We start from the raw sequence: 134952 nt of genomic DNA, 5'->3' as shown, positions 1-134952 counted from the left end.
CAGAGCGGGCTTCCTCCATGATCCCCGGCACGCCAGCCTCTGATGCCCTCATCTCTCCTGCCTTCCTGGCCTCCAGTTTGGTGCTCGAACGTGGTTCCCTGACCCCTGTCTGAAGGGCCCCCTCCCTCCACCCCACCGCGCTGCCTGTGTTCCTCCGTCAGGACCTGACTTGATACCCCTGTTCCTGGCCTGCACCCCACTAGTGTGAGCTCCCTGGAGACAAGGCCCTTGTCTGTCTCCTGCACTGTGCATTCCCGAGCAGGGACCGGACGCTGCTGGTGGTGTAATGCTGGGACTGGCCCAGTGGGCGCTGGGGGTGCTGTGTAACAGGAACACGCACGGTTCCTTCAGGTGCTTCATTTTCACCTTCTTTCGTGACCCCCCTTAAGAGCAAAGCACTCCCACAATTCCCTGGGCAAGCATAACATCCGAGCTCGGGACCCGAATCCTTACGCTATTCTAAGCCGCTGCCTGCCTGGCCAGGCCGCCCTTGTTCCATGTCACCGTCTGTGCATGCCCTGTGGTGCACCCTGTTCCTCTGTAGGGGAGGCTTGGGGCAAGGCTGAGTGATACTGGGGTGCAGAGCCCCCTCCCACCTGCCCCTCCTCCACTCCATTCAGGGTCAGGGCTGGGCCTCTGCCAGGACCAGGCCTCCCCGGGTCCCCCAGCCCCAACTGGTCCCCAGCTCTCCCTCAAGCCGTCCAGCTGTGCTCCCTGCACAGGCTGCAGCTTTGCTCAGTCGGCCAGCAGGGTCTGGCCATTGCTGCCACCAACTGGCTGGAGCTCTTGGGCAGGTCCCTTCCTGCCTCCGAGTCCCAATATCTTCTCTGGAAAGAATTGGGGGGTGGGGGAAAGCTTGATCATGGTGGCCTTTAGGACTCCTTGGTGGGCCTCCTAAGCCAGGGGGACCCTAGGAGTGTCACATCCTCAATGCATCCCTGCAGCTGTCCCCTCCGAGTCTGGCCCCTGGTCCTCTAGAGAGGGGCCCAGCGAGGGACACTTGGAGACAGCCAAAATGAGATCATCCGCTTCTCACATCTCCCAGTGGGAATGGCTGCAACAGACAGGGTTTTATTTTTTCCCCATGACGCGAGTCGGGCTCGGAGAAGCCAGGTCACTCAGCCTGAGTCACACCCCGGGACGCGGCTTCTGGGGGAACTGTCCTTCCCAGCCTCGGGCAGCTGTCCCTGGCGCTGTCCCCACCTGAACCCACCTGCAGTCTGTCTGTTCCCCAGTGTGCATCCCAGGAGGAGCAGGTCTTGAAGCCCAGCTCTGTGCTGCCGCGCTGGCAGGCTTGGACGTGTCACTTGAACTCTTGGGGCCTCAGTTTCCTTACTTGGATGATGAGGGTGACTTAAGGTCCTTCTGTCTTGAGTTACGCAGGACTTTAAGAGTGGATGTAAAGGCTCCTCGCTTGGCCTGCCCTGGAGTCCGTGTGAGGTGCTGTCAAGGTCCCAGCCCTTTCACCAGGGCCACTGCCCTGCCACCGTGGGGTGACCCAGAGGACACAGACGCGAGGCCAAGGAATCTTGGGAGAGTGTCCCTGCCTCCCAGCCTCCTCCAGGATGCGATCTTTCTGGTCGGAACCCGAAACGCTTGTTTTCCCAGCATGCCCCCTGAGGCTCTCTGGCAGGCCGTCTTCCCGAAACCCTGCAGTGTGTGTGTGTGACTTTGGAGTGCATGGGCTCTGTGCTGGGCCCCTCAGTGGCCTCAGGGTGCACAGTAGAACAAGTCCGGCCCAGTGCCTGCTGCGGAGGACACTCACAGCGGGGAGAGCTGGCTGGGCGCGGGCTCAGGACAGGCTCTGGGGTGAGCAAGAGTCAGCCCTGCGGGCCACGGGGCCACGGGGAGGAAGCGGGGGAGGAGAAGACACATGGGGTGCGAGGGGCCGTGGGCACAGGAGTTTCCAGGCCCTGGGGCCGGAGGGAGGAACTGAGAGGTGACCAGGCCCAGGTCCTGGGCGTTACAGATGTCAGCTGCTGCGCAGAGCTGGGGCGCTTGCAGGGCACCTGTGAAGCCCTGGAGTGGACCTCAGCATTGCGACCAAATGAAACGAAACCAAACCCAACCCAAAATGTGGGCTGCCAGCAGCTGGGATGGTGCGTGTGTCTCGGAGAGGGGTCTCTGGTTTCCTTTGACTCAGGGGCTTCCGCAGCCTGCAGCCTGGCTGGGCGGCCTGCTGCGAGGGGTTCGTGGAGGAGAGTTTCCGTTCAGTCTGCTTAACTCCCGCCCCACCTGCGCTGGCTGGGCCTGAGATTGAGGAGGGGAAGCCGGTGTAACCCCAAGGTCAAGGTCAAGGTCAAGGCACAGCGCTCACCTGAGGAGGGAGGGACCCAGAGCTCTTTCTGAGTGGGGACAGGGGGCCCCTCAGAGGAGAGCTGCCCAGCAGGGCTTGAAGCTGAATGGGAGGCAGGAGTGGAAAGGACTGGGAGGCCTGGACAGCAAGGGACTTGGGGCTCTGGGGGAGGAGCACAGTGGGCCTTTGTGCGAGCTCTGGTTGTGGGGTCAGACAGCTCCTTACCTCGCTGATGGTGGTCGCTTGACCCCTCTGGTCCCAGTTTTTCCCTGCCCAGCAGCTCCTTCGCCTGGAGGTGCGTGCAGGGCCAGCTGCATTCCAGGGCCTCCCTTACTCGGCCCTCTGTCCCCTGCCCAGATGTGCTCAGCCTCCTGTGGACTCTGAGGCCCTGGTCAGCTTTCCATGGGCTTGTGACCGTGGCTTTCTGTGTCACGCATGGTGGCCCTCTGCCTGCTGGTGAAGGGGATGGTAGATAACTGTCCCTGCGTCCTGTCCTCTCTGGGGAGGCCCCGCCCAGGATCCCTCTGCCTCCAGGGATGCCTTGCATGCCCGAGTAGCTCACTAGCCCATCCTCTCTTGGCCACCTACTGTCCCTTCTCTGTCTCCTCTTGGCAGTTTCCCTCTCATGGCTTGCTGGCTGCCCTTCAAATACCCTGCTCTGCACCCCCCTCCTTGTCTCGGGATTTGTTCTTGGGGGACTCAGCCTAACATAGGGACAAATATTCATTCAACAAACAGCGAGTAACCAGCTAAGTGACCGGATAGGCGAATAGAGCTCTCCTTGGAGGGAACAGTGCTCAGCCTCGGACACCCGCTTAGGACAGAGGAAAGCAGAAAAACGGCCAAGAGCTAACATCTTCCTTCCACTGAACCGTGTCCGTTGTGCTGTGTGGCTTGGGCCAGTTGCAGCCTCTCTCTGGGCTCAGCCCTGCGTGGAACAGCTCGGGGCTGGGCTAGGAGTCCCCGGTTCTCCGGGCTGTGGGGATGACCACGTCTTCTGTCTCTCGCACCTCTCAGGTTTGACAACTATTCAGCCAATGTGATGGTGGACAGCAAGCCCGTGAACCTGGGGCTGTGGGACACAGCTGGCCAGGAGGACTATGACCGCCTGCGACCGCTCTCCTACCCACAGACGGTGCGCCGCCCCGCCCCTGTTCTCTCTGTGCCCCCCACCCAGAGGCCAGCGTGGCCTGATAACCCTGATCCCCCTGAGACCCAGTGGTCAGAGCAGGCCTTGGGCAGAGCTGGGACCCCAGCAGTGCTGTCAATCCTGACCGTCCCCTGTTGTCACTGGATGCATCTTCCTAGCTCCGCCTCTCCGGTACCCAGGTAGCAGCCAGGCTGTGAGGCTGCAGATGGCTCTGCGGCTGCCAAACCTGGGGTCCTGGCTGTCCCCCTCGGGGGCCGGGAGAGGGCTGGGGCTGTGGGTAGCACAGGGCACCTTCCGAGGTGGGCTTGGCAAGCCCCTAGCCCCTGTGAGCCCGCTGCCCATCCGTCAGCGGGAGGGAAACTGAGCACTTCCAGCAGACATGGGACGGGTTGGGAGCTCTGGAAGCGCCCCTGGGCTCCTGGGTGACGCAGGTGACGGAGCCCCTCAGGAAGCCCACTGCTGGGCTGTCCCACTGGAGCCCTGAGGCAGCCCTGGCCTGCTCTGTCCCCAGGACGTCTTCCTCATCTGCTTCTCCCTCGTCAGTCCGGCCTCCTATGAGAATGTCCATGCCAAGGTGAGCTGGCCGAGAGCTGGGGACTGGGCGGTGCCTGGGGTTGGGGGCAGGGACTGGCAATGTGAGCCCTCCTGGGGCAGCAGAGGCCCGTGCGGTGTGGGGAGGGGGACGGGGTGGGAACCAGGACTCAGAGAGCGCCTCCTGCGACCTTGTCCTCTCTCCTTTCCGTGCAACCTCGTGCCCGTGTCTTATCTCTGTGTCACCTCGTGCCCACATCTTATCTCCGCCTGCTCTTGTGCTGGGACCTCGTGCTGGGCTCCTCTCACCCCCCTCCACTGGTGCCCTCTGTGCCCTGTGCCCACCACTCTCCTCCCGTGCCCAGTGGTACCCCGAGGTGCGGCACCACTGCCCCAGCACGCCCATCATCCTGGTGGGCACCAAGCTGGACCTGCGGGATGACAAGGAGACCATCGAGAAGCTGAAGGAGAAGAAGCTGGCGCCCATCACCTACCCACAGGGCCTGGCACTGGCCAAGGAGATTGGTACGGGGCCAAGTGCAAGCTGGGGACATGGGGCGGGTCCAGCCCCGTGCAGCCTCGCCCCAAGGCCAGGCCCGTGGCTGAAATGCCGGCTGTGTGGCGCACTGGCTGTGTGACCCTGGCCCAATGCACAGGCCACCCTGTGCCTGTGTCTCTTCCTCAGTAAGGCGCAGCTAGAGCGATGGTTCCTGCCTCTGCTGGTGCTGGGGAGAATTAAAAATTAACATGCAGCAGTGTTAGGAGGAGCGGTCTCCCTGGCTGGACCCTGAAAGTCGGGGGTGTGGTTTGTGCAGACGGACTGGGTCCCTGGAGGGAGACCCCGGGTGGCCCAGCACGGGGTTCCTGGAGGGCTTCCCGGAGGAGGTGCTCTTTGGCATTGCATTCCCCAGCTCTGCTCTGCCGGCAGGCTGACCCTGGGCAGGGGAATCATGGTGTCCCAGAGTCACCCAGCTAGGAAGTGGCCCCATCAGGATCTGGAAGGAAGGACAGCAAAGTGCGGGTGGGGGTGAGGCGGGCACTGCCTGTCCCTGTCCTGGTCAGGCTCTGGACCACCAGCCTGGCTGGGCCACCTTGAGCTGCTCTGCCTCCCTGCTGGCCCGCGAGCCCCGTTTCTCCTCCCCCTGCTCTTCCTCCGGAAGCGGGAGGGGCCCCTCTTGCCGGAAGACAAACCGCAGCAGCCTCCTCCTCCTCCTGCCCAGGGGCCTGACTGGGGTGTGAGCCCCAGTGCCCTAGGGGCCTGGCGCCAGGGCGCTGCGCTGTCCTCACAGGCCTCAGGCGTCACTGTGTAGTCCAGGCTCACAGTTGTCCTCCTGTCTCAGCCTCCCTAGGACTGGGTGACACCCTCCCTGAGCCTCACATCCTTGTCCCCGCCCACCATTCTTCCTCGGCCCTCCGTGGGCTCCCCCGGGGCGCCCCTGCAGCCTCTGCCCTCTTCCAGCTGTGAGCTCCTGGCCTCCCTTCCCTGGCAGTTTCCTCCTCTGCCGCGTGGGGAGTCACAGGATTTCTCCACAGCGCCGTCGTCAATGCCCTCACGGCCAGGCGCTGGCGGGTGTCTGTCCCCGGACTGGGCCTTCTGTGGGGTGCAGAGCCCCCTCCTTTGCCTCGCCCCTAGTTCCCACATCGCCCTGGTCTCTGGGCTGCAGGGTCCGCGGTTCCTCCTTCCAGCTGTGTCCAGGTGGCAGCAGGCTCTGACCTGAGACCAAGGGGCGCCATCCCCAAGGGCGGGGTGCAGCCTGCTCTTCTCACTGTTGGGGCCCTATCTGTCCCTACGCCCTTGCCAAGGGGTCCCCAAGTACCCTGGGTGGGGAAATCTGTGGCTGATGACATTGGACAAGTCACAATCCCCAACCGCAAGCCTCAGAGGATGGGGCTAAGGGAGAGACAGTTGGCTGACACCCAGGAGTCCTGGTGACTCTGAGGGGTGTTTGCTCGTGGGGGGCGGGGCTCCTGGGGACAGCCACATGCTGTTTCTGAAAGAAAGGAGAGGCAAAGGGACTTGGTCAGGGGCGCTCTTGTCCTGCCTGCCTCCCACTGACCGGGGGCTCCTGTCCCAATGACATAGGTACCCCCTGGGAGTCCCAGCTGCCTACTCCAGGCAGGGGAAACTGAGGCCCCATGAGGCAGATTCCCTGGTCAGGGGACTCAGCTTCCGGGAGGCCTTCTTGGGACTGACCCTGGTTTGGGGTGTCTGCCCGGAACCCTCCCAGCTCAGGCCTTGCTCTCTTGCCGACCCCCTCACCCCCAGACTCTGTGAAGTACCTGGAGTGCTCAGCCCTCACCCAGAGAGGCCTGAAGACCGTCTTTGACGAGGCCATCCGTGCCGTCCTGTGCCCTCAGCCCACGCGGCCACAGAAGCGCCCCTGCAGCCTCCTCTAGGGTGAGCGCCCCTCCCCAGCTGCTGGGATTCCCCCAATCCAACCTGCTGAATGCATGCGCCCCTGACTCTGGCTGAAGGGGTGTCCAGCCTCGGTTCCCCAGGTGACCTGTCCCCTGCCTGAGCTACTCCTGTCCTATGGAGCCCTTTCCAGAAGGAGCCCCCAGAGGTCAGAGAAGCCTTGGGAACCAGACCAGGTCCCTGGGGCTCTGACCCCCACTCAGCCCCTTCCAGCAGAGGTGGGTGGTGGGGAGGAGGGGGGGGGAGCCCGAGGACGTGGGTGTCATCTACAGGGCTTCCTGGAGGTGGAGCCAGGGGTGGGGGGGCAGGAGGAAGGAACGGGGAGCGCATTCTGCCTGTCCCCCAAAATCTCACCCCATCTGTCTCCCTTCCAGGTTGCACCCACCTCTGCCCTCCTCCCTCCCAGTGGTCTGACTCTCCAGCCGCCCCGTGGCACCTCGGCTGGCCCTGGCGTCCCTCCCTGTGGGTTTCTTAGTGGCTGCAGAGCTTGGCTGGTTGTCCATGCTGGAAGAGCCTGGGGCCTGCAGGGGTGAACTTGCAGGAGCTGCCTCTTCCTGCATATTCCTGCCTTCCCAGGGTCGGAGGGGCCCAGGGCAGCCTGTGCCGGCTTTCTCCTGTACCACCCTCCGCCTGAATCCCCTCTGGGGACTTTGAGCCTCGGGCTGCCGCTGTCACTGCGTTCCTCCAGGGGCCACTGTGCACCTCCAGCACGGGCTCTTCCTCCAGGGCTGATGGTCTTGCTTGTCTGAAAGTCCTCCTTTGAGAAGTCAAAATGCATGCGTCGGATGTGTGCTTCTTGGTCTTTGTTCTGTTATTGCGATAACAGAGACCAGTGTCTAGGCTGCTGTGGGTATCTGCCAAGCTGTTCGAGAGTCCAACCCCTGACCGTTGCTCAGAACTGTCCACCCTCCTGGCAGGATCCTGAGCTGTGCACTCCTGGGAGTCTCAGGGTTTTCATACCCTGCCAGGCAGGACTCTTGCTATTGCAGATAGAAAAGCTACTTCAACCTGCTTAAATGGAAAATAAATTTATTGATTGTAGTTTGGAACTCCTGTGGCTTCAGGTGTGGCTTGATGGGGAAAATTTCCAAGGTTGAGGGCTTTTTGCCCTGTACCTCTGGGCTCTGCCTTCTGGTGGCTGGTTCATTCCCAAGCAGGGGACTCTCAGGACTCCACGTTCAGAGGTTCCAACTCAGTAGAGGGAAGCAAGCACTGCCTCTGTCCCAGCCGGAATCCTAAGGGCTGCCCGATTGGACCAGTGTAAGCTTTCGGCACTTCCTCCAAGCAATTATGTTTGTCAGAGGGATGGTGGGCTCTGGTTGGCTAGGCTTGGCTGACATCCTGTGCTGGTATGAAGCTGGGATGGGAGCTCAGGACAGGGCCCCCCTGGTCAGTACAGGGAAGCAGTGGCCCCAGCAGGTCCCAAGCTCAGGAGGATTCTGAGAAGGATGGCAGAAGTCCCCACTTTAGGGTTTTCTGCCTCAGAGACACAGGCCAGACTTTCCCTCTTGAGGACAGTCACCATTACCCACCCCCAAGCTTTACCTATGCATCCACGCATCCATCCATCCACTCACCCATCCATCTAGCCATCCATCCATCTACCCATCCATCCATCCATCCATCCATCCATCCATCCATCCATCCACCCATCTACCCATCCATCCATCTACCCATCCATCCATCCATCCATCCATCCATCTACCCATCCATCCATCTACCCATCCATCCATCCATCCATCCATCCATCCACCCACTCATCCATCTATCCATCCATCCATCCATCCATCCATCCATCCATCCATCTACCCATCCATCCATCCATCTACCCATCCATCCATCCATCCATCCATCCATCCATCCATCCATCTACCCATCCATCCATCTACCCATCCATCCATCCATCCATCCATCCACCCACTCATCCATCTATCCATCCATCCATCCATCCATCCATCCATCCACCCACTCATCCATCTATCCATCCATCCATCCATCCATCCATCCATCCACCCACTCATCCATCCATCCATCCATCCATCCATCCATCCATCCATCCATCTACCCATCCATCCATCCATCCATCCATCCATCCATCCATCCATCCACCCACTCATCCATCTACCCATCCATCTACCCATCCATCCATCTACCCATCCATCCATCCATCCACCCACTCATCCATCCACCTACCCACACATCCATCTGTCCCTCCAACACCTGTCTCAGCAACTCCCTCTGTGCCTGGTGCTGTTCTAGCTGCCAGGGACCTGGGGCCACCTGAATCACCCCATGCCCAGGGGCTGACACTTTACAGAGGCTAAGAGATAGCAGAGCCCCAACCAAGGTAGCCCAGAAACCCCGACTCCAGCTCCTGGGGGCTCTGCTCTCTGGGAGCTGGGAGCACCCCCACTGTCCCAAGCTCCAAGTCCCAAGGCAGGACTCTTCCACCTCCCTCTCCTTCCAGGATCCCACCTCAAAGGGACCCAGAGAGCAGGGCAGCCCCTCTGCTTCCCCTAGTTTCTGCCCAAAGTCTGTGTGTTTTCAGGGTTACACCTCTTCTGAAATGGAAAGACAACATTAAAACCCTCACAGTGGGCACAGGCCTTTGCAGGCCTGTGTTGGAAGCCACAGGGTGACCCTTCCACACTGCCAGTGTCAGAGGAAGTGACTTTCTGCCTCCTGCTCCTGCTAGGCATGGGTGTAGATTCCAGGAGGCCCCAGGAGGTCCCTCCTCTTCCACACCAGAGCTTTCACCTTCAGGCTAGACCTCAGTCCCGGAAGCCATGTTCCCGCTGCTCTTACCCCCGGGCCTTTGCACATGCTACCCTCGTCCCTGTATGCTGAAAGTGAGCTGGGGGCTCCTCCCATGGGAGCTCTCCCTAGCCTGCCCTGTGAAAGGCAGTCCAGGCTTTTATGGCAAGAATAATGTTGATAAAGAAATCGTTTCACTTGTGTTGTCCCGCCCTGCTTGACAACAGAGTCCTAATTTTGTGCATGGGCACGAGGTACCTAGCACTAGACAAAACACTTCTTTTCCCAGCTGACTTTGTACCTGGTGCTTGAAAGTCACACAGTTCTGGCCAGCCTGATGCAAGTGGAAGCCAGCAGGAGAAGCAGCATCTGGGAAAATATGTTTCCATTAATGACAGATGCGGCTGACCCTGCCCTTTGTCCCCTCCCTTTCCTTGCCTGGAATACTGATGGGATGTCTAGAGCTGCTGCAGCCATTTTATGAGTTTGAGGTCACAAGCATGAAGACACACTGTGAACCAACATACTCAGAATGTCAGAGGAGAAATGGAAATAGAGGCCGGTCGGCAGCAGAGTTAATACCCAATACCCGAGGCTGCCTTGAAGTGGAAACACACGAAAACGAAACCTCTCATCTTCACATGCTACTGCTGGTCAGGCCTCTGTCACTGTTAGTTGACAGCTTTGGTAACTGGGCCTGAGGACACTTGGACCTTTGTACGTGGCAGGACATGGGCTGGCCCACTCACTACTGCTCTGCAAATGGGCTGAGGATCGGAGGGCAGCAAAGAGCGGCGGTGAGGGAGGCCAGCGAGAGCTTGTTTTGCAACAGGAAGAGTCGTTGGGTGGGGCAGGGCCCCAGTGCAGTGAGGCTCAGTCACCAGCAGCCTGGGGCTCAGTGCCTGGCCCGGCGGGGTAAGGGACTCCATGCAGCACACCTGGCCTGCCAGGCAGGAACACCTCTTTAACTGGGCTTGGTGGCACACTCAGGTAATCCCAGCAATGGGGAAGCTGAGGCAGGAGGGTCCTGGCAAAAGTCCAGCTGGGCTCCATAGTGAGACCCTGTCTTAAAAAGAAAACAAAAAAGAAAAAGAAAAAAAAGGGCCACTTCTTCCTGGCCTTGCCGTGCTCTGGCTCCTGGCCTTGCCTCCTGTCCCCCAGCAGCAGCGACGCCTCCTCTCCGGCCTCCCTACCGGCCCCTGCTTTGACCCATCTCCCAGCAGGCAGCGCAGTTCTCCCCTTCAAACGGAGCCGAGCACGCAGTGCCGTGTGTGCCCTGCTGTCCCCAGAACTGCTTGGGGGCCAGGGACCCCTCCATCACTCCGGCATCCAGTGGATCATTGTGGGGAGTACGTGTCAGTCTGCAGGTTCCAGGAGGCACTGAGCTCTCAGCAGCTCACAATTTGGGGTGGCGGTGGGGCTCCCGTATCTCAGAGAGCGGAGAAGCAGCCCTTCTGCCCTGCCCGGCCTCGTCCCTCTGCTGCGGGTCCAGGCCTTGACCAGAACTCTGCAGGGCACAGCTCTCCGTTTCGCTTCCCAGGTGGCCCTGGACAGACGGTGCCCAGCAGCCAGGCTCCTTGTCCTGAGTCCCGTCCCCGCCCTGGATGGCTCCTGTGGCTTCCCATTACAGTCAGCTCAGGTGCTGGGGAGCAAGACCCCTAGTCAGAGCACGGGCAGCAGGCTTTCACCCTCGCTGCCCGTGGTGGGCTGGCTGACCTGCCTCGGGCAGGGCTGGGCTGGGCTGGGCTGGGGACCCATTCCTGCTGCAGGGCGGTGGGCTCTGCTCCCCAGTCCGCTCAGCCTCTGCCTAGCATTGGCTGGGACTGTAGTTCTCCTGCTGGATTCCGGAAGCACTGTGTTCCAGCTCTACCCTGACTGTGTTGGAGGCCTCTGCTCACGCTGCACGTGGCCAAGGTCACCACTGTGGGGAAGGGAGGTGAACCTCTTCAGAGTCGGGGAGAAGGGAGGTTTGCTGAGTGCCTTTCTGACCGCTCGTGTATCCTGCTCGGCCTGATTGCTTCTACTTTGCTCTTGGACTCAGTTTCTTCCCACAGAGCAAACAGAGCTGCCACATCAGAGCCAAACCAGACCCGGTGGCTCCCACATCCGAGCCCTCCTGTGATCCCACAGGGCACTGGGCATGGAAGTCCCAGCCTCGCCCATCAGCCCTGTAGCCCCTGGGGCCGTTTCCTGGAGACCTGCCCCACCCACCCCAAGACCTTGGCTAAAGCTGTGCCTCCTCCCATGACACCTGCTCACCCCGCACCCCCACAGCCGCGCACCCCCACAGCCGTGCACCCCCACAGCCGCGCACCCCCACAGCCGTGCACCCCAGGCCTCTGCCCTGTGGGGTGGGGCGGGGCCTGCCTTCCTTGCTGTTTGCTGGTTTCCCTGCACAGTGAGGCTGCAAATGGATCCAGGGTGCTCGGGGAGCCTGGGGATGCCGACCTGGCCTGTGACCTCATGGCGCCTGGTCTCTATCCCCCCTGCCATGGTGTGGCCACGTGTAAGAGCCATCTGGGATGTGGCAGCAGAGGCCCGGGTCACCACGAGGAAGGGAAGAGCCGTTCACAGGAGCTCACTCTCCTGCAGAGTCACAGAGAGGCCCTGCGCCTGCTGCTGCAGTCTTGGGAACTGCTTCCGGGCCACTGGTGTCCGAGAGTGACCTCTCAGGGAGAGACTCTTGCAGTCCAGTCTTCCGATTGCTGCTCCGCCCTTCACATCCTCCCTCTGGCTCCATCCAGGGCTCAGGAGTAAGGGGACAAAGCAGGGCAAGCCCCGGGAGGAAGGGGCAGGCCTGGGGACCCCAGCAGAGGGCCTGACAGAAGAAGGCACAGTGTTGGGGTCCCCGGCCCCGCTTCCGCCTCATCTAGTTCCCCGTGGGTACTGGGTCCTCTGTCAGGGCGCGCAGAGGCTGCGGACGTAGAGAGGGAGGCACAGGCTGTCCCTCTTTGGGACCCAGAGCCCAGGGGACAGGCACACATACAAATCAACCCCCATCACGAGGCCCGAGCCGCATGTCACACAGCACAGACAGGAAGAGGCTCTGGTCCCAGGGGGCCATGCAAGACAGATCATGAAACAGGAACACAACGCCCATCTTCAGAGAAGGCAAGAGACCCCTGAAACCCCAAATCACAGCGTGAGAGGGCGAGAGCAGAGGGTGAGGTGAATACGTCATTCGCCCAAGGCCAGGAGGAGGATCTCAGTGCCTGCCGGGAAGGTGGGGGAGGGCGGGGAGCCTCCAGAACCCCAGGAGGACTCAGGATGAGGGACTCAGACCCTGCCCCCGGGAGGCAGCGGGTGAAATCATGGGCGGGATAGCTGGGGAGTCTAAGGAGCGCTTAGGTTCCCCTGGGCCCCACCCCTGCACAGGGCAGCCAAGGAGTCCCCTGCCTCTGAGCTGCAGGGGAAATTCAAACAGAGCTGGGGACGAGGCACCAGCTCCAGGGCAAGGTCAGGCAGCGCACCAGACTGACCCTGTGCCTGGCTAGATTCCGTTCCACTCAGCAAATAAACACTGCCTCAGCCCCCACTGCCCCGAGACCCAGCCACGGGACTCGCTGGGCCACAGGGACCTCAGTGCAAGCTTCAGAGGAGACACCCAAGGGTGCCTGTGACCTTGGGCCCGCTTTCTTGTGCAGTAGAAAAAGAACGTGCTGTGGGTGGAGCTGCTGGTGGAAAGGATGAGAGAAACAGCAGTGGGGAAAGGCGTCCAGCTGAGCCCGACTCAGTCTGCTCAGTGAGACCCATCTGGGTCCTCCAGCTGGCTGAACAGCACCGATAGATGTATGCTGCTGTTACCATGGAGATTGTGTGGTGGTTTGTTACGCACAGGATCTGACTGCTACAGAGGGATCAGTGAAAGTCTGAGTTCTGGACAGGCCAGGAGTGTTAGTGGCAGGCATACACTCACTCCAGAAAGGAAACCGGGGCACCTGGTCATTCCAGAGGAAGGCTTCAGACACTGACTTCTAGGTGTCCTTGACAAAAGAGCCAGCTGTCTTACAGAGATGCTCACCACTGTGAGCCTGAGCTCTAGCTGGGGCTCTGATGCCTCGTTCTGATACAGGAAGGCATAGCAAAGAAGGGCCAGCCTGAGACATCGCTCCCATGAAGGGCTCAGATCAAGTCCAGAGAGGAAGAGTGGTCAGCAAGAAATAGAGATAATGCACCAAACAGAAGAGACTTTTGAAGAAATTCTCTTTGCTGTCTTTGGAAAGAAAAGGAGGAGCAGTCTATTTACAAATAAGCCCAAGATGCCAGCAGCCAGGATTTGGAAAGAGTCATGGGAAATTAAAAATATGCTGGTTAAGGGGGTTGGAAGATAAAAGCAGTGAACAAAAAACTAACAGGAGATAGAACAGAATGGTAAAGAGGAACAAGCAAGGTAAAGATGGTCGGGGATTTAGTCCACTGGTGCTCCTGCCTGGCAAGTGTGAGGTCCTGAGTTTGATTCCTGGTTACTCACACTCTCCCTCTCAAAAAGAAAGTGAAAGGGTTAATCTATGAGACTAAATACTCAAATAGTAGATCAGAAGGAAATAATAATAAAAATCAGTCCCTAAAACTGAAGACCATGAATCTTCAGGTTAAAACAGTCCAAAACAATGAAGGGGGGAAAGTTCCAAAGCACCTTGTTATGCAATTTCAGAAATTCATAGTTAAAGAGAAAATTCTAGAAGCTTCTAGAATAAAAAAAAATGTTACCTAAAGTTATTGCTAAAGTTGTTCTGGTAACCAGAGACAGGGACAGATGCCCTCCATCTGCTGAGCCAAAGTGATTCTCAGCCTTGACATTCTTTTCCTTTTTCTCCTCCCCTACCTCCTCCTCCTCTTTTTTTCTCCTTCTCCTCCCACCCCACGGATCAACCCAGGGCCTTTGCACGGAATTATATCCTTAACTCTTTTTTTATTTTGAGACAGGTTGTCACTAAGTTGCTAAGTTTCTCAGGCTGGCCTCGAACTTGCAGTCCTCCTGCCTCAGCCTCCCAGAGTGCTGGGATTAAGTCTTTCGCTACCATGTCTGGCTCAGCCTCAAATTGTACACCTGGCCAGACTATCCGTGAGTGTAAGGGGACAGCTAACTATTTTCAAATGTACTTTTGAACCGTTTTCATGGGAAGTTGTTGCAGGCTATGTTTCGTAAGAATGAGCCTATAAAATCCTTTCCATCAAAAATGAAAGTGTAGACTCCGACAACCTGCTGGAAAAAACTGGAGGGAATCCTGGTATGTAACAGGAAATCCCAAGCCATCGGCTATGTGTTATCGTTCGGTTGCTTTGACAAAATAACTGAGCAAGTCACCTTCCTGGATGAAAGCTTTGTTCTGGGTCATGGTTTCAGTCACGGTCTGCTGGCTGCGCTGGTTTCAAGGCTACCCAAGGAGAGGGTCATAGCAGGGAGCGTGTAGTCTCCCCTAGGTGGCCAGGGAGCCAAGAGAAACAGAAGAGTCCAGGGACAAAACGTGTCCTTCAAAGCCCGCCCTCCTGACCCTCTCCTTCCAAGGAGGCGCCGCCTCCTAAGGCTTCCCAGCAGGGCTTGGATCCCAGCCAGATGCAGCTAAGACATTCCATCTTTGTCCCAAAGGCTGGTCATGTTCCCCTCACACTGCAAAATGAATTCAGTCCATCTCCAAGAGTCCTCAACATCTTATAAGTTCTAGCCCCGCTCGGAAGTCCAGTCTCTTCCTGATGTGCACAGTAAACTTAGCTAAGAGCCCCTGTCTTTAAAAAAAAGTCCAAAATATGGTGGCAATGAGTAAAGGGTCCTATTCCAGAAGGGAAGAGTAGGAAACACCAGACGGATCGGACCAAAGCAAGACTGAGACCCAGCGGGCACACAGTAATCCCTGTGCTCTGTGTCTGGTATCCAGAGCACACGGAGGTGGAGCTTCTGGGGGCTTCTGGGGGTACTGGGCATCCCTGCCCCTGTGTCCTGCTGCTGTGTCCTTTCTCGGGCTGGCTGTTCTTGTTGCTGGGGATTTTCCTCAGCACCAAGGACCTGACCGAGATCCCCAACTGCCTGTACGAGGGGAACAGGGAAAGATGGAATAAGAGACAGAGGCAAATGCAGTAATTGGTAAAAGGGGCTAAGAGTTCAGTGCCTCCGGAGGGGCAGAGACCAGACTGTGCAGCTCTCCACCCTCACGGAGCGCGGTGGCTAATTCCAGGGACCGTGAGGTTGCCTAGCAGAAGAGCAAAGGATTCTCGCCATGGAACAGGGCCAAGAGGGAAGCTGGGTTTCCCGGCAAAACTTTTACTGCTGCTGCTGCATAGTTTAAAGTGCTTGCCGTCCTCAGAGCTGCCCCGTGAGTCCCGCAGCGGCACTGGCCGTAGGGGTCATCCTTAGCTGGCAGGATGCGGAGAGTTTTTGCATTCTAGGCTGGCCTACGAGGCAGAACCAGGGCAGCACTAGCTGTCCTCTAGACTCAATTTATAATTTATGGTCCCCAACCCCTCAGCACGTGATCCATGGTCCCGGCATCCACAGCTTCCTGGGGTCCCCACTCACGGTTTCATGCACCGCCCTCCCGGAGCCCCCTCCAGGGACTCTGATCCTGCCACACACTCCCTGGCCTTCCGTGACTTCCCTTGAGATCTAGGTGGAAGCCTCTGTGAGGCTATTGCATTCTGTGTGGCTGAAAAACCAGCATCATGCGGAAGATGCCAGAATCTACTGCCAACTCAAACAGCAGCCAGGGCCCCTTAGACCAAGGCTACTGTGGCCTCTGCACAGCATGTACACGGAGGACCTGGGCAGACTTCCTGTGCAGCCCAGTGGGAGCAGGCAGCCAGGGGCTCTTTTCTCAAATGAAAGGTTTATACTTTTACAGCCTTTGAGGCTGTGAAGAATGGGGTCTTGCTGATTCCTGAAATGCCTTCAAGGCATTGTCTAGGTACAATGTATATGGGTTTCTTTTAATGAAAGCAAGCTTTTTAACAACCAAACCTTCCTTGGCTACAACTTTAAACATGCTCTTTCTCTGGCCAAACTGCAAGTCTTTTAATCTCCTGGTTTGTTTTGTTCGTGATTCTCACTACAAATCTTGCTAAAATTAGTCAGCAATACCCATGCCACAAACTAAATGCTGGGCTGCCTTGAAATTTCCTGTTACCTGATTAGTCTGTCACCTTTAGCCTCAACTTCACATAAAGTCTCAGGGCACAGACACATGGCAAACAAATTCTTTTTCAGAATATAGTATGTATCACCACTAATCCGAGACCAACAGAGCCCGCCTTCCTCCTGGAAATCTGAGCCTGGACTTTGCTATCCACATTCCTATCAGCATTCTGAGCTCCCACCAGAACCACCCATTAAGCTCTACTTACAAAATCATCAGCTATTTACTAGCCAGCCTCTCCCAGCTTTTCCAAATCCCTCCCACCAACCAGATTCAAAGACTTTTGAACCACTCGGTCAGGGACAGCCACAGCAACAACTTCACTCCTTAGTGCCAATTTTCTGTTACTTAACTTTCTGTTTCTCTGACAAAAGTGTGAGAAAATCCATTTAAAGGAAGAAAGATTTATCTCAGCTCACAGTTGCAAGGGTTCAATCCATGTTGGCTTCATTGTGTCTGGACCTGTGCTGAGACAGAGCATCATGGTGTGGCTGTGTGACAAAGAAAAACCTGCTCAACTCATAGCACCTGGGAAGGACACAGACAGAGACAGACAGATGGGGGAGAGGCCCAAACGCACCCGCTAAAGGCACAGCCCTTCTCCTCACTTTACCCACTTCCTCCATCCCCTGGCTTCCCCATAGCACCGTCATCTGGGTACCAAGCCTTGGAGGATACGTCAGATCCTAACTGCGGCACATTCATGATGGCTCATGGATTTCAAAGTCTCAGTCCACGACTGACCGCGCTGTTGGTTTGAGTCTGTGGTCAGGCAGAACATCATGGCAGGAGCGCGTGGTGGAGCAAACCTGCTCTCTTCATGGCCGCCAAGAGGCACAGAAGCAGACAGGAAAGGCTGAGGTCCGCTAACCCCTCAGGGGTGCGCCTCCCCGATCTCACTTCCTGTGACCACCCCGCACCTCCCAGGGGTGCCGCGGTTGGCAGCTCAGCCTTCAACGCTTGGTCTTTGGGGGCGCTCCAGGCCCGAGCTATAGCGAGGTGTCAGGGGCAGCACGGGTCAGGGGAGAGGCGCTTGGTAGTCGCCAGGAAAAATATTCATGGTTGGAATCTGGAAACTGCACTCTCAGGCTTTTATGGAGCTGTTGGACACGGATGGAAATACTGGTCCAAGCAAACCATGACGTCTTAGAAAAAACTGAGCAAATGACAAAGGAGACAATCGGGAACTGTTGGTTGAGCAGAAAGTAGTGTTTACGTTGCATTACTGACATTTTGTGACATAGATCATGCTGAGGAGGGAGGAAGGGCGTGGAGAAGGGGAGGTGAGGGCACAAGGGATCTCAGCCCCCGGCGGGTGTGGTGGTGCAGCGCATCACCCCAGCACTTGGGAGGCTGACGCAGGAGAGTTGCTGGCCGGCCTGGACTACAGAGTGAGTTCAAGGCCAGGCTGAACTACACAGTAAGATCCCGCCTCAAAAAGGAATCTAAACGGCTCATCTACCATAGCAGATGACTCCATAGATAGGAGTAAAATTAGGAATCGGGGTGAGAAAAAGAAACGTGACATTCAGCAAGTTGGAGAAATAGTTACGAGGATGGGGTTACCTCTGGGAAAAGGGCGGGGGATATGGCCATAGGAGAATAGCTAATTATTTTTTGGCTTTTATAAACCTTTTAGCACAATTTTAAAATTTTATTTGCAAACAGTGTCTTGGTAAAATACAAAAATAAAAACTGCATTACAGAGGAAGAATGGGCAGAGTGTCCGAGAGCGGAGGCTTCACAGACGACTGCCCTGAGCACGTCATGTCCCTCAGCCACTGGAGGTGAGGAGAGGGACAGAGAGCAGCCTGTGCAAAGGGTCTGGGGCTCGCGGGAGGTTCTGATTAAAGGGTGCACACACAGGCCTAGGGGGCGGTGGGTTTCATTCAATGAGCAGCAAGTGACCGTAGGAGAGTCTGGCGCAGTCTGGCATCGTGTCTAAAAGCCCCACTTCCTGCCAAGGGCAGAGGCAGGGCCCAAGGTAGGTAGATGGCGGAGGGCAGAGCAGAGGCATGGCTATTGCTCTCTACCCTCTGAGTCTCTGGCTGGGCCCAGGAACTAAACCGCAGTGGGACGGATGCACAGGGGGAGAACGGGAGTCTCACCCCCTGGGCTGTATGCGGGAGCCCACCCCCAGGAGCCCCCAGGAGTGAGGCAGTGTCCACACGCCTGTATGAAAGGGGGTGCGGCCAGTGTCCCCCAGGAGGAGAAGAGGCCCTTGAGCAGGCTGCGGTCAGCTGCCCCCGCCTCCACCCCTTTCCACAGGCCTCAGCGCCTGCCATCGGGAGCCGGGCAAGGTCACTGTGTCCTTCTTGCTTTTCAAGTGACTTTAGTTTAAAAGGCAGCAGTACACTGAAGTGCCCGGTCCTGAGCTCCTCTAGTGCCAGGCCCCGCGGGCAGCACAGGCTCGAGAGTGCGGTCAGCTTAGAGACTCACAGTATGGTGCCAAGGCTACTGGGTCCGCTGGAGAAGAAAAGCCAGGTCCCAAGAGGTTTCCGTGGGCAGGCACTGGACTCACAGCCCTGCGCCCAGCGTCCCAGCCCTGTCCTCCCTCCGTAGGGAACTGAGATGTGGCCAGGTCCTGCAGTGTCTCTGTGTCCCTGGGAACTGCAGTAAACAGGTTGATTCATTCCATCGTCATGGCAACCCTACACAGCAGGTGTGGAAGAGGAAGGACTGAGGCTCAGAGAGGTTAAGTCACAAATCTGAGATCACACAGCCAGGAAAGCTGAGCCTCAGACCCACGGGAACCCACAGCTGGGGGATGACTCAGATGACACCCTGTGGGGGACTGCGGTGAGATGGCCCAGGGGGTGGGCCGAGGAGGTTGTTTGTCATCGCTCATTTGAGATGACACATGTCCATCTCGGCAGCCGAGCCCCGTCCTCTGAGGTGTGGCAGGTGGAGAGTGGGTGGGAGAACTGCGTCCTGGCTCGCAGGGAGGAGATGAGTCTGGGGCTCCCAGAAAACCGCCTGTCTGATGGCGGAGGCACCATCTAAGCGTGTGGTCAGGGGCCTGGTTTGTGAAGAGCCGGAGTCTGACAGGAGGCAGCATTGTCCTGTCTGGGGTGGTAGGCTGGGCGGCCCCCAGGACCCCAGAAGCTCTGACAGGTCCCCTGAAGTCAGGGCTTCTCAGGCCCCTGTCTCAGGCCTCCAGGACTTCAGTGCCAGCGGGGCAGGGCCACCGAGCTCCCAGACACCCCACGAGCCTGGTTCCCCAGCTCTCCTGGGCCCCCAGGGAGGCCGTCGTCTGATGTGGGTCATGCTTGCCGCTGGCAGGCTCAGAAGCCCCTTTCCAGCCCCCCAGCTGCCAGTCCCCCCCCTCTTTATTCATTCAGGACAGGCAAACACCAGCATGTGCCAGCCTGTGCCAGGCCGAGGGACACAGCCCAGTGTGGGGACAGGCCTAGGCCCCCTCAGCTGGCTGCTCACAGGTGGGCTCGGGGCCGGGTGGGTGACTTAGGGGAGGCTGGGGAGGACCTCCAAAGATGATAGGGGGCAGCGACTTGTCTTGTGTACGGGGAGGGCCGACAGCCTGTGCAAAGGCACAAGAGACCAGCACTCTTCACTGGCTCCCCGACTGGTGTCCCCGACTCTGCCCTTGGCCAGATGTGGCCTTCCGGGCAGCCAGCACAAACCTTGCAGAAAGATAAATCAGGTCCAGAAGGCCTCTGCTCCCACCCCGAGAAGCGCCCCCTCCTCCGGGCTGAAGTGGCAAGACCTCCCGGCAGGTGCTTGGTGTTCTCTCAGGTCCTCTTCCATGGCGCCGAGTGGCTCCCTCCTTCTCTCCTTCCTCCCCTCTTCCCAGGTCTCTCCTGGCCCTATTTGTGTGTTTGTTGATTGCCTGTCCTCCCCAGAGTGAGCCAGGAGCCAGGGGCTGGTCTCGCCCACCATCTTGTCCCTCGGGCTTAGGACCAGCCTGGCACCAATGGGCATGTGGAAGATGAATGAAGGGTGAAGGGGCGAGTGAGGCTGGGTGTGCCGGGCTTGGGTGGGCAAGGGCAGCAGGGCCTGCTGGGCATGAAGCTGGGTGGGCCGTAGCGGGCACTGAGAAGCTGCAGGAGGGCTGCTGGGGGAGGGGATGGTGCCAGGGACTCCCCACTTGCAGCCTAAGAGCGCGGTCCCTGGAGCCCCTACAGGCAGAGCCCCCCTACAGGATGAACTCAGACCTGTGGTCACCGGAGGCCTGGTGACCTGGTGCCCTGGGACCTGGTGACAAAGGCAGGTCCAGCCTTGCTCCTGTGGGGTGACCCGGTGTGGAGAGGTCCTCAGGGGAGACTCAATCCCTTCCCCTCTGCTCGCGGACTCTTCCTCCCGTCCCCAGGAGGCAGGGGCCGCATGATGTGCAGAGGTGGTCAGGACGGGCCTCTCAGTGGCCTCGGGCCGCCACCGCTGTCTGCAGGGCCCCCGAGCTGGGGAAGGTTTGCACAGATCTCCCCAGGCAGCCCCCCTCTGACGACAGGAAATGTCAGTTTTATCCTCCGGTTAAGCCAAACGTTATCCTCCTCCAAAGGACTCTCTGCTTCTCATTAGCAGACTTCTATTGTAAAAAATTGTCCTCATTATAGAGATTACATTTTTAATTTTGTCAATTAAATATAGTGGAGATTTGTTTTCTTGCTGCACATAGCTATGAGGTTGCTTCTCTGCTCTCAGAGTCTAAAAATACTCACTTCCCGCCCTGGCCTGCAGCGCGTTGCTCTGCCGGGGGCTCTCCTGGCTCCCACTGCAGGACGGCGACCCCACCCTGAGTTCAGCCCACAGCCCTGCAGCCCCTGCAGACTCCCTCCCTGGGGCTCACCCTCTGCCTGGCAGCGCCCAGCCTCACACCTGGGCCACAGCTGCTACCCGGGGGACACGGGGCACCGCGGCCTGGGGTGTCCTGCCGCTGGCCTGGCCCAGTGCCCGCTCCTTTCTGCTCCCTGGAGAGCCAAGGCCAGCGTGGGTGGCTGAAGTCTCCCCGGTAACGGGGTCGGCCCCGCCCTCTGCGGGCTCCTCCCCTCACCTGCAGCCCCCCCCCCCCCCCCGCACCTGCTCTCCGCCTGGCTCCTCCCTCCCCGCCCCCACCGGCTCCCTCCTCTGCTGGCTCTCCATGTCACCATCTGTGGCACAATCCTTCTCTGTCACTCTGCCTGCCACCCCCTCGTCCTCCTTCTCGCGCGGCCCCTGGCTCTCTCCGCAGCTCTCTCCTGTCCCTTCTCCCCTGCCTGCCTTTCCTCCTCCTCTCCTGCCTGCCACGCGCGTCCCTCTCCACTCCCCCCCATTCTGGGTCTGCACCACTCTCTCCCCTCTTTCTCTCCGCACCTTGGGGGCCCCCCTTTCCTTTATCTCCCCGGCTTCTTGCAGTCCCCGTCTGTGTGCTCTTTCTCACCTCCTCCTCTACCCCCCACACCAGCCTGCAGACCCCCACGTGTCCCTGTGCCCCCAGGATGTGTCCCATGGACGGGCATGACGCACCGGGAGAGAGCAGATGGGAGCAGCTCTGTGGGCAGATGTGGGTGCCCAGAGCCTAGGAGGGGGTTAGTGCCCACAGGCGGTCTAAAGTGGGCACCACGTGGGGATGCCAGTTAGAGGTGCTCTGGGGGCACCTGGGGACTGGATGGAGGGAAGGTGCAGCAGGATGGTGACCAGCCTGGCAGCGAGGAGCCCTCGCCTCATGGCCAGGTAAGGAGGCTGGGCTGGGGTCCTGGAGTAGGGGGTGCCAGGGTTCCCCCTCTGCCCAGGATGGACATGGGAGGCTGGGCTGGGGCTGGCAGAGTCCTGGCGTGCAAAGTTGGAGGTCTTCCGGGGCCTCCGTGTGGGCTTCAGGGTGGGGGCACTCCTCTTGGAGTTTGGGATAGGACTCTAGAATCCTGGGGTCTCGGAGCAGTGAGGATTGGAGCTGGAGGAAACTGATTCAAGGTGTGGTGGCCTTGGGGTTCACGGGTGGCTGTGCTCCTGGGCTCCCTGTGCTCCTGGCTGTCCATGCAGCACACGGTTTCTGGCCCGATCCCATCCAGTCTTTCCAGCCACCCGGGGATGCATTACAGCACCCACGTATGCATTTAAGTAGAGGGAAACCAGGTGCAGAGAAGAGAAGGGGTTTGTCCAAGGCCACGCTGCAACCTGGCACTGTCACTCTGTGGCAGAGTTCGGACCACAAGCCAGAGCCTGCGGGGTAGAAATCAGAGCTCAGGCCCCAGGCCTAGGGTGGGAGCTGGGCCGGCAGTACTGACCAGCACAATGGGACCTCTTCAGAGAAAGGTCTGGGGATGCCGAGGACAATCAAGGGCCATGCACTTGCCCTGGCCAAGGCTGTCCCAGGCCCTGACTCCTCCAAGCCTGAAGCTGCGTGGCGGGGAGATATTGATACTCTAAGAGCAGACAGAACCCAGTTTAAATTCTCCCCTCCCACTCGCCAGATGGGTGACCTTACGCAAGTTTCCTGAGCTCTCTGATCTGGGATTCTGAGCCCTCCTCCCAGGGAGGGCGACCCTCGGCACTCTCCAGAATGCAGCGTGTGGCCTGCCAATCATTACCAAGTTGTGGGAGTTACGCTAGGTGCTGAGAGCTCCAGGGGTAGCGGCTGGCCCAGCCGACCTGACTGGCTAGAGGCAGGCCAAGGAGCACAGCTGGGAGTCTGGTGTCCCCGGGGGCAGACCTTAATTGCTGTGGGGCTCAGGGCAGCCACTCACCCTCTCTGTGCTTCTTCCCCCTCCTGAACAGAATGGTCCTCGGAGGAATCCGCCCCCAGCTTTCAGGCAAGCTGTGCCAAAGATAAACCAGACAGAGAGGAAAAGTCCCTCCTTCCCAAAGATGAACCAGATCACGTACAGGATTCCAGCTGCTTCCAGAAAAGCCGGCTCCTCAATTGCAGGTCTGCCTTACCCTTGTGGAAAGCTGTAATTTCCCTGTTCCTCCCGCTCGCCAGCCCCAGGGCTGTTAAACTTTGACAGAGAGGATGGGCAGGGACGGGTTGTGGCTAGAGTCCAGGCTAGATGCCCTATGTTCCACAAGGGACTAGTTGATCCGCGGGTATGGGGGGGGTCTGGCTGGGCACGAGGTGCTCCTGCCCAGGCGTGTGTGTGTCGGCACGTGAGGCTGCACACACCTTTGCCTGGCAGCAGGAGGAGGGGGCTTCCCTGAGGGCTTCTGTCCTCCAGCCTGGAAATTAGGTTTGCCGGGCTCTCTGCTCCTCTCCAGCCTGGTGCTGCCCTCCCTCTGCAGCCCTGGGCTGTGATTGGCTGCCCAGCAGGGTTGCTGAAGAGGTTTTGTGCAGAACAGAGTGCAAGGTGGACGGGTGATGTTCACCCCACCCCCACCCCCTCCAGCTAAGCCCAGGAAGCTGGGCATTAAAGGCCCTGGACTCTACGGTTCTGGGCCAAGCAGGCACTGATTCCTGTACTGGAATTTTAACATCCTGCGTCAAGGACAGGGAGCCTAAGAATCTATGACTGAGATTCTATGACTGTTCTAAGAATTTAAAAGGCTATTTATAGGTCCCCTGCAGTCTACGGCTCTGGGCCCATGGTCTTGAGGGTGAGTAGCAGCCAGGACAGTACTGAGCTGGTTGGCTGTGGCCCTGTCTACCAGTCCTCCCCGCTCCTGGCCTGCCTCAGTCTACCAGCGTGTGAAATGGAGGTGGAAGTGGTGTGGAAGCACTTTCCAGCTGTGGCCATCTGTGCATGACTGGCTTTATCTCTGTCCTCCTCTGTCACTGAGGACAATAGAGGTGTCTCTCTCAGGGGCACCAGTTTCCCCAGTAACCTGGCACAGTCAGGCTCAGTGGTATGCAGCTGGCAGCACTGACCCTAGAGCCCACCCTCCCATCTCCCAGTGCCAGGACTGGAGAGTGAGGGTGAGGGGCGGGGACAGGCTGGGCCTAAGCGTCCCCAGGCTCAGAATTCCGCCGGTCTCCCACCCTGGAAGGGAGGCTGCTCCAAACTCAGCTGTGAAAGCCGGGGTCCTCTGCCATCCTCAGCACCGCCCAGTTGGCTCCCAGTGCCTGCTGGGAGCTTTGCCTGGCAGAGGTTCTCCTGCCTGGGGCAGCGCCTACTACAGGTCTTGGGAGGAATTGCAGGCCATGAAGTTCTCCATCTTCCCTTTCCCTGAGTCTGCTGAGGATCCCTGCGCTTCCAAACTCAGGCCAAGGTGAATGTGTGTTCCCATCACAGTTTCTGCAGGGAACACCGGAGGCAGCCAGGGGTCAAGGGGCAGGAGGACAGGTCCTTAGGAGGTAGGTGCTCCCAGCCTGGCCTCCAGGAGCTGGAAGTCCCACTAAGAAGTCCGGCGAGTCCCGCCTGGCCTCCATTCCATTCCCCCCCAGCTCTGTGCTGAGGACCGTCCACTCCCACTCCTTCGGCCCCAGGTCTTGTGCTCGCATGCGGACGGAGCCATGCTTGGCTAAGGGGGTGGAAGGAAGGGAAGAGGGACCGGGATTGGATGCATCTCCACACTTAAGGGGCACAGAGTCCAGCAGGGAACCCAGGAAGGCCACCCGGCTTTGACACCCAGGAGCTGTGATGGAGAGGGCTGGTGAGGGCACGAGGAACTGCTGGTGGGCCTGTGGTGCCGGTGGGCATGATGCTGCTGCCCCAGTAGGCCCCGCTGGGACATCGGCTCCTCGTGTGTGCAGCAGGGTGGGGGGGGGGGACCTGGCCATCCTGCGGCAGCACCCAGCATGTGTTCACAGACGTCCCCTCCCCAGCTGGGCTGTGAGGGCGTGGGGGACCTCCGCACCCTCCCACAGGGCACAGCTGCCTCTGGGCAGGCCTAGGTGGGGCCAGTGGGACAGCGGGGCAGAGGGAATTACTGAGGGCACTTCTCCCGTGGCCCTGTGGGTGCTTTGCTCATTTGGAATCAGGCATCTGGTGGAAGCTCTGGACTCTGCCACAAAAGACCCAGGCAGCTTTGTTTTGTTTTGTTTTGTTTTGGGATTGAACCCAGGGCCTTTGCTCCCAGCTACACTTTCACTCCTTTTTTTAAATTTTAAAACAGAATCTCACTAAGCCCAGGCTGGGCTCCAGGTTGCAATCCTCCCGTCTCAGCCTCCCAGAGTGCTGGGAGTTCAGGCATGCACCCTCACACCTGGCTCACAGACATGTTTTCATCTGAAATTTGGGAGCTCATGGGTCCTCCGAGGTTCCTGTTGTGTGACCCCAATTCAGCTTGAGGATAGGCTTCCCAGGGCTGAGGGTACTGGAGTGGGCAGTGCAGTCCACTTCCTGTGGCCCTGCCAGCTAGGCGCCATTGCTGGAAAGGGCATGAATTACTTTATGAAGCCGCAGAACTTCCTGTCCTGTGTCACACCCCAGTAATGTGACCTTGGTGGGGGGCACCTCACTTCCTTGAGACTTCTCACCCGATAAGCAGCACAGCCCCCCTAATCTTGCTGGGCTGTGTGGCACCGTAAACTGGCAGGTGGTCAGTCTCCAACCTCAGTGCAGCAGGCGAGGGGCTGAGACCACCGTCCTCTGCTGTGACTCAGCTGTGTCCTCCTCCCCCCAGGCCGTAGTTGACTGCTGACCTGCTGCCCTGGGCCATGGACACTCCTGGCTATGCTTCACCGGTGCCCACGACCGTGGACCCTGGGAATGCCTCCTCGGCCTGGCCGCTGGACACCACCCTTGGAAACAGCTCTGTGGCCCCGGGCCCGGCAGGGCTGGCCATCAGCGGTATCCTGATCCCTCTTGTCTACCTGGTGGTGTGCGTGGTGGGGCTTCTGGGGAACTCACTGGTCATCTACGTGGTCCTGCGGCACACAGCCAGCCCGTCGGTCACCAGCGTGTACATCCTCAACCTTGCTCTGGCGGATGAGCTCTTCATGCTGGGGCTGCCCTTCCTGGCCGCCCAGAATGCTCTGTCCTACTGGCCCTTCGGCTCCCTCATGTGTCGCCTGGTGATGGCTGTGGACGGCATCAACCAGTTCACCAGCATCTTCTGCCTCACGGTCATGAGCGTGGACCGCTACCTGGCCGTGGTGCACCCCACGCGCTCGGCCCGCTGGCGCACAGCCCCGGTGGCCCGCATGGTCAGCGCGGCTGTCTGGGTGGCCTCGGCCGTGGTGGTGCTGCCTGTGGTGGTCTTCTCGGGTGTGCCCCGGGGCATGAGCACTTGCCACATGCAGTGGCCTGAGCCGGCAGCCGCCTGGCGAGCCGCTTTCATCATCTACACGGCTGCGCTGGGCTTCTTTGGGCCGCTGCTGGTCATCTGCCTCTGCTACCTGCTCATCGTGGTGAAGGTGCGCTCGGCAGGGCGTCGGGTGTGGGCGCCCTCGTGCCAGTGGGTGCAGGCGCCCTCGGGCCAGCGGCGCCGGCGCTCCGAGCGCAGGGTCACACGCATGGTGGTGGCGGTGGTGGCACTGTTTGTCCTCTGCTGGATGCCCTTCTACGTGCTCAACATTGTCAATGTGGTGTGCCCGCTGCCTGAGGAGCCCGCCTTCTTTGGCCTCTACTTCCTGGTGGTGGCACTGCCCTATGCCAACAGCTGTGCCAACCCTATACTCTATGGCTTCCTCTCCTACCGCTTCAAGCAGGGATTCCGCAGGGTCCTGCTGCGGCCGTCCCGCCGGGTGCGCAGCCAGGAGCCCCCCACCGGCCCGCTGGAGAAGACAGAGGAGGAGGATGAGGACGAGGAGGGAGAGGAGGGTGGGGAGGAGCAGGAGAGGAAAGAGAGGAAATGGAAGGAGCTCAATGGCGGCGTGGTCAGCAAGATCGCGCAGCCGGGCACCAGTGGGCAGGAGCGCTCGCCCAGTGCCACGGCAGGCAAAGGTGGGCAGCCCCTCCCCCAGGAGTCCTCTGCCGGGCCGAAGTCCGGCCCTCTCCACGTGCAGGGCCGATAGGCAGCAGGGAAAGAGCTGGTGCCCCCAGAGGGCAGAGGCTATAGACCTGGCCACACAGGATGCTCAGAGCCTGGACTCTGATCTTGTGATGACCAGGACTGCTGTGGAACCTTGGCAGGTTACTCACTGTCTCTGGGCCTTGTTTTCTTCTCTGTGACTCAGGGATGGGGGAAATCAGCCTGTATGGGGCTCTGTGAGAGGAGAGCCCTGCAGTGCTGGGCTGTCAGGCTGAACTTCTGGAGCAGTGCCCAGGTCAGGAGCCTGGCGCTCCTCGGGACACGGGGGAGATTCAGGCCCAGCTCAGCCCTCTGGGGCCGCCTCAGGTCCGGGCTGGCTCAACTCCTGCACACCTCCTCCTCTGCTGCCCTGCCCACTCTGGTGCCCGCCGGGCGTCGGGGGCTCCTCCAGCCATGCTGGAAATCCTACAAGGGGAAAAGCGGCTGATTTTCCAGGCAGCGAATTGTCTTGCTTCAGTGTCTCTTCTGCTCGGGTCCTTTGGAGGCCTTGTGCTCATTTTGTTTGTTGAGACAGGCTCTCGCCCTGTAATTCAGGCTGGCCTTAACCTCACTATGCAGCTCAGGCTGGCCTTGAACTCATGCCAATCCTCCTGCCTCAGCCTCCCTCCCTAGTGCTGAGATTACAGGTGTGCACCACCATGCCTGGCGTTCCACACTCATTTTGTACTCATGATTTTGTACTCTTTTTCTTAGAGAGGGCCCCAAATTGCATAAACCTAGTTGGGCCTCCATTGAGCTCAGCCACCTGATCCCCAAGGCAACTAGACTCCCCAGGACTCTCTGTCCCAGGGGGCTTCTTAGGAGGGACCAGCCCTGTCCCTCTCCTGCAACCTGCTTCGTCCTCACTCTGAGACCAAGGCTGAGATTGGCAGTGTCTGAAGAGCAGAATGAGGGGACAAAGGAAGAGGAAGGGGAAGAGGCAGGAGGAAGAGGAAGCAGAAGGAAGGGGCAGAGAAGAGGACAGGTGATTCTGATGACCTTGGAGTTGACCTTGGTCCTACTGGGCTGAGCTCAATAGCTGTATCCATGGACCCGGGTTGACTGATCTCCTGTCCAACTTTTCTCTAGGAAAGGATGTGACAGGTCAGCAAATGTCCCCAAATGTACACGGCCAGCCCCTTTTGTGCTGTTAAGGCCAGTGTGGCCTTGACAGAGGTCCAGGGAGTGGACATTGGGAAGATGAGCCCCTCACGTGTTGTGAGGGTAGGTCCCTCCATCACCCCAGTGTCTATACTCTCATAAGCACTGTCCAAGGGGGCCTGGCCTGCCTGCCGAGATGACCCCTTAGAGCCACAAGGAGATGGCCCTGGGGCAGTTGGTACTTCTGGCCAAGCCCCCTACTCCCACCTCCCCGAGGGCAGGGGGCCCTCAGGGAAAGCACCTGAACCAGAATTTTGGAGACCTGAGTCTTCAAGTCACCTCAGGACCTTGACCAGCTCTGACCTCTCTGGACCTCCATTTCTCCATCATAGAATGGAGGTGGATGCTTCAGCCTGCCTGCCTCCTGGAATTTGGGGACAGGAGCTGTTGTTCTAGGGAAACAGCCAGTCACTGAAAGGGGTGGGCTGGGCTAGGGCAGATGACAGGGTGGAGGTGCGCTCCCCATGCCCAGCCTTGGCCCACACCCCTCTCCTATGTCAGGTGGTCTTTCTGGGTCCAGCTTTCAAAAGTGCGCCCACTACAGGCCTTGAGAGATGGCAGTAGAGGAGGCCTAGGGCCAGGAGGCACGGCTCGGGGCTAGAGCAGACCTCCTGAAAGGGAAGGAAAGACTCAAACCCACACTGATGTGGAGGCTGCAGGCCTGAGGCCCAGCCCTGGGCAGAGTGTAGAGCTCCCCTGGAAAGGACCAGAGCGTCGGAGGGAGAAGTTGCCCCTGGCACTCCAGCCACCCCTGCCTTCTTGACTCCTGGGCAGAGAGCAGTGTCTTGCAAGGGAAGCAGGAGGCTGGTCAGGAAATCCTTTGCTGCTTCTGCCCCTAACTCTTGTCAATAAAGATGGTGACATGTGACAACAGCTGTGGCCTGGGCCACTTCCTTGACTGGATGCCGAGTCCAGATAATTGTGCATGTGTGAAGTGTTTGGGCTCTGTGGATCCTGACCTCTTCTTACGTGGCTTCCCAAAGTAGGTCCTTCAGAGGATACCCTGACAGGCCAGGGCCACATCCTTACAATCTCATCCAGAAGCAGTAGATAACTTTTCTTCCTATTATTCAACTATAAAAATCTCATAGAAGAAAGCTGATTGGCTCTAACTGAGTCACGTGAAAGTCCCTTGGGCCAATCATAAAAGAGGTGATTATAGGGAGCTGTGATTGGTAGGTGTAGATCACTATGTCTATTTTTCCAGCCAGAGAGAAAGTGAAGATCTATGACGGACAATCTGACCGGGCCAGTGGGGTGGGGTTAAGTCAAAGTGTGTATGGGCTCACTGCACAGCTGCTTCTGCTGGTGAGAGGTGCGTGCATGTGTGTGGTTTGCACGAGCACAGTGCTGGGAGCATACTGCATACTCAGGACATCTCGGCTGTGAACATGGGCTGGGACACGCGTGTTGAGGGAGGGCAGAGGGACTCCTGGGCTTGGAAGTTACACGGGAGTGGCTGTCTGGGTCCCCAAAGCCCTGCATGCACATACTCACGTGCATCCCTGTCCCACACACGTGCATATTGGCCCTGAATAAACAAGTGTGGGGGCTAGAGGAGTGGCCTAGGAGGACCTGGCTCTGGCACAGGGGCTGGAATATGGGGGTGCAGGCATCTTAGGGCTGCACCGTGAGGGAAGGCTCTGGGGTGAGCTGAGCAGGGAGAGCGGCAGTGCCTGAGTCCTCTCCAGTCATTGAAATGATTCCAACTCAAAGTAAGAGGCCTCACCTTGAACTTGTTGCTCAGACATGGTTGCCAGGCAACAGCCCATGACCACCAGGCCTTGGACCAGGACGCTGTGCGTCAGCATCAGCGACATGGAGAGGAGCTGGGAGTCACGGGCCCTGTGGCTGGGGACACCAAAGCCCCCAGATCTTCGAGAGCTCTTCACCTAGAAGGCACGACAGTGGTCTCTGTCCCACAGGAAGATGATGGCCTGGCCACCACGAGACTCCAGACACAGAAGTAAACTCCCGAGGCAGTGAGAACCCCACACTGTCGTACGAGCAGCCTCTTGGAGTCACTGTCCTGCCAAGACCTTGGGCCACTGCTTGACACTGCCAGCTCCCGTGAGAATCTCAGGGCGTCCACTGCAAGGTTGAAAGCAAGTACCTTAAAAAGCCAGGGACACAAAGTCAGGGGTGCCAGGACCCTGGGCCCGTGCAGCCCTAAACCTCATGTGTGGCCTCTGGCCGTTTATTTCATGTATTTGGCTGTAGCTCAGGTTAATGAAGGTCTTGGAAACAGCCACTGCCTGCCAGGCCCCCGCCCTAGGCCGGGTGGTTCCCTCTGCACCCTCACGAGCGCTGCAGGTGACACTACTTTGGAATCTGTGGGGAGGAATGCAGTGTGCTCTGCAGAGCAAAGTAAAAGGTGCAGGGGACAGAGGTCTGAGCCTGAGTGTGCCCAGCAGAAGGACCTGCATGTGCTAAGGCCCTGAGGTTGAGGTACACAGTGTACGCAGGGGAGACAGGGAGAAGAGAGGCCCATTTGAGGCAGAAGCTGTGTCAGATAGAGCCAGCTAGGCACTTCGGTCCTGTTAGGGACTAGATAGTGTACCTCCAAGTTTGAATGTTGAAATCCTAAGCCCCAAAACCTCAGGATGTGAACTTATTTGGAAGTAGAATATAAGAATCAGGTGTAGATGAGGCCACCCTGTACCCTTAATCCAATATGACTTAGTGTCCTTAGGGAAATGGGAGGGTACAGCTACTCAGGAGCTCAGACAGGAAGATTGCAGGTTCAAGGGCAGCCTTAGCAACTTGGCAAGGTTCTGTCTCAAAATATAATTTTTGGTTGTTGTTTTTGAGACAGGGTCTCATTGTGTAGTGCAGGCTGGCTTTAAACTTGTTCATGTAGCCCTGGCTGGCCTGGAACTCACGGTGATCTTCCTGCCTCAGCCGCCTGAATGTGCACCACCACACCCAACTCAAAAGGGCTGGGGACATAGCTCAGGGACTGGGCGATAGTCTAGCATGTGGGAGGCCCTAGGTCTGATCATTACCAAAAAAATAAGTAGAAGAGAAGACTTTGGATAGTTTGGGTACAGTTACACAAGAAGCCCATGTAGGCATAGAGGTAACGGGGTGACGTTTTCCAGGTCAGGGAATGTCAGAGATTGTCCACAAACTGCTAGAACCAGGACTGACAGGGAACTGATTCCTTAGAAGCTTCTAAGGGAAGCGAGCCAGTGACACTTTGACCTTGGACCTCCAGCTTCCAGGACCAGGACTGTGAGACATCTTTTTGTGTAAGGTGTCCAGCTCGTGTCACTTTATTCAGGCACAGGAAAACCGTTCGCCACCCGCCACCTGGATCCCCAGAAGTCCTGCCGAATCCACTCTTCCCTCCATTGCAGTATTTAAGTGGGTGCAGACATTTGAGTCCTGGCTCATCCGTTTTCTGTTTGAGTTTGAGCATTTAATTAACCTCTCTGCGTCTCTGCTTCCCCTGAGATGAGGGTGAAAGCCAGCGTTCCTGGTCTCAGGAGACCGGCATGAGTTAATATTTGCAAACAGAGCAGCCCAGCGCTGCCCACTGGCCTGTGGAAGCCACCAGACAAGCGCCGGGACCCTTCTGTGGTGCAGAAGGGGATCCCAGGGCACAGCCTGAGTCTGTCCACAGGAAGCTGTGTGCGACCTTCCGGTTCTGACAGCAGCGACTGAAAGGTCCTGTGACTTAGCCAGGGTCACAGCACCGGGACCGGGACCAAGAAGGCTCTTCCCGGCCCCACTTCAGGGTCCATGGTTTAAAAAAAAAAAACCAACTATGAAAATGGGGACCGGATGGACAGAGAGATGCTGGTGTGGGGAGAGCTCTGAGACCACTGCTTATTTTTCTGCTGTGCGTCCTGCAGGGGGCGCTGCGGGACGTTAGCGCCTGTCCCCCAGCTCCGCTCGGCCGGGCTCGACTAGACTTGACTCTCTTCGGCCAATCTCGGATTCTCTCGGCCAGACTCGCCTCTTTTCGGCTATACTCGCCTCTGCTCTCGATTTACATGAGTTCTGGACCCTCAAAGACCTCCCTCGCGTACGAGCAGCTCCAGGCCGTTCCCTAGTAGCTTTGGGTTTCAGGGGTTTAGGGTTGCGGAGCTGCCCACACCCTTGGGGTCAGGAAGAGGGGATCCTCCTGGGGCGGCAGGGAGCTCCGGAGTCTGGCCTGGGGCCCCGCGACTAGAGGATAGGGCTCCTCGCTTTGCGGAGAGCGCTGGGGTGTGGAAGAGGCGGCAAGTGCACAGGGGTGGGGGGAGTCCGTCCCCCTCCCTCCCCCTAATGGGGCGGGGGCTGAGGGTGCAGTGAAGTTAAGGTTAGAGATGGGGTTACCCCTGGCACAGGCTGAGAGTGTGGGGCTCTCCCGGCAGGTGGCGCTCGCGTTTCCCTTTGTTTAGTTTTAAAATTGGTGCTTGACCTTAAAAGATTGGATCTGTGACTGCCCGTCCCACTTTCCATAGCTGACTCCTGGGTCCTCGCGTCACCGTCTTCAGGAGGAGGGATGGTGTGTGTGGCTGGGATCCTGGCCTTGGTAATGTGACTCGGGCTGCCGAGCTGGGTGTTGGCTGTGCTGATGGAGGTCGTGGCAGAAGGGTAGAGGGCATCTTGGAACCCAAGGCTGAGGGGGAGCCGCGCTGAGCGGGTCAATACGGAGCACCCCATTGGCTGTCCACCAGCACACAGTCCTGGCATCCTCCTGTTCATCTGGCCCAGGGGCACCAGAGCTCAGAGGGGTAAGGAATCCTGCTCAAAGTCACACAACTACATGGAGATGGCACTGAGCCATGACCCAGGTTTTCCTGCCCCAGGGCTGGAGCTGTCTCTAACCCACCAGGCTGGTGGAGGAGAGCCTGGAGGGAGGGTGGGAGGGTGGGGGCTTGCTGCTAGCTTTCTGAGGACATCAACAGAGGCTCACAGCTGCAGAGGGGTTGGTCCATGGTTGCTTGGCCCTGTGGCTGAAGGCCTGAGGTGAGGCTGAACAAGGCAGAAAGCATGTGGGGGAACCAGACTGCTCCCCTCGCAGCAGCTGGAAGCCAAGAAAGAGAAGAGAACCAGAGAGGATAGGGCTGGGAGCAAAATGTAGTCCCCAAGAGCATGCACCTAGGTCTCGCCTAAATTCCCATCATCTTCCAGACAGCTGTGGATGAGGTCAGAGCCCTCCTGATGCAGCCTCCTTCCCCAGGGCACCCCCTCTGAACACGGCTGCCGTGGGTGTGAAGCCCTCAGCACTTGAGCTTTAGGAGAACATTTCAGATCCAGGCTGGACAGACCGCGATGGATCCCACATGGAGCAGTTTCCAGGGATGGTGGCAGGGTGGGCGGGAAGTAAGTGTAATAATCCCGTGCCCTGCTTTTGTACCTGCTGTGCCTCCGCCAGCTGCCTGGATGTGGGGAGCGGGTGCGGTTGGGACAGAGGGCCCTTTTCTGGGCCATCGACTGGCTGGGGGCCCAAAGAGCTCCCTTCAAACCTGCAAGTCACGTCCTTCTGGATGGCAGCTTCATCTTCTGTGTACGTAGCATGCTGAGTGTGCACGTGGGGTGCGCACTGCCGGCCACGCAGCTGACCCCGGACACGCCTGCCAGGTTCCCTGGCTGGTTCTCTGGCCCCATCCATCCGTCTTCCCCACTCTCTTTCCTCAGCCTCTCAGCCTCTCAGCGGGCTCAGAAACAGCCAGCGCGGTCCCCGCCCCTGGTGGTGCTGACTCTGCCCTTTTCCCATGGTGGCCTCGGGCATGTAGGAGGGTGGCTCCCCTGCCCTGGCACTGCGCCCTGGGAATGCTGCCCTGGATAGGGCCATGTAGAGGACGTGGACAGTGGTTCCCAGGGCCCAGCCCCTTACTGGCCTATACTTTCTCCTCTGGGTTTCCCCCTGTACGACTGAGCAGACTTGACGGCTCCAACTGTGTACGGGATTGGGGGAGTAGGGCAGGGCCAGAAATCAGCAGAGTCTGGGCTCAGCTTGGGCTCCAGCCTGCTATGTGGGGACCTCGAGCCAAAGTCTTGACCTCGCTGGGCCCCGGTGTCCTGTCTCTATGGGTCAGATGGAGGAATCAGATTAAATCATCTCTTAGGAGCCTTCCAGGCCCGATGCACAGCTGTCTGTTTGTTCCCCAAACAAATAGAAAATTTGGGGGCCAGGGACAGGGATGGTCAAGGACACACAGCCAGGGGCTGTTCCTTCTCTACTGTGCAGTTGTGAGTGGGAACTGGGGTTCAGCCTGCAGAACCCCAGACGTGACATCTGTCCCCCTCTGTTCTCTGTTCTCCTGGACCTCCCTGGCCCAAGCTGTGGCTCCGTGGGTTGGAGGGCACTTCTGTTTGCACCCAGTTCTTTTCTACACCAGTGTGAGCTTGGACAAGTTACTCCGCTGTCCCCTGAGCCTGGCTCCCTCTCCTGAGGCTGAGATAGTGGGTACAAACAACTTTTGGGGACCAGAGGCTCCTGAGAGATGAGACTTGGCCTAGGAAGGGGGTATGCAGTGACTTCTGCGCAGGCGGGTGGCAGAGGGCAGGGGACATTGGAGGACAGGGTCCTGGCTCCAGAAAGCCAGACTGGAGAGTCAGGACTGCAGCCTGTGCTCAGCTTCTCCCCGCCTCCCCAGAAGGAAACTGAGGCGGGGCCCTGCCCAGACCTAGGGGCCCACAGGCTGCTCTCTGGGTGTGTTGGGGGTCAGTTCCCTGGGGGCCTGGATGTAGAGGATCAGGAGGCTGAATAAAAGTGATGACAGAGTTCCGGGCTGAGGAGGAGGACTGGTGTTCACTTGCTGTCCCTCCCTGGCACTGGAGGGGGCTCCTGCCTGTCCCACAGGCATGGCACGTGGATGGTGACAGTGAACTAGGGCCTCGGGGTCTGAAAGGCAGAGATTGGCCGGGCCCCTGGCTAGGGGTGGCAGGGCCAGGATTTGAACCTGGAGCAGGAGGGTGGACGCTGGTGTCCTTGCCCACATCCACACCACGTCTGCCACTCGGCAGAGAGTGCCACTCTGGGTCCCCGGACTGGGAAGTCTCCAGCGCCATCTGCTTTTCCTCAGCAGCTTAGGGGACTCTAGCCCTCTTCCCTGGCTGCCTCAGTTTCCCAGTCCAGACACAGGGCCCCCGGCCGCCTCTCTGCTCTGCCTTCCCAGGCTTTGAATCAAACCCCATGCATCAGACGTTCAAAGAGTTAAGCAGCGGAAATCCCGGGCCCTTAATCTCCAGAGCGGCCTGGCGCAGGGAGGGAGGAAGGGGGGGTGAGGAGGAGGGAATGGGCAGCCAGCTCAGCGCTCCCGCCCCCTCCTCCTCCTCCTCCTCCTCCTCCTCCTCCTCCTGCTCGCTGGGCTGAGGATCAGCCAGGCAGCAACAAGTCACCCTCACGGGCATGGACCCTGGAACCAGCGGCTGCCCAGAGGCCCCGGGTCCGTGAGCCGCTGTGCAGGGAGGCCGCAGGACACAGGGTGAGTGGCAGGAGGCCCCTTGCAGGGCTCGGCCGGCCGAGGGCCTGGGGTCCGAGCCCGGGATCCCTCCCCTCCCTCTTCCTGGGCAGCCTGGCTGCTCTCTGTGGACAGCGCCAGCCCCGCTTCCCTGACTGAACGCTGTCTTACACAGCCCCAGCTGTGGCCACCCCTGCAGGGGCACCAGCCTCTGGATCACAAGGGTCACCCTGCTCCCCACGGAGGACACAGCTCCCCAACAGAGGCAGCAGTGACCCCCGGATAGGCTGGTCCCCACACCCGGTCCCTGCCTGGCACCTCCCCGGGCCAGCCAGCTATGACTGCCCGTGGTGAGGCGGCCTGGCTTCCTGCTTCCTGCCCCTGCTTCTGTGCTGTCCCTCACAGCTTGTGGCTCCCATCAGACGGGACCTGTAGGAAATGGAAATGTCCCCAGACGGTGCCAGCCTGGTGGGGGAGCTCCTGTGCCTTCCCCGGCCCACAGGCATGGAGCAGGGGAGGGAACGGACTCTGTAGTGTTTTTGACAACGTAGGTACTTTCCCTGCGTGTAACCTTCCCAGCTCTCTGGGCACAGAGGTGGTGCGGGGCATCTCGTGAGTACCAAGGCGTTAAGCCACTAGCCTCAGATCACAGCGTGTGTACTTTGGTGTCTGGGTTCTGACTCAGACGTCCATCCCCACTCCTGTCCCCCACCGAGATCACGTCCCCCAGCCGTGGGGAAAGGAGGGGGGACCAGTGCTTTACAAAGCAGAGCTGGCCATAATCCCAGGGGGTGCCAGTCTTTGAGGGTGACCAGCGGACCGGAAGTGGCCCCGAGGCGGGCAGGAGGAACTTGGGAAGGGTCACCGGGAAGGCCAGCTCTGGGGACAGCCTGCCCATCCCCCGGGCCCTCTGGCACCCAGCGCCCGGGCTGAGGGAGACGCCCCCCTCCCGGTACTCAGCCGGCTGGGGGAACATTTCAAAGGGTAATCATCTCACCCCCTCTACCTGTATTAACCACAAAAAAATATTTTTGAATTGTACTAAATGTTAAAGGAGAACAAAAAGGAAATAAACAAAGAAACTCTAGAAGTGTAAAAACCAGTCTGGTTTCAGAAGCGAGTTTCTGATCTGTGATCACTGGGTGACAACAGCCCCGGGGCTGCCACCATCTCAGAGGCTCCCTGCGGGGCTTCCTGCCCACCTCACCCACCCCGGTCTGCCCCTTCGCTGGAGTCCAGGCCACCGAACTTAGATCCCTCGGGGCCAACAGTCAGAGGCAGATCCTCACCGGCCCTTGGGCTTCCCTGATCCTTTTGAATTTTCCACACCTCCTTGTCTTGCCCTTAATTCCAAATGACCTCTCGGTGGCCGATTGGGAGGTCTGTGGTGGTTGACACAGTCCCCCTCCAGTGACTTCACTCAGACTTCGGTGCCAGGTTTGTTGGTAACATTGGGTTGTGCAGGTTGTTGACTACACAAAGGTGCTAAAGGCTGACACCAGCCTTTGCCAAGCCGCACACCCTCCAGAGGGGACTTGTTTCTTGCCTGCCCAGCGAGGCAACGCCTTCTCTTCCCGCAGAGGTGCTGCCGGGGCTAGAGTGGACTGCGGTTCGTGACCAGTACGTTTCCCCAGTATCTCAAGGCTGTGTTGACCCTGTTGTCACCCACGCGCCCCACAGGGTCCCCTCTTGTGGCACGTGTCCCAGATGCTAGATCTGACCAGCCCTCCTGTCTCCTCTGTCAGAACGCGGGTGCTCCTGGCCCGAGCAGGGAGGCTCTGCATGTCCCCTCTCCCGAGAACGAGACTGCAGACCCTGGACTGATGTCCAGGTGGCCCAGCTCCCCCTGCCAGCCCGGGGCCCATGTTCTCATCTGTGCAGCCACCTTAGTTGTCCTCATGGCCCTGGCACCTCCCTACCCACCCCAGCCCAACCTCCCGAGCCCCTTGTCTTCTTTGTGGCCCTGGGCACCCTCAGGGCCCTTGCCAGCCAAGCAGGGGTCCTAAGCGCGGATTTCCTGGAGACCAGGAGTGAAGTGCACTTGCTGGGTCCCTTCCGTGTTCCAGGCCACCATGGAGATGACCAGCCCGCGTCTCCTCTGGGCAGCGCTGCTGCTACCTCTCGTGGTGTCTGGGGTCCCCGCAGAGGAGCCCACCTCTGGGGAAGTCGTGGACCCCAGCCTTCCCGGCGGCTGCCGACGGTGCTGTGACTCGGAGGACGGTGACTCGGAGGACGCACTGGCCCCGGCTGATGCTTCGGTGGTGGCCCCTCCATCCGCCCTGCCCTACATCGTGCCCGAGGTCAGGCCCTACATTAACATCACCATCCTGAAGGGTGAGTCCCATGAGGCAGGCTGGGGCCGGAGGAGCCCTGGGACAGGCAGGCCGCCTAGCCTGATGACGCCAGTGTTGGTGTCCTCTGGGGATGGGAAGGTGGGTGCGTGAGGGGGTGGAGGCCTACGGTGGGGAGAGGGGGACTTCCAGGCTGGGGTATGGCAGGTGCCAAAACCCTGGGGCAGGCGGGGGTGCTAAAGAAGCAGGGGGAGAAGGGACGGGGCCCATGCTCTCGCCACAGCTGCCATCGGATCAGGGCTCGGGCTTCTGCGGGTGGGACCAGGGAGAGTTGGAGCTGAGACGGGCCTGACCTACGTAGGGTTCAGAGGGACCTTTCCAGTGCCACATGCAGAATGGAGAGCAGGGCCAGAGGCAGGGATGGGCAGCAGCGGAGAGCCCACTGGGGTCCCCTGCCCTGTGATATCAGCTGTTTGAAGGGGGCTGGGACGGTGACAGCTGTGGCCAAGTGCCTGAGGTCTTCGGCATCTGTCTTTGCTCACACTGACCCCATAAGGTCGCCACTCCTCCCACTTTGCAGATGGGAAAACTGAGTCTCCCACTGGGGAGGAACTCTCCTTGAATCATACATCAGGGACAGAGCAGGACTTGTTCCTGAGGTTCCACAAGGCCACTGTGGCTGGGGTCTGAGATTCCCCGCCCCATTCTCGTTTCCTGGGGGACAGCTCCCTTCCGGCCATCCCTCTTCATGCGCCCACACTTTGTCGGTCAGCGCTGCGCTGAGGTTGGAGGCGCCTGTGTGCTAATACTGCTTCCCTAGCTGTCTGCCCCCAAGCCCCACGCCACTGCATGCTGGACGTGGCCAGTTTGTGGTGACAGGAGGCCCCGGGTGGGCCCCAGCCCCGGCTCCTCACCCATGGGTCAGGCTGGTCCCCTCTTCCCGGGTCTTCTGCCCTGCTCTGTACCCTCCTCCCTCCTCTGAGCAGGGGCAGAGTGGGTGTCCTGCGAACTGTGAAGTGCGGTGCACACGTCAGGCCGTTCTCCCACGCACAGGCTGGGGGGCACTGACCTCGATGGAGCCTGGGACCCCTCTGGCCCCCTTCTCCTCCAAGGGCCTGCATCCCCTCGCTGTTCCTCTCCCCACCCTGTCACAACGTGCCACAGGTGTGACTCCAGGCTCCGCGTCAGGCTCACAGAAGTGTGTTCAGGGTCAGCCTCGAGCGAGACCCAGCAGGAACACCTGCCTAGAGACTTGGGGACCCGGTTAGGGGCTGCCAGCGCCCTGGATGGATGGGGACGGCCTGGCAGTGCTGCCAGGAAGGCACGTGGGTGCTCGGGGTGAGGTAGGCGCTGTGGTCTGGGGCTGGGAGGTTTACATGGTCGTGGAGACGACCTGCAGTGTGCAGCCCTAGGCTCCTAGGTCGCCTGTTAGCGACTGCGTTAGAATGGAAAGCTTTGCCCGAGTTTGAAGGTTAGAAACAGGAGGCCCGGTTGATAATGTTCTTTCCTTGAGGTTAGAAGGCCGAGCTGACAGTATGGGAAGAAAAGCATGGACCCATTTTACAGCTTTCCCGTCCTTAAGGCTCTTAGAAGCTTAGGGGTGAGAAACCCGAGGGGAGAGAACACGTCTAAGGTGAAGCAAGCATCGGACCCTTTGAGTCTAGAATCTGCAGTTGTCTTAGTAGTACAATCTAAAAATTGCGACTTTGTCTCCTTTGGACCTGTCTTTATTGCTTCTACTCAGAGGGATGTTTGGGGAAGTGATGGCTGGCGCACAGTAGGTGCCCAGGTGGGGACAGAGCCCCCCAAAACCGAGTGCCTGGCACTGGCTCAGCTGTCTGCCCTGACTTCTCCCTTCTGTCCCCACAGGTGACAAAGGAGACCGAGGCCTGCCTGGCACCCCAGGGAAGCTGGGCAAAGAGGGCTCCCGAGGGGACCGGGGCCCGCAGGGCATCAAGGGTGCCAAGGGCCAGGCGGGCAGCCCGGGCAGCCCGTGTCGCACGCGCTCCTCGGCCTTCTCGGTGGGCCGCAAGGCGGCCCTGCACAGCAGCGAGGACTTCCAGCCGCTGCTCTTCGACACCGTCTTCGTGAACCCCGACGGGCACTTCGACATGGCCGCCGGCCAGTTCGTGGCACCCCTGCGCGGCCTCTACTTCTTCAGCCTCAACGTGCACAGCTGGAACTTCAAGGAGACCTACGTGCACGTGGTGCACAACGGGGCGGCCGCCGTCATCCTGTACGCGCAGCCCAGCGACCGCAGCATCATGCAGAGCCAGAGCGTGATGCTGGCCCTGGCGCCCGGTGACCGCGTCTGGGTGCGGCTCTTCAAGCGGGAGCGTGAGAATGCCGTGTACAGCGACGATGTGGACACCTACATCACCTTCAGCGGCCACCTCATCAAGCCCGAGGATGACTGAGCGCTGCTGGGCACCCGGGGGACTCAGGAGCCTCGCAGGCTGGCCTGGCCCCCTGGCAGGTGGGGACCGCCCAGCGCCAAGTCCCCGGTCGGCTTCTGCCCTTCTCGCCTCTCTGGCATTTATTCCCAGGAACTTTCTAACCTCTGCACTCTAGAACTTTCCTAGACTCACAGCCCAGCCCTCACACTTGATGTGTGCCTCTGTCTCCTGAGGATCTTGGAAAATTGCAGATCTTGATCCAGCTGGTCTGGAGTGGGCCCCAGAATTCTGCATTTCTGAGAAGTTCCTAAGTGGTGCTGAGATTACGGGTCTGTGGACCATACTCCAGTACTTCATTCTGGTACTTGCTGAATATTCTAGATTTTTCAGAATATTCTAGTATATTCTAGACCCATCAGAACATTCTAGACCATTCTAGAATGGTCTAGAACATTCAATGATCTTTTGAACATTCTAGTATGTCCTGGATATTCTAGAATGCTATTATCCAAATATTCTGGAATCATCTAGTCACTGTAAGATTCTCCTGCCATCCTCAAATTCTCTCATCACTGCAGGACTCTCCTCCCTATTCTCTTTGCCTTTTCCTTCCTCTCTTACTTCTCTTTTTACCTCCATCCCTGCAGCGACTATTCATTTTATTCATTCATCAAACACTGAGCCCATGCTTAGTCCCAGGAAAGCAGAGGCAAATCAGACACAGTGCACCTTGTACTGCCCGTGGTGAGCACCCAGCCCAGCCTGGGTGGGGATGGGGCAGACACTAATGAATACTCAAATTTGAATCCAGACCCAGAGAACATGCAGGGCTCTCCTCAGACAGGCCCGTGCTCTGGGCGCTCAGGTGCTTCATTTTCCCATGCCCCTGGTGCACAGGGTCCCCAAGTGGGGTGCTTCTCCCTCCACATGCCACCTTCCTGCTCAGCACCCATCATGAAAGCCACCCCAGAGGAGCCTGGGACAGGCCCAGGGTCCTGTGGGAGACAACTCAGGAGTTTGGGAGCACGTGGGGACAAAAGCAGCCCCGGGATGGAGCCCAGACTCCTAGTGGCCCGCAGGGCTGACTGTGGCCCGCTGGGACTCTGGGCTTCCCCGCCACACCTCTCCCATCCATCCACCCCTGGGCTTGCCAGGGCCTTGCTCAGCCTCTCACTAAAGGCGTCTGTCAGGCATGGGTTCTCGGTGCTGTCAGACAGGACGCCTGTCCCCGGTGCTCTCTGGCCTCCCAGGCCCCTCTCACCAGCCCAGTGCCCCGACTTGCCAGCCTGTCTCAGGGTGCTAAGGCTGGGCAGGCGGCTTCTGCCACGGTGGCCTTTGTGGTGGTGCTGCCCTGACAGATGCGGTGGGCAGTGGTCCAGGACAGGAGGTGTAGCCTGGGAATCCTCTGCAGGTCTGTGGGGTGACATGGGCCGTGCTCAGGTCACTGGGAGGCCTCCCCTATGCTGCGTTGGTAAGCAAGGTCCTGGGAGAGGTCTCTGCCCTCCTTTCCTGGGCTGTGTGGCCTGGTGGCCACCAGTCTTTCTCTGTCTCCCCGGGGGCCTGGTCCTCAGTCCAGAGAGGGCCACAGCCTCTGGCCATTGGTGCTTTTGCAGACTCTGGGGCAGAGGTGGCCTTGGGCCACTCTCTGGTGCTCACAGCCAGGGCCACGTGGCAGGGTGATGGAAACAGCCTGCCACGTGCCACGAAGGCTGGTGCTACGGGCCCCGCTCTGCTGACCACACTCTGTCCTGCTCGTCCCTGTGATTAAAGGATGCTGTGTCCCCTCATGATTCAGGTGGCTGCTGTCTGCTTTGTGTCCCAGACTCACCCTGGGAGTATGCTGGGGCTGGGGACAGACCTGGGGTTCACTCTGTGTGTTTCCCCCCTGCAAAGAGGACCCCTTCCCCTCCCAGTCCCTCACATGGCCACTGGGCCCTGGGGTTAGTGGAACCAGCTCGGAGACTGCTGTGACCCAGGCACAGCTGGCATCTCTGAGCCTCCATTTTCTGGTCTGTGAAAGGGGGCTGTAGACAACAGGGTAAGGCGGGATTGCCAGGGAACCCGCACTGCAGTTCACATGGGTCTCTTGGCAGGGTGGCTCTCTGGACTCACATGGGGCCACACACACACATGCATTTGAACTCATGCACCTCGATGCCCCCCAGGGACAGCATGTGGCCTCTGGCTCTGCTCTTCATGGCCGTTTCTGTTTGGTGGCTTTCTGACAATTATGCAGAAGAATTGTGCCATAGAGAACCTTCTATCTGCAATGGCCTCAGTCAAGCCCAGCGGTCATAGACCTGGGCTCCAGTTGCTGGAGTCCAGTTGGCCGGGGAGGAAGGTTCCCGGTACACCTGGACGTTTCTCAGTGGTCTCTGCAGAGACCCTACTGTTGGAGCCACTGGGGAGCCATCTCACAGGTGCTGTGGCTGGGCTGTGTTTGCCCTCAGCTCAGACCCTGGTCCTGGTGGAGATGATGGCCCTGGCCAGCCAGGAGCCTCTTGTCCTGTGAATTCCCCGGGACTGGTGCTTGACTGATTGTGGAGGCAGCAAAGCTTTGAAGCTTCCGGCTGGTCACCTGCAGGAGGACCCCGGTTCCTCCCTTGCAAACCAAAGCTGAGGCTGGCAGGCATTTCCAGGTCGTGTTAGTCGGGGGAGGGGGAGCACACTGGCACCACATGCCCCACCCTGTCTTCCCATTTGGCATCTGCACGCCAGACCTGGCTGCCTATGAATGCTGCTGGTGAGCCTTCGTGAGGCAGGTCACCTAGGGCCAGGGCAGGACTCATGGCAGGAGGGGCCAGGCTGTTGTCCAGAAGGACGCAGGATGTCTGGAAAGAAAAACTGGGCGGACAGTGGAGGTCTGGGCGTGTGGAGGGGCCGTGTTCTCACTGGCCTTGGAAGCCAGGGAGAGATTTGACAGCGGAGGGGAAGGAGGGGGCAGCGAGCTGGGGTGCAGCACGGGCGGAGGGTCTGTCTGTCGGCTCTGTTACCCCTATAAGACTTCACTGTGACCTGGGAAGGGCAGAGGCTTGGGGATCCGGAGGTGGCCTCTGTCCTGGCTCTGCCTGGGGTCCTCGTTTGGTTGGTGCATGCTAGTTAACTTATTAAGGTTCGCCCACCCCCACTTTGCTCTCTACCTATAGCATCAGACTGAAGATCTTTCCCCCTTACCCTAAGATGACGCTGACTCCACTGAGGGAGCAGGGGAAAGTGGGAGAATTGGAGGAAAAATTAGCCCTGATTGTGCCAGAAACTATACAGCGCCTGTGACGGGAGCTTGGGGAGTTAGCAGTGACCAGTGCTCATGTTCCGGGGCGGGCTCTGGAGCCAGTTCCAGGGCTCTGACCTGGACCCCCTTCCCTTCCCTCTGCTCCCAGCTCAAGCTCCACCTTGTGACCACACGGAGGGTAATCTGGGCTTGTCACTGTCTACGCGGGAGTTGATTTTGCTCTGGTCAAGGATGGGCTGTGACAGCCATCCTGTGCATGAGCGGCACAGACCCTTGGTGGGCACTCCTCAGTCAGCTGGATGAATGACTCTGGGGACCTGGAGCCGGGGAAGCTGGAAGCAGGATCCTTGGCCAGGGGCAGAAGGGCTATGACTTGCCCCTCCCGCGCAGCCCTGCCTGGCAGCCCCTCATGGTAGCCACAGGCTGCCACGTGTGCATCTGGAGGATGGGGAGAAAGAGGCAGAGATTCCACAGGAGCAGGCCCAGATGCAGAGCACATTGTGGGTGGGGCCCAGCAGGGCGAGCTGGAGCCAGCCGAGGCCTTGGGAGCCAGAGAGGAAGGAGGGATTTCCAGGACACGAGTCAAGAGTTCAGAGGGCTGTGCAGACCTGGCTGTGGGGCAGCTGGCCTCTAAGCTGGCAGGGAGGCTGGGCACCCAGCCCTGGGCAGCAGGCGTGGAGGAGGAGCCTTTGGCGGTCCAGGCACATGGGGGTGACCCTCTCAGGCCAGCAGCAGGGGGAGATGGGCAGATCAGCCCTCGTGTCCTGGTGGGTGGCTGGCTGTCACCGGCTGACTGCCAGTGATGGGCTGATGCCACATGCCGGGGTGTGTGAGACACAGAGCCTGCTTGCTTCTTTGGCTGATCCATTTCCATGAGGTGCTTTCGTCTGCTGAAGTGGAAGAGATGTGCTTTGGTCCAGCTGGGGCTCCTCCCTGCACACTCCTGCCCTGGCTCTCATGCCCCTCCCTGGAGGCAGGCAGAGCCCCACTGCACCCCGCGGCCGTGCATCCTCTGCCTGGCTCTGCAGTGTCTGGTCTACTGGGGCTCCGGGTCACTCTGTACCTGCTTCATCCTGTTTACCCACAGAGCCCCCAGCTCCTTTGCCTCTTGGAACTCCCAAGTCCCTTTGGCACATGTTATGTCCTCTGGAGAGCCACCTGAGCCTTCCCCATTGCTTGAATACACTATGGGGACATTCCTTCCCCAGGGTCCTGCCCAGGAAAGGGAGAGTGGCCCCTCTGCACCTCACATGCTCCAAACCCTCAGGGGTCTTCTCTGTGGCTCTCCACTGGGCTCAACTTGGGATAGAGCGAACAGGATCACTTTAGCCAGGAGCCCCCTCGCACTTTCCTTTCATCCCCTCTGTTTCTCCCTGAGTGGGGAACATTGTGTGTGGGGGCCTCCCTCATGCTCTGTGCTGGGCTCCTGTTGATTGGAAATGTAAGAGCCTATGGTGCCCCTTCCTCCCATTTTCTGCCACACAGCCCTTCTGTACTTGTTCACATGCTTTTGGGTGCACAAACACATGACAGCAAAAGAGGAAAATGATCTTGCTATAATCGCAGCACTTGGGAGGCTGAGGCAGGAGGATCTCAGTGAATTCAAGGCCAGCTTAGGCTACATAATGAGTTCCCCTGAGCTGCACAGTGAAAACCTGTTTCAAAAATAAAAAACCAAAAACAAACAAAAAACTCCAAACAGGACAGCCACAAGGTGGTGGGCAGAGATTGCTGTTTGGGTTTCAGGTGTCACCTCCAGGCATGATAAGCACCAGAGAAAGCATGGGAAATGACTTGTCTGGCAGCTGCTACTCACTTCTCATTGGCCAGAACTGGTCACATGACAGTGCTTACCCTAACTTCTGGCAAGGAGCAAAGGATGATGGGAAGGGAGATTATCCAAAGGGCTGGCCTCCATCCCTTCAGTCAAATTGAAGTCTCCCCAGGAGGAGGGGACTGGGAAGAAACTGAAAAGTGCACCCCAGTGTGGCAGCAGCACTAATGTCACCACCTCTGAGACCCTTCAGCATCACCCCCCTGAGCCAGCACCCGTGGTTAGGGGTTGGTTTTTAGCAGAGGCGGCTGGAGGTGCTGCCTGAGTTGGCTTCTGGCTGAGCACCAGGGGGATGGATAGGTCTCTTGGGTCTCTTGACTTTGCCCAGTCTCCTCATTGCAGAGTAGTGTTGCTGGGAGGATTTTGTTTTTATCTTTTTTTTTTTGAGAAGGGGTCTCCCTACATAGTTTGGGCTGGCCTTTAACTCAACATGTAGCCCAAACAGGCCTCAAATTTGAGGCAGTCCTCCTGCTTCAGCTTCCCGAGTGCCAGGGCCACAGGCGTGCACCACCACACCGGCTGGAGATGGGCCTGTGGTAGGTGCTGATACCTGCACAGCGGAGCTGGGTTAAGTGTTGAGTGACAGTGTAAGGCGGGTCCTTCACTTAGTCCTTTTGCAGGAGGAGGCGCTGTGAAGGACAGAGACCCGCCAGCTCCCCTTCCTCAGGTGTCAGCTGTCCCTCTGGACACCTGTCAGGGACTCAGCACTGGGCCAGGCACAGGGGACAAAGCAGTGAGCAAAACCCACACAGTCCCCAGTGGCTTGTGGTCTGGTGGGGGGAGGGACAGTGCACGGACAGGGTCACCGTGGCCTTCGCCGTGGAGTCAGAGCTGCCTCGAGCAATGGGGGTGTGAACGTGGGAGAGACAGGTGGGGACAGGGTTCCACTGAGCCCGAGCCACAGGAAGCAGCACACAGGCAGAGGGCTGCCGAGCCATGGGCAGGGCTCCATCCCGGAGTCTCCTGGGCCTTGGGCCTGGAAGCCCGCAGCCCACCGTGCACTGGGGCCGGCCTGCTGCAGCTGATGAGGGCCGGGAGGCCCCTGGGTTCCCGGGGACTCCTCTTCCTGGGACCCCACACCTCAAGCCTACCTCTTCCTTGCCTGCCCCTGGAGGCCAAGTGGTTGATGGGGGACCCCAAGGCCAGCAGGGTGTACCGTTTCTGTCCCCAGGACTCGGGAGGCAGAGCACAGCTGGACCCACAGGGCTGTGCACAGTAGAGTCCACGGTCAGCCTTGACCTTGGTGAGTGCCACTCCCAGCAGGGCTTTCTCAGAGCCTGCCTGCTGTGTTCCTGAAAGATTGCAGTTATTCTATCCACCTGTCCACCTGTCCATCGCCCCCATGATCTATCCCATCTATCCCTCACAGTTCACCCTTCCATCTGCCCACCCCTCCTTCCTCTAGTCTTCTCTCTGGTCTTCTGTCCATCAGTCCATCCCTCCACCGCGTCATGACGACTGAGCACCCACATGCTCCAGACACACGGTAGGCAGTACCCAGGCACCCAGGGTGAGTGGGAACGGTTCCTGCCCGCTCAAAGCACCCACTTCAGCTGGAGAGAAGCAGAGGGGTCCAGCAGGTACCGAGCCCTTAGGAAAGCAAGCTGAGGTCCAGGAGGGCAGTGGTGTGACACCCAGGCCTGAAGCCTGTGGGATATGAAGACCAAAGGATGAGCCCCAGCTGGGGGGAGGCGGGGCTGGCAGGACCCCACGGGAAAGTGAGGACTTGCGGAGCTCTGTGGGGCTGGGGATTGGATGGCAGGGGGCTTCCAGGTCAGGTGCAGCTGTTGCAGCTCTGTGTTTCCAGGACAGAGATGGTTCCTACCAAGCGTGGAAATCGAGGCTCAGAGAAGTGAAGAAATTTGTGGAAAGTCACACAGCGAGGAGGAAGTGGAAACCTGGGCCTGGGACTCAGCTCCACTGCCTTTGCACACTGCTGTGTTGCCTGTGGCACCAGGTCCCCTCCTCAGGAAGCCTCACTGCTTAGCTTCTGCACAGCCAGGTCCTGGGGGGACTCTGATGGCCTTTGCGTGTGTTTTGAACTGAGTGCACGCTGTCTTACAGTCATCGTGACCACATATATGGAGAGACAATTACATGAATGGCCTAAAAATCATTTTTTTCCATCTGAGTAATTTGAGTAAAGTCTTCAACAGTCTAGACCACAGGACGCACTCACATCACCTGATACTGGTGCTGTCCTGAGAACTCAGGCCACAGTAGCCGCACAGCCGTGCTCGCTCCGGGGCGGTCTGCACACGTCACTGTCCACACTAAGAGGCCGCCTTGGTCACGCAGAATTCAGATCCCGCCCACCCTTCCAGCTGCACGAGGCTCCACGTGGCACTGCCAGCCCAGACCCAGCAAACCCTTTCTGAGGCCATGAAAGCAGACACTTCCTTGGCTCAGCACCAAGGTCATCTGTTTGTCCATCCATCCATCCATCCATCCGCCCACCCATTATTTCAGCAAATATAGTTTAAGTGCCAACCCCGAGCCATGCCCTACTTTAGGTGCCAGACAAGCCGTGGGATGGCACAAACCTCACCCATGACCTTGAGGTGCCACCATCCAGGCAGGAAGACAGGCACAAGCGACTCTTCCTGTCAATGCCCAACAATGACAGACAGCTGGCATGAGGTGAAATGCCTGTCTGGGACAAGGCAGGGCAGTGTGGAGGTGAGCTAGGTGGGGACAGGTGGGCCTGGAGTGGGGACAGACGGCGCCACCCAGGGATGTGGGAAGCAATGCAGGAGGAGCAGAGGGCTGGACATGGGGCTGACCCAGGGGCTCTAACCGTCAGGACAGGCAGGCGGGTGGGGACGCTGCTAATCTGCACCAGCCCAGAGCAGTGAAAAGTGCCTGGGTAGTCTCTCTGCTCGGAACCTGGGGATGAGGTGTGGAGAGAGGGTTTAAGAGCCCCAAGACCAGAGCCACAGGTTGCTCTGCTGAGTGACTTGGAGCTTACAGCTGACCCTCTCTGGCACAGCCCAGACTCTTCATCTGTACAGGGAGCAGCCAGACCCCAGACTCCGAGGTTCCTCGCAGGCCAGCTGAGAGGGCTCTTCCTCCTTGGGCTGCCATCATGCGGTCTTCTTTTTGTCTTTGGAGTGTTTAGGGTTTCAGACAGGTGACAGGTGCTGTCCAATTTGAGCACACTCTGGCTTCATGTCACCTGCAGAATCAGCCAGCTGGGGGCTGAAGAGGGGCGCACCTCAGCCTTCTGGCCCCGTGGCTGTCCCTGTGTCCTGCTGCATTTTATCTCGATGACTTTTAAAGCAATGACTGAGTGCCTGTGATGTACACTGAAGTAAAGGGGCACCAGGGAGCAGGGAGCACGGCTGCGCCTCACACCGGCTCAGGAAATGCAGGCTCCGTGCAGACCCAGGTGGCATGCTGAGCACCTTCAAAGGGCCAGCAGCTGGGGGGCGCACTGCCGTGCGCGTGGGTGTGCCAACCACGGGCTTCCTCCTCGTGCCAAGGGGCCCCTCTCCGGTATTGCCAAGCTGTGCAGTGAGGTCCCCTGCAGCATTACAAGGAGCCAGGACTTCAAAGGGCCAAGGGCGTGGGGAGGCTTCTGCTGTCCAGTGTAGCTGTCAGGAGCTGCGCAGAACCTGCGTGGGCTGGGCGTGCTGGGAAGAACACACCATTGCACACAGACGTGTGGGTGTGGCAGAGAACGACAGGCTTGCTGCTCCGGGAATAATGATTTCCCCGGCGAGATGGGACTGAAGGGCGATGGGGTCAGACTGGTCGAGACGCTGTAGACAGGAGTTAGGCATTGGGGAGAGGCTGGACTGGGGCCACGCAAAGCTCCAGCCGTCAGCTCAGCCACACGGGCCTGCTTGAGCGGTGTCCTCTCTCTGTGTGCCTGCAGTGAGCCCTCTGAGCCTGGCTCGGAGCCTGTGTGCCCAGAGGCCTGGCGGAGGCTGCCTGGAGCGTCTGAGCGCCCCTCCAGACACTGGGTGCGGGTAGGCTGCATCCACTCAAGTGCCCGTTTCCCACCCCCACAAGTGGGCCCTGGGCTTCACGAGGGCCAGGTGGTCCTGGGTATCTGCTGTAGTAGCCATTGCTCCCAGCCCAGGGGCTGAACAAATGCTGAATGCGGACCAGAGGTGTTTACCTTCCACACCCAGGAGAAGTGGGATTTGGATGCCAGCTGGATGGCTGGGGTCACAGATGCAGCCAGAGACCCCTGGAACACCCAGGGGTTCTTTCATTCCAAAAGCAGCAGTGACCTGGCAGAGAGAGGTGATGAGCTAGATGATCTGGGTTCAAATCCCAGCCCTGACACTTCTCACCTGTGTGGCCTTGGGCGAGTAATTTAATTTCCCCGTGACTCAGTTTCCCTGGCTCTAAAACAGTATAAGAACCCTGTCTGAAAGGACTGAGGTCAGGAGTCAGTGGATTAGTACACAGCTGACCAACGCTCTTTGGGAGATGGTGTTAAACCATAGGTCTGGGGGGGGGGCCCAAGGCTGCATTTCTGACAACACTGGGGTCCCTAATGCTGCTGGAGATCAAACCCTGCTTGGCATGGCTGAGAATAAGTGGAAATAGCTGGCAACAGGGCCTGGCACACAGGAAGGACTGGATGTGCTAGCTGTGGCTGGCACCTCTGCGGCTTCTAGAACATTCTGCTCCGTGAGCATTCTGCTTTCTGCATTACTGTGGCGCTTGGCTCCGCAGTGCCAACGCCTCTAATGCCATCAGAGTGGCTGCTCTGAGCTCCATGGTCTGTACCCCGGGCCTGAGGAGGGATGGGCGTTGGGGGCAGCAGGAGAGAGCAGAGAGAAACAGGAAGAGGACCCACTCGGAGTGACCGTGCTCACTGCGGGGCGCGCTTCACAGCCAAACCACACACCTCACAGCTTCGCCGCCCCACTACCCTGCCCCCTTGCTCCTGCCGCCCCCTGCTTCCTGCAGGAAAGGTGCAGGTGACTGCAGCCAGGTGCCAACAGCACCCTGGAACCACAGTCTCGAAGCCATCGGCCACATCCTCCGGATCAGAGTGCCCCACAGCCCCCCACCCCTCTCCCGTCCTCCAGCTTCTGGTGCACTGGCCAGGCCTGGCCTGGGGAGGCGGGGGAGCTGGGGTGCCCAGGCGCTTCAAGGGGTTCACCAGGCGGGGTGCAAGAGATGATGGGTGGCAGACTGTGTGTCACCTTGGCCTGGGCCTGTGACATGGGTGATGTCTCAGGGTTGCTGCAAGAGATCCCGTGTGTGGCACTGAGGAAAGTGCCAGAGGTAGAAGCATGGGCTTCTGCTTGGTGCCCCCTGAGGCTGCCTGGGCTCTGGTGGGGGGTGCTTAGGGTTAGGATTGGAGCAGTCCCAGCACTGAGGAATGAGCTGGCATTCAGCTAGCTCGTGAGCTCCGGGAGGTGCCTCAGATCAAAGTCCAGGCTCAAGCTCTATACGTGGGGTGACAATGACCTTGCTTGGCTTCCTCCTCAGTGCAGGAGTGCAAAGCATTTTACACCAGGCACTCTTCCCAAGGATTTACAGGAGTCCTAGCTCCTAAGACAGGTCAGGATGTCCAATTGGGGCTCCTCCAATCAGAGGATGCTCTTCCTGGAAAAGCCTCTGAGACCTTCTGGCCAGATCTTGTCCCAGTAAGGCCGGGGAGGCTGGGCTGAAGCAGGGAGGCTGATGATGCTTTGGCTTTGTTTGCTCAGCATGGTCTTGTTTCTGGAATCTGGGAATTTCCTTTCCTGCATTTGGTGACATCTCCAGGGAGCTGTCAATCTAAGTTCTCCTGCTCCAGCTAGTGACAGGCATCTGGCCTGCTGTCAGCCAGCATGACTCTTGAGTTCTAGTGGGAGAGGGCAGGAGTGGCCGGAGGGGATCCCCGCAGCTGGCCTGTGTAACCAGCCAGGGTCTGGTCGTGCTGAGTTCTGGGCCTCCAGTGTCTTCCAGAACCTACACTGTAGACTGCATCCCTCTACATCCTTCTGGCTAGTTCTGCCTGGCTCCCAGGGGCCACAGACTGTTCCTGTGGTCTGCAGCACAAAGACAGGGATGACTGGGTGTAGTGAGTTGGTGGCAATGCTGCCATCTGGTACTCCTGACTTAGGGAGGAGCCTCGGGCCTAGGGCTGTGTGGGGACAGAAATGAAGTGTCAAAAAGAGCGTGTGAGAGGTGCTTCCTGACTTCTGGCCTGGTGTTGAGGTGGTGGGTGCTGCTGGTTTGACTGTTGGGCAGTGTATGAGCAGGTGGAGGGAAATGGGCTAGTGGGTGATGGTGGTGGGGTGACCTCTGAGGCCCCTTCCAGGACAGAGCCTATGGCGGGACTGTGGGCCAGGGTAGAGGTGTTGGGGAGGGGCAGGGGTGCAAGCCTCCCAGGGAAGCAGGACTTGGTAAACAGTGTGTGCCTGACCTGACCTGGTTCAGAGAAGCCAAAAGGGCTCTGTGACTCTGCAGGGTGGAGGCTTCACAATGGGGTGTCTCTAACTCACTCTGAAAGTGAAACCAGCCACCCACCAAACACAGGGGCCCCTGAAATTCTGAAAGCTTGGCAGTCTGTCTCTTGATTTCCCAACCACTCACACCAAAAAGCAGTTAGCGGGACAGATTCAATGTCAGCCAGCCACCTGGCGCATGAGGGCCTCACTAGCCTTTGGAATTAGGCATTCAGCCATGGAGTCCGCTATGAAGACAGTAACTGGGAGCGAAGGGTCGGCCTCCTGTCCTACCGGCCACCACCCTGCTGGATGCCAGTGGAGGCTTCTGTCATTAAAAAAAGGAATGAAAAAAATATATATTTTTTAATGGGTACCGGGGATCAAACTCACGACCGTCTGCTTACAACGCAGGTACTTACACCGCTGAGCTAAATCCCCAGCCCCTAAAAAAGGAATGAAAGTATTCTAAAGATCAGCAAACTCCAGCAGGACTCTTGAATCAGGTTTAAAATGGCCAGGAAAGGAACAGCTTCCTGATCAGCCTCCCGATCAGCCTTCTCATCTCCTTTATCCACGTCCTATGTTCCTAAACAGTGCTCTGGAGCCAGGCTTCTGATTAGAGGAACCTGGTCATACCAGTCATTCTTCCAAAAAAGAAATATGGAGCTAAGACTTCTGATTGGGGGACCCTGGTCACATGATCTGAAACTAGGCTTCTGATTGGAGGAGCCTAGTAACATTGGTCTGGCATGAGGCTTTTAATTGGATGAAGTTTGTCATAGTCACTCTGCCAAACAGGTTTAGGATCTGAAAATTCTGGAAGCTTTTACACTGTTTTATGGAAACTAATCTTTGTTTCATTTGCTCTTATTTTCTACTTTTTTTTTTTTCAGTGGTGGAAATTGGACCAGGGCCTCATGATGCCAGGCAAGTGCTCTACCAGTGGGCCACATTCCCTAATTTTTCCTCGCAGACATACTTGTATGGCAGTAGCACCTTGGGGGCAGGTGTTTGGCTCCTGAATGATAGATACTTAGTAGATTTGAATCCTGCTCCATCACGTCTAAGTCATGTAACCTGGGGCACGTGTTTTCCATATCACTCTGTCTCAATTTCGTCTCATAGCTAAAGAAGGAATTACCAATAATTCTTCCCCATGAGATGTTAAGAAGACCTAATCAAATGATGTACATGAAGCTCTTAGATCAGGGCCTCTCTAAGTGTTGACTGGTATAATTATTTCAATCATCTAACAATAGCTTCCTTTGTCATGGCTCCCGTAGCCCACAGAGCTTGTTATAAATGTTTCCTCATGTGAGTCTCAACCAGTCCTCTGTGACAGACAAGGCAAGCATTCATCTCTCATTTCCAGGGAAAGGATCGCCTCAAAGAGTTTAGGAGCATAAGAAATCCTGGAGCCTAGGATGGTAATGGGGACAAGCCGGAAGCTAGGTGGCCTGACTAGGTCCTGAGGAAAACTGATGACCAGAAAAATCTGATTTTAGCTCCACCTCGCCACACTGTCTTTACTGCTGCGCTCTGGGTTGCTTTGGACTGTGGTTGCTACAAAGATCTGGTCCTGTGTAAAGGGCTACTGTGCACGTATGTATTGCTTGACCAACAGAGGCCCCTTGGGAGACTTTTGTTACTGTAACAAAAGATGAGAATGTGTCATGCAAGGAAGGAAAGGGAGGTATTAAATCACAAGGAGACGGGAGCCCTCAGGAGAACACACTTTGAAATTATCCCTGGGAAGAAAGCTAGAATATTTATGTAGTAATTGTGTTTTTTGTTTTCTCTCTCTTTTTTTTCTTTTTGAGACAGGATTTCACTATTCAGGGCAGGCTGGCCTCAGACTCCCAGTGATCCTCCTACTTCAGCCTCCCAAGTGCAGGGATTACTAGCATGCATCACTATGTGCAAACTCTTGAATATTATTATAGAGTGCCATATATGGGAACAAGTAGGGTAGTTATTTTCTTAACCCTTCTGGTCTGCAGCTGGCTCTGTAGTACAGGTTCCTGGGAAAAGAGCCTCAGGCACAGAGTCACAGATGTTGGTTTTAGAAGTGATGGGAAGGGAGACAGGGAAGAAGGAAGGGAAGGAAGGAGACTTCAGATTGGTGGTCATCCTACCAGACTGAGGTTTAGGAGAGAGGTTTCTAATTGGAGGATACATGTCACATGATCATTCTGCTAGACTGAAGTTTCTGATTGGAGCAGCCAGCTTGGTCACAGTGCTTGTGTCCTAGCTGCAAGGGAGGCTGGAAAGTAAAGTTTTGTCTTGTTGCTTGGAGCACAAGACCTCCCACTCAGGAAAGATTTAGAGATGCTGCCTGGCCATGATATTAGGTAAATATTGGGGAACAGCCACTGAGAAGAAAGACTCTTGAAAGCGGGGCCATTGTCAACCCCGCTCTCAGGTCCACTGTTTCTCCTAAAGGTCCTTTCCTCACACACCAGCAGGCAGCCATCGGCGGGGCAGGTGAGGTGGTAGTATTCTCTTGTGTTTTTAAGTTAGAATTAATGATCAAGATTTGAAGTGAGAGGATTTTGCCCTTTTTCAAACTCCAACTTTCAACTTCTTTTGCAAATTCAAAATTTCTTGCTGGTGTTGAGCCAATGTCTCCTTACCCAGCTGTCCTGAAGGTAAATTCTCTAGTTCACCAGGGTCCCTATCTGCCCATCTGATAGAACTGTATTCTTTGCCTGGCGCTTGTGGGCATCTTAGCTGGATGTCCCTGCCTAGACCCTTCCTGTGACAGTCTGGGCCTCCTCCCTCAGTGGTCCACGGGGCATCACTTGTCATCTTGCTGCCAGGTGGCACTTGCCCTACACCCAGCCTTCTCACCAGCTCACCAACTCTCATATGCCACCAAGATGTCGCTACTGCTCCTGCTCCTTACAGGGAGCGGTGACATTGCCTCTCCCCCAGTGATCTGTCCAGCTGGCCACCAAGATCTGCTGTCACACAGTCCCAGTGAGCCAACCTTCTCTTGCTGCACATGTGAGAGGTCATTGCTGCTGGGACACCAAGAGATGAGGGGGTCCATTTTAGCTAATTGCTGATTGTCCCAAAATGCCACTTGGTCCATGATGTCTCTAGAGCACAGTTGAGGTGACCCCTGGAGTGGCCCTACAAACCTGCAGGATGCAAGTGATATCAGCAGATGCTGGCTTTGCCCTTGCCTAGGTCCCTGTGTGGGAAAGGAGGCTTTGGGCAGCAGATGAATGGGTAGGGCCATGGTGGCCGGTAGCCCCCACACCACCATGCTTCCCTCAGGGCCTGGCTGCCTGGAGGACCACACTAGCCCAGACCTCCCCCTCCTGGCTCAATCCAGGGGAGGGACTGAGTCCTGGGGAGACCCCTCCATGCCACTGTGTGCTAGTTCCGAGGTGCTGCTACCTCTCTTCCCACTACTCCACCCCATTTACATTCTTGGGGTGGCAGGAGGCGGATGTGCCAAGATGTGAGGTGGGAACTGATTGAAGGATTGCTGGCCTCTGCATCCTGTTGGTCTGGGGCTCCCCGGCATGCCTTGGGGTCGTCAGCTATCTGCAAAGGTATCTTCTGCTCAGGGCACTTCTGAGCCCCTGTTCTCTGGAGTCCCTGGTCTCACACTTTGGGAAGGGGTCACCATTCCAGAGTGGGAACTTGTTTCTGACTCCATTTTATCTCTTCCTCTGGCAGATGCTGTAGGCAGTGGTGGCAGGCAGGCGTAACCTTGTTGCAGGGACATTTTAATTTTTTCCAATTCTTTAATAAAAACAAAGAAAAAAATAGTACACATAACCCATAGGCAGAGAGGCACTTCTCACAGACATACTGCAAGCATCGCGAACCCTCTTTCCTCCAAACAACACCTATCTTATCTTCTGAGAAAGATCGCAGATCTCGGGGAAGCCTGCCCAGCACCAGAACAGCGAGAACCTTGTCATGTACCTGTTTCCCACAGGAAAGGGCCGTTGTCGCAGGTGCTGTCCAGGTCAGTGCACCCTCCTGACTCTCCCCAGGATGGAGTTCACACCCAGCAGTGAAGAGACCCGGGTCACGGGTCGGCCTTGCCGATGACCACTTTGTGATGGACAAAAACTTCCCTCCATAGGTTCTGTCAGTGTCTGAGGAGAGCAACTAGGGGATCCCATGCGCCTGGTGACTTGGGGACATGTTCAGATTCCTATGGCATTGTCAGAGTGCTCAGGGGTGGTAGAGGGCTGGTGTGTGGGGAGTCCTGGGGGAACTGTATGCCCCACAAAGGGCCACGTAGTTTGTAACTAGGATTTGGCTCTAACTGCATTTATTCGCAGGAGGAGGTATTAATTGCACGCATTGTTTTGAACTTCTGCTCTCTCCTCACCATGATCAGGTGGTGACTTAGGGACCCCTCCTTGTTCTATCATGGCCTCGTTGAAGCCCCCTGCAGGGAGGTTTCCTGTTGGACTCATCACCAGCCCCCAGAACGGCCACTCCTACTGCACAGACACTTCCCACGCAGTGTCTCTGCTGGGCGGATGTTAGGCATGGAATTGGGGGGCTACATCCTGGGAAGTTGGGAGATGCTGGTGAATTGCCTACCAGGGAGTGGGGCCAATTCTTGCACCCACCAGTGGTGACTCACCCTTTAAACCCGCTTGCACGGCAAACTTCAAATTTATTATTAATCCCAGTGTTGTTTTTAATTTGCATTATAGACATGTGTTGCTTAAAATGTTCCGAGAAACACATCACAAAGCGATCTTGTGATTGTGCTGATATCATAGTGCATACGCAGATGCTTACACTCGCAGGTGGCAGCAAGGTCACCAGGCAATGTCACTTTATGGGGCCACTGAGGCATACGTGATGGAGATGCTGTTACGTGGTTCCTGTTGCAGTCAGTATCTTCAAGGTCTCTGAGTCAGAGCCTTGGATTCACGCTCTTTTCATGTTTTCTTGTCTGTGTATGGGTCATTTCCCAGGGATCTAGATGAATCGTATATCACTGCTGCACACAAACAAGGTTATGATGACAAGGGACACAGTAACCGGGCAGTGAATTCAGGCTGGCTCAGATGTGAGGTCGGGGGAGGACCGGGGTTGGTCTGAACCCAAGTTGGCTGGGAATAAGGTGATCAGTTTTGTTCGGGTTTTAGCCCTGAAAAATCCTGTGTCCTAACCTTGGGCAGAATGGAGCAGCCGGCTTCCCAGGAGTAATCCTGTGAGGGATCAGAAGTGACCGGGATGCGTGAGACTTGTCTGCCCCTCGGGGCTGGTACTACAGGGGTCACTGAGGCGGGAATGCCCCGAGGATCATGGAAAAATATGAATCTTCAGGTCTGGAGCCGGGGCCGGTGAGGAGAGGTCTTCTGTGTGGCTGAGGCTGGAGGGAGGGATGCCCCCAGGGAAGGGTGGCTGTCAGCAGACCAGCCAGGAGCCATTCACTAGACTTCTCCTTCTTGTGTCCTAGTCCTCTGCTCTCTGTGAGTGGTGAGGGACACCCTGAAATCCTCTGGGTACTGGGTTGGGAGTCAGATACCAAATTATGCATGGGACCAACGCTCAAACTAGGCCACCAGTGAGGCCTGGTGCCACGGGGGAGGACCTTCTTCAGTTGCAGGCTGGTGACTTTTGAGAAGCAGGTCTTAGCAGCGGGAGGAAGTGGTAGACACGAAGACTTGGGGCAGGTGATGGTGTCAGATGGATGAGGAATGCCATCTGGGCTGAGCGAGCAAAGTAAAACCCCAGAGGGGAGGTGGCCCAAGAGATGCTGGAGCTCTTTGTGATGATGGAGGCAGTAACGATGCCCCCCAAAACGTTCCCCCTGCCTACGTGTCCTCTATTAATAGCTAGGCTCTTCTCCCAGCATCCTTTGCAGCTAGGTTGGCAGGAGGAAGATACCGAGGGTGTCCCAGTAGTAACACGGAGTTAGCTCAGCATCCTGACCTCGGAGAGCCACCCTGCCAGTCCCAGACTGTCTGCCTCTGCATGTCTCTTATATGAAGGGAAATAAAATCCTCTCTTATTTTAGGACAGTTTTTGTCTTCTGTTCTTTTTTGACACAGGCAGCTGGATGAACCCTAACTGGGATGCTGCTGTGGGGTAGAAGTGGGTGGGGGTGGTTTGGTCCTAGCCTGTGATGACAGAGTGCAGGTATGGGTCGTGGGCACGGACCCAGAGGGACAGAGGCTCCAGGGAGGAGCTGAGGTGGGAACCAGAGGCCACAGCTCAGCCCCTGATGTCTCCCAGAAGTCAGAGTGAAGAGGAACACAGGAGCTAGAAGCAGGACTTCAGGGGACAGGGACAAGGACAGGAACACTGGGTACCTGCACAGCTGAGGACCCAGGTGGCTTGGCCTCCATTGGAGGCTGCCTGCAATAAGGGAAAAGTCACTGTCAGTAGAGGACACTGAGTCAAGTATGGTGGCATCCGACAGATCCCAGCACTCAGGAGACTGAGGCAGGAGGATTGCCACAAGTTAAAGGACAGACTGGCTACATAGTGAGTTCAAGGACAGCATCAACTACATAGTGAGATCCTGCTTAAGAAGAACAACAGACAAAGGACAGGACATTGAGGCCAGAAGGCTCTAGTATGCATGTGAAAGTGGGGTCCTGTGGTGCAGTAATGTATTGGTTACTCTTCTCTGGCTGCTGAGACAAAATACCTGATGCCCAAAATGAGGGAAAGAAAGATTAACTTAGCTCACAGTTTGTGGAAGTTTCAGTCCAGACTCAGCTGGCTCTTAGACACAGCAGCACATGGTAGAGGGCAACGGTTCCTGACAGAGGAAGACAGAAAAAGCCACAAGAGCATGAAGGGAGGATCGAGCCTCTTCCCTCCCTTGTATCATCTGCAGGATGCCCACCCAGGGTGGGTCAGTGCTCACACCATCAGTCCCAGCACTAGACAACAAACCGGTCACAAACTCTAGCTTCAGCCACCTTTGAAAGCCCACCCTTCCCGTGGCGGCATGAAGCTTTGGGGGGACATCCAGACACAAACCATAGTAAGTGGTAAGTGAGCTGTGGGGAGACCGCTTATGATGGTCCCTCCGAGGACACGCTGGGGGACGGTGCAGTGGGCACAGAAGTGACCGTGTGGAGAGAGGCCTGGTGGGCTCTGTCGGTCCCCGCTGCCAGGAGAGTTTCTGGATTCCCTGTTGTGGTACCTCAGAGAGACCCCAGTGTCCCTCCGGGAGAGACCTAGAGTCCACTCGGCTCCCTTTCCTCTTCAGGGTAGCTTTTTTTTTTTTTTTTTGCCCATGTGTGATTTCTGTCTAGAGTTGAGCATGCTGAGTGGGTACGTGGAGAGCTGGTGAGACTGAAGCCCTTGGAAGCTGAAAGCCACCAGCAGCTAGGGCTGGTGACACGGAAGCTCTGTCAGCAGAGGATCGTCATCAGCTGCCATCTCTGGTGGCCAGGAGCTGCAGTAGCTGGTGGATCCAAGTGACAAGGGTGTGGGGCACTAACACTAAGAGCTCCGAGCTGCTGGCATTCAAAGCGCAGAGCTGTTAACGCTAAAAGAGCTACACTTTGCCAGTTTGTGATTTTTATGTGAATGGAGCAAGAACCCTTGGTTCCATCTTGGAAGCACGTGGACCCTTCGGAGGGTCCTGAGAAAGACTATAGACGAAGGTGACAGCTGACAGCAGGCTCAACAGCCAGCCCATGTTTGATCGCCATCCCGTGGGCCACTAAGAATTCACAGTAGCCAGCAAAAGTCATTCTGGCTGGAAATTCAGGAGTGGAGACCAGGAGGGGGCCCCAGAGGTCCTGGCTGGTGGGAGGCCACCCCGCTTTGACCACAAGGGGCTGAAGAGGGCAGGCACATGTCCCTGCACCCGTGCCCAAGCATCTCCCAGGCCTCTGGGCCCCTCCTGCGTCCCCTCTGCAGTTCTCCTTTCCTCACCTGGCTTTGGGACCAGGCAGACACTGGCCTGGCTGCGCAGTCCAGGAGCTGCTGCTGACCGCCCAGCAAGGAGCCCCACATCCCGGAGGCCTGACACACGCGAAGCCGGCCTCTCATCTCACGGTTCACGGTAGATTTCCAAGCAGTGGGGAAAGCTCACTCTTCAGGGGCTCCCACACTTGATTCTGGCAGGAGGAGGGGAGCGGAAGGGATAGAGACAGAGAGAGAGGGTTGGAGGGAAAGAGGTGGAGAGAAATGGAGAGAGAGAGAGAGAGAGAGAGAGAGAGAGAGAGAGAGAGAAGAGAGAGAGAGACGGGAGAGGTGGGGCGGGATGGGCAGAGAAGCTGGGAGAGGATGGAGGGAAGGACACAGGAGCAGGGGGCCAGAGGTGAGATTTTAGGGTCCAGAGCAGAATCACTGTCCTCCTCCACGGCCTACAGCCCATGGTCAGTGCCCGGTCTCTGCTCCCTGCAAAGGAGGCTGAAGCGGAGCCCAGCGATGCTCCAGGAGGTTGACAGCTGGGTGCACGTGCCCTCTTCTCTCTGGTGCTCCCCGCTGAGGCCCTGCACGGCCCCGACATTTCCTGAGGGAGGTGCAGCAGGCGCTGCGAGGAGGCCTCTTCTCTCCCAGCTGGGCCCAGCAGCACCTCTCCTGACTGCCCAGCTTGTCTGGGCTGGCCCTTGACATAGCAGGGCCTGGCCTGATGTGGGGTCGTATGGTGGGGTTGCCCTCCCTTCTCCGCCTCCCATTTGTTCCAGGAGCCTCGACAGGTGAGCCTTGACCCTGATGTCCTGTGTCCCAGGGACCAGGGCTCACCCACCTCCTCTGTGCCTGTCTTGGCCTTTGGGCATCTCAGATGCACTGGAAGTGTTTGCTGAATGAATGAATGAACTAAGGAAGGAAGGAGGAGCAATAGTCCTGGACTGTACCCACCAGGCAGGCTGATGTCAGCTCTTGGACAGGGCTCTGCCTGTCACCAGCTAGATCTGTGACTGCTGGTGTTGTCTGGGGTTGTGATTTTTCTTTACTGTTGCTTCTAAACCTTTAACTGAATGCATTTATCTGGGCAAGGGGAAATAAATTTGGGTGTGCAGAAGGGTCTACAGCACAGAGCCACCCTCTCCTGGTCTCTCTGGAGAAGCTTCCGGAAACGTCTTCTGCTGAATAAACGGTGGCTGTTGTTCTCTGTGGAGGTGGTTGTGTTTCTTACCCTCCCCTGCATCCAGAGACCCTTCCCAGGAGGAAGGGGAGGGATGGAGGGGGGTCTCAGTGCCCTTCCTGTTACTGTAACCAAACGCCAGAGGCTGGGTGGTTTATCGAGAGCAGAGGGTGATTTTGCTTATGCTTCTGGATACTGGGAGCCTGAGAGCATGGTGCTGGCCCTGGTGACACTTCCTGCAGCAGCATCACTTGGTGGCCACTACGTAGTGAGACGGAGCAAGGTGCCTGCTCAGGTCTTTTCCTCTTTCTCTCCTTCCTTATAAGGCCACGAATGTCTCGATGGGGGTCCCACCCTGCAGATCTCATTTAACCCCAGCGGCCTCCAAAGGCTCCTCCTCTGGTGTAGATCTGGGAGCTACATTTCCAACCCTGGAACTTGGCAGAGGGCCTTGCCTTGTTTTGGCTGCAGACCTGTGTGCGGCCACGTTAGGTGCACCATACACACTGTGATTCGATCCTCACTGTTACAGGAGGAACCGCCAGCCCTCATGTTGCAGGTACGGCCACTGAGGCACAGAGAGGCCAAGGTCACCCAAGTCGCCCCGCTGCTGGGCAGCCTGGACTCACCTGTTCATTCTTGGCAAAGCTGCTCTATGTGTCTGTGGGCCCAGCTCTGTTCTGGGGTTCATGGGAGGAAGCCGTGCTTGATCCTCTTTTGGGGTCTCGCTTGCTCACATCTGTGCAGATGGGGGGGCTCTGTGGCCCTCCCAGGAGGCAGAGGTTTTCCATAAAATCCACAGCAGAGCCACTGAAGTGGGGGGACAGGAAGAGCAGAACCTGTGTGGGCCCGTGACGTGATGTGGAAACAGATGTGCACTTTCCTGAGGGGAGCCCCACAAATACTCACCATCCAACTAGCAAAGCCGCGAGCTGCACCTCCTTAAATCCTCCAAAAAGGAAAAGAGCCAGGCACAGTGGTGCACAGCTGTGATCTCAGCACTCCTGGGAGGCTGAGGCAGGAGGATCGCAAGTGCAAGCCCAGCCCGGGCAACTTAGCAACTTAGTGAGACCCTGTCTTGAAATGAAAAATGAAAAAGGCTGGGGATGTAGCTCCGTGTGATGGCCCTGGGTTCAATCCTCAGTACCTCAAAATAAAACCAAACAGAAGATAGGAAAAGGGTTAGGAGCCATGACTCGACAGAAAGAGAAAGATCTAAAATGATAATAAGTGGCCATCAAATTGCGCACCAAGCCCTAATCAGCAGTCAGCTCTGAATGATAAACTGAGAAAGGGGCTTCCTGGTGGGCTGGGTGAAAGGGGGCACCTTGAGAGATAACCGTGTCACAGGTCGGGGCGAGGTGGAGAGCACTAGGGTCACGTAGGCTTGTTTGTGTCAGGCCTGGGGGGTTGCGGAGGGTGCGTGTGACCGGATGTCGGGTGAGGCTTGGTGGCCTGTGTGCCATGGGAGGGGGGGCACAGAGGTCTGGTGCCCGAGAGTGCGCGCGTGTGTGCGTGAGGGTGTGCACTCCACGCAGCCAAGTGCGCAGCCGCCCCCGTGTAGGAGGGAGATCTTATCTCCTAGGTGCTCGAGGAGTTTCGGGCTTTCTCACCATCCTGGCTCCCCGCCTCCCGGCGCCCGCGCCCCTCCATGCTCTGCACAGGAAGTGGGCGGCTCTGAGTTTCGGTCTTTGCCGGCCCCACAGTCGCGTCTCTGCTACCTGGGCTGCCGGAGCTTGAGATGGCCAAGGTCCCAGCAGCAGGGAGTGCACTGCCTCAGCCTCATGTCTCAGCCAGGTGATGTACCCTGCCCTGCCCTGCCCTGCCCTCTGGGAGCCATTGTGACTGGGAAGGTGTCCCCCAGGGGTTTCTGCCTCAGCTCTGAGCCCCAGCCTCATTCTAGAATCCCAGGGCATGGGCGCTCCTGAGAAGAAGCCACTCCTCTGGGCCAGGCCACCGTCCTTCCCCCGCCTACTGAGGGTCTCCGGGAGCTGCTCTAGGGTGGGCCCTGTGCTTTGGGGCTCCGACCCTGAGAGGCGGGGAGGGGGCAGATGGCTAGAGTGGGTAGAGAGAGGGTTCAGGAGGTGGGAGAGGGAGACGGGGCCCAGATGTGTAATCTCTGCATGGTGCCCCCAGGAAGCTTGTGGGTGAAGAAGGAAAGAGGGGTCCCGCTGCCACCAGGCCTCTCTCTGGTGCCCTGGGGTCTGGCCAGGGTCTGGCCCTTACATGGCTGTGTGAGGAGGACAGTAGCCCTTCCAGGGCCCTGGTGGGGTAGGGGCTGAGCTCCCACACTGAGCTGTGTTTGTGGCACCCCAGGGTGGTGTGGTGATGGGGGAGGAATGGTGCCGTCTCCAGGATCCCCACTCTGCCCCCCCCGGAGCCAGGGTCCCACATGCTGCTAAGAGATGCAGCTGGAGTCCAGCTGCAGGAGGGGGTGCACCGTGTGTGTGTGTGTGTGTGTGTGATGGATGGTCAGAGAGACCAAATGGAGATGGCAATCAGAGTTCGGAGTCCAGATGAGACACCCCTGGTTACCAAGCTCCTGCTTTAACATCCTGTCCCAGTCCACCACGCACCCCACAGGCCACCAGGGCACCCAGCTGCCCCTGGGCAAGAGGCTCATCCATGCCTCCCTCTCCCCATCTGGACAAGGAGTAGCAGAGATCCGGCTCCCAGGGGTGCTGGGAGGGTCACACATTGTGACATCTCCCAGAGGCTGGTGTTGGGGCTGGGGCCAGGGCTGGGGCTGGGCCGCAGGGGCCGGAAAGTGGGCGTTAATCATCTGGGGACAGCTTGCCTTCCTGGCCTTTGTCGTCATCTTGCTGGAAATCAGGTGACGGTGTCTGAGCTGCTCTGAGATCCAGTTCTGACACTAATGAAGAGGGGTGACGAGCCCCAGCTCTAGGCTTGTGGCGGGGACCTGATGAGTCAGTGGTGGAGTTGGCCTGTGGCCATGCAGCGCTGGCTGGTGTGTGTGTGTGCATGTGCGTGTGCGTGTGCATGTGTGTAGGACACTGCGCACAGTGTGCTGGGGGCTCAGAGGTCCTGCTCTCTGCTTGCTGTTACCTGAGGCTGGCCTGTTCTGGGGTGACTTTGGGTGGGTTTCCAAGCCTCCCAGAGACTCAGGTCCCCCTTGAGAATCAAGCTGCAGCCTCTGTGGCTGTGAGGAGCCTCCCAGCCTGACACCTCTGGGTGCACAAACCCCTCACCCCTCCATGGAGTGGCGGGCGGCACTCCATCATGCCCGCTGCCTCTCTGCTGGGCATGTGGTTTGACTCTGACCTTCCTGAGGTCTTGCACCCTTGCCCTCCTGCCTCCCGCTCCCTGAGGTTGTGTCCCAGGTCATTCTTAGGCACAAAGTCACCTTGACGGCTGGGCCTGTCCTGGGTGACCCCTTACCAAGGACACACAGTGCCCAGCCCCAGGGTGAGGCTGGCATGCAGGAGAGCTTCTAAGAAGTGGCCCCTTTGTTGGGCTTTACACTCTTGGGGTCCCAACCTTGTGCCCTATCTGTTGGGAGACTCAAAGACAGAGACAAGGGGCCCTGCTCTGGAGAACTCACCCCTTGGTGGGGACAGTGGGCTGGGCCCCCACCCCCAGAGCAGAAGGCTGGCGATCTTAACCCTGGGTTTCAGGGCAGGAGTACACCAGAGAGGAGCCTTCAGGAGTCCGGGTGGTGACACAGCTCGGTGTGTGTGACCCCAGGGAGGTTAATGATCACTTTCCTGTCCGAAACTCAGGGCTGATAACAGTGAGAGCCTCTCCTGTGACTCACCTGTCACAGGACCTGGCACAGAGCAGCCTCAGCCCCCACGAGGGGAACTGTCACAGTGCACCAAGTCACAGCTCCGTGTGTTACAGTGGAGGGCGGGGGTCTGCAGGGTGAGGGCGCCTGCCTGCGCCTCCTGGGAAGACCCCAGCCGTGGGACCTTGGGCCGAGAGCCTCACTTCCCTGCCTCAATTTTCTTGTTTTGGAGTCTGGAGTGGTGCACGGTAAGTGCTCACAGCACAGTTTTGGGGTGATGAAAGGGGCAGTGGGGTACAGCTACTGCAGTGACCCAGCCCTGCCTTTTTTGCAGTCCTGGGGACTTCTGACCCATTCACTGGTTCATTTATTCCCTTGCGTTTATTGAGCGCCCACTGTGTGCCAGGCTCTGCAGCCTGGGGAGTGCAGGCACAGTGTGCTTCCGCCCTGTGAGATCCGAGGGGCTGGCCTGGCGGAAGGAGAGAGGCGGATTTAAAATGGCCTTGAAGGGCGACAGGACCCAGAGGGCTGGTGGGGCAGCGAGGGACACAGGAAGGGCATTTAGAAGCTTAGACCAGAGTTCCCGGCTCACGCAGGGAGGTAGGCATGATGCGTGTGTGAGGGCGCCTGTGCGGGTGTGTGCACGCGCATGCGCGCCTGCTACCCCGCGGGCCAAGCTGCAGGGCTGGCATTTGGGCTGCGGTCACAGCAGGGCTCTGGCTGCTATTTGGGCGGGGAGGCGGCTGGCTGCAGAGAGCTTTGGGAAATGAATGGCCTTGACTTGTGGCTTCTGCTACTGAGACCCCTGCACAGTTCAGGCTGCCCTCCTGGGAGGGTGGAGAGAAGGAGGTGGGCGGGCTGTCGCTGGGGGACTGTCATGGGGAGAAGCTGTGAGGGCACTGGGGCAACAGACCCGAGAGGCGGAGACGGAAGGGCTGGCCTGGGCTCAGTGCTCTGGGCCCCCTGGCCCTGGGCTGGTGAGGCTGGAGCCCGTGGAAGGCCAGAAGGCAGGGAGGGAGAGGGTCTCTGGGGAGAAGCCAGCGCCCAGCGCCCAGCGCCCAGCCCGAGGGACCTGGGAAGATCTTAGGCCCAAAGAGCAGGGGGCACACGGGACACAGGGGAGCTGAAGGACATAGAGGGACGAGGGACAAGGGGGACTAGGGACACTCCTCAGCACCCTACCCCACCTGCTTCGCCCCACCCTGCCCCTCTCCCTCAGCCCCTTCCTGTGTCCCGGCTCCCCCTCTACCCCCTCACTCTCTGCGGACCGGGACCCTGCAGGGCATGCGTGGTGACGGTCCCATTTCTCTAAGTGTCTCCTTGGCCACAGGTCATGTCCTGAGCTTTCCTTGTGTGACGTTCCCAATATGTGGCTAGGACGTCCCTGAGAGTCCCTGACGGAGACAGTTCTCGCTTCCCTGGGCTGGTCATTGAGGGTGGCTGTCAGGGGCTCTGGCATGGAAGCTTGGCAGCAGACACTGTGGGGTACAGATCTGGGAGCTGGGGTGCCAAGGACTCTTGCCTGGACCGAGCCCCACAGAGCACTGCCTCAGGCCAGGAGTGATGGTGCATGCCTGTAATCCTGGAGGCTGAGGCAGGAGGATCACAAAATTGACTGCAGCCTGGGTAACTATGACTTAGAGAGACAGTCTCTCAGAATTTTTTTTTGTTTTTTAATGGGCTGAGGAGGTAGCTCAGTGTGAGGGCCCTGGGTTCAATCCCAGTATGGTTAAAAAAACAAAAACGTGCTAGCTGGTCAGTGTTTCCTGGATACACAGGGGTACTCCTGAGGCTGTTTCTGGGGTGTCCTATTCTTTCCTTCCCTGGGGAGGATCTGGGGGCTCCCTATCCACCTGCAGGAGTTTTTAGGCAGGCAGGGGAGCAGGAGTGTACACAGGTCTCCCTCTGAGCCTCAGTTTCCCTATCTGCAAAGTGAGCAGGACCAAAGTGCTGCCTCCCAAAGCATTGTGAGTCCTGAAAGAATCCACACAGCCTCGCACTGTGCTTTAACAGCTCCTGCAAGGGGCCAGGTGCTGCGGCCCTGACACTGCCACGATTTCTTTATGCAGAGCTAAAAAAGCTCTGTGTGGCAGCTCAGCCCTCTGCAGCGAGGGGACCGTCGCAGGCTCTGTCCTGGAGGTGCAGGGCTGACCAGCGCCGTCCTCTATGCCCAGCTGCCCAGGACGCACTTTCCTCCCGGGCAGCTGCACTGGGGAAGGACGGAGACCTTCAGAGCGCCCTCACCTGCTGCCCGAAGCCAGTCCAGGGCCACCTTGGCCCCTGGGCTCCCCCAGCCCACTGCTGGCTTCTCTTGTTACCGACACGTCTTGGGGCCTCCTTGTAGATTCATCACCTCCCTTGACACGGGGTGAAGGGCAGAGGCAGGGGACAGGAGTGGACAGTGGGAGGCTCTGGAACCTCCGCTGCTGCCCTGCAGTGTTTCACGTCTGACTTCACGTTTGTCTGTTCTGTAACCTGCTTTTCTCCTTGTAGCTGCCCTGTGTATTCCAGGCTTTAGGAATGGGGCACCTGGAGCTCTGTCCTCGTGGGGTCTGCGTGACTCCCGTGTGCGTGCGTGTGTGTGTGTGTGTGTGTGTGTGTGTGTGTGTGTGTGTGTAAAATGAATAAATACAGTAAAGGTTTCCCCCATGTGCTCCTTCAATTTCCACGGTTTCAGTTCCCTGGGAATCAACCGTGGTTGGAAAACATTCAATGGAAAATTCTAGAAATAATTTGTCCGTTTTAAATCGTCTGCCATTCCAAGCAGCGCCGTCAGCCTCCCCCTGTCTCGTCCCGTCCTGCAGGGCCTGGGAGGTCCCCTGGGCCAGCACACCGGTGTGCCCACTGCCCTCCTCGTAGCCCCTCACAGCCGTGCCGGTTATCAGAAGGACAGTGGGTGTCACAGCACTTGTGCTCAGTGACCTCACGTGGAGCCTGGTGCCGGGGTCCAGTGTCCCATCTTCCTCCTGTGTCTCTGAACACCTGCACAGGGACGTGAGGGAAGGGCACGAGCCAGCGAGCAGGGCGGGGCAGCTGCGGGTGCCCAGGGCTGGGCTGTGCAGGCGGGGTGGGGCTGAGGGACGGGCGCTCACTTTGCTGTCCCCACCCTCAGGGCTTCCCCCACCAGCTCGGCTCTGTGCATGTGATGGCGGCCCCAGCTCTGGCCTGGTGTCTGCCCCTCCTGGTCCTCCTGCCCCTGACAGCTCCTCCGGCATCTGCAGCAGTGAACGGTGAGGACCCTGGCATCGGGCAGCTGTGATTTCCCCAGCAGAGGGCCAGGGCCGGCTGGAGCCCGTCCTAGACCCCTGCTCCTGGGCAGAAGGTCCAGAAGCAGCAGCAGGAGGCAGTTCGGAGGGTGGCTCAGGGCACCAGGGGCCGGGCGGTGGCTGCACCTGGAGGCCACGGGCACCAGGCAGCCAGCACTCATGCCTGTCCTGCCCGCAGACACTTCTCAGCTCGAATGCTTCTACAATTCTAAAGCCAACGTCTCCTGCCTGTGGAGCCGGGAGAAGGGTATGCAGAACACGTCCTGCCATATCCGCGCCCGATCCAACCAACGGTGAGTGCAGCCCAGGGGATCTGCAGGACCTTGGGACCATGTGATCTCATGGTCACTAAACTGTCATACCAGATCCCAGGACATCTGTGCTCACCAAGCTAGGGGTTTCCAGGACTCGCGTATTCTTCGAGGCATTGATTGAAAGAATTGTGCAGTCAGCTACTTAGGCTCCTGGACGTGTGGTGGGGCGCAGGCTGCAGTCCAGGGGCTGGAAAGAGCCGGGGGAAAGTAGTCTAGGGACATGGGGCTGTGAGCCTGCTGTGCCAGGGCTGAGTCCCCTTCAGAGGCCGGGTGGAGCATGGTGGAGGGTAGGGGGTGGTGAGGGTCTCCACAGTGTTCAAGCAATGTGGGATTTTGAGAGCGCCCTGTGGCAGCTGTGGGGCCAGGGCCATTATCGAACTGGTGCCGTCTTGCGGGGAGGGGGCTGAAGAGGGCCCCTCCTTCCTTGCTAAAGAGGCTCTTTGCCTTGACAGGCCCTGGAACTGGACCTGCCCCATGTTCGAAGTGAGCCGGACGACCTGGGCCTGTAACCTGGTCCTCGGATCCCCAACTGTAAGCCTGCTGGCGGGGGGAGGGGGAAAGGCCTCCCTTCTGCTCCAGGCTGTGGTCTAGGGTGGGAGAGGGGGCCCCGGGGGAGGAGCCAGTGGTCTGGAGCCAGGTGAGGGTGTGAGGATGCTGCCCTGCTGCCCCTCGAAGGCACTGGAGGGCACTGGGAATGCCCAGGCCATGTTTGCCAGCCATTGCCAGGTTTTCCATATAGTGAGGGGGGTCTGGGGTGACAGTGTGGCAGCAACCAGGTGCTGTGTCCCCCACCCCCAGGAGTCGGTAGGGGGCCTGGCTCCACCAAATCCTAGCTGTGTGGCCTTAGGCAAGTCCCTAAGTCTCTGTGCTTCAGTCTGACCTGCAGGAGGGAGCAGCGATGGCACCCATCTCAGAGGGCCCTGAGGAAATTAAATGGGATAAAACGTGCTCGTGGGAGCACATTACTGGCACCATCTTTGTGACAATGGTCATGCGATGATTATCTGGGGGAAGTCTGGTTCCCACAACTGCTGTAAGAAGGTGGTGGGGTCCTGGGGTGCAGGGCTGAGCAGCTGAGAGGATGCTGGTGGTCAGGGCCACTGTTTGCTCAGAGAGGTCAGTGGACTGAGTCTGGAGGCTTGAACCCCAAACCACCACCCCAGGCTGGGCCAAGCACGGGTCCCAGCAGGGCCTGCCCCGAGCGTGAGGCCTGCAGGGCGGGGAGGCCCTCACTCGACAGCACGGGGTGGGAAGATGGCCATTCTCATGGCTGTGGTCACTCTGTGGGCTGAGGACGCGGAGGCCTGTGCACGGCCTGAGCTCCCCGCTGACCAGCTACGTGGTCTGGAGTGCATCTCTCAAGTGGCCCCAGCCTCAGGCTCCTCACCACATTGTCAGGAGGGACCTGGTGGTCTCGGACCAGGATCTAAAAATGCAATGAATGTTTAAATTTATAAACTTACCACAGTGAAAGACACATTGGCCCGGATCTCCCTGGGAACACTTCCCTTTCCTCGGAACGGACTCCCCCCATCCCTCTGCGCTTTCTGAAGCAGTTCCCGAAGTCCTCTTCCCTGAGGCTTTCAGGGCTCCTCCTGTGTCCTGAACTGATCCCGGCAGTTTCTGCCTGTGGCACACATTATGGTGTGCCTCACCCACCTCACGGAGTGCAGTGGGCCGCATTCGATGTCTGGTTCTCCCTTAAAATCAAAACGACCACGAGAGGTCAAGGTTTTGAATGAATTCAGTACATGGAGGCAGCCAGGGCAGTGCAGCTCAAGACCTGAGAGAAGACTTTCAGACCTGCCCTGGGAAGTATCAAGAACCCCGGATGACTGTCCGGGGAAGTATTTAGAGGAGGGGTGTTGACAAGGTATTTTTTACTGTAATAATTTTTTTAACATGCACATACACACACGCACGCATACTATATATATATATATATATATATATATATATATATATATACACAATTTAAATCAGATCTAAGTAGCTGAGGTGTCTGAGCGGCAGCACACAGGAGGTGCTCAGTACCTGGCCGTTTCACTTCAGGAAAGATCGGGGTGGGGACAGCTGTTTAACCCTCCCCCCCTTATCTGGGGGCTTTCTCAGGGCTTGCTGCTTGCACGCCTCGGAGCTGGCCTCCTTCCTGCGTTAAATCAGGGGTCGGCAAACTGTCACAGTCTGCACCAAAGCCGACCCACTACCTGTTTGTGCGTCTCACTGAGCCGTGGCCCTGCAATGCAGTCACTGAGCCATGGCCCTGCCACCCAGATCCAGCCGCATGCCACCCGGGACGGCTTCACAGCGGCCGAGTTAGTGGCAGAGGCAAAGGCCATGCGGCCTGACAGCCAGAGCCGTCGGCCGTCGTGGAAAATGGTGGCTGTCCCTGCTGCTGTCCTGCTGTGTCCCCACCCTCCCGACCTCTGCACCCCGGTGGGGCGGCAGCTCCACGCGGCCTCTCTCTCCTCCTGCAGTCTCAGCCGCTGACCTCGCAGGACGTCATCACTGCCCGCGTGATGTGCTGGGAAGGTGGACAGTGGCGGATGGTGCTGACCAAGGTCTTCCAGCCTTTCGAGTACCGTGAGTGAGGAACCGGGGTGGGGATGGGCTTCCTCCCGGCCTCGGCCGGAGACCGCGTCTGCCGTCCAGGCCTCTGCGCCTGCGCACGTGCTGGCCCCCTCCTGGAAGGCCTTTCCGCGAGCAGCTCCTGCCGTCCTTCCAGCCAGCAAGAAGAGTCCCCTCCTCTAGGAGGGCTTTCCAGATTCCCCCCAGCTCTCCGCACCCTGCTTGCAGACGGTTTATGTCTGGTTCTCACTGCCTGCTCTGTCTCCCTCCTGGCCTGTGAGCCCCCTGAGGCAGAGTCTCTGTGGCCCCTCTGCCTCCTTTCTGAGCACCCAGCATACCCTGCTCAGGATGGTGCTCGAGGAGGGTTGTCGAATGACTGAGTGTCTTCTCTGTTCCCCCAACTTTGGGGGCCATGGTTAGGGAAGACGTACGGTAGGAAGTGAGATCCCTGCCCTGATCTCGTGTGATCTGAGCCTCAGTCTCCTCATCTGTAAAATGGGGACAATCAGTTCCTGGGGGTCATGAAAGAATCTTTGGGCCGAATGAAGAAACTTCTTGGCATGTAGACTTTCACGTATGTTATATGCGTGCTTTCTCCGTATCTTCCCCTCTCAGAGATTAGGTCCACTGAGCACGTCCCTGCCTGCAGGGGGCTCCAGGTAGGCAGGACAGGCGGATCCTGAGCTAGAAATGGAAAGGAAACTAGAGGATGTGACAGGGCTGGGCTTGGGAATCAGAGCCGGCTCCTCTGAATGGTGGCCCCAGATAGGAACCTGGAGGAAGACGGGGAGGGCCTGAGGACCTGGGTGCTCAGAGACCGCTCATCCTCCTCTTTCTCCTGTCTGCAGTCCGCCTGGTGGCTCCCACCTCCCTCCAGGTCACCTTCGTGGACACCAACAGATGCAATGTCACCTGGCACCTCACCCAGATCTCCCACTACATCGACTCCTACTTGGAGTTTGAGGCTCGGACACGGTCTCCGGGCCACAGCTGGGAGGTGAGACCTGATCCGCCCTCTCCCCATCCTGACTGGGGCCGCGTGTCCTGAATGTGTCCAAATGTCTGTCGGCTTCTATCTTAGCGAGGTCCCACGCAACCCGGCACTCAGTGGGTGGCAGAGCCACCCTGGTCACTCATTCTGTCCTACCAGGCACTGTCCTGGAAGCCTGAAGACACAGCCAATTTCAGGCTGACTGCAGGGCCAGACTCCCAAAGATGAGAGGCAGCTGCGGCCTCCCTGTGAGAAACCCCCGGCCCCGTCCCTGGGGAAAGGTGGCCCCTTTGATCACTTGATGGCTCCTGTATTCCTGGGTCGCCCTTGCACACTTACTTACTGAGCACCTACTATGTGCTGGGCAGGAGGAGAAAATACAAAGTGAGGCTGTGGAGCTGGGGCCTCACGTGGGCACAGCAGGGGACCATCAGTGGGGGGCATGGCTGTGGTGGGCACAGCGGAGACAGCTCAGCAGAATGAAGGAGCTGTGTGGCTGGGCAGCAGCGTGGCTGTGGGTGGGGGAAAGGTGGCACAGTCCTCCTTGTGGCATCTAGTAGGCAGGGGACCCTGTGGGACAGCTGGTCAACCTGCAGAGGCGTTTGCTCAGGTGTGGGGCTTACAGCAGGGCAGGGCGGGGCCAGTCCTGGGCCAGTCTGGTCTGGCACGGGGGAGATCAGACAAGGAGTGGGAGAGGGGAGGCCATATGGGAGGTGGCGGGCAGGGGACCTCTCAGTGTGACTGTCCTGCCCCGGCCCTGTCCCAGGAGGCCACCCCGTTGAGTCTCAAGCAGAGGCAGCAGTGGATCTTCCTGGAGAAGCTGGTGCCGGACACTCCGTATGAGCTGCAGGTGCGGGCCCGGGTCCAGAGAGGCCAGCACAGCACGTGGAGCCCCTGGAGCCAGGCCCTGGCCTTCAGGACCAGGCCTGCAGGTACTGCGGCACAGGGAGGGGTGTGTGTGTGCAGACTTCTGCTCCCGTCCCCCATCCCTTATACCAGACAGCAGCACAGGGCCACTGGTGGGTCACAGCCAGGCCTGCTAGGGAGCAGATACTCCTCATCCGTCACCTGTGGAGTCCTCCTTGCGGTGCTCAGAGCAAGCGAGGGGCAGAGTCTGGGCTAAAGAGCGTCTGTGCAGAGCCGGTCACTCCCGGAATGTCAGCTTCGTCCCTCTCTGCTTCCTCCTCCTCTGTTTGGCCTCCTGGCCACTAACCTCAGGGCCTTTGCACTGAGCTGCACCTGCAGCCCTGTTCGGGGACAAGTGTCCTCTAAATTGCTAAATCACCCAGGCTGGACTGGAGCCTCAGTTCTCTGCCTCAGTCTCCCAGAGGGCCGGGATTGTAGGCGGGTTCCAGCCTCATGCCCGGCTACTTGGCGTCTTTCCCTTAAGCATCACCTCTGGCCTCCTGGGGAGGATGGGCCTCAGCAGGGCCCCGCCCCAGGCCCCAGTACAGCGCCTGGCAAGATGTGGGCAGGTGGCAGGTCATGGTGCCAGGTGCAGGGGGGGCAGTTGACGGGTGGCTCTCTGACGCTCTCCTTGCTTCTCCCCTCCGCCGACAGCCCCCCGGAAGGAGCCCCTGCCCTTCGCTTGGGTCCTCGGCCCTGCCCTGGGCCTCGGGCTGGCCTGCGGTGTCATCATCTCTGTGTTCTTCTTGGTCAACGGCAACTGCCTCCGGCCTTGGTAAGAATCCGTCTCCTCCCCGTCCCGGCAGCCCGCAGCCTTGTTCCCAAGCAGGGGGGGTCCTCTCCTCTCTGCCCCCCAAAGCCTGCTTCCCTCCACCTCCCCTCTTTGCTCTCCTTTGATCCACTCCCATCACACCTGGGGTACGCTGACCCTCCGTCCAGCACCTCTGGTAGCTATTTGGAAACTTTTTGCGAATCAGGAACAGGTAGACTTTTCTCCAGGCAAATGCATATTGGCCCTGGGCATTCAGCTAGGCAAAGCAGAACCTGCGCTGGGATTCAGCCCCTCCTCATTCCCCTCCTCAAACTCGGAAGCCCTGGGGCAGTGCACAACCTGAACCTCCATCCATGGCAGCCTTGATTAGGAGGCTTCTCCTCTGTCTCCCTCTTTATGGCTCACTCTGCTCCAGCCACCTCCAGCCCTGACCGCTCGGGCGTGTGTGGTCTCCCTGCCCTACTCCTACATTCTTCTCTTGGGTGCTCTCTGCTCTGTGTCTCCACAAAATATTACGCAGTTCACTTGTGTCTGCCTTCTCATTAGGAGTAGAGAGCGGCCACTTCCTGGCCCTTCTTTCTTGTTATTGGTTTTTGTTTTGTATTTCTGAAATGGTGTCTCTCTAAGTTGCCCTGACTGGCCTGAACTTGCAATCCTCCTGCCTCAGCATCCTGAGTAGCTGGCATTATGCTTGGCTCTGTGCCCAAGCCCTCAGGGGCTGGGCTGGCACAGGGCCCCACCTGCTCCCCGTCTCACACCCGCTCCTACCCTCCCGTACAGGCTGAAGAAAGTTCTGAAGTGTCACATCCCAGACCCCTCGGAGTTCTTCCCTCAGCTAAACTCCGAGTACGGAGGGGATTTCCAGGTAGGAGCTTGTGGCTGGCAGGGCGGGTGGGCTGAGCCTGGGATGGCAGGACACGGGCATAGCAGTAGTGGCTTTTGCAGTGGGCCAGTCTGCCCGGGGTCTGCCCTTTCCTGGCTGTGTGACTTCAGAACCCCTCTGGGCCTGACTTTTGTCCCCTGTGAAATGTGGAGAAAATAGTGTCACTGTGTGTGCTGCTCTGGGAGCACTGGCTAGCAGGGACCCAGTGGGGGTCGGTAACCACAGGCGCTGAGGAGTCCTCGGTCACCTGGAGTCCCCAGCATGCGCTTGGCTTGCGAGTGCAGGTCCACCCCGCAGCGACCTGGGAGTCACTGCACAGCTCCATGGCCTGCCCTCCCCCAGCGCCACCTGCTGAGGGCTGGAAATTTCAAGAGGCAGCGGTGGGAGGGGCCCTGAGATTGGAAGGGGCCAAGTCTTCCCGGGGTACCCTGGGCTGGCTGCGTTGGAAATGCAGTGGCAGGGCTCCCTCCACAAGGGCCGGCTGAGTCCAGACTGGGTACCTCGCCGGCCCTCTTCCAGCTCAGTGTCCTGACTGCAAGCCTGGGACACAATGCTGGGGGAGTGGGGTCCTGCCTGGGGCTGTGGAGATCTCGCCACCCTTGGCTCTGGCTTCCTGCCTCAGGCTCAGTATGGGGTGGTGGCTCCTCCGGACACAGGAGGTGCTGGCCAGCAGGGACCAGCCATCAGCAGGTAGATGGGAGCCCTGGTCTTAACCCTGTCCTCTCCAGAGCCTGGCACCAATGCCACAGGGCTGAGCCTGGCCCGAGGATCCGCAAGCATACATACAAGTGTGAACATGTGTGCACATGTGTGTGTGCGTGCAAGTGTGCATGTGTGAAGTCACTCTGGAGGGGAGAGCCAGGAAGAGCTGCTACACTCACTTACCTGGACGCGGCTGGCCCACTGCTAGGGCTCCTGGGACAGCAGACGCTGGCCTCTCCAGCACCGGGCCTGGGTCCCCGCCCGCACCCCAGAGCCTCCTTCCCCCCATGTCTGCTCAACAGCCTCCTCCCGGGGGAGGGGAGTCTCCCTGCTGACCCAACCGATGACAGTGAGGGAGTTGAAAGGAAGTGGCCAACGCTCGTGGAAACTGAGGCTCGGAGAGGGTGGCCTGCCCAGGGCCACGTGGCTGGAGGGCGCCATGGCTGGGCTGGAACTTGGGTTCCCTTACTCCTCGCCAGGGCTGGGTGAAATCCTGGTCACCACAGCATGTGCCCTGGGCACTGTTCTCTCTGGGTGAGGGTGAGGGGCTGCCAGGTGTGGGTACCCCGGTGCACTCACCCCCCCCCCAGCACTGGCCATCACAGACCTGGGCGTGTCCCTTTCTGGCGTCCATACAGTGAGCAGGATGGGTGCATAGGGCTCCCGCCTTGGCACTGCTTGGTGGGTGCAGGCAGATGCCTGCCGTGTCCCTTTTGGGCATCCTGGTGATGCTGTCCTCCGCCCTGGCCCTGCACCTGGGGCAGCGGGTGCTCGGGGACAGTCATGCTCCTCCCTTGTACTTGTGTGAGCCTGCACTGAGCTCTGTGACAGAGGCGCATGGGGACCAGGCTGGGGACTTCCCAGCAGGGACGCTGGCACCTGCTGAAGTTCTGAGGGGCGGGCAGGGAGACACTGCTGACCTCTGCCGGCCTCTCTCCTGCAGAAGTGGCTGTCCTCGCCCTTCCCCTCGTCCTCCTTCAGTCCGGGAGCCCCTGCGCCCGAGATCTCCCCGCTGGAAGTACTGGACAAGGACACCAAGGCCGCGCAGCTGCTCCTGCTGCAGCAGGACAAGGCGCCCCTGCCCTCGCCTTCCCCCAGTGGCCACTCGCAGACCAGCTGCTTCACCAACCAGGGCTACTTCTTCTTCCACCTCCCGGATGCCCTGGAGATCGAGGCCTGCCAGGTGTACTTCACCTACGACCCGTGTGCTGAGGTGGAGCCCGAGGAGGGTGCGCCCCCAGGGTCCCCCCGCGCACCCCTGCTGCCCCTGCCGAAGGAAGACGATGCCTACTGTACTTTCCCCCCCGGGGAGGACCTGCTGCTCTTCTCCTCCAGTCTCCACGGTGGCCCAAGCACCCCCCACATTGTCCCTGGGGCTGCTGGGACCAGTGAAGAGAGGCTGTGCCTCTCCCTACAGGAGGGTGCTCCTCAGGACTTGGGTCCCCCACCCACGATGTCCCCTATGCCTGCAGTCCCTGACCCAGTGGGTTTCCAGTCACCCCTGGAGCAGGCACCGGGGGTGACTGGGGAGGAGGTCCCTCCCCCAGGGCCTGAGGATGGGGCTGATTCCCCGGAACAGGGCCAGGACCAGGACCAGGGTCAGGGCCAGAGCCAGGACCAAGGCCAGGGCCAGGGCCAGGGCCAGGGCAGGGCTGCTCCCTTTTCCTGCGCCGACACTGACGTTTACCTGTCCCTCCAAGAACTCCAGGCTCAGGATCCAGCTCACCTGGTGTAGACAGCAGGAGGCTGCCTGCTGCTGTGCCAGGCCCAAGGGGTGCCCCAAGGGCAGTGCAGTGCCGAGGACAACTCCACCCAGATGCCCCCACCCACTTTCAATCCTCAGCGGCCGCTCCATGGCTGCCCAAATGCCAGGGCAGGGATGGGAATGGGAGGCTGACCCTGCTGTCTGTCATCACTGAGTCCCTGGAGTTTTGTCTCCGAGGCATCCTCCCCGCTCCCCTCCCAGCCCGCAGTCACCTGCGGACCCGGACACCATCATCCCCACTCCCCTCTGGGCTTCCTCCTCAGGCCACTGGAGTGCGCCTTCCACAGGGAAATGCGGGTGTAAATACGGCTGGCCCCTCACCTGCTCCACATGGCGTGGCTCCCTGGGCCTCCGCAGCACCCTTAGCCTTCTGAGACCCTCACAAGTGGCCTCTCCAAGTCTCTCCACACTGCCTTCTACCCTGAACTTTGTGTGTGCTGTTGCCTGTACCCGGAGCACCCATGCCACCTCTAGATGACAATCGGCCCTCAACCTTCACACACCAGGCCTGCTTCCGCCAAGGAAAACACTGCTGGATTCAGTGCTGCGAGGGGACACCACCCATGCCACAGGTGGTGGAGAGGGGGTCCCTCTACCTAGGAACAGAAAGAAGTCCCTATGGCGGTAACCCTTCTGGAGCTTTCCATGGTGGTCTCGCAGATTCACAAGGGTAAACCTGGAAGTCCTGCAGCCTCGTGCCTCCAGCAAGGGGTCCCCACGCCAGGCAACTTTCACCTGATAGCTCTTGCTCTTATGAATCCCCTGGACTGCCTGCACACAGGCCAGCAAGAGGCCGATCGCATTCAGTGTCCCCTTCCTATAATGATCACCGGCCTGCACTAAAGCCAGAAATACTCCCAATCCCAGACGAATGGTTTGGGAGCAGCAGGGCCTGTATTTATAGGTCCTTCTTGCAGCTGATTGGGCATGTGACCACAAGCCCACCCATAGGCTGACTAGCAGCCTATAAGAAAGCTTGGTACAGAAACTCAGTCCAAACAGGAGGGCTAGACATGAGCTAGCCAATCAGAGGATCTCTTGGGCTCAGCCAATTAATCCTGGGGGTGGGGGAGCAGGCGTTTGGGCCAGAGCTTCCAGAATCTGGGTGAGATATGCTGAGCTGCTGGAACAGAGGATGTGGGAGTCCTGACACAGGAATTCCCACTGTCTGTATTATTTTTTATCCTGATCCCTGTCATTTTTATATTCAAAATAAACTTTTTCTGGAGGTTGGGTGAGCCTTGGGTCTTTATTATAGACAGAGCTTGCTGACTAGGCAGCCATCCTCCTACCTCCTGATGTAGCAGTTTTGCGCGCCCCAGGCCACAGGCCTTGTCAGCCCGCCTGGTGGGTCACATCAGAGCTGGGCCACACCTTTGCTTGTTTCCGAGCCCAAGAGGACAGACCTCTCTGTGTTCAGTTTCCTTGTCTCCAAAATGGAGATAATAATCACTCCATTGCTTTGAAAAGTTCCTGGGCGTGTTATATTTCTCGAGTCTTGAGGACAGATGCATCTCTGTGTATTATCATTGTTATGATTTTCTTAATATTTTTTTAAAAAATCGATTCACTTTTAAAGAATATATTTAAAGAAAAATCTTTTTCAAAAAAGAATGTTGGCAGTGCTGGGAATTAAACCTGAGACTTCTACATCGAGCTACATCCCCAGGCTTGTTATTTTTTATTTGGAGTCAGGGTCTCAGCAAGTTGCCCAGGCAGGGCTCACACCCGTGATCCTCCTGCCTTAGCCTCCTGGAGTGTAGGGATACAGGTGTGCACCACATTTCCAGGCTAAGAAAAATCTTTATAGTGTTCTGTGAGTGGAAAAATTGATTTTCACTATAAATAAAAGGCAATTGTAAAAGGTACATACAACGAAGCAAAACATTTGTATTAATTGCGCAGGGGAAATCTATTGTCTGTTGGTCTAGAGAGGAGATTAGCAGGTACTGGAGAATTATTGAAAACCAAATGGATACTTTGAGCTGGAGAGCAAACAAAATTATAAAGGGAATATCTTTCTCTTCTAGGAAGTCAGGCTGATCTTATTTGGTGTCTTGGAACTAACATCTGTCATACACCTCATAGATCTGTCGTTGGGAAATACTGATACCTACCTGTCTCTCTACCTATCATGTTTTTTCAGTGTCCAAAAAAATGGTGACCCAGACCATGCATAACAATTCCTGGCATTCATAAATCTGGAGCCACGCAGACATTGCTAATTGATTGCACCTATGCACAGCAGACATACCTAATCGATGATGGCCTGCCTTCCTGCAGAGCCTGGGTGCAGCTTCAGCTGATCACAGCTGGTACCCGGTGACATCTGGGAACCACACAACCTCTCAGGTTTCTTTTGCAAGAGGAGCTCTTAATTTTCCCAACTCCAGTTTTCCAGACAGGGAGAAGTGGGGCTGAAACTCTGGGGTCTGGAAAGCTGAGAGGGGTCTGGAGTGGGCAGGTCCAGGGAGCCAAAACGGAGATTGCTGGGGAGGTGAAGGAACCATCCAACTACACCAAGGAGAAATGTGAGCGCTGGACCACCCCGCAGCCCCCAGATCTGTGCCTGCCTCCTGCTTCCCTCTGCACCTGACGGGTCTCCGGGGCCCAGCTGAGCTGAGCCTGCTCCCCAGCTGGCGCCTTCACCCCACCCTGCCAGCTGCTCCTCCTCAGCCCCTCCCCAGGATGCCACCTCCCCCTGGTGTAAGGTGGCCCATCCCCCACTCCCTGCAGCTCAGGCCTCTCGCCAGGTGACAGCTGGGCTCCCTGGACCTGCCCACTCCAGACCCCTCTCGGCTGTGACATGAGGCTGGAACCACAAGTTTCACATCAAGAATTGGGAGCTGGGGTTGGAGGTGAGCTGAGAGCAAGGATCACAACTGACTCATTGCTTTAGCACTGCTGATTCGTGGGCTACAAGTAGTCCTGCACCCCAACAATGCACTTCTGAACTCCTATACATCCCTTAGAGCCCTACTGGATGGAGCATCCCCACTTCTGGAAGACCCTCTGATTTGCCTCATGTAGTGTTGATTACTCCTCCTTCTGTCCCTCTCCTGAGCTACCTCTGTTGTTATAATGATCTCTCATGCTTCGGGTCAGACTCAGGGCAGATGCTAAGGGTACAGGGGTAATAACGATAGCACTCTGGTAGGCTGGAGCAGGAGGATTGCAAGTTTGAGCCCGGCCTGGCCAACTCAGTGACTTAGTGAGGCTTAGTGTAAAAATTGAAATAGGCAGGGCTCGTCTGGGCATGTAGCTCAGTGTGAAGACCCCAAGTTCAATCCCCAGATCTACCAAAGAAGAAGAAGGAGAAAGAAAAAGAGGAGGAGTAGAAGCAGAAGGAAGAGGGAGGAGGAAGAGGTGGAGGAGGGGGAGGAGGAGGGGGAGGAGGTGGAGGAGGAAGAGGTGGAGGAGGAGGAGGTGGAGGAGGAGGAGGAGAGGAATGCACATTGCATAGGCGCGTTGGAATTGGACTCTACTCGGAGCTTTGCGTTACTAACTGGCTTGCTCCGTGTGGCAGTGCTGAGGAAGGGGCGTCTCTCGCCCTGTTTGTTGCTTGACTGATTCAAAGTGGGCAGGCGACCTGCACCAGGCCCCACAGTGAGGACAGGGCGGAGCCAGGGTGTGAAGCCAGCGACCCCAGCGCTCACAGCCCAGCTCACCCTCCTCCAGCTTCTGACCACCTCACAGTGACCCGGCGGGACAGGGCTGACAGCCTCAAGGACAGGCTGGTGTCTCAGCCCAGGCAGTAAGCCCCGCAGGGAGAGCCAGGGCTCAGCAGCGGCAAGACAGCCCCGGGGCAGCCCCTTTTCTTTCCACCCCCTAACCCCCGGGAAGTGATGCATCTGGTGCTGGGCCAAGGGAAGTGGGGAGCAGGGCAGGAAACCCAGGCAACGCGAGGCAGTGCAGGCTGCGGGGTGACTCCCAGCGAGATTCCAGGAAGCCAGGATGCAGGCGGGAGCGGAGCGCAGGGTGGCTGAGTGCGTGTGCGGGGAGGCAGGGACTGCGGAGGGCGCAGACTCCAGGAGGAAAACCAAGCAGGGCTCAGCAGCCCAGGCGCTTTTAGGAGCTGGGCTCCCACCTGGGCAGGAGGTAGGATGCTGAGCCTCGAGGCAGCGGGAGGCACAGCAGTGGGCAGCCGTGTGGGGGCAGATGGTGGGGACCACTGTTCCCGGAAGAAACAGGAGTGGTTCATTCGTTCTATTACTCACTACTCACTCAACATACAGTTAAGGAGGCCGGCAGTGTGCAAGGCAGGGAGCTCAGTGGTGAGGATCCAACAGGGGATCCACCCTCCCCCTTCTCCAGGCAGCCTTAGCCCACTTGGGGCAGCATGGTGCAGTGGTTATGGCCCTTGCGTTGGAGCTGGGCAGCCTGGGCTTATTGCTCGCTCTGCCGTCTCCCTGCTGTGACCTTGGCAAGTGCCCGACTTTCTCCTGCCTCAGTGGCAGGGATGCCAGGATGCATGAGGATGAGAGGCCCAAGTGCCCATGCCCAGCAGAGCAGGCTGCAAGGGGACACACAGGGACAGGGCGGTGGCCATGTGGCCTGCAGCCTGCAGGAGTGGAAGAGCAGGGCCCCGAGCTGGCATCTGCAGTGGACTCTGCTGTCTTAGAGCTGCTGTTTTGGGGGAAGGGGCTACCTGGACCCCGCTGCAGGCCAAGCTCCTGTTAAGTCCTCCTTTCCAACCTCATACTTGGTCTCCCCCTGTACCCAGGCGGGTCCCTGGGGTAACGGCGTGGGATTTGACCCCGTTTCTGAAGATGGCATTCCAGCAGGGGTCACACGTGCTAAAGGAAAGCTAAAGTCTTCTTCCTACCCCTGAAGTCCACCCGTGTTAGCTGCCACCAGCCAAGGTCAAGAGCATTGTCCGCTGATCTGTCTGACTTGGCCCCTTTGAGCCTCAGGCTCCCCCCATCTGAAAATGGGATGAGAGGGGTCAGGAATGGTGATCTGTGTCACCTCTGAGTTCTCTGTGGGCTGAGGAGCCTGCTATGTGAGAAGGATGAGGAGGGTCCCCCTCAACTGAAGATCTCCACCAAATTTGCTAACAGGGTCCTCCCCCAACTTCTGCCTTAACTTTTGCTTTTTAATTTTTTAATTTTGAGACAGGATCTCCTTAAGTTACAAAGTTGTCCAGGTTAAGCTTGATTTTGCAATGCCCCTGCCTCAGCCTTCAAGAGTGCTGGGATTGCAGGTGTGTGTTCCTATGCTTGGCTCTGGGGTTAACGTCCCAGGCAAGTTGCTGATACGAGCAACCTAATGTGACCTGTAGGACAGTCACCCTGACGCTCATACCGTGATGCATACATCCTGATGCACTTATTGAACTCCTACTGTGTGCCCTGCACTGCTCAAGCTGGACATTGGATTTGAGGGAGTTGGATGGCTTGGACCAGTCTTGACAGCCTGATAATCCCTTCATATAGGGGCCAGAGCCGGGACCCAGGGCAGGGACAGAACAGGGAGTGACAGAGAGGGAGAGAGAGACAGAGGCAGAGACCACACAGGGTGGCTCTGAAGTCGGAGGGTCCTTGGCCTGAATCCCAGCTCCCAGGCCTTCCTTCCTGTGTGACCCTGAGCAAGTGTTTCTGCCCTTGGCGTCTCTGCTTCTCACCTCTAAAATGGCAGAAACAGGGGTGAGGCCAGGCGTGGGTCTGACCAGGTGTAATGCAGAATCTTAGAGCCGGGAGCCTTTATGGTTCTTGAACATTTTGGCATCAGGGACCAGATCCATGGTAGAAAACTTTTCCAAACAGGGAGGGTGGTGCTTTCAGGGTGATTCAAAGGAGTTCATGACAGAGTTCACACTCTCAGGACAATCAAACACTGCACCGACACACAGGAGTGGTGGTGTGAGTGGAGTGTGAGTGGAGTGTGAGTGGTGGTGTGAGTGGAGTGTGAGTGGTGGTGAGTGCAGTGTGAGTGGAGTGTGAGTGGTGGTGTGAGTGGTGGTGTGAGTGGTGGTGTGAGTGGAGTGTGAGTGGTGGTGTGAGTGGTGGTGTGAGTGGTGGTGTGAGTGGAGTGTGGGTGGTGGTGTGAGTGGTGGTGTGAGTGGAGTGTGAGCGGAGTGTGAGTGGTGGTGAGTGCAGTGTGAGTGGAGTGTGAATGGAGTGTGAGTGGTGGTGTGAGTGGAGTGTGAGTGGAGTGTGAGTGGTGGTGAGTGCAGTGTGAGTGGAGTGTGAGTGGAGTGTGAGTGGTGGTGTGAGTGGAGTGTGAGTGGAGTGTGAGTGGTGGTGTGAGTGGAGTGTGAGCGGAGTGTGAGTGGAGTGTGAGTGGTGGTGAGTGCAGTGTGAGTGGAGTGTGAGCGGAGTGTGAGCGGAGTGTGAGTGGAGTGTGAGTGGAGTGTGAGTGGTGGTGAGTGCAGTGTGAGTGGAGTGTGAGTGGTGGTGTGAGTGGTGGTGTGAGTGGTGGTGTGAGTGGAGTGTGGGTGGTGGTGTGAGTGGTGGTGTGAGTGGAGTGTGAGTGGTGGTGTGAGTGGTGGTGTGAGTGGTGGTGTGAGTGGAGTGTGGGTGGTGGTGTGAGTGGTGGTGTGAGTGGAGTGTGAGCGGAGTGTGAGTGGTGGTGAGTGCAGTGTGAGTGGAGTGTGAGTGGAGTGTGAGTGGTGGTGTGAGTGGAGTGTGAGCGGAGTGTGAGTGGTGGTGAGTGCAGTGTGAGTGGAGTGTGAGTGGAGTGTGAGTGGTGGTGTGAGTGGAGTGTGAGTGGAGTGTGAGTGGTGGTGTGAGTGGAGTGTGAGCGGAGTGTGAGTGGAGTGTGAGTGGTGGTGAGTGCAGTGTGAGTGGAGTGTGAGTGGAGTGTGAGCGGAGTGTGAGCGGAGTGTGAGTGGAGTGTGAGTGGTGGTGAGTGCAGTGTGAGTGGAGTGTGAGTGGTGGTGTGAGTGGTGGTGTGAGTGGAGTGTGAGTGGTGGTGTGAGTGGAGTGTGAGTGGAGTGTGAGCGGAGTGTGAGTGGTGGTGAGTGCAGTGTGAGTGGAGTGTGAGTGGAGTGTGAGTGGTGGTGTGAGTGGAGTGTGAGTGGAGTGTGAGTGGTGGTGTGAGTGGAGTGTGAGCGGAGTGTGAGTGGAGTGTGAGTGGTGGTGAGTGCAGTGTGAGTGGAGTGTGAGCGGAGTGTGAGCGGAGTGTGAGTGCAGGTGTGAGTGGAGTGTGAGTGGAGTGTGAGTGGAGTGTGAGGGCAGGTGTGAGTGGAGTGTGAGTGGAGTGTGAGTGGAGTGTGAGTGGAGTGTGAGTGCAGGTGTGAGTGCAGGTGTGAGTGGAGTGTGAGTGGTGGTGAGTGCAGTGTGAGTGGAGTGTGAGTGGAGTGTGAGTGGTGGTGTGAGTGGTGGTGTGAGTGGAGTGTGAGTGGAGTGTGAGTGGTGGTGTGAGTGGTGGTGTGAGTGGAGTGTGAGTGGAGTGTGAGTGGAGTGTGAGTGGTGGTGTGAGTGGGGTGTGAGTGGTGGTGTGAGTGGTGGTGTGAGTGGTGGTGTGAGTGGAGTGTGAGTGGTGGTGTGAGTGGTGGTGTGAGTGGAGTGTGAGTGGAGTGTGAGTGGAGTGTGAGTGGTGGTGTGAGTGGAGTGTGAGTGGAGTGTGAGTGGTGGTGTGAGTGGTGGTGTGAGTGGTGGTGTGAGTGGAGTGTGAGTGGTGGTGTGAGTGGTGGTGTGAGTGGTGGTGTGAGTGGTGGTGTGAGTGGAGTGTGAGTGGAGTGTGAGTGGTGGTGTGAGTGGTGGTGTGAGTGGAGTGTGAGTGGAGTGTGAGCGGAGTGTGAGTGGAGTGTGAGTGGTGGTGAGTGCAGTGTGAGTGGAGTGTGAGCGGAGTGTGAGCGGAGTGTGAGTGGAGTGTGAGTGGTGGTGAGTGCAGTGTGAGTGGTATTGTGAGCAAAGGTTAGTGAGCGGTGGCTGGGTACAAAGGTGGCTCTTTGCTTGCCTGTCCGTCCCCTGCAGGGCCCCTGGCCTCGAGGCCCGGAGAGCCTTAGGGACCTTGAGTCCCTGAACGGATGGAAGAAAACGGAGCCGCCACATGGGCTCCCCTTGAGGTCTCATACTTGGATGTTTCCTCTCTTATCTGTCTCTCTGTCTGTGTCTGTCTGTCTATCTCTTTCTGTCTCCCCCGACCCCCGGGAAGGCTGTTCCCAGGGACATTCTGCCACACCTCATGTGCTGAGGATTCTGAGCTTTGGTGCACACCGTCCTCTGGAGACCTGCTAACACTGTGATCTCAGCTTTCCTCCTAAGAATGATTTCCTGCTCCACCACCACAGGCCGCAGGGCCCGGGCTAGGTCTCCTTCTCCCATCGGAGCCTCAGGCTCATCTTTTGCTAAGGGGGACATGTATTTCCCCCCCTCCAAACCTGGCTTATAGTGTCACATAGCCAACTGGAGGGCCAGCTCACGAGGGCCTGCTTTGATACCATGCAAGGAGTTGAGGAATAGTCATTTGCTCACCTGTCCAAGATGAATTCCTGCCAGAGGCGGTGCTGCATGCAAGATCTGGGGTATAGCTCAGGATAGAGGTCCTGGGTTCAATCCCCAGTACTAAAAAAAAAAGGAGAGAGAGAGCTTTTGAGCCTCTCCAAGTGACAGAGTGCGTGCCAGCGGGTTCCTTCCCTGGAGGAACCGAGCAGACACAGCCAGAGGCAGCGCCCAGCACTCGCCTGATGTCAGCTCCCCGAGTGCCCTGTGCATTTGCTGTGACCAAGCTCATGGCACAAGCACAAGCGGCTGAGATGCGTGGCCTCTCGGGTCTGCAGGCTCCTTGTTGGGATTGAGCTGTCCTCACGGCAGGGTCCAGGGGGCTCAAGGGGCCCCGCCTCGCCTCTGGTACTGGTTGGTTTGTTGCCACCTGACTGCGCTTCCATCCTCCAGTTGGTCTCCTGAATGTGAGTCTGTGTCCCCAGAGCCCCCTTCACACGGTCACCAGTCAGACTGGTGTCAAAGCCGCCTTACATCTTCCTGCCCTCAACATCCCAGCTCGGTGCCCTGTTCCAAGGCCACAGGGAGCAGCCCAGGCAGGGGATGCACCTTGCCTGGTCCCCAACAGGTGGCAGACTGGGATTTCTGGCTCCCCAACCCCAGCTGGATCTTTGTCATCTGAGTGTAGTGGGCACACTCACCCCTATCTGTTCCCGTCCTGCGTGTCGCTTGACCTCTAAGTCACTTGACATGCACCTGGCCTCCAAGTGGCTTTTCTGAGCCTGGGCACCTGGGTGCTGGGGAGGCTGAGGGCCAGCACTAGAGTACAATGCAGATTTGTCCCAATGTCCATGTGAGCGGGGGCACGAGTGTCCAGACCATGTGCTCAGCCTTGCGGCAGCAGGAAGCCACTTCCCATAGTGTCCGGTGCCTCCTGCAGTGGCCCCTGCTGTCCTCTGGGGCCAGTCCCTCCCCCAGACTTGGCTGATCAATAGCAGGGTGTCAGGGACAGAGGGCATAGTTGTGCAATATCTGCATCAGGCTGTCCAGCTGCTGGCCTGTCTGGGCTAGGCTGGGCCGGGGCCACCTGACCTTCCAGAGGGCGGGAAGGGCGCAGAGGCAGGGCTCAGGCTGTCACTGTCTCCGCATTCCAAGATCTTATTCCTCAGAGAGCTTTCGAGCCCGGGGCCCAGGGAGAGAGGAGGAGGCAGGCAGGGGTCCTGGGGCCTGAGAGGGCAGAGTGGGGAGAGTCAGGATCGGGTCATGGGGGGCACAGCTCTGAGGAGGAGCACAGCTCTGAGAGGCACCCACCCCAGCCTAACCATCTGGCCCCCAGACCCAGGCCTCCCCATCCCTCTCCTTGGTCCTTCCAGAGACCCTGAGGCCTGCATCTGATGGGTGAGGACCAGGAAGCAGAGCCGGCTCCGCAGGTCTAGCGCCAGGTGGCCTCATCGCGAGGTGCAGTCACCCACGTGCTCCACACTCCATGACATGCACATTGCTGTCCTCACGCAGCTCACACCACACACACTGCATATGCTGCATGCCCTGCACACATCTCTGCCCCTGCACACCTGACACCCTACACACACACTCCATGCTCCCCTCTGTGAGCTCAGACACACACTCGCGCGCGCGCACACACACACACACACACACACACCCTGGGACCCACAAGACTCAGACACACGTGCCACACTCTGGCCTCAGGACACACAGGTTGACAGTCACCCCACCCCACGTGACAGACACCCTCATCATGTCACTGACTTGCTGGACACTCAGGGGAGACCCACACCCCACAGCAGTGCTCGTTCCTATAGCCGTAATGTGACAAGCCACAACTGAAACTTAATATAAAAATAATCATGGAGATGGTTCATGCTCTTTGTGCTAAGTCTTAGCAAGCATCAGTCAGCGTCTGGTCCCTGGGACTGGGTTCTGGAGGGGATCTCAGAGGAGGAGAGGTTTAATGCAGCTCACGGTTGCTGAGGTTTTGGTCCATGTCCTGTTGGGTCCAGGGCAGAAACAGCCCGCAGGAGGATGTGGAGGGGGAGCACTGCCCGTTCCCGCAGCCGGGAAGCAGAGGGACCAGAAAGAGTCAGGCAGGAAAGGGTGCGGGCAGGCTAGTCCTCAGGGTCACAGACCCGCAGCCCACTTGGACCCTCCCAGAAGTGTGCTTTGCTGATCTCCTAGGTGTCTCCCACGCCATCAAGTTGACAGCCGAGGTTACTGTCACAGTGTCCTACTCCTGTGAGCCCACGGTCAGCATCGTGGACGGTGGACTTGATAGACCAAGGCGGCCTATAACTTCAATACTGCATTTCCCAGCCGCACTGAAAATGGCATCAAGCCCTGCCCCCACCTCCACCCTCTCCTCTCATCCCTGGAGTGTGCGGGCCCGCCTCCCCCCATTGCTCAGCCAGGGACTCCTGCCTCACCTGTCCAGGTAAGCAGACCCGCGTGAGCTCCTGCTCTACCTGCACGGGCCTCTGTGCAGCCCCTAGTCCTCAGCTCCCCGCTCGTGCTCCTGGGATGGGGGCTGTAACCAGGCAGGGCCGTCACCAGGCGACGGCCCCAGGGGAGAGCTCAGGTCTCCTGCACCTGCCTGCCGGCCTCCTGGATGCCCACGGGGCGGGGCTGGCAGAGTGGGCCGGGCGCTTTCTACCTCCTGTTTATCTGTGCTCAATCCTGGTGCTGTCCTGGACCGGCGAGAGGCCCATGGAGTCCGGGGCCACAGGCCACAGAGGACAAGGGCCAGGCGCCCCAGCCATGGCTCTGGGCCATTGATCCATTGCAGGCCGGCCCGGTGGGGGTGGAGAAACCTTGGCCTGGACGAACAGAGCTCCTGAGGCCTGTGTGGGACCGCCACCCACCCGCCACTCCAGGAGGTAAGCGGGGGACTTGGGAACCAGGGACAGGGACCTATGGATGACGTGGTGTCAGAGTCGTCCCTAACAGCCAAACTGGTGCGTGGGGCTTGAGCTACCTGCCCTGCTTTGAAGCCAGGCCTGCAGGCCTCACTAGCCAGGGAGTGGCCCGTGAGCAGGGGCACTGGTGACACAGCTGGGGCAGGGCAAGCCCAGCCATGTAGAAGGCCCTGGCCCTGGGGGCCACCGTGTCGGTGCCGCGGCCTGGGATTCCAGGGGCAGGGGCAGGGAGAGGCCTGATTCTCCAGCTGAACCCTCTCCCTGCCCTGCAGGCTGCACAGGCCGCCTCCCTCTGGGTCGGGTGGGAGACAGGCCCAGAGCCCACACTGCCTCGTAGTAGATCCCACACTCGACTCCAGCCCGCAGGCTGAGCAGCCTGTGTGCGTGTGCACATCCATGTGTGTGTCATGAGCAGGTGTGTGCGCCTCTCACACCGTGTCCATTTCCGTGCGGGTTTGAGAGCGCATCTGAGAGTGTGCAGGGTTCCACACTTAGGGACCCTTGCTGCACCGTGGGGACTTCCTCAGACTCTGGCGGTCCTGGGTCAGGATTCCTGATGGCCCTGGCTGAGTGCCTTCGTCTACCTCAGTTTCCCCAGTCACTCAATAGAGGCAGCAGAGCTCACAGCCCAGGCTTCCAGGGGAGAAATGCTCCCCAATTTACAGCACTGCTTGGGACGAAGCTGCCGCACAGTTGGGGGTCAGAATTGCATGGCTGGGCCCCAGGGAGCCCAGCGTCCGGTGGGCAGAGCAGGACCTGGCACTGGTCAGGAGGGCAGCAGAGGGTGAGGGGTAGGTCTGGTGGGGTCTGGGGCTCACAGCAGGTGGAAGGTCACCAGGTAACAGGCATCGAGGGCACAGCTGCTGGAGGAGGTGGCATCTGCAGTGAGTGTGGGGAGGCCACGTCTGAACTGGCCGGGCAGGAGGGGGTCTGGACAGAAGGAGGATGGCTGGGAGACCTAGTGACTGTGAACTTCCGCAGCTCCGGGTCCAAGTGACACTGTGTCCAGAGCCGTGTCCACTGTCCACCTCCCTGTTAGATTCATAGCCAACAGGAGGCCAATGGCACAGCCGGAGGAAATGCAGAGGAGAAAGGGGCTGGAGAGGCAGGTGGTGACAGGTGACACATGAGTGTATCATGCAATGTGGGCCTCCAGAAACACTGTAAAGAGAAATGTGACAGAGAGAGGAGGAGGCGAACATTTGAGCAAAGACTTGAGGGAGGCAACCTGAAGGACCAGCATCCCAGGCCAAGGAGTGGTGAGTGCAAAGGCCCTGGGGTGGACGCGTCAGTGGGCAGTGAGGGGTTAGCTGCGGCTGCAGCAGGGAGAGGAAGGGGACAAGAAGACATGCAGGAGCCCTGGACTGTGCTGCAGGTGTGTGTTGGGGGGCCACACAGGGCTCGTGAGCAGGTTTGGGAGAGAGGAAATCACGCTGGTGGCTGTGTGGGAATTCCCTGCTGCAGGTGACTGACTATGGCAGGACTTGAGGTGATAGATAACGTGATGTGGGTAACAGTGGGGGGCATTTTCTGGAGGTTGGTACCCCAGAATTGCAGGAGGGTTGAATAATAGGTGAGGACTGTGTGGGCATCTCCACAGCTGGCCATGGCACTCTCTTCTGTTGACTGAGACCCTCTGGAGGCGGGGAGGGGAATCTATTCACCCCAGCATGGAGCCTGCATCCATGTGGGTGCTAGACCAAAGCAGGGTGACCCTGCCACAGACTCTGGGACTCCGCAGGCCAGCGCATCCCCCAGGTCCCACTTCCTAGAGGCAGCAAAGGCAGAGAAAGCGTTGCTGAGTTCTGGCTACTTTATTCATTCTGCCTGTCCCCCGTTGCTCATTCATGGGACAGGCCCTGCACTGGGGCCCAGAGGACCCCAGAAGTGCACAGACACAGGCTCAGCCTTGTAAAGGGGGACGGAGACAAGGCCCAGAGCCAGGCATAGGGCTGATCTGTCAAAGACTGCTGGGAGCAGAGGTGGCCCAGAGCCCTGGAACCCCTGCCAGCAGGGGGCCTGGAAGAGTCCCCAAGGCCCAGGCAGGTGGCAAGGACCCACCCAGGGTGGTGCGTGCCACAGATGTTGTGGCCCTGAGGGAGGGTGGGCAGCGGTGAGCCCCTGAAGCTCTTGGCACGATTTGGATGGCTGTCACCTGGAGGAGGAGTTGGGGGAGCCAGGGAGTCTCCTAGGAGGCTGAGCCCGAAGTCCAGGGGGGAGGTCTTTTGAGCCCAGGGGTGTTTGTGAGTCCAAGGAGACTGAGGTCCCAGTGGTCTGGAACCCTTGCCCTGTAGGTGCAGGGTGAGGGGCTTCTGTGCTCTGTAGGTGCAGGGTGAGGGGCTTCTGTGCCCTGTAGGGAATCTGCCTGGGAGAGTCTGAAGATAAAACACCAGATGGGGACACGAGGGGTGACATTTGGTAGCCATGGAATGACTTGCTAATTAACAGGGCATTTCTAGGAAGCAGCTCTGAGTAGGGGAAAGAGCAGAGAGATGGACACCCGGACTCAAGCTCCACTTACCTGCTGTGTGACCTCAGGTGAGAGGCTGAGCCTCTCTGGGCTTTAGTTCTTTTTGTCTGTAAAATGCCAGATATTCAAATCACACTGGGAAAAAGGAGCTGGGAAAGAGCTGGAATGAGCTGTGGCTAGGACACCTGGGTCTCAGTTTCCTCCTCCGTCTGGTGGATGCAGGGTGGGGAGAGGTGTTTGGAGCAGTGGCTCAGGGCTGGGGAAGAAGACTGAGAACACCGGGTTTGCAGGGAAGCCATGCGAGGGGACAGGTCCTCGGGGCAGCATCTGGTCCTGCTTTTGCCTGTGATGTTGCCTCTGGGTGGCCGGTGCTGCTGCCTCCGCAGTCCTCTGAGCAGGGAGGCGGTGGCGCACGGTGCTGGGCGCCCAGCTCTGCTGTCCTCGCAGCTGCTCTCTGGCCTGCTGACCTCCCCTAGGAACTGGCTCAGCATCCACCTTCCATCACGGCTACCTGCGGTTGTCCCCGTCCACCCGAAAGATAGGGGCGCTGCTGGTGCTTGGCCGAGGCTCCTTGCAAATGCCAGGCTGTTTCCAGCTCTGCTCTGTCTCCCCTCAGGATGCCCAGGGCCGAGGCCCCCCAGGTCGCTGGCGACCAGGGCGATGGTGAGGAAGCGGAGCCCGAGGGGATTTTCAAGACCTCCAAGAGGAAAGCCCGGGACTGCATGTGCCTAGCACCGCTTTGGCTGACCCTGGTCGTGCTGGCTTCCGTGGGGGTGATGCTCTGGTATTTCCTAGGTAACGCACTTGGGAGAGGCACTGGGGAGGCCAGAAGGTGGCTGTGGGGACCCCAGCGGGACAGCATGCGATTCCAGGCTTGGAGATGCCCGGCCAGTCCCTGTGCAGCTGTGGCAAGGCGTCCCCTCTCCCTGGCCTCCTCCGAGTCCCCTGAGGTGGGCAGCGCTGTCAAACCTGCACTCCCCAGCAGCCAGTCCACAGAACCAGCAAGCCACCAAGCGTAAACATGATTCAGAGCCAGGCGGGCTGTGCCGCGGGAGCCCGAGGCTAAGGTGGTGCCTGCTGCCAATTAGTGGCTCTGCTCACTTGAGCCAGCCTGGTGCCCCAAGGAGGAAACCACAGCTCCATCGCCTCTGGTCTCCAGGGTCCCTTGTGAATGGAGAGCAGCCAGGCTTGGAGGCCTCTGCCTCCCCGATGGCACAGCACAGGGTCAGTCCCTGGAGCAGCTGGGCCAGTGTGCGCCCGTCTCCCACTTGGCCATTGCACAGGTGCTCTGGACATCTACAGGGCGTTTCCCTAAAACTCGGAGATGCCTCTCCCTGCAGCCCTTGAGACTGAAGTGTACTGCGCATGACCAAACTCTCCCTGGGCATCATGGGAGGCCCATTCATTCATTCATTCATTCACCTGGTGCAGTGCCCCTCCTCTGTGCTGGGGTCAGACGCAGTGGTTATAACCCCTCGGGTCCCGGGGTAGGGACACCGAGGGGACTGGCATCCACAGAAGGAACGCCCGGTCTGCCTAGGTGAGGAGAGGCTTCCTGTTAACAGTTTTCAAAGGTCAGATAGGACTTTTTGCTGGTGTTGTTTGTGGTACTGAGGATTGCACCCAGGGCTTTGCACATGCTGGGCAGACTCTGGATCATATTACATTCCCAGATCTTTTAAAAACTTTATTCTGAGACAGGATCTCGCTAAGTTACTGAGGTTGGCCTCAAACTTGTGATCCTTTTGCCTCAGCCTCTGAAGTACCATAATGGATCAGAGATGTGTGTGTTACCGTGTCCTGCTTGTCGGTGTAGGTATATGACTTCATTTGGTGGATTCATCTTTTCTCAGCGCTGGGGATTGGACCTAGGGGGCTCCGTCCCTGAGCACATCCCCAGTCTTTTTTATTTTGACACAGGGTGTCCCTAGGTTGCCCAGGCTGGGCTTAAAATCCTTCTGCCTCAGCTTCCTGAGTGCCTGCAATTGCAGGTACAGGCCCCACACCTGAGTGCTAGACAGGGTCCTTCCCAGCTAAGCCTTGCTCCCGGGGAGATAGATCTGCATAGGTTTAGCTCAGAAGAGGGCTCTGAACCCTGGGATAACGGGGTGGGGATTCCCGGGTTGGACCACTCACAGACTCACAGATGCTGCTCAGATGTCAAGAGAGGATGCGTGTGTGCCTCACACCGGCAGGAAGCCAGCGCCACAAATAGCACGGGGCTGTGAGGCCGTGGAGGCCTCTTCAGGTCGCATGGTAATTAGTCTTCAGGGTAATAGGGGCGCACTGGGCCGCAGGGCCGGGAACTCACCTGCCAACTGCCTTTCTCTGCAGCCCAGATGGGGACGGCACCAGGGTGGGGTGAGCGTCCCCCAGGCTTCCCTGGGTAAAGCCACTACAGAGAGGTTAAGGATGGCGGGGGCTCTCTGGGGGCTGCGTGGGCAGCTCCTCCTGCCAGGTGGGATTGGTGGCATGTACTAGGCACTGGGCTGGCAGACGAGGCAGAGATGCACCACGCCCACCAGGTAGAGGACATGGGCCAGCAGCAGCGTACCGTGGGCCCATGGCACCCCTGAGTGGGAGGGCACACGGCTGGGCACACGGCAGCCAGACCCAGGGCCTGTCCAGGGTGATGGGCCTGTTGCTCTCTGGGGCTCCTGCTGCCCCCTTAGTGCCACCCATTGTGTCTCCCTGGCTCTGCCCTCTCCTGCCCTCCCAGGGGACTTGATGCTTTCTTCCAGCCCGGCCTGCACTCCTGCTCCGTGAGAAATGGAAGGGAAGCCCCTCAGAGCGCCCACCGGCCCTGCACCCTGCCGCACTGTGGGTGCCCTCTCCTGTCCGTCCCTTTCACCCTGCCACAGTGCAGAACACAGTCCCTCTGTCCTCCGGCAGTGCCACCTGCCTGTCCCTGCAGATGCCTCCCTGTCCCTCTGCACCCCTTACAGTCCATGCCACAGCCCCTCAGCCCCCCTCCTCGCCCTGCATCTTTCTGGGGAGCTTTTCCAGCAGGACTGCTCTCTCCCCTCCAACTCCAACGGCTCCCGTCCAGGGCGCCTGCGCTCCCACATGGCTAGACCTGGTGCCCAGCGCTGCACCGACCCCGAGCTCCTGCCCCCTCCTGGAAACCTGTCCGCACGGCTCTGGCCGCCCTTTGCTGCCCCTGAACACTGCCACGAGCCCAAGGCCACCACCTTGTTCCCCGGTGCTCACGTTGCGCCCCATGCAGCTCCTGATTTCACGGCTTTTCTCCCCCTGACACACGCTGTGCTCTGCTGTTCACTGTCATCCTTGCTAGGCCACATAGGCCAAACAGGCTTTGCAGACGGAAAGCTGCTGATGTCAGCTCTGACTCAGGCCTTCCACGGTTTCTTTTGCTCGTCTGTCTGTTGAGGCTCCAGCCTGCCCGCCCCCGCAGCCCGGCTTCTTGTCATCCTTCCCCTTCTCCAACCGCACAGGCTCTTAGTTCTGGTCCTTACCACCGATTCCTCGGCCCCCAGGCCTTTGCACATGCTGTTGGTCCACTGCCCCCCCCCCAATCTCCTCTCCCAACCGGAGTCTCCCAGTCTGGCATCCCAGCCAGCGGGCCCTGTGGCCAGGCCTGTTTCCTGTGTCACAGCCCCTCAGTAGCTCTTGGTGCGTCCAGATATCACTCCACACAGACAGATCCCACGTGTAGTATGGTTGCTAGAGTAACATCTGTCTTGTCCTGTGCTGTCTCCAGCAAGTTTTTCCAGTGCATGTCACAGGGGCACTGGGACAGGGTGATGCCTAGAGGTGCCAGCCTCCAGCCTTGACCTTCTGGGCCCATGTAGACCCCCTTGCCTGGGTGGCATCCACGATCTGCTGTACCAGCCTCTCACTGGGAGCCCCGGGGCCTCCATCTGCGGGCCTTTGTCATCCCTGGCACCGTGGAGCCAGTGTGTCATCAGACAGACTTTGTGGGACCATGGTGGGGTGATGGCAAGGAGCAGGCACCTGACGCCCGCAGGGATAATGCCAATGCTGAGGGTTCGGGTGGCAGGAGCAGGAGGGACACACAGGCAGGGGCCTTTCTGTCTGCTCCCTGGGTCACCCGGTCACTTCCTTCCTGGACAGGGTACAGAACCGAGGTGACGGTCAGCCAGGTGTACGCCGGCAGCCTCCGGGTGCTCAATCGTCACTTCTCTGAGGACCTCGCCCGCCGGGAGTCCAGCATCTTCCGCAGTGAAAGCGCCAAAGCCCAGGGGATGGTAGGGAAGGGCACAGGGTGGAGGAGGGTGAGGAGGGCTCCGATCGAGTCAGGGCAGCGGCCGCTGTCCAGAGCATTTGCTGGGGCATAGTCCCCCCTGGGAACCACAGAGGGGACCCCCTGTTGGGGGATGAGGGTATGTGGCCGGTTCTTAGGTCAAATTTCTTAGGGCTGTGGGTTGGGGATGTGGCTCAGTGGTAGCGACCTTGCCTAGCATTTGTGAGGCCCCGCATCCCACCCCACTATGAGGGCTGGTGGGGATATTAGGCTTGGCACCTGCATCTGCCTCTTACGAGGAGCAGCCCAGGACCTCAGGAAGGCACAGCAGTGCCCTGGACACCATCAAGGTCCCACCCCTACCCAACTGGTGGGCCACATAAACAATTAACAAATTGTTAAACAAATAAACAATTTGCCTTACTTCCTGGCACAAGGCCTGTTTGGGAGGACCCAACCAAGGTTCTCCATTGCGTTTCCTATTGAGGGGGCTGTGGTACCAGGTTGTGGCCCAAAGGTTGCTACCAACTGAGATGACCCACGGAACTTGATTTCCCTGGTCACTGGGGACTCCGGGCCAGTCTGTCCGGTACCTGCTAGAGCTGGCTGCCTGGCTCCAGGTTGCTGGGAGGAGGAGCCCTGGGGTCCTTTGCAGAGTTTCTTGGTGACTTTGGGGCCAGGTCAGAGGGCTCATAGGTGGAGCTGAGAGCTGGGGTGCGGAGGGGCAAAGGTGGCCACTGTGTGCAGTGACCGCCCCCCACCCGAGGCTCTCGCCTCGAATCAAGCTGGGAGGAGCAGAGGCCACAGATCGAAAGGGGCTTCAAAAGCCTGTGTGTCACCAGACGGGAGTCACAGGGCCGTGGTGTCCCTTCTTGCAGCTCAGAGAACTCATCACCAGCACCCGCCTGGGTACTCACTACAACTCCAGCTCGGTCTACGCCTTTGGGTGAGTTGCTCCATCCTCACCCCTAGTAGAACCTCAGACCCCCAACATGGGGAACGTGAGCCTCCGATGCAACAGCCTCCATCTCAGAACGGGGACACCAGGCCACAGAGCTGGAGCTGCATGTGACCCTGAGAGCTCTGTTAGCCTTTCTGCAGGATCGGGCGTGTGAGGCTGCATCAGGGCCACACCGGTGGCCCCAGGCTGGGCCCAGCGAGGCTGGCTGATCTATGAGAGGCCGGATGGTTGAGAGCCAGGCCCAGGGCATGTCCTGCCCACCTCTGCCTGTGCCACTGGCTGTGTAGTGGGTGGCACACGGGTCGGCCTTGGTGGGAGCTGCCAGGGATGCAGGAAGTGCTCCCTCCACTACCCTGGAGAGCAAGCCCTGGTGGGAATTGTCGCCTTGAGGGGCTGATGCCTGGTGCCTCTCCCCATAGGGAGGGACCCCTCACCTGCTTCTTCTGGTTCGTCTTGAAAATCCCGGAGCACCTCCAGCCCACGCTGAGCCCCGAGATGGTGCGGGTGCTGCTGGTGGAGGAGCTGCTGACCGCGGCCAACGCCTCGGCCCCTGTCTCCTACGTGGCCGAGTACGAGGTGGACCCCGAGGGTCTGGTGATCCTGGGTCAGTACCAGCGGGGTGGGGCTGGGGCTGCACGTGGGGGGCCGGGACACTGTGGGTGGGTCCTCCAGGGACCCCAGAGTTGGGACAGCAGGAGGGTGGATTAGCCTTTTGGGTAGAGCTCGGATGAGACTGGCCTTTGCTATTTTTATTTTCGTTGTGTTTTATTTTACCTTTTGTTGGTGTTTATTTGTTCATTTCTTTTTAACAGAAGCCAGCGTGACAGACATAGTCGCTCTGAATTCCACGCTGGGTATGCTCCTTTTGGTTTTTTCCTTTTGAGTTGGATTTTCCTTGGCCTGGTCCCGCACTGGAGGCCAGGAGGCTTCGGGTGTGAGAGCCGGAGCCCGGCTTGGGGACCCCCAGGGGATGCCACGTAGGGATGCACCGTGAAGTTTCGGGGCCAGGCTTGGGCTGTGGGATGAAGGATGGGTGTGTGCTGGTGTGAACGTGTGTCCTGTGCACAGGTGTGTGTGGCAGGCAAGCACGCTGCCGGCTTGGCACATGCAAACTTAGCTCTGCTCTTCTATCCTGAAGTCCAACTTCCCGTAAGCCCCCGCTTCCCCTCGGGGCAGGAAAACTGTCTTAAATCCAACATTCATCAGCCACTGTGCGTAAAGACTTCACTCTTTCATTTTTTAACCAGGCATGCTGATGCCCGCCTGGAAACCCAGGACTCTGGGAGGCTGAGGCAGGAGGATCTTGTTTGAGCCCAGCCTGGGCAACTTATTGAGACCCTGTCTCAAAAAAAAAAAAAAAAATTAGGAACGAGGGTGTAACTCAGTGCAAAGGCCCAGCACTATAAAAACAAAGCTTGGTCCTTTAGCGGTAGCAGATCTGTCACTTTCAGAGACGGCCCCTCCTCTTCCTTTCCCAGGTAGGTCAATCATCTCTCCCTCCCTGCTAGTACTACAGTGCTACAGTCACCTTTCTTTTGGCCAAGAGGTCACACTGTCTGCCTGCCAGGTTCCGGGCCTCCCTGCCGCACAAGGCTGGGCCGTTGTCTGTGTGGTTGCCTGCGGACTGGCAACTTGTACAGTTGTTCAGTGCACTGCCTGAGCTGCTGTACCCCTTAGTCCTGGAATAAGATTGCCAACTTAGGTACAAAACTGACCTCGTAGTGGGGAGGGTGGTCGGTAGGTCCTTGCTCGGAGGCAGGGCTGTGAACCACAGCCATCAGATCTGCCCTGATTGAATTTCTATTTTATTGCATAGTTGGCATGTATATAATGGCCACATGCATCACGGGGAGTTTGTACCTGTACGCGATGTACCTTGTTTTTCCCTTTGTTCCTCTCTGCCCTCCCTCTTGTCAACTCTTCTTTCCTTATTTACAAAAGCTTTCTTTCTATTTTCTCTCTGTTCTCAAAGTACCTATGTAGCAGCTTCAATTTGGCTTCAGCTTTCAAAGCCTCGGCTGCTGACTCTCTGGTCCTTCCCAGGAGTTTGCGGACCTCTGACCTGTGGCGACACCTCTTGAGATTCTGGTCTGGGAGCTCTGTGTTACTCTTAGAAATGATATGCAGGACCTCAAAGAGCTTTGGTTTAGGTAGGTTGTAGGGATCAACATTTGCCGTAGGAGCTAAAACAGACATATTTAAGAATTGTGTTTAGTCTGTTGTGGTGGCCCACAGCTGTAATCCCAGCTCTCTGGGAGGCTGAGGCAGGAGGATCTCCACAAATTCAAGGCCATCCTGGGCTACAAAATGAGCTAAAAGGCCAGCCTGAACGACAAAGCAAGACCCTCTCTCAATAAACAACAAGTATTTATTAATTCATTTTAAATTTACATTTAGATAATATGCCCATTAATATTAAGACATTTTAATAAAAAATAACTACCTGGGCCCAAACCAGTTTAAGAGTGGCATCGTCACGCACATTCGTGCCTTCCTCAGCACCGTGCGTATGCTCTGGGTGCTGGGGCAGCAGCGGTGCTGGCTCCCCTGTGCACCCCAAAGAGGCAGAGGCTCCATAGCCAGAGCCCCTGCTCTGGTGCGGTCTCTGAGTGGCTCTCACGACAGCTTTTTGCTGTGTTTGCACTTATGGAAAACGGAATTCTCTCGCACAGGGGAAAAGCTTCCTCCGCTCCGGTTCATTCCAGTGGTTGTCAGAGTGCAGAACCTGGCCTCCCAGGCCTTTCAAGGGGCAGCCCCGGGAGCAAAGTACAGGAGAGCCTGCAGGAGGACTCCGGCCCTCCCTCCAACGCTGGTGACAATGCCACAGGCCAGAGCAGGGAAGACCCTCAGCTCCCCCGAGGGCTGGCCGAGGGCTGGCCTTTCCCGTGAGACCCAAGCTTCCAGCTGATTTCTCTGCTTTAATGTGGGCAGCAAGGGCCTCTGTGGGGCCGGTCACCCGGCCTGCCCGCTGCAGAGGGGTGTGGTGGGCGCTCTTTTCTCACTGCTGAGACAGAATACCCGATACCCAAAGTCAAAGGGGAAAGGGTTTACATGGCTCACAGTCTGTAGAGATCCCAGGCTGGCTCCGAGGCAGGGTGGCGTGGCGGTGTGCACAAGGCAGCACTCACACCCTGAGTCCTGGTGCCGCTGGGCCTGGCATTGCACTGAATTAATCCCAGCACCGCACTGGCCAGGCCCAGCCACCTCTGAAAGCCCCAGCTATGACGGCGTGAGGCTTGGGGACAGCCACCACGGGACACAGACAGGGGTAGCGGCAGGATCTGGGCTGGTGCCCCTCGGAGCTGAAGACTGAAAGAGGCAGACAGGAGTGTTTACGGAGGGGACAAAAATAGCTCCAAAGAGCCAAAAGGGACCGGAAAGTGGGTGGCAAGGGACCCTGTCTATCAAAAACTGACTGGGGCTCAGGCCACCCTGAGTCAAACGAAAGCCAGCTGCGGACTAAATCCCGATGCTGAAGCCAGGCATGGGCCACGAGGGTCAGGCAGTAGCCAGCTGTGTCTGCAGGCGCCTCTGCACCTCTGTCCTCCCCGAGAACCAAGTGACAAGGACACACGCTTTCCGGATAGGTGGGAGCAGCAGCTGTCACAGCGGCCATCGGTCACCTCGCTGTCACATCCCTGGACTTAATGGCCCACCTGGTTCTTGTCAGCTTGACCTCAGGCTCCCGCGTGTCTGGCCAGGGCCTGGTCACCCTGGCTCTCCCTAGCTGCCTGCTTGCCCGTCTATAATCAGAACGCCGTCCTGCAGCCTGGCCGTGTGCTGGGCTGCGTGCCGCGGTGAGCGCGCCAGGTACAGGCACCCGCCTGGCCCTCCCGCTCCCAGGTCTGCGCCAAGCGCCTTCAGAAGCCCGGCTTGCTTCTCCTTCCCTTCCCCTCGCTGTCTGCCTCCCTCCTGTCCTCTCCAGGCCCTCCAGCGTTCGGGCGCTGCCCCGCAGAGCTGTCCCCCCGCCCGCCCCATCTCCACACTTGTAGCAGTCCACGCGTGTCCCTGAGTGACTCCGTGGGCATGCAGAGCCCCTGCCCCCTGGAGCGGAGCCCACAGGGTGTGCTTCCTCCATGCCTCGCCCTCCCCCAGCACCGTGAGGGAGGCAGACACACAAACAGATTCTCAGAGCAGCAAGTGTCCTCGAGGGAAGAGAGGCCCCGAGGGAGGAACAGTGGATCTGCCCCAGGACAGAGCAGCACTCCAGGGCAGGTCCGAAGCACCCAGGAGACACAGCTCAGAGCGCTAGGACCGAGGGGGGAAGGCCTGGAGATCCGGGACCTTCAGGAGCAGGGAAGCGCGGGCACATTCGCTGACTTCTTCCCAGCCACGGGGTGGGGGTGGGGGCGAGGTGGGGGGGAATAGCAGGCGCTCCACGGGTGCTTCTGATTAACCACAGGTCTCAGCATGTCACACCCATCTTCCCAGCATGCTGAGGCTGAGGCAGGAGGATGGCAAGACAGAGAAGCCCGCACAGGCAGTTTAGAGACTTTGCCAGAGCTGTCTTAAAATATCAGAAAAAGAACTGGGGATGTAGCTTAGTGTGAAAGTCCTGGGTTCTGTTCTCAGTACTACCAAAAAATATCCCTTAGGAACAGAGGAGCCACTGTTTGCACGATGCCCACAGAGGCATCAGAGGCAGACAGCAGAGCCCGCCCCTTCCCCAGGCCAGCACCCACACAGCCAAGCCCAGGTGTTCTCCCTGTGGTCAGGATGGCTGGGGTCAAGGGCAGAGAAGCACCCAGGATGGGGCACGGGTCTTAGGACTGCATCTGTTTGCCAGGACGGACTGGCTGAGCCACTGGCCCTGAGTTGCACAGCTGAGGACCCCAGGGTGGATGGGAGTCGCCCAGCAAGATGCCAAAGCTCCAGCTTCATGGGCACCGGGTGGGTGAGCGTCACAAGAGGCCGCTATGGTGCTCTGGGAGGTGACATCCTCCACCGTGGCACTGCCGGTCCCAGAGCCCAGCCCAGACACGAGCAGACACTCAGGCAAAACCCTGGGCGGCAGCAAAGCTCAGGATTAAGGGTGAGAGAGGAGGCTTCTCCCGGACCCGGGCCTAAAGCACAGGAGCTGTTCCTTTTATTGAGTACTTACTGTGTGCTGGGCACAAGCATCCTGCTAAGCCTCGTGACGCCCCCACAGGGGTGGGCAAGTCATCCTCAGTCCACAGATGAGACAGCCACGGTCCAGGGAGGTCGGTGGGGATTAAGCGGACCCAGATCTGCCTGGCCCGGTCTGTAAAATGGGTGCAGTTGTAAAACACACAGAGTCGGGTTGGAGGTGCATGGCTGTAATCTTGGTGACTCAGGAGGCTGAGACAGAAGTTCAAAGCCAGCCTGAGCAACTTAGCAAGACCCTGGGGATGTAGCTCAGTGATAGAGCCTCTGTAACCCACGGCCCCTCCCACAGCCTCAGGAGCCCAGTGCTCCCCTCGAGGGTCAGCCCTGCCTCCTCCTCTCCCCCAGACTCCTCAGAGCTCCCCAGCTCGGTCTCTGTGCTCCAGCTGTGAACCCCAGTACACCCAGACTGCCCCCCACTGGCTTGCAGTCCTCACCTCTTGAGCCTTGTCACTTGTCTCTGTACCTGTCCTGCTGTCCTTGGCACTTTGCTGGCAGCACCAGCCCTCCACCTTGGCACTCACCTGGCCTGCAAGCTTGATGTGTTTGATGAGTGAATGAGTGATCAGACTAGTGAACAAATGCTTGGATGAGCTGCAAAAGCAGCCTCAGGGAGGCTGGGAGGTGGGCATGGTGCACTCGGCTCCGCCCATCCGGGGTGCCAGCCCCCCCCCCCAGCGCCCCCTTTGGGCTTCCGGGTAAGGAACTCTGTCCCTCTCCCCTCCAGGCTGTTACCGCTACAGCTATGTGGGCCAGGGCCAGGCCCTGCGGCTGAAGGGCCCCGACTACCTGTCCTCCAGCTGCCTGTGGCACCTGCAGGGCCCCCAGGAGCACATGCTCAAGGTGCGGCTGGAGTGGACCCTGGCCGAGTGCCGCGACCGCCTGGCCATGTACGACGCTGCTGGGCCGCTGGAAAAGAGGCTCATTACCTCGTGAGTCCCGGGCAGAGTGGCTGGGTGGGCTCAGAGGTCATGGTCAGCATGCTGAGACCAAGATAAGGGACTGCAGGAGGGGGAAAGGGAGTCAGCACATGTCCTGTTGCCCTCTATGAGCCTCAGTTTCCCTATCTACAGCCAAGCAGTCATGCCAGGTGACCCCTAAGGTCAGTTTAGGAAGGCCGCATGGCTGCTTGGAAGATTTCAGTGTGGCAGCTGCCCAAACTTCTGGTCCCTACTCTGCTGCTACCTGGTTGTGGGTCCTAAGGCAGGTTATTTGCCTCTCTGGGCCTCAGTTTTCCTGTCTGTAAAATGGGAGTAGAAAGTCACACTTCTCATGGTTATTGTGAGAATTTAATTCAGACCGATTGTGCTGTGATCCTCACACCCCCTGAGTGTCCAGGAAATTCCAGCCACCATAACTGTCATTCTGTATCATCTGGTTGGCACCCAGCTATCCATGGCATGGAGTGCCAGGAGCAGTTTTGACTTTCATGTTTGGTAAATGGGGAGCCCCTGAAAGTTCTAGAGCAGGAGTGGGGGGGGGTTAGGACGCGGGACACGGTGTGCGTATAGAAGTGACTGGAGTCAGAGGGCAGGGGCTGGATGGCCTCGGTGTCCAGCGCCTGGCCATCTCCCCACAGGGCGGGCAGAGGGGCTCGTCCCCCCACAAGGCTCTGCAGCAGGTGTTGGGGGAGCACCCAGCAAGGGCAGCTACAGTGTTGTTTGTTGAGTGCTTACCGCGCCCGGCATCGGGCTGGTGTGGCTTGGGCGGTGCCTGGTCTCCAGGCCCGTGTGTCCCCGGAGGACACCGTCCCAGCTCTGAATCGCCCCATCCCCTCCTGCCCGGCCGCCTGGCCTCAATCTGGGTGTGCGGGGACTGCTTCTCGCCATCATGACTTCCGGCCTGCAGGTGGGGGGCTTCTCCGCCTGGGGAGGAGACTGACCGCCCAGCGTGGCGTCCCTGCTCCCGGGCTCTCTCTTGCCCCAGAGGTGCACGGGGAGTGGCCAGGGCGCAGCGCTAGGACCCTCCGCCCGCCCTGCCCAGGCGGTTTGTGTCGGGTTCCACGCTGTCTTCGCAGTGGCTCCCCGGAAAGCCAGTGAGAAACCCCCAGGCACGGACGCTCCCACAAAGGATGACGGGCCCCACGAGCCTCCTAGTGAACCCTCGGGGTGAAGGTGGGGTGCAGCGTGTGGCCAGGTGGGGCTCCCGGCGAGGACCAGCCAGCCCGAGGCGCCGGGCAGATGGCCCTGGGAGCCTGGGGCCGTTCACTCCTGCACCAGGCTGCAGACCTTAGGGCCTCACCAGCCAGGGCACCTCTGTCCCCCCAGAAGACGCCCCCTTCCTGCATAAGGTGGGCTGACACAGCAGATATGAACAACGTGGCTGCCGGCTGCTGGGCTGTACACAGGCCAGGCAGGGCCATGGCTTCCCGGGCTCTGGAGGGTGAGGGGGTCAGGGTGGGGCACTCCTATCTGAGATGGGCACATGGGGGGACCTGAGGGTGTGGAGGGGACCAGCCGTCAGCAGCACTGAACATGTCTGGCCCTGTCACGAGTGGCTTGGGCCTCAGTTTCCCCCTCCGGAAACCCAGGCGTTAACCTTGAGGGGGCTGTCTTTCCTGGCTGACGCTGTAGATCTCTGAGGCCTCCTGTTCTAAGACTCTCGTATCTCTCCGGAGTCCCCCAGGCACCCGACTCTCATCAGGGCATCCCCAAACCACCGATTTCTCCCTGTCCAGACCCGAATCAGGCCAGCAGCGGGGGTGTGGCAGCCAGATTGGGGGTCCCTGTAGCTGCCGCCCTGACACTCCTGCTCAGGGATCCCAGGAGACGCTGGGGGTGGAAGGTTTTTAGCTGCTGTGGGACCAGGCTCCAAGGCTGGGTAACTCTTTCTCTCTTACTTGAGGATCTGGTCAGACTTTTACAGGGCCTCTGGTCAGTTTCTGGGCCCAGAGAGGGGGAGACACCTACCTATCGACACACAGCAGCGGGTCATAGATCTGGGCCTAGGACCCGGATGTGCAGATAGCTCCCCAGGTACCCTCCTCTGTCCCTCCAGTAGCCAGCCCTGGCCAGTGCCTGACCTGTCCACACCCCACACACACCCTGCCCCTCCTTTGCCACTGCTCTCCTCCGCCAGGGTCTACGGCTGCAGCCGCCAGGAGCCGGTGCTGGAGGTGCTGGCCTCGGGCGCCGTGGTGGCCGTGGTGTGGAAGAAAGGTTTGCACAGCTACGTGGACCCCTTCGCGCTCTCCGTGCAGCCCGTGGCTTTCCAGGGTGAGGCTCCTGGGGCGGATGGGAACCCGGGTCTCCCTGGAGCAGGCCTGCTAGGTCCAGTGGCCCTGCTGAGCAACGCTGGCTCCATGCCCAAAGTCTGTGGCAGTCACAAGTGTTTGGCTACCTTGGTGAGGTGGCCGGGGCAGCAGCAGGGCCCCCGCGTTCCACTCTGGGCCTCAGCCAAGCTGTTCCTCTTCTCCCAGCCTCATGCTTTGGTTTTGTGGTGTTGAGGCTTGAACTTGGGGCCTCCCCTGTGTTAGGAAATCACAGTACCACCGAGCTCCACCCCAGCCCCTCTGAACCTCATCTTTGAAAGGGGAACAACTTTCCCTCCCAGGTGCCATAGCCGAGAGGCTGGCACAGCTCTGCATGCATTTTGTTGCCTGCTGGAGAGAAATGAACACCAGTATCACTATCGCTGACACTGTCAATACCCCAGTGCCAATAAACTAACATTTATTGAGCACTTAGCATGCTGGGCTATGCAGTCCGCTCAATTTTGCTACTATTATTGTCCCCATTTTACAGATGAGGCAACTGAGGCTCACTTTCGGAGTTGGTGGGATGCAAGCTGCCCCGCGTGGTGGGCATTACTGGGGCGGGGCAGGGCAGGGCAGGAGAGCCCTGCATAATGGTTGTCTCCCGTCTTAGCCTGCAAGGTGAACCTGTCTCTGGAGGACCGGCTGGACGCACAGGGTGCCCTCAGCACACCCTACTTTCCTAGCTACTACTCTCCCAGCACCCACTGCTCCTGGCACCTCACGGTGAGCCCACACACTATTTGTCCTCTGCACAAGGTGCCCCCCCAGGCCTCAAAGGCTGAGTCCCAGGCACTAGTCCCCTTGGGTGGGGGTGGGGGGCAGCTGTAGCTGGGGTCTCCTACTGGTTACTGTGATGTGTTTGTTGAGTGACTGACAGATTTTAGCCTTGGCTGGGGCCCTGTGTGGCCTTCTATCTGTGCCCTGGAGGGAGGTGGATGCACCAGCCTGGCCACACCCCTCGGGCCACGGTCCATGCTGTTCTACCCTCCAGGTGCCATCTCTGGACTACGGCTTGGCTCTCTGGTTTGATGCCTACGCTCTGCGGAGACAGAAGTACGGCCTGCCGTGCACCCAGGGACAGTGGACCATACAGAACAGGAGGTACCCGCCTCTCCCTCCCAGCTCCCCACCCAGTGCGTCCTAGGAGCGGACGGGAGAGAGAAGGGGCAGCCGAAGCTTGACTGGAGGACCCTCCCCTCCCAGCTCTCCCTGGCCCTGCCTCTCCTGTGTCCACAGGCCTTGGATTTGGGGGACGGGGACACAGGTGCTCCAGAGTCCCCCAGACACACTTAGTGCAGGGGGGACCCTTTTCCCTGCCCTGGCTCCCAGTTTGTGCAGCACGCGCTCACAGGGCCCTGCACCTCCTACGGGGCACCCACCCTTGCCTTTGTCCCAGCTCGCACCCTCGGTGCCCCCTGGAAAGGAGGTTTCTGGGGTTTAGGGCAGCAGGCTGAGGGGGCTGCAGTGCCAGGGGCTGTGGTCAGGGTCAGCGTGGCTGTGGTGTGGCCAGGAGGAAGAGGACTGGTCAATGTGTCCTGCGGGAAACTGAGAGACAGGCATCCTGCCAAAGGACCAGGCTGGGCAGGGGCAGGGAGGGAGGGAGCGCGGAGCGGTGTTCCCCACTGTCTGGGGGGAGGCGGGACCATTCAGATGGGAAGGGACCCCTGCAGAAGGAGAACGGGGGCGCTGGGAGGCCAGGAGCTGGGGAGAAACGGGTCTGGGAGCAGCTGTGGCAGAACCTTCCCGCCCAGCCCAGGCCCAGGGTGCGGGTCGTCTTCCTTCTCAGGAGCAGTGAGTGGCAGGTCGGCATCTAACGTGGCCGGGTCGCTGTCCTTGCACTCTGGGATTCTGGGTGCATAACAGGCTGGCGCTCTAGAACGTGCTTCTAGAACCTTCTAGAACCTTCTTTGACTTCTTGACTTGGAGGCCGTGAGTGCGTGACCTTCTATGGGGCGTGAGGGAGTGTCTAGGACTCCAGGATCCCCGGGTTCCGCGGGTCCCATCCTCACCTCCAGCACGCACTTCTCCTGTGGGCAGGTCTATGGAGGGACCCTCGACCAGAGGTGACAGGGACTGGCGGGCCCGCCTGACGTGCTTTTGCTCCTCAGGCTTTTTGCATCTTGATGGTGACCATGACTGCAAGGAAGGAGCAATGCGGGTGGTGTGACTCCAGCCTGTGCTCTTGGGGTGCCAGGCTGCCAGGGGACTTCGGGGTATGGTGCTCTGCTCCTTCCTGGAGCTCCCGAGGGACCCCCTAGGCCACCACCCGTGCCGAGGAGGGCTGGGCTCACCGCTTGGTGTGAGGGCCCCAGAGTCCCCGAGTCTGGCCCGTGAGTCCTGGTTCTGTGGATAAAGAAACTTTCCAGACCCCACAGTGGATGCCAGCGGGCTGAAGGGGGCTGGAAGGGTCTCCATGGGCTGCACGGGTCGCAGAGACCCTTGCTTAGGTACAGCTGGGGACACTGAGGCCTGGGGAGGGCTGAGCTCAGGGCCCCACTGCGTGATCATCCACCCAGCAGACAGACGTCTCCCCAAATCAAGTTTGTTCGTTAATTCCCCGTAAAATACCCTTCCTGGTCAGGGCAGTGAGGAGGAGAGGGCCACAGTGGTGAAACCAGGCTGACCAGGCTTCAAAGCTTGGCCTCCACTTCCTACAGGGGCAGGGACTCCTCTACCAGCCGAGCATCTCAAACCTGGCCGTGAGGGCTGGGTGCGGCTCAGTGGCAGAGCCCTTGCCTGGCATGCGCGAGGCTCTGGGTTCCATCCGCAGCATTCCAAAAAAGGGGGGAGCAGGAAATAGGCCCTCTCACCACCGCAGATTAGATGAGCCATTGGAGGAGAATGCGGGCAGCTCAGGCCTCGAGAAGCCCAGCTCCATGTGTCACCAACCACACCGTGATAACTGGCTCCCTCTGCACCAGGCAGGCACAGAGCTGAGGGGTTAAAGTGCCATCTCCCCCATTCTCGGGACCCCTAGTGAGGACATAGATGTTTACTGCAGTGCCTGGTCTTTTCCGTAGCTGTAACAAAATACTCAGGACTGAGTAGTTTATGAAGAAGAGAGGTTTATTTAGCTCCCGGTTCTGGAAGCTGGTAAATGCAAGGGCTTGGACTGGCATCTACAGGGCATCTGCAGGGCTTCATAGCACAGGGAGGATGTCACATGGCAGGCACAGACTGGCTTCTGTAAGGGACCCATACCTGGAACAGCTTGCTCACTCTCTGTTCAGCCATTAATTTGCAAACAGATTAACTCACTCACAAGGGTGGAGCCCGTGACCCACTCATCCCCCACCTCCAAATACGCCTTTGGGGATTAAGTTTCCAACACCCTGAACTCCAGGGGCATAGCCCAACCACAGCAGCCAGCGAGGAAAGGGGGCACAGAGGGGTGACCCAGTTTGTGCCAAATTGTCCAGCTTGTGAAGCCAGCATTGAGCCTGGGCGTGTGTGCACAGTGTCTCTGTGTGTGTGTGTGCACATGCGTGTGAGCTCACACTTGTGCAGACGCCACCCCTACTGTGAGCCCATGGCAGCTGCTCAGCCGCCCATCTGTGGGCACCGGATGGGGGACCCGGCTGTGTCCAGGCTCTGCCAGGCCTTCTAAGAGCACCCCGGGAAACTCAGCCCGATCTCCTGAGACCTCCGGGGTCCCCGGGGGAGAAACCTGCCACCCTCTGCCAGGCTCCAATGCCAGCCTGGTGTGAGCTGGGCTCCAGGGGTGGAGGCCTGGCCAGCCCTCACCTCTAGTCCCCGGCATTGCGGGTTTTGATAACCATCGTCCTCGTGGCTGCTGGGAAATTCTCTGAGTGAGCATCTGCTGGAAAATCTGCCGTGTGGGCGGCAGAGGCAGGGGGGAGCCCGGTCCTTTGGCCCAGAAAGGCAGTGGTGGGGAGACACGGCCAGGTCAGGGACAGGGGTCCCAACACGCAGGTGCCTCCCTGAGCGCCGGTCTTCTCCTGACCCGGCCCAGCCCTCCTGCCCTCCCGTGCCCTCGGGGCGGTGGAGGACTGTCGCTGTGAGATCCGGCCACTGGCTGCTGGTTTCGCAGAACCGCTCCAGCTGGCGCCACCGCAGCAACCTTCCCCGTTTCCAGGAACCTGCCCCTCGCCAGCTTCCCCTCCTGTGACGTCACTTCCCTTGTGACCTGCCCAGCCCTTTCCCCTGCTCCCTGCGTGAGGTCAGAGAACCGCAGGCTCCTCCAGAGGCCCTCGGAGTCCCCTGGGGCCTGGCCTGGCCCTGGGCGGCCAGCGCCTCCTGCAGTGGGCCCTGGGCTGAACGCTGACCACGCTGGAGGTGTCACCCATGGGAGCGCACCGACTGACTGCAGCCCGTGCTGCCCCAGAAGCCACTGGTCAGGTGTCCTGGAGACACCCCGAGCTGGGGCTGGGGGAGGCTGTCACCCCGCGTTGCTGGTGTGAAGCCTGAGGCCTGCCGAGGCAGTGCCGTGTCCTCGAGGTCACACAGCTTGTCCAGGAAGCAAAGCCGGCCTCAGGGCTCAGCTCAGCAGTGCCAGTGGCCGCTCTGGCCAGCATGTTGGAAGCCACTGTCGCCGTCTCGTTTTTTAGTACTGGAGATGGACCCCAGGGCCTTTGCACTGAGCTACATCACAGTCCTCTTTTTTCTTTGTTTCATTCTTTTTTTTTTTTTGAAACAAAGTATTGCTAAGCTACTAAATTGCCAGTTTGGACTTGTGATCCTCCTGCCTCAGCCTCCCAGAGTGCTGGGTGCCCAGCCATGCGCCACCATGCCCAGCTGCTTTCCCTCTGTTGTGGCTGTCCCTGCGCCCTTCCCTGTCACCTGTCCTTAGGAAAGGCCCTGTGTGAGTGCATCTCTCCTTCCTCCCTTCCTTCTCTTTCGCCCCTCCATCACCTCTGTGCCCATCCTCCTAGTATTTCTCCAGCTCCTTGGTGCTCAAGGCTGAGCAGATGGCTCAGCGCAGTGGGTGCCTCTGATGCCCAGCAGCTGGCAGTGGATGAGGGGCGGGCAACCCCGTCAGCCTGGTGCTCCCTGGAGAGGGCTTGGCGGACAGGAGGGACGGGGAGCCAGGGGACAGGCTCTTCACCTAGAAGGGTCTGTGGCAGGAACCAGAACCTCAGCAGGGCCAAGGGGCTGGGCCAGAGTGGGTCTCCTTGAGGTGGCTGCCCAGGGAGAGCTGGGGTCCTGGTCACCAGGGCTATCCAGCCTGCTTGTCCCAGCCTGTGTTTCTGGAGTTTCTTTTTTTCTTTTTTTGGTACCAGAAATCAAACTCAGGACCTTGCACTTGCCAGGCAGATGCTTATGCTACTAAACTAAATCCCTGGCCTGGGTTTCTTATTTTTATCATGTGAAATTAGCTGGCAGCTATGGTAAAAACCATTCATGCGCTGCACAGATGAAACAGGTCGCATGACTCGCTCTGAGTCGTGAAGCTGCAGCCTTTTGAACCCTCGTTCCAGGTGAGGGTCCCCCAGGGATCCGCAGACCCCCTGCAGGCGGGTGCGCAGGCTGTAGGGTCCTGGGAAGGCTGCATCAGCCGGCCATAGGCTGACTCTAGGATTTTTGGGGTCCCTGAGAGAGAGATCACCCTACAGAAGGGAATAGAGCCCTAGCGCTCTGCCCAAAATCAAGATGGCATTTGGGCTTGTAGGTAAGACTCCACTGCCCTTGGGCTGGCTTCTCCTTTATCTTCTGAGTGCTGGTGACGCATTCGGGTCCTGTTTTCCCCTGCCCAGTGTTTGCCAGCCCCTCGGTCCCCTGCCCACTTCCTGGAGCTGTCTCTAGCATAGCAACCCGCAGCGTGTTTATCCACAGGAAACCGGTTTCCACAGATTGAAAGGGGCAGAGGGAGCCAGGCTTGCTCCGGGGCGCCCCCTGTTGGTGCCTCGTTCGTGTCCGGTGTGAGAAATTTTGAGCCCTGACAAGACGATTTCCCAAATGTTCTATCTTGGGACCCCTTTAACTGTCTTTCAAAAGACTGAGCACCCCAAGAGATTTTCCTCCTACAGATTATATCTCTACATTTATAGTATGTTTATTCCAGTAGCTTCCTGTACCCACAGTTATCAGTTAGCCCTGGGCAAAGGAGACCAGAAAATATCAAGCGGAAAACTCCAGAATTGATTGGTGAATTTTAAATAACTTGCATTTCGTTGCGATAACTGCTGTATTTGATTGTTAGTTATTGTTGTAGACCCCTTATTGTGTGTAATTTGGAAATTAAAGTTTATCATCGATATATTTATGTACTGGAAGAACAGGGCAGGCAGGGTTCGGTGTTTCCCGCAGTTTGAGGCACCCACGAGGGGTCTTGGGAAGTGTCCCCCATGGGTAAGAAGGGGCTGCTGTGGTTCCTTTAAAATAACCTGGCCCGATGTGGTGGTGCCCACCCGTAACCCAGCACTCTGGAAGGATGGCAGAGGCAAGCCCAGTCTGGGCAGCTTAGCAGCTTAATGAGAATCTGTCTCAAAATTAAATTAAATTAAATTGAACAATAAAAAGAGGTGCAATGTGGATCAGTGTGGAGGCCCTGGGTACAATTCCTAGTCCTGAAAGAGGAAATCCAGTGTATATTAGCATAACAATTTTTGATTTTATGAAAAATTGTTTCTCGGGGGCTGGGGATTTAGCTCAGCGGCATAAGTGCCTGCTTTGCAAGCGTATGGTTATGAGTTCGATCCCTGGTACTGATAAAAAAGAAAAGAAAAGAAAAGAAAAATTGTTTCTCGAAGCCAAAAAAGTTTAGCAGCATGGTGTCATCATTTTACGGTTTTTTGCAGCTTCATAACTGGCTGAACAGACCACGGCTGACCCCTTAACCTGCTTCTTGGTTCAGTCAGCTATGATTCATAGATCCCGTGGTCTCTGGGAAATCCTGCTGTATGACTGTGTGAGAATGGGGACAAAGCAAACAACCAGCAAAGCCACCTGAGTGTCACTATGCAAATGCTTTGGGACCCCACAGGGTTCCCTGGACCGCACTCTGAGAACTGCCGGAGTAAGCTCAAGAAAGAGGTGGCTGTCCCTAAGCAGAGTCCAGGCCAGGCCCCTGGGGAGGAGACCGTGGGAGCTGAGGGGCTCAGTCAGTCCCCAGAGCGCACGCTGCGGTGGGAATCCGGGTGCCTTCCCCTCCAGAGCTGCCTGGATTCCAGCCCCACCCTGGCTCCCTCTCATGAGCCTCTCTGTGACCCAGCTGTGCCCTGTTGGGTCACAGGGAGAAACTCCGACCCTGTGCAGGGTCCCTGTGGCCCATGAGGCAGGGGCTGGGTGAGAAGGTTGTTAGGACACCCATACTCAGGTGTTTGTTGATTGATGAACTGATGGACTCATTGATCTGCTCTGGAGTTCTGAGAAAGTGTCTGATGCTGGGAATGAGGTGGCCCACTTGGGGGTGCTGTGCACGTGCATGAGAGGTGTTCCCTCAATGCCTTGGGGTGTGTGCTCCATCCTGTCTCTCTTCCGACCCTGCTGGGCCCATGTTCTGGGTGTGTCCTCCACCCGCAAAGGCCGCCTTTCTGCTCACTGGGGACACCCATTCCCAATGGGCTGGTGGGGCTGTCCCACTGGCCTTGCGAGGGTGCCCCACTTGGGATGGAAGGAGCGCCAGCTGTCTGTGGGCAGAGTCTACCTTTCTGGGGATGGCTGCATGGATACCACTTACTCAGGGAGGTGGGGCCGGGTCCCCATCCAGAGAGGGGCTCCCGCCTGCCTCATTTGCCCCTTTTTGAAGAGGGCAGGTGTTCAGCGGGATGGCGGTGCTTGCAGGCTGGCAGTGGTCCTACCCGACTGTCACCGGGCAGCACATTGAGCCCAATGACTCCGTGCAATGGGTCCCCAGGGGAACTGCCAGGGTGCAGAGCCGCCCTCAGCCAGGGCAGGGCTGGAACAGGGTGCGGGCACTGCTGCTCCCTGCCCTGCCCCGAGCACCAGGGCCTGCTCTCTTCCGGCTGCAGTGGGCCAGTCTGGATCTTTTGCCTCTGCTAACACGTGGAATCCCTTTGTCACCTCTGAGGTCAACAGAAATGATTAGTGTCCTTATTTTAAAAAGGAAAGAAAGCCAAACTTAGGGAAGGACCCTCAGTTACTGGACTCTCACAGCACACAGGTGACTGGTACCGGAATCTAGACAGTGGGAGCCATTGAAGGTTTTTAAGCAGAGGAGTGACATAGGTAGGCCGCTTTCCGGAGGACGAACTTGGGGCCCGGTAGTCACCCCAAGGAGAAACCAAGGCAGAGGAGGCGGGCTGGGCTGTGGCTCCTCATTCCTCCTGGCCGACCTTTCTGCCCAGCTGTGCGCAGGCACCCAGGCTGCGTCACCCGTCTTGGTGGGAAACTGGCCCGTGCGCCCCTAAGCTGTTCCTTGTCGCCCCTAGGCTGTGTGGCTTGCGCACCCTGCAGCCCTACGCTGAGAGGATCCCTGTGGTGGCCACGGCCGGCATCACCATCAACTTCACGTCGCAGAGCTCCCTGACTGGGCCGGGTGTGCGGGTGCACTACAGTCTGTACAACCAGTCGGACCGTGAGTCCCCGGCCCCGGGGCCCCTCCCTGCCCTCTGTGTCCCCAGATGTGAGCAGCTGCATGGGAGGCTGGCTGGCAGGTACGACTGCGTGTGTGCGTGTGTGCAAATACAGTGCTGGCAGCATTGGGTCTCCGTGGGGGTCTGTCACGTGTTGGCACGTGTTGTGTGCACATGTCTGGGAGTGTGTGGCTGCCCGGGCTACCACCCTGGTGTCCCTGGGAACCCGCCATGCATGGAACACACAGGTGCGTGCCATCTGCCTGTGCTGTGTGATATCGAGTGTCCTAATGGTGCCCTCTTGTCCCATGGCCCTCTGGCTCCCAGCCTGCCCTGGTGAGTTCCTCTGCTCCGTGAATGGACTCTGTGTCCCCGCCTGTGATGGAATCAAGGACTGCCCCAACGGCCTGGATGAGAGAAATTGCGGTGAGCAGCCCGCCTGCCCGCCCTCCTCTCCTCGCTTCCCTGTTCTGGGCTGAGCCGAGACCCTCACCAGCACCCAGGACACGGGTTCTCTCGATGGGCTGAACGGCAAGATGGGAACAGATGGGAAAGTGGCCCCCGGGGCCACTCTGTGGGGCAGTGGCAGAGACAGGCTGGGTCTCCTGGCTCAGCTCACAGCCTCTCCCCAGCGGGCAACAGTGCAGCCATCTGCTCTGGCCGGTGCTCCAGGAGGGAACAGGGCGGGCAGAGGGATGCCTCTCAGACCATGCCACGGTGGCAGGGAAAGTGGCTCATACTGGAAACTGGACCCTGGGCTCCCGGTTCTCATTCAGCCGCTGGACCTCGAACAAGCCACCCATTCTGTTTCTGCCAAGGAAACGGGGTGTCTCTCAGGGACGCTGGGAGACTCAAGTGTGGAGTGACAGAGGAAGACGAGGGACAGATAATGTGTGCCCACACTCCAGGGGCACCGCCGAGTCCCGGCCTGCTCCTCCAGCTTCCTCCCCGCCCTTCTGTGTCCCTGCAGTCTGCAGAGCCACATTCCAGTGCCAAGAGGACAGCACGTGCATCTCCATGTCCCGCGTCTGTGACCGGAAGCCCGACTGTCTCAACAGCAGTGATGAGGCGCAGTGCCAAGAAGGTAGGGCGGTGTCTGAGCTGTTTCTCAGCGCCCACAGGCTAGGGGGGAAAGGCTGATTTGGCCCACAGTCTGTAGAGGTTTCAGTTCACAGTTAGCGGGCTCCGGGGCAGGGCAGCAGGGCAGAGGGGCATCGCAGAGCAGGAATAGTTCATGGCAGGGCAGGCAGAGGGCCGCAGAAGCAGCAGCCCGCCTCGGCTTTCCTGTTCCATCCGGGCTACCTGCCCGTAGGTGGGGCACCCCAACTCCAGCGTCACATCCTAAACCAGACACAGTCCAAACTCCCTACCTATGAGCAGATGAGGCTTTGGGAGGCATCTAGCTCAAGCCATGACAGTGGGGCCTGGCCAGGGATCAAAGAAAGGGTCACCGCCAGCTGTCCAGGCCTCTTACAGTCATCCTAGAGAAGGTTTATGCCCTCTTATCAAGTACCCAGCAACTCTCTGTGGCTATGCTGGTGTGCCTATCCATCCCTCCTTCCTCTCTTTTCTATTTATTCATCCCTCCATCTGTCCATCCATCCATCCATCCATCCATCCCTTCATCCCCTTCATCCATCTATTCCTCCATCCATCCATCCATCTCTCCATCTCTCCATCCCTCCATCCCTCCCTCCACCCACCACCTTCTGGTCTCTTGAGTCATGTCTGTCCATTGGTTATTCATCTCTTCATCCACTGACCTGTCCAGCCATGTGTCTCCCTGTCCACTGAACGTGTCGGTCTACCATTTACTGTTAAGCCCTTTAGCGGTTTGTCCTACCTTGTGTCTGAGAGACCGCTGTTCCACCCACCTGCTCTCCAGCCAGTCATCCATCCTTCCGTCCATCCCTGATCTCCCTACTCACCTGCCTGTCCATCGGTCCTTATGGCCACTGATCTGTTCACCTTCTAGCTGTTTGTCTGTCTCCCGCTGGACCATCAATCTGACCATGTGACGATCTGCTCAACCTTCTGTCTGTGTCCAGTTTTACTCTTCCTCCTTCCTTTTCTCCCTTCCTTCCTTCCCTCCTTCCTTCCTTTCGATTTACCTTCCCAGTCAAGCTTGCAGACCACTCAGGGACAGACAAGACGGGATGAAGAAAAAAGAATAAGACATCAGAAAAACGGCCCCTGCCCCTCAGGGTTTGTTAGGAGAAGGACATGATGGCACTCTTCTGCCCAGTCTCCTGGACCTGGAGTTCTGTAGTGTGGGAAGCATGGGGTAGGAGAAGCTTGGACATGGAGGCCTCCTGAGAGGAAGCAGACCGGAATTTAAATAGGGGGGCAGTTGGGGGGCAGGAAGACCAGGTGTGACCAGGATGTTGGGTACAGCGGACAGGAGGCAGGCAGCTATGCAGAGCAAGGGCCTGGGGCCGCTGCTCCAGAGACCCAGTCTGAGGTGGGGGCACAGTGCTGCCTTCCGAGATCACACTGGCCCTCCCTCTCAGCAGATGGGTGTTGGTGGGGAGCTGCTTTTAGGAACCCCTAAAGAAGACTCAGGGACCCTCCGCATGGGCGAACGGCCCCTCCCCAGTGTCCTGCCAGCCTCTCCTGGCGCCCTGGGGCTCAGAGACCCACTTTCCGTGCCCCCACCCCAGCAGTGCCTTGTGGGACCTTCACCTTCCAGTGTGAGGACCGCAGCTGTGTGCGGAAGCCCAACCCGCAGTGTGACGGGCACCTGGACTGCAGGGACGGCTCAGACGAGCGCCACTGTGGTGAGCTGCAGGGCGCCTGCCGGGACGGGATGGCGGCTGGGCATTCGGGGCAGGGACTAGGCGGATCTCAGTCTGTCTGGCCCTCTTTTGTCTGTCCCTCTCCATCTCTGGCCTCTGCCACTTCTTCCTCCTTTCCCCTCTTTGCCCATCTCTTCGCCCTGCTTGGCCTCTGTCCCTCTGTCTCTCCCTGGCCTCTCCTTGCCTTCCTCCTTTGTCCCCCAGACTGTGGCCTCCAGGGCCCCTCCAGCCGCATCGTGGGTGGGGCCGTGTCCTCCGAGGGCGAGTGGCCATGGCAGGCCAGCCTGCAGGTTCGGGGCCGGCATATCTGTGGGGGCGCCCTCATCGCGGACCGCTGGGTGATCACAGCTGCCCACTGCTTCCAGGAGGACAGGTGAGGGGCGCTGGGGCCTGGACCTTGGTGATGCAGGCAGGGAGGCTATGCAGGGTACAGGGTGAGCTTTACACAGTCGGGGACCCTGGTGAAGAGCCCCAAGACTGACTGCTGTGACACTTGGATCTGGTCCTGGCTCCACCCCGAAGACACTCTGTCCCCGGGCACTCTGCCCACCTCTCTGGCTCCCGTGGTATCATGGGTTGGGCCCATGACTCATTCACTTGGAAATATCTGTGGTGCTCCTCCTATGCCCCAGGGCCATGCTACATGCTGGGATGGGGTAGAAGACAAAGCTGCCCACGCTGTCACAGCCATGACCCTCCCAGCACAACCCGAGCTGTGTTGGGGGTGGCGGGCAGGGACTCCCCTGTGGTTAGCACATCATCCCACAGCCTTTGTGCTGTCTGGCTGATGGGCTAAACCCCCATCTACCCCAGTCAGATCCGGGCCCCAGTCGCCAGGCCCTCACTAAGGCCAGCTCTCTCCTGAGTCCTCTGTGGCCACCAGGCTGTTCTCGCCAGGCAGCTCTTGACCCTGGCTCCCCACTGCCCCCAAGGTGAAGAACCAACCCCCACCCCAGGCTGGTGACAGCAGTTTCCAGGGGTCTGCATGGCCACTTCCTGCTGATTCTCACACTCAGCTCCCTAACCCCCACCCAAAACTTGCAAACCTTGGGGCTCCCCACGGCCCCCCGTGAAGTGGGCACGCAAAGCTGCCATGTCTTTTTACACATCCCGCCTTCCCTGAGCGCACTAAGCGCCTCAGAGCAGAAAGCGCGCTTCCTGAGTCCGGGATGAGGGGACCGAGGCATCCTGAGACCCTGCTTATCCAGGGAGGGATAAAGCGGGGCCAGTGGAACCAGGGGACCCAGTGCCATGCACCGGCTCCACACTGGTAGGGAGGGCAGGGCGTCCGTGGCGCTGAGCTGGACCACTCTCCCCGCGCACCCAGCATGGCCAGCCCGGCGCTGTGGACCGTGTTCCTGGGCAAGGTGCGGCAGAACGCCCGCTGGGCCGGCGAGGTGTCTTTCAAGGTGAGCCGCCTGCTCCTGCACCCCTACCACGAGGAGGACAGCCACGACTACGACGTGGCCCTGCTGCAGCTCGACCACCCGGTGGTGCGCTCGGCCACCGTGCGCCCCGTCTGCCTGCCTGCGCGCTCCCACTTCTTCGAGCCCGGACAGTACTGCTGGATCACGGGCTGGGGCGCCCAGCGAGAGGGCGGTAAGCGGTCTCGGGGGTCGGGTCGCGGTGGGGGATGGGGCACAACATCCGGGTCCTCTTCGTTGTGACTCAGTCCGGTTGGGTTTTTTACAGTATGGCCCGAGGACCCCCACCCCTGCGTTATTAAAGGGGAACAAACAGGATGTCAGGCGTGGGGGGGGGGGCAGAAGGGGCGGCCCCAGGCGTCTCAGCTCAAAGGCTGGCTCCTGGACAGAGGCGCGGGGCGGAGGTGAGCTGGGGCAGCTTAATGAATAGCGCCTGTATTGTTTTGTACTTGGTACTGAACCCTGGTCTTTGGTTCACAGTAGGCCAAAGCTCTGCCTCAGTGCTCGCCCCGCTTCCTTGTTTCTTTAAACTTGTTATAATTTGGAACAGGGTCTTGTTAAGGCCGGCCTTGAACTCAGCTCCTCGAGTCTCTGCCTTTTGTGCAGCTGGGATTACAGCGTGCGCTACCGCACCGGCTCTTAATTCTTCAGACATTGTAGCCTGGATTTTAGGGGAGCACGATTGCATGTAATGCATTTGGTTTAGGGTGGGGATGGTGGCTCCTGCTATGGGCGAGGACACCGAAGGTGTCACTTAGCATCTGCTAAGTCGCACAGGACTGAAACCCAGGCGAGGCCCGCTTCCTGCTGCTGCTGTCAGAGGGGGGCTCTCGGTCCTCCAGAGCTGACTGAGCAGAATGCTGTCCCCAGAGCCAGCCCTCAGTTCTGAGGATGCAGGCTCAGCTTGGGCCTCAAGCTTCATGTGGAGGGCTTTGAAAATGCGCGATTATCTACCACCTGGAGGCAGGAGATGGTAGAGAGTTTTATTCTTCACCTGTTTGGTGAAGCTCGAACTCAGAGCGTTATGCATGCTAGGCAGGTACTCTGCCCCTGAGCTACACTCCTGAGCCCTAGAGAGAGGTGGGGAAACTGAGGCACGGGTGAAAGGGGCCTTGTCTGAGAGTATGACACGGTAGTGGCGTAGACTGGCACGCTAGCTAATTTGTTCGTTCATGCAACACATACACGACCACTTGCTGTGCCGGGCACTGAGCTCAGCAAAGCGGGTGGAAAGGCAAGGGGGGTGTTTTGGGCGACACAGTGGTAAGAGCTGACACATGGAGAGGATCAGGGCCACAGCGGCAGCAGGGGAGAGCCTCTAAGGGAGGCTCCAGCAGGGGCCATGGGTCTGAGCTGACTTGGCAGTGCTCCCATCCAGGGCAACGGGTACAGTGACTGGGGGAGGTGGGGAGAGAGGCTCTCGGGAAGGACCAGCAGGGCCTTGCAGGCCACCATGAGCCAGGGTTCTGTTCTCCAGCTGCACTTGGGTCTTCAAATCCTGATGCCCTAGACGAATGCGACCATGTGTCTGGGTGGGCCAGGTGCCAGGGCCCACCAGTGCTCTCCAGGGGACCCCAGTGCACAGCACTTGTGCAGCAGCTCTGGGCTGGACAGCAGGACCACGGGAGGGCATCAGGGGGACAGCGTAGGCTCTGGAAACTTCCCCAAAGATCGCAGCTGAGCTGGGCCAGGGGCACTGGAGTGGGAGGAGGGAGGGGACAGGATACTGGAAGACGACACTGGTCCAGAGAGCCAAAGCCAAGGGACAGTGAGGCAGAGGGGTAGAGCGGGAGAGGTGCAAGGGGCCCCTGAGGTCAAGAAGGGGGCTTCTGAGCACCCTGGTCATCTCGCCCCACGGCAGGCCCCACCAGCAACGTCCTGCAGAAAGTAGACGTGCGGCTGGTCGCGCAGGACCTGTGCAACGAGGCCTACCACTATCAGGTGACCCCACGCATGCTGTGTGCCGGCTACCGCAAGGGCAAGAAGGATGCATGCCAGGTGACACTGTGGGGCTGGAGAGGACGGAGAGGACGCCTGGCCCTTAGTTCACATCAGCCTGTGGAGCCCTGAGGCCTCCTGGCCAGGTGGACAGACGAGGAGCCTGAGGCTGGGAGAAGCAGAGGGATGCTGAGCAGGGGGACCTCAGGCGGGGAGATTGGGCCCTCGGCCTGGGGCCACAGAGGGGAGAGGACAGGAGGAGAGGGAGGGGAGGTGGGCAGGGCGTGGGGACATCGCCTGCGCTGAGCCCTGGGTTCACTGGCGGCCAGGCAGCGCTGCTGCGCTCCATTCCGGGGTCTGGGGAAGAGGTGGGGTGTGCCATTCTTGCTGCCTCTGCAAATTCTTGACCCTGCCCCCTTTCCTCTCTCCTCCTCTCCTCAGGGTGACTCTGGGGGCCCACTGGTGTGCAGGGAGCCCAGCGGCCGCTGGTTCCTGGCAGGACTGGTCAGCTGGGGCCTGGGCTGTGGCCGGCCCAACTACTTCGGTGTCTACACGCGCATCACAGGCGTGATCGGCTGGATCCAGCAGGCGCTGACCTGAGGTGCTGTGAGCCTGGGGCACCTCCAGGACAGAGAGCGCATAGGGCGCCACCAGGCAGGGGGACAAGTATTCTGAGGGCAAGTGGCCCTGCGGAGGCAGGAGGCAGCATCCTGTCCCCTCCATGTCCCAGGGCTGCACGAGGAGCCGGAGGGCCATCAGCCTGTGGTCAGGACCTCCAAGGAGCCCAGGTCCAAGAGGCCAGGCTGGTGGGGTCACACCCTGCCCCATCACCTCCCAAGCCATCTCCTTGGTCTCCCCTTTCTTCTCGCTTCACACCATCTCGGGGGTCCTCTGTGGGGTGGTGCAGCTCTCTGTCCGGGAGAGGCAGCACACCCTCCTCCAGGCAGAGCCCGCATGCGTAGCCCTGGCCCCGTAGCAGCTTCCAGCCTCTGCCCCATCCTGGGGAGTGGGAGGTGCTCCTGCCAGAGGGGACCCTTGGGCCCCGGAGATGCCAAGTGGGCAGCTGCTACCATAAGCCAAAGGGTGGGGGGCCTCATCTGGAGGGCCCCACCCACCTCTGCTGCCAGTCAACAAGGGCAGCTCACTCGGAATAAAGCGCCTGACCCATGAGGCCCTGCTGCTGGCGACTGAATGGGGACTGGCCCTGCCGCGCGCCCTCGAAGGAGCCCTTGCTTCCGCTTAGCCTGCTCGCCAAGTGTCCAGAAGGCATCAAGGGGCAGTCAGTGGAGGCCACTGAGGGCTGGGAGGCCATAGCTTGGGGACACTCAGGTCACACCAGGAGGACAGGACAGATGAGTGATGGGTCCCTGCTGGAATCCTGGAAGGAAACTGTGGCTCAGAGAGGGGCGAGGGTGCCCCACGATGGCACTGGGTGGCAGCTGAGAGTAGAGCCAGCCGCAGAACCCATTCCGTGTGTGGCCCTGCCCCAATGTCCCCGTCACTCGCTCAGTGGACATGTCATAGGTTCCAGCGCCCCCTCCTCCAGGCGGAGCCCAGATGTGCCTGGAGCGGGGACTGTGGGCCACAGAGATAAAGAATGCAGCTCCGGGTCTCAGCATGGGGACGAGGGGACACAGGGGACACAGGGGACACGGGCTGTGAGCTGGGAGGTACAGGAAGGCTGCCTGCAGGCTGTGGCGGGGGCACTCCAGGCAGGGGTGGAGCCTGAGCAGAGTCCACGCAGAACATGGCATCCTGGGTACAGCAAGCCCTGGGTCATCACCACAAGAGGCCGAGAAGGGACGGACTGAGGGGACTCAAGGAGGTAAACTGAGGCTGGAAAGGCAGACTTGGGGCTGAGCTAAGGATGTGACAAGCAGCCAGAGCAGAGACAACCGAGTGGATTCACCCTGTAGTGCAGCCTGGAGGCAGCCGGCTGGGAGGCCAGCGCAGGGCCCAGGGAGTGGCTGGGACTGGATACCGGGGTGGCAGGGCGGGGCTGGTGACAAGCCATGGTGGTGGAGTGGTGGGGGGTGTGGATCACTCTTCCTGGAGGCCTAACTGGGAGAGGAGAGGCGGGGAGTAGGCGGAAGGGGAGCAGAGGGAGACGCAGGCAGGCAGGTCTGTGGTGGGCAACATGGGGGGGTACAGTCACCTGCCCCATGTACACTGGGAGAACTGAGCTGTGATCCCTGGGGTGCTCTCCTAAAACTCAGATTCCAAGGCCACAGTTTTGCTGCAAGGAGGTGGGGGCTGGGGGGCTCTGAGGTGAGCTGTGAGCTGCGGAGTTGGGCAGGAGCCTGCCCGGGTGACACGGCACCTGAGGCCGTCACTGCTGGGTTGGGCCCGCGGAAGGAACTGGCTAGGCCCGGTTGGAAAGGGAAGCAGTGTCCAGAGTCTAGGAGAGCAGGGAGCGCAGCAGAGGCCTGGCCTGCGGGGTTGGGGGGTGCAGTGGGGTGCAGGGGTTGGGGTCTCAGGGAAGGGAGGGCCAACCTGAGGTCAGGATACAGCTGGGGCCCTGGTTCCCACTGCTGGGCTCCAGGCACCTGGCAGGGATGCAGCCACGGCCTGACCAGTCCCTCAACCTGGCTCAGCTGACAGCCAGGTAGGGGCGGTTCCTGCCTGCCTGGGTTTGGCCCGTCCCCAGCAGTCGCCTGCAGAAAGAGGCAGCGGCCAGGCTGTTTCTTCAGTTTATTCTGTGAAGGGGGGACACAGCTGAGGTCAGCACCCGTCCTGGAGGTCACACACAGAGGGCCCCTGGCACCGCCTGTCCTGGCCAGCCTGGGCTCTGACTGAGGGAGGGGTCTGTTCCTGGCTGGGCAGGGTGCTCTGCAGCCCTGCACATGGGTGGGCACGGGGACAGCCACGGTGAAGGCCATGTCACCTACCCCTTCCTCTGGGAAGGGCTGAATCGCCACACCCTGCCCCCCTATGCCTGAATCTCTACTGGCAAATAGTGTCCTGCTTGGGGGTGGGCTGGCCCCCAAGGGGGAGAGGAGGGCAGTCCGACTCTGAGGGCTTTCAGGGACTCTGCTCTTTGCTGCACCCCACAACCCCGTGAGGTAGGTGGGCAGGAGGGTTACCCCACTGACAGGGAAACTGAGGCTCAAGGAGGTGATGTAACGGGACCAGAAGGGAGTACATCTACCATGCAGCAGGGGGACCTGGGCACGGGGACAGAGGGGCCTGGCAGACACAGCCGGACAGCGCCACACTTGGGCCAGCGGCAGGTGGCTCTGCCCACAGGGCTAAGGGCCCACCGCAGGCCTTGCGAGCCTGCCGCCAGGGGCAGGGGTAGGTCACAGCCCCACAGGTGTAGACACAAGTGGCAGGGGGGAGAGCGCTTCTTCCTTCTGGGGCCAGGGGCCCACCCCGTGGTACAAAAATAAAGGATTTCGGATCGGAACCCCCCGTCCCTGGAGGTGATCTGGGGCCTCACATCCGGGTGCCTCTGGCTTGTAATAGCTAGAAGATAAGAGGGAGAAGGGGCAACAGGAGAGGAGGGGTCAGAAGACCAGGGCCAGTGAGGAGTCAAGGGGAGAGGGGAGGAGAGGGGGAGAGAGAGGCAGGTGAGTCACAGGCTGCTCTGGGGGAGCAGGGCTGAGGCCCCGAGGAGGCGGAGCGGGAACCAAGGAGGAGGGGGCAGGAGGGCCTACCGGCTAACCCATCCCGAACCCTGAGCCCTGGCCCCGCCTGGGCTGGGTGCTGACTCCCTGGAGAGGCCGCTCTGGTGGGGACAGGACTGGGAGAGGCCACGTCACTGCTGTCTCAGGGAGGAGGAGTCCCAGGATGGCTGCCTGTCCCCATTTTAGAACCAAATGCAGCCCAGAGAGGGACAGTGACTCGCCCAAGGTTACACAGCTGGCACAGGTAAGACCGAGGCGGGGCTCATGGGCACCTGGCCAGGGCTTTTCTGCCGAAGTCCCATCCTTAACCAGCTCTGGCTGACTCCGCATTGGCTTAGGGTGTCCACATGTGGCCTGGCCTCGCCTGCCCGTCCCCCAGAAACAGGGGACCAGGGTCCCCTGCGGTGATGGGAGCTCCTGGGGTCGCATGGATGAGGCTGAGGCACAGGGTTCCAGCCCCGCCCCCAGCCTGGCTCAGGTGCTGGTGGGCAGGTGGGCAAGGGCCCTCTCTCCTGACTTTCTGCCCCAGGGCTCACCCCAAGACAGGGTGAGGGACTTCGGGGGGTGGGAAAGTCAGTGGGAAGAGTGCCCTCGGCTCCAGTGCAAGGGCCAGAGCTGTGCACCCTCCTGGCCTCCGCCCTCCCTCCAGCCCGCCGGGCTACCAACCAGGGATGGCAGCTCTGGGGGTGGGTGCAGGGCCGGGGAGCAGGCTCGGAGCCGGGAGGGTGCAGCCTGGGACCTGCAAGGAGGAGAGGTGAGCAGTGGCAGTGGCAGGAGCTGTGCGGGGCGGCGCCCAGGACCAAGGCCAGCCTCATAGGTGCCCGGTGGCAGTGGCGGTGCTGCTGGGCACACGGCTGTGGCCCTCTTCCCCAGGCCGGGAGGCCGGAGGGGCCAGGAGGGGGGAGGAGGGAGGCAGTGGCAGGCGGGATGCTCTGGGATGCGGGGCTGGGGGATCTGGGACGAGGGCAGCACCGGGATGGAGGTGCGAGCAGGCAGAGAGGAAACCCGGACAGGGGCAGAGAGGGAGGAGGCAGGGTGCAGATGAGGTCCAGGAGGAAGAGGAGGTGGATGAAGATGAGGCGGAACCTCCAGCGGGAAGCGGAGGAGGCAGTGGTGGGAGGGAGGGAAGGTTAGCGGGATCCTGAGATGACTGGGCTGCAAAGAGAAAGTAAGAGAAGGGAAGGTTATGCGGGCGGCGGCCAGGCGCCAGGCACTGAGCTAACCCTGCAGCCCGCCCCCCCGGCCTGGCCGGCTGCAGCTGGCTCCAGCAGGGAGAGGGCGGAGGTCCGCTTGCTGGCTCGGCTGTTAGCAATCCTCCTCCTGGGGGTGGGCTGCACCTTTCTCCTGGGCATCTGCCTCCACCTGCACCTGTGCCACCTCCACCTCCTCCACCTCCTCCTCCTGCCGCTGCCGCTCCTCCAGCTGCTCCTCCGCGCTCTGCGGCCGCCGGCGGACCCAGGGAAGAGAGAGTGCACACACTAACGAGGGGGCCCGGGCGGCTGCCCCCACGGACCCCGAGCTCAGGCTAGAGCAGACAGGCAAGACAAGGGGACCTCTGGAGAGAGTGGGTGACAGCCACACGCTGGGGCACCCTCTCCAGCCCCCTGGGAAGCCTGGGGAAGGGCTAGCTGAGGCTGAGTCAGTCTGGCTACTGTCACGCTCGCAGGTGCTCGGGCGAGAGGTGGAAGAGGGACGGATGGGAGTCACTGGTATCTGCAAGGGCGCCTGGCACTACCTGGCTGTGGGAGGACAGATTTGGGAGAGCTCGTCGAGGGAGCACAGGGCCAATGCTGGCCAGACTGGGAACACCAGCAGCAGTGTCTTGTGACAAGGGAAGGCAGAGTGGCGGGCTCACTCTGCAGTCCTGCACGGCAGTGCCGATGGCTGGCACCCACAGGGGTGAGCTAGGCCGGGGACCTTCAGCAGGACAGGACAGCAGACAGACAGACAGACAGGAAGCTGGAGCTCCTGAGCCTTCAGTGCACAGGAACAGGTCCCCAGGAGAAACGGGCTCTCTGTTCCCAGCCTAGCTCCAGCCTCCTCTGCCGGCCGTACCAGAGGCCTGTGGGGCTTCCAGCCAGCTCAGGTCCAGGGAACAGGACCCCACTCTACCCCTCGTCTACAGTGCTGATGCTGCCAGATGTCCCCTTAGGACAGCCCTCCCGAGTCGGGGTGGAAAGCCAGGGCAGGTCGCCAGGGCTCCTGGCACCCTGCATGCAGAGCTTGCAGAGAAGCCTGGAAACGGCAGGACCAGGGACCTTCACCACCCCCTGGGAATCACCTATGCATCTGGGAGCCCAGGAGCCCACTCGAAGTACACCTTGCTCACTGCACAGAGGACACAACAAAGGGGCCAGGGGGCAGGGCTCACTCCAGGTCATACTGAGTGTCACACTGGGTCCAGCCTCTCTGTCTCACGCCACCACACCTGTGGCCAGTACGTGTCCCGAGTACCCCGACACTGAGTCCCCCTGGCTGCGCCCTCAGGACAGTCCCATCTCACTGCTCCCCTGCCTGGGCCTGCGTATCTGGTGCGTGCAGACAGGACCACGTGGCATGGGATGGATGGCATGGGCTGTGACCATGGGGTTAGGCGTGTGCCGCGGGGAGGAAGCGGCAGAGGATGGTAAGGCGGGCGGGGCGTGCGCTGAGGCTGGGAGGGGCTCACCTTGGCCTTGCGGCTGGCTTCTGAGCTCAGGCCGTTGGGGGAGCTGTGCAGCTCCTTGGACACCACACACAGGAACTCCGCCTGGTCCTCGCTGCCGTAGTTGTAGGAGGAGCCGATGTTCACCAGCTGGGGGTGGGGGCAGGGATGATGAGGCTGGGTATCGCCTTGCCCGGCCACCCAGGTAGGACTCCCAGTTTCAGGACACCTCCAGAACCGTCTGTCTCCCGCCCTCCCTCTGCCTCTCCCGGCCCCGAGCCCAGCCACGCCCACACCCACACCCACACCAGCCTCCTTCCTGGCAGCAGCAGTGGGGCAGATGGCCAGGTGCTGGCCCAGAGGACAAGTAGCCAGGGGGCCTCCTCTGCTTGTTCTGTCTCTGAGGGCTGGGCCAGTGCCAGAGACTCCTGTCCCAGGACCCTGAACAGCCACACTCTCACGGCCTCTGGCCAAAGAGGTCCTGACTCCTGAAGGGTCCCATTGGGCTTCTGGGGACCCACTTTCAGCAGGCAGAGCAGAAAATAGCACCCTGAGAGTGGCAGAGCTCGGCGAGGTGGTGGCCCAGGAGGTCCTCAGCCAGGAAGCAGCGGGACAGGGGCTGGAACCTGGGCTCACTCTGCGTCCTCCATGGGGCCTCTAAGACCTTAATGCTCTACTTCTGGCAGAGAAGGCCAAGGGGATCGCCTCCCAGGCCTGGAACTGTACATGCGCCTCTTCCAATGTCCACCGGGGTCCCCTGGAGGAGGCGCCATGAGCCCACAGCCCAGAGGAAGAGGCCAGGGAGGAGCCGTGATGTGTGACATGGAGACATGGAGACATGGCAGCCAGCGGGGAATGAAGTCTCTGGCTCCTGGGCCAGGAAGCCCAGCCCTCTCTTTCCTCGGCTTCCCCACACCAGATGCTCACAGTGATGGGTGAGGGGCAGAGGACCTTCTCCTGGAAGAGCAAGCCTGACCTTGGGCTCACTCCCTGGCTGTGCTCCTCCGGAAACCCCAGTGGTGGGACGTCACTGTGTGCACCCCTGGGACATCACTGCTTGTGATGAAAGCAGCCTGGCTGGTAAGGGCATCTGGCCTGGGACACACCACAGGTCCCTGAGTAGCCCTCTTTGGGAGCCTTCATGGGGCTCCCCTGGTGATAACAGGGTGTCCCTGGGGGTCTGGGGGCTGTGCCCATGGAGCTGTTACAGAGGTGCAGACCAAGGGGAGCGCCCTGGCCCTCGACTTCTCATATCTGGGCTGTCACTTGGGGCTGGAACCTTGCTCAGAAGTCTCCAGTAGGGCTGTAGTGGGGACCCCGAGGTTGGGCTACAGGAAGGAAGAGGGCCCCTGTCTCCCATGGTGCCCCCATGTCCCTAGCCCACCTGCTCAAAGCGCCAGCCGTCAGACATGGTGGAGACCATCTGAGTGAGCTCCTCCTCCTGGCACTGCAGCACACGGTACACATGCTTGGGTGGCACCTGTGGGGAGAAGGTCACATGGAGGGCAGCTGCCACCTCCCCAAACATGTACCCTAGGCAGAAGACATGGGAGGAAGAGGTGGAGGCAGGGAGCCGTGCCCTAAGTACCTACTGTGTGCCAGGCGCTCAACACACAGGAGCTTGTTTAATTCCCCTAGAGCCCTGTGCATTGTGGGATTTTTCACTGAGGCTCAGAAAGGTTCAGTTACTTATCCAAGGTTACCCAGCTCGGGGTGGCAGAGCTGGGACTGGAACGCAGGTTAATAACAGAGGGAGGGAAATCAGAGCTTGGGCGTCTGGTCACCAGTGGAGCCTCCCCTCTACAGACTCCGGGGCGGTGAGGTGTGGTGGTGGGCTGCCTCCCTCCCTGGGACAGCTCTCACCTCCCAGGGTGGGAGACCTGCACCCCCTCCCGTGGACTGGTCTCTCTGAAGACATGGCTTGACACCCTCTAAATTCCAAGAGAGGAAATCAAGGTCCAGAGAAGGACACACAGCAAAATGGCAGAGGCAGGGACAGAACTCCAGATGGGACGTGGCCCTGCCCTCACAGATGCCCCGCCTCCCTGGCCTCCCCTCCTTTCCCCGTCTGCCCCAGCCTGGGCTGGACGACCCGCCCGCTGACCTGTGTCACCGTGTAGTCCTTCTCCTCCATCCGATCTTTGATGATACGGATCAGCGGGCCGATGTTGTAGAACTCAGCTTCCTCTAGCACCCCTGGAGGACACAGCAGCTGTGGTCAGTCTCGCTGCCTGTGCTCCATTCTCCCCTCGTCCTCTCTGTCCCCAAACCTACTTCCTGTTCTGGTCATATACCCTGAGGAGGTGAGCTGTGCAGCTGTGGGCTCGGGAGTCAGGCAAGAAGCAGCACTTCCCTCTGGAGGCCCCACATTGCTCATGGCAGGGTAGCTTCCGCCCTAGATCCCCACGGTGCGGAGCATAAGGACCTGGCCAGTGCACCACTGGGGTTGTCCAGGACTGTGAGAGGGCTGAGCCCCTGAATGCTCTGTGAGGACAGTTCGGGCCAGGCACGTGCCAGGTGCAGGCTGCTGTGATCTGAATGTGATGTCCTTTCTCAAAACAGGAGGTGGGTGCTTTTATCGTCTCCCTGAGCTGGGAATGAAGGCTCTGAAAGAGGAGCCATCGGGAAAAGGTCACAAAGCCAGTTCACTGCGGAGAAAACTCAAGCCCCTCGGCCTTCAGAGCCCGAATTTTCCCACTGCAGACGCACACACTACTGTATGTGTAGCCCCTGACTACAGCACTTTACTGTTCACAGAGCCACCTGTGCTCACCCTAAATCACAGGGACACGGGAGGACATCCGTCTCCATCCCATTTTACAGCTAAATCTGAGACATGAAGCAAGTCACCCCCACACAGGAGAAACCAGGAGCTCCCCGTGTCTGACTTCTTACTCTGCAGGACAAATGACCTCCTGGTCCCTTCTGGCCTCTGGGCCCCTGAGGAACAGGGCCTACTATGAATTGTTTGTGTTTCTCCAAAATTAATACACAGTGTGATGGTATTAGGAGGGCCACAGGCCTGTGGGAGATGACAAGGACACGAGGGTGGTGCCCTTGATGGGATTAGTGCCCTTATGGGAAGTGGCCAGGCCATGGCCCTGAACCTGACCCCATAGGCACTGTGATCTCAGACTTCCGATCTTCAGAACCGGGAGAAACAACTTTTGGTGCTTTATAAGCTACCCAGCCTACAGAACTTTTTGGTCACAGCCAGACGGACTACTTTAGGGCCCCTTTCTGATCTCCCTGCTCTCTTGATGCTCACATAGGACCTCACACGGAGGGGGTAGTCACAGTGCTGCTGCCCGGTGCAGGTGACAGATGGGACATCCAGCCCTGCAGAGCCAGTGTGGTGGGTGCCACTGTCCCCCCATTTCACAGAAAGGGAGGCACAGATGAATAGCATCCTGAGAGTCACACAGCTCACCAAGCCCTCTCCCAGACTGCCGCCTGCCTGCTGGGTGCCTTGCCCTGTCTGAAGGTGCCGGCAGAGCAGGGCTTGGAGAAGTCCAGATCCTGTAAATAGGTGTTGGTTGTGACGCAGCTGCAACAGTCACTTCCCCTCCCGTGGGAACTGCACCGGGCCCAGGCCACGCCCACAGTACCCAGGCTCCCAGACGGGCTGCTGCCAGGGCTCAGCAGAGCGGGGCAGTACTCGCGCTCAGGGATGAAGCCCTGACCTGCTGAAGAGTTACTTGGCCCACCTAGGGGGTCACAGAAGGGAGAGCACAGCCCAGAGTAGGGAGGGCTGGGCTGGGCTATGTCAACAGCCCCCGTGGTGTGGGGCTCAGGACATCTGTAAGACCAATGTGTGCGCCCTAGAATGCAGGCCACTGCCCCACTTTAGAAACATCAGTGGAGATGCAGAGAAAAGTGATGTATCCTAGCTGGCCCCGCTGGGTCAGCTGACCACAGACACACGCTGTGCTCTGGGAAAGTTGACTCGGCACTGACTGTCGTCCTTGGCCCTGGCTGGGCTCTGTTAAGGGACGGTTCTCCCTGCCGTGGCTTCTCTACTGTCTGCTACACCCAGATGTGGGCACTGCAGGCCTGGGAGAGCCAAAGCCCTCCCAGAGAGCACTCCCCCACCTCCACCCACAACCAGCGCAGTATGCAGAAGGTGCCAGATTGGGGAGGAGGTACCCGCTCCGCCCACCTGCTGCCTGCCAGCTCTTGCCAGGCAGCATCTGAGATACCGGATCACCGGGAGAAAGGATGAGCCTTTCCCATGCCTGTCTCAACCCATGTCCCTACCCCTGCCTCTGGGTGTGACTATACTTGGTTTCCCAGGAGGCTAGAGCCTATAACAGAAGCCCTAGGGCAACACTGACCTTTCCTATTCTCTGTGTATGTCTCTGTTACCTTCCCTGACAGCATTCATTCAGTGACAGCTTGGTAGAGACCCTGAGAACCAGCCCTGCCCACATGGGAGAAAACAAGCATCCAACCAGGCTGGGAGAAATGGCTCTAGGCCTCCAGGGAAAGCCACAGCAGGCTACAGAGGCAGGGCTAGGATGTGGGCCGTAGGCCAGGCCCCTGGGCCAACTCACCCTCCTCCGCCATGTCCTTGTCTAGCACCAGCTTGCCATGTCGGAGGAAGTTCAGGATGGGTCCAAAGTAGGTGGGGTCACGGTCGATGAGGTATGCCCCAGTCTCATCCTAGGGAGAGGAAGGCACAGAGGGCAAGAGAAGTGTGACTCCCTCCTCCTCCTCCTCCTCCTCCTTTTGCAGCCAGCTCTTATGTCCATGCTCTTACTATATCCAGGAAGAAGAGACTTAGGGCAGGGAGGGAGGGGGAAGAGGCAGGATAGTACAGTAAGGGCCCGGAGTCAGGTGGACCTGAGTTCAAAGGCCCCTGCCCTTTCCAGACTTTGGGTCAACAATTTGCCCTGTCTGAACCTCTCTTCTTCCCACTATTAGGGGTCACTATGGACATACACTGAGTGACATATGGCCCAGCATAGGTTTCCCCAAGGCCAGCCCCACTGTCCATCAACTCCCTAGTCTTCCAGGGATGTTTACAAGTTTCCAAAGGAACCACGCTCTGATTGGAGACTCGCAGCCTGTAGGGAGTCTCCTGTACAACTGGGATACATCAGGAGAAAAGGGGCTTGCCCAAGGTCACAGCTTAGGCATGAGGGGCAGGGAACCTTTCAAGTCATCTCCAGACCGGTCCCTTGGGTTACACAGGAGGAAGCTGAGCCCGGAGGAGAGAATGGTTCCACCCAAGGTCACGCAGGAGACCAAAGCAGGGCGGCTGCCCAGACATGGTGTCCGGTGGGCCAGTGCTCCTCCGAGATGAAGCCCAGCTCAGAAGGCACTTCCATCTGTTCCCTCGACCCTCCACCACCCACACCCCGAAGAGCAGGACGGCGGCCCCTTCCACTCCTCCCCGGAGCAGGGGTCCCGTCTGGGAAGCGGGTCCACCCCACCGCCCCAGAGAGGGCCGCCTCCAAGTTCCAAAGGGCCGCGGCCTGCGTTGTCCCGTTGCCACGGCAATGGGCACACTCCGGGCTCCACTCCCTGCCCCTCCTCCTGCCACTTCTTCCCGCCTCCGGTTCCTAAGAAAGAACCCGACGTGGCCCGGGCAGCAGGCGGGCGCGGCCGGGCCGGCCGGGGGAGGGACAGCGCCGCGCCAGGAGCGGGGACCCCAGTCGCCGCCCCCGCGCGCTCACCCGATCCGACTGCAGCTCTTCCCCCTGGCACAGGCGGCTGAGGAAGGACTTCTGCTCCCGACACAGCGTCTGCCGGGTGGTCAGGAACACCGTGCCCCCCACGTTGAGCCGCACCCACTTGCCCCAACCTCCCGCGGCGCGGCCGCCCGCCCCCGCCGGCCGCGCTGCCTCCCCGGCCTCCATCCTCATCGCCCGCCTCGGAGTCTGCATCCTCGACTCCGCGCCGCGGACGGGGCGCGCGGGGCACGCCGGGAGCTGTAGTCCGCGCGCATCGTAGGCCCCGCCCACCACGTCGCCACGCCCACCCTTCCCTCCTCTCGCTCTGGGTCATCTCTGCCGCCCCGCCCATCCTCGCCGCCCCGCCCACCCCACCCCCTCCTTTCCCACCACGCCCATCGCCATCGCCACGCCCACTCCACGCCTCCCTCCCCTCCCCCTCCCCTGGCTGGCTGGTCTGAGCATTTGTGCGCTCCAAAAAGCACGTTGGCAGCTTCCTCTGTCTGGGGAAGGCCAGGTTCCCAGACACAGAAAAAAGAGTCGTGTCCCAATTCAGCAGTCCTGCCGTTTGTCCCGCACAGTCGCTTCTTGGTCTTTTGGCTAAGCGTGTTTGTCCCCGCATTACAGTATTGTCCTTTCTTTGTGCAGTTCAGCCCCTGTGGGAATGTGTGTGCTCCAGGGAGCTGGGGCGCGGACCAGTCCTAGGAGTTGCTCTGTCACTCAGTGGCACCTCCAGCCAGCCCGGAAAGCGGTCCCTGTGCCCTGTGCAAGCGCAGGGGCGCAGCGAGGAGGGGGATTCTTTCCCACAGACGTTCTCTGAGGACAGAGGGGCACGCGGGCTGCAGAACACGGGCAGCTGTCCTCAGCCCTGCGAGCAGAGACTTCCAAAGACTGAAAATCCCTGAAAAAAAGGAGCTCAGGGAGGAAGCTGGAGGTGGGGACCGGGAAGAACTGGTCAAGCTGGGGGAGAGGAAGGAGCCCCTGCGGGGCTGAGAAGGCGGAGCCGGGTGTGGGGTAGGCCCCGTCCACTGGGGGCCGGTTCCCACGGAGGGCGGGCTCTGCCGCGGACCCAACGGCTCGGGGCTTCCGCAGGGGAACAAGGCTGTGGGCGTGGCGTTTGGGGACTGGTGTTCAAGGTGGATGGCGGGGTCGGGGTCAGCTGGGGGTAGGAAGGGAAAAATGGGGACACTATTCATGTCAGGGCTGTTCTCCTGCCCTCCCCCACTGCTTACTGGACTTCTTGGGGTGCAGCACTGTCCCTGCACCATTGTATCATAGGGCCCATGTGTGCTTGATCTAGGGCAGGGGAATGGAGCAAAATACAAAGACCCCTGGCTGTTTGCTGCCTTCTCAATCAAGTAAGTGTGTGTGGTACTGGGGATTGAACCCAGGACATTTGCCCAGAACTGCATCCACAGTCCCTTTACAATTTTATTTCTGAGACAGGGTTTTGCTAAGTTACCAAGTTGCCTACGCTGGGCTTGAACTTGCAGTCCTCCTGCTTCAGCCTCCCAGAGCGCTGGGATTACAGGGGTGCACCACTATGCCCCGCCTGTTTTATTTAACTGCTCTCCATGTCCCTGGGCCAACACATCATGGCATGTACTTGTGAACATTCAACAGTGGCAAGCGTACCATCTCCTTCCGTGCCCCAGGCCATGTGCCAGGCATTCTGTCACAACCCCACCACTGTGGAGCAGCGTCTGTCACCACTGAGGGCTCTGCCCTGGCCAGGTGGTGCCTGCTGTCGGCCCCCATCCTCACTACAACTCACTTCCCACTTCCACCCCACTGATAGGAGTTGAGGCTTAGAGACCAGGCTGTCCCTAGGCTGTGCTGGAGACCACAGAGAGCACAGCTGGCCTCAGAGCCTCACTGACCCTGAAGCCAAAGCCGGTAGCCGTTGGTTTCCCCCCCCCCCAGCACCCCACCCCACCTCGCCCTAGGGGCCCCTACAGATGGGGAAGCCTTGGTCCAGGACAGACTCATCTCAGCCCCCAGCTCCACGCAGGACTGGGCACTGTCTTGCCTCGGAGTGGGCCTCGTGGCCAAAGTCCTGGAGGTGTCCAGCAGAAGCTGGCCCAGAGGGAGGCTTGTCTGACCGTCCTTCCTTCCTCTGAGCCACTGTCCCTCCAATGGACATAGCATGGCCCTCGGCAGGCTCTTAAAAGTCTCCGCTCTGAAGCAATAATCTCTTGGATGAGGGACACAGCCGAGAACCAGGTGGCAAGACCCAAGTTCCCTGAATAGAGCTGCCAGTGTCCACTGCATCCTTCCCTGTGTCCGGCCTTCGTGAGGGGAGCCCTGGTTTGGTGGAAAATCATAAGGCTAGGAGGTGGGGGTGCAGAGGGCTGTCCTCACCTGTCTTCCCACCTGCCTCCCTTCCTCTGTCTTATAACCAGGCCATCACTGTGTTTGCTGAGCACCAGCCATACAGACACTGGGGACAAATATGTCAGGGGTTGCTCCTGCCTTCCAGGGAGCTTTGGTTTGGGAGAGGTGGGTTTGAGAGAGATCCCAGAGACCCCTGTTTGTAATCCCAGACTGTCATTCTTTGTACATTTTTTGCATGTCCCCCATTTAGAAGATGATGAGGAAAACCCTAAACATTTCTGGGGGGGGGGAGCACTAAGTTGGAAAAGGCCCAGACTTCAAGTGCTTTTAGGTACAGTGCCCCCCTGCTGTCCCCTTGGTTCTGGATTGGCTGCAAAGTGGGACAGGACAGAGCAGGCTGGCAGAGGGGAATGTCAGCCTGGCTTGTGGCTTGCTACCTGAGTGGCCTCAGAAAAATCAGTCTCCCTCTCCCAGCCTGTTTCCTTATGTATAAATGGGGATGGTAACTGGACCTTCCTCCTGGGGGCGCAGTGAGGGTGTCAGGTGCCAACGCCAGAAGACATCAGAAGGGCCCCCTCCTCCCTACTGGGGTCAAGGGGAAGCAGGGGAGAAAGACCACCCCAGGTGTCCCCAGGTTTAGAACCGAGTGGGTGTTATTTTGTCATGCTAAGCCTCCATGACCTAAAGCCACCTGTGTCTCACTCTGCGTCAACAGAACTAAAGGAACAAAGTATTTCTGGGATTCTCACTTGGTGCACCTTGGGGCGTCCTGCTTTGACCTTTCCCTTTCTCCTAGCAGCATCTCCGCATCTGAATGGCTGTGTCACATCTGCTGGCAGTTCCATGACTAACATGTCACTCATTCTGGCTGGCATTTGACATTCAGGTCTCTTCCCCAAGGTTCGGGATGTCAGAACATTCACCTCCATTGCTAGTTTGGGTCTTCCCTGCAAATCCTATCCTGGCTTTGCCTGGGGTGTGCGGAGGGGTGGTGGTTCTGCTGGTGGTGAGCTTTGACGTGGGGTGCTGGCTTGAGCTCCCACATTTTCAGGTCACCTGGGGAGAGAAAGGGGCGGATTCAGGCAAAGAAGATACATCTAACCTGCTAGAAATAGCCCTGCTAAGAGCAAGCTTTGAAAGGCAGTGGCTCAGGGTTTGACTCTGCCCCCAGCATCCTGATTCAGGCACACAGTTAGTTAGACATGCAACCTCACTTTAAGTCATTTGCAATGCTGAAATCATAGCGCCATTACATGCAGCAGATGCTAACCGCTGTGGCCAACCCCTCGGTGCGCTCAGCTCTGGACCAGAGCTGCAGTCTTGAAGAAGCTAAACACAGCCCCATGGACTTGAATGTTTACAACACTTAAATCGCCACGCCTTCACCTAGATCATCCTCGGGTTGTCAACAGACGCTCACCAGCCTGTCTCCACGGTTGGGCTTTAGTTTCAGAAAGGAAAGAGACCCTGATCCTCCCCCTGGAGCTCACAGAGCGCCAGTAAATTCCGCAGAGAGAACAGCCAAGCGCCTCCTCCTACCTCAGCAAAGGTGTGTACGTGGGGGCACCCGAGCTGGGCTCTGCGCCCTTCAACCAGAAGGGGGCGCTCAGCGAACCGCTCAGCCGGGCCTGACCGAGCGGTGAGCGTGGCCCGCGACGCAAGTGTCACCACCAGGGGACGCGCCAGCCTTCCCGCCTCGCTGCGCATAAGCAGATCGGCCGCCTACCAGCTCGCTAGGAGCTGCATGGGTGTCTTTTCATAAACTCAGCTGGAGTGAGACCCTGACGGCTGGCCCAGCTCTCCCCACCAGCTCTGGAGGATCCCTAATATTGACGCAGTGGGAGATCAGCTGCATTGGAGGGGCGCAAAGGGTGGCTCTCCACCCTCCACAGCCTCAGCTCCT

At 59.0% G+C, this 134952-nt stretch overlaps 6 protein-coding genes and 2 long non-coding RNA genes across 25 annotated transcripts in view; 6 read left to right on the top strand and 2 right to left on the bottom strand.

Annotated features, from left to right (window-relative positions):
* The window catches only part of Rac2 (Rac family small GTPase 2), an 11846-nt gene extending 4404 nt beyond the window's left edge, over nt 1–7442 (top strand). Inside the window, exons 3-7 of one of the 2 annotated variants that reach the window (XM_003470362.5) lie at nt 3314–3431; nt 3958–4020; nt 4343–4502; nt 6244–6375; nt 6768–7442. In XM_003470362.5, the coding sequence (XP_003470410.2) occupies nt 3314–3431; nt 3958–4020; nt 4343–4502; nt 6244–6374 (472 nt within the window). In that variant the 3' untranslated portion in view covers nt 6375; nt 6768–7442. Of the gene's footprint in view, nt 1–3313; nt 3432–3957; nt 4021–4342; nt 4510–6243; nt 6376–6767 lie in introns of those variants that run through there. The other variant, XM_023565322.2, reaches the window with a different exon arrangement.
* A 10026-nt stretch (nt 7443–17468) lies between these two features.
* Nucleotides 17469–23139, bottom strand: LOC134473597 (uncharacterized). 2 transcript variants are annotated; one of them, XR_010043910.1, is made up of 2 exons: nt 22952–23139; nt 17469–18925 (listed from the first exon to the last, which is right to left on the bottom strand). It is a non-coding gene; the product is annotated as an uncharacterized LOC134473597 (long non-coding RNA). The 2 variants fall into 2 exon arrangements; XR_010043911.1 differs by lacking the exon at nt 17469–18925 and adding an exon at nt 21490–22427 and having other exon boundaries at nt 22952–23129.
* Nucleotides 22987–29126, top strand: Sstr3 (somatostatin receptor 3). The gene is made up of 2 exons (XM_005003837.3): nt 22987–23133; nt 25764–29126. The coding sequence occupies exon 2, from the start codon at nt 25798–25800 to the stop codon at nt 27094–27096; it is 1299 nt and encodes a 432-aa protein (XP_005003894.1). The 5' UTR covers nt 22987–23133; nt 25764–25797; the 3' UTR covers nt 27097–29126.
* A 2143-nt stretch (nt 29127–31269) lies between these two features.
* C1qtnf6 (C1q and TNF related 6) lies at nt 31270–42130 on the top strand. 2 transcript variants are annotated; one of them, XM_013153197.2, is made up of 3 exons: nt 31270–32977; nt 37720–37987; nt 39814–42130. In XM_013153197.2, the coding sequence occupies exons 2-3, from the start codon at nt 37726–37728 to the stop codon at nt 40359–40361; spliced, it is 810 nt and encodes a 269-aa protein (XP_013008651.1). In that variant the 5' UTR covers nt 31270–32977; nt 37720–37725; the 3' UTR covers nt 40362–42130. The 2 variants fall into 2 exon arrangements, with proteins under 2 accessions (XP_013008651.1, XP_003470408.1); XM_003470360.4 differs by lacking the exon at nt 31270–32977 and adding an exon at nt 35441–35677.
* A 20280-nt stretch (nt 42131–62410) lies between these two features.
* Il2rb (interleukin 2 receptor subunit beta) lies at nt 62411–77998 on the top strand. 2 transcript variants are annotated; one of them, XM_003470359.4, is made up of 10 exons: nt 62411–62650; nt 67711–67828; nt 68043–68157; nt 68631–68709; nt 70656–70761; nt 71595–71743; nt 72504–72669; nt 73298–73418; nt 74196–74280; nt 75944–77998. In XM_003470359.4, exons 2-10 carry the CDS (start codon nt 67744–67746, stop codon nt 76733–76735), a joined length of 1698 nt encoding a protein of 565 aa, XP_003470407.1. In that variant the 5' UTR covers nt 62411–62650; nt 67711–67743; the 3' UTR covers nt 76736–77998. The 2 variants fall into 2 exon arrangements, with proteins under 2 accessions (XP_003470407.1, XP_013008650.1); XM_013153196.3 differs by lacking the exon at nt 62411–62650 and adding an exon at nt 63914–65198.
* A 9850-nt stretch (nt 77999–87848) lies between these two features.
* Nucleotides 87849–119940, top strand: Tmprss6 (transmembrane serine protease 6). 3 transcript variants are annotated; one of them, XM_063238475.1, is made up of 18 exons: nt 87849–88043; nt 91169–91347; nt 94648–94781; nt 95656–95723; nt 96158–96342; nt 96551–96592; nt 101590–101794; nt 103941–104077; nt 104729–104841; nt 105110–105219; nt 112470–112615; nt 112941–113039; nt 113584–113697; nt 115277–115390; nt 115613–115781; nt 116736–117007; nt 118694–118830; nt 119212–119940. In XM_063238475.1, exons 2-18 carry the CDS (start codon nt 91170–91172, stop codon nt 119368–119370), a joined length of 2382 nt encoding a protein of 793 aa, XP_063094545.1. In that variant the 5' UTR covers nt 87849–88043; nt 91169; the 3' UTR covers nt 119371–119940. The 3 variants fall into 3 exon arrangements, with proteins under 3 accessions (XP_063094545.1, XP_063094544.1, XP_063094546.1); XM_063238474.1 differs by having other exon boundaries at nt 115274–115390; XM_063238476.1 differs by having other exon boundaries at nt 115274–115390; nt 118694–118916; nt 119212–119372.
* A 1506-nt stretch (nt 119941–121446) lies between these two features.
* Nucleotides 121447–130972, bottom strand: Kctd17 (potassium channel tetramerization domain containing 17). Of its 12 annotated transcripts, none has more exons than XM_063238484.1 (9): nt 130719–130966; nt 129594–129702; nt 127145–127236; nt 126425–126520; nt 125065–125190; nt 123734–123833; nt 123483–123551; nt 123063–123135; nt 121869–122235 (listed from the first exon to the last, which is right to left on the bottom strand). In XM_063238484.1, the coding sequence occupies exons 1-9, from the start codon at nt 130926–130928 to the stop codon at nt 122070–122072; spliced, it is 1041 nt and encodes a 346-aa protein (XP_063094554.1). In that variant the 5' UTR covers nt 130929–130966; the 3' UTR covers nt 121869–122069. The 12 variants fall into 12 exon arrangements, 10 of the variants coding, with proteins under 10 accessions (XP_063094551.1, XP_063094552.1, XP_063094553.1 ...); XM_003470358.5 differs by having other exon boundaries at nt 122164–122235; nt 122669–123135; nt 130719–130972; XM_063238481.1 differs by lacking the exon at nt 123734–123833 and having other exon boundaries at nt 121447–122235; nt 130719–130963.
* A 3792-nt stretch (nt 130973–134764) lies between these two features.
* The window catches only part of LOC134473596 (uncharacterized), a 6663-nt gene continuing 6475 nt past the window's right edge, over nt 134765–134952 (top strand). Inside the window, exon 1 of the long non-coding RNA XR_010043907.1 lies at nt 134765–134952. This exon is cut by the window's right edge and continues 35 nt beyond it. This is a non-coding gene — a long non-coding RNA (uncharacterized LOC134473596).

This window comes from Cavia porcellus, unplaced genomic scaffold (genome assembly GCF_034190915.1).
Source record: "Cavia porcellus strain 051 isolate PalLab524CR breed Dunkin Hartley unplaced genomic scaffold, mCavPor4.1 scaffold_27, whole genome shotgun sequence".
NCBI classification, from domain to species: domain Eukaryota; kingdom Metazoa; phylum Chordata; class Mammalia; order Rodentia; family Caviidae; genus Cavia; species Cavia porcellus.
Note: the sequence above shows the minus strand (reverse complement) of the source record. Positions and strands in the feature narration are given on the sequence as shown.

Coding starts and splice junctions, on each gene's coding strand:
- Sstr3 (XM_005003837.3), top strand. CDS start 25,798: ATGGACACTCCTGGCTATGCTTCACCGGTGCCCACGACCGTGGACCCT.
- C1qtnf6 (XM_013153197.2), top strand. CDS start 37,726: ATGGAGATGACCAGCCCGCGTCTCCTCTGGGCAGCGCTGCTGCTACCT. Junction 37,988..39,813: donor TAACATCACCATCCTGAAGG/GTGAGTCCCATG, acceptor CTGTCCCCACAG/GTGACAAAGGAGACCGAGGC.
- Il2rb (XM_003470359.4), top strand. CDS start 67,744: ATGGCGGCCCCAGCTCTGGCCTGGTGTCTGCCCCTCCTGGTCCTCCTG. Junction 67,829..68,042: donor GGCATCTGCAGCAGTGAACG/GTGAGGACCCTG, acceptor TCCTGCCCGCAG/ACACTTCTCAGCTCGAATGC. Junction 73,419..74,195: donor GGCAACTGCCTCCGGCCTTG/GTAAGAATCCGT, acceptor CCTCCCGTACAG/GCTGAAGAAAGTTCTGAAGT.
- Tmprss6 (XM_063238474.1), top strand. CDS start 91,170: ATGCCCAGGGCCGAGGCCCCCCAGGTCGCTGGCGACCAGGGCGATGGT. Junction 96,343..96,550: donor CGAGGGTCTGGTGATCCTGG/GTCAGTACCAGC, acceptor TCTTTTTAACAG/AAGCCAGCGTGACAGACATA. Junction 115,782..116,735: donor CACTGCTTCCAGGAGGACAG/GTGAGGGGCGCT, acceptor CCGCGCACCCAG/CATGGCCAGCCCGGCGCTGT.
- Kctd17 (XM_003470358.5), bottom strand. CDS start 130,928: ATGCAGACTCCGAGGCGGGCGATGAGGATGGAGGCCGGGGAGGCAGCG. Junction 126,521..127,144: donor AGGACTACACGGTGACACAG/GTCAGCGGGCGG, acceptor TTCTCCCCACAG/GTGCCACCCAAGCATGTGTA. Junction 122,236..122,668: donor GGCAGAAAAGCCCTGGCCAG/GTGCCCATGAGC, acceptor CTTATCTTCTAG/CTATTACAAGCCAGAGGCAC.